This window comes from Oryctolagus cuniculus, chromosome 17, assembly GCF_051225735.1.
Source record: "Oryctolagus cuniculus isolate XC-2025 breed Fujian yellow rabbit chromosome 17, ASM5122573v1, whole genome shotgun sequence".
Classification (NCBI taxonomy): domain Eukaryota; kingdom Metazoa; phylum Chordata; class Mammalia; order Lagomorpha; family Leporidae; genus Oryctolagus; species Oryctolagus cuniculus.
In genome coordinates this window covers 11,417,758-11,559,958 of record NC_142883.1, presented here as the reverse complement: position 1 = coordinate 11,559,958, position 142,201 = coordinate 11,417,758, and the positions used below count along the sequence as shown (strand labels likewise).

The 142,201-nt window shown below is 51.8% G+C and overlaps 1 protein-coding gene and 1 long non-coding RNA gene across 9 annotated transcripts; both read right to left on the bottom strand.

The window, feature by feature from the left end:
- Nucleotides 1-47,396: 47,396 nt before the first annotated feature.
- Nucleotides 47,397-109,934, bottom strand: RGS9 (regulator of G protein signaling 9). 3 transcript variants are annotated; one of them, XM_008271735.5, is made up of 19 exons: nucleotides 109,669-109,934; nucleotides 98,363-98,459; nucleotides 94,414-94,464; nucleotides 92,897-93,003; nucleotides 92,642-92,693; nucleotides 92,321-92,379; nucleotides 91,050-91,126; nucleotides 85,142-85,223; nucleotides 79,617-79,679; nucleotides 70,934-70,963; nucleotides 70,055-70,116; nucleotides 68,047-68,160; nucleotides 66,712-66,827; nucleotides 63,212-63,299; nucleotides 61,844-61,982; nucleotides 60,798-60,883; nucleotides 58,373-58,490; nucleotides 49,190-49,683; nucleotides 47,397-47,807 (listed from the first exon to the last, which is right to left on the bottom strand). In XM_008271735.5, exons 1-19 carry the CDS (start codon nucleotides 109,723-109,725, stop codon nucleotides 47,657-47,659), a joined length of 2,043 nt encoding a protein of 680 aa, XP_008269957.4. In that variant the 5' UTR covers nucleotides 109,726-109,934; the 3' UTR covers nucleotides 47,397-47,656. The 3 variants fall into 3 exon arrangements, with proteins under 3 accessions (XP_008269957.4, XP_089174352.1, XP_089174353.1); XM_089318226.1 differs by lacking the exons at nucleotides 98,363-98,459; nucleotides 109,669-109,934 and adding an exon at nucleotides 97,710-97,853; XM_089318227.1 differs by lacking the exons at nucleotides 92,321-92,379; nucleotides 92,642-92,693; nucleotides 92,897-93,003; ... (1 more) ...; nucleotides 98,363-98,459; nucleotides 109,669-109,934 and adding an exon at nucleotides 85,404-85,462 and having other exon boundaries at nucleotides 91,050-91,108.
- A 13,138-nt stretch (nucleotides 109,935-123,072) lies between these two features.
- Nucleotides 123,073-136,845, bottom strand: LOC138846033 (uncharacterized). Of its 6 annotated transcripts, XR_016224235.1 has the most exons (6): nucleotides 136,563-136,845; nucleotides 136,305-136,398; nucleotides 134,740-134,994; nucleotides 133,511-133,645; nucleotides 132,426-132,595; nucleotides 123,073-125,401 (listed from the first exon to the last, which is right to left on the bottom strand). It is a non-coding gene; the product is annotated as an uncharacterized LOC138846033 (long non-coding RNA). The 6 variants fall into 6 exon arrangements; XR_016224236.1 differs by lacking the exon at nucleotides 134,740-134,994 and having other exon boundaries at nucleotides 136,305-136,432; XR_016224232.1 differs by lacking the exon at nucleotides 134,740-134,994.
- Between the last annotated feature and the right edge of the window lie 5,356 nt (nucleotides 136,846-142,201).

Here is a 142,201-nt window from a genome sequence, read left to right as displayed (position 1 = left end):
TGGGAGACCCAGAAAAAGCTCCTGGCTCCTAGCTACGGTCTGGCCCAGCCCCAGCCAATGCAGCCATTTGGGGACTGAACCAGTGGATGGAAGATTCTCTCTCTCTGTAATTCTGCTTTTCAAATAAATAAATACAACTTTTAAAAAAAAAGTCAGAGTTGATGGTCTAGGACTCAGCCCAGAATCTCCTGGCTCTAAATTCTCTTTCCATTTTGTGTCGCCTTTCCCACCCATAGTGCCTCCAACTGTCCTTGGTTATCCAAACAAGAAGGCTGTGTGAAGACGTCCCGAGGCTCTTAATGATGCATCCACGAGCCAACAAGCCCCAGGAGCTGGGAGAGAAGCGTGGGACGGACTCTCCCTCAGCACCTCCAGGAAGACCCCCCCCCCCCCCGCCAACACCTTGACTTTGGACTTCTGGCCCCCAGAAGAGTGAGGGAATGAATCCCTGCTGTTTTAAGCCACTACCTTTGCGGTAATTTGTTGCCCTAGGAAACGAATACAACTTTGTCTAGGGTGATGGAAGCAGCCCTGGATTTAGAATCAGACGGTCTAAAATCCAAAGCCCAGCTCTCCACCCTCCTAACCGTGTTCCCTTGCGCAACAACCTGGCCTTCAGCCAGGCCTCCGTATCTTCCTCTGCAGAGTGAGGGTATTAGCACGTGGCTCCCAGGGCTGTAGTGAGAATGAAATGATGGCTGAGACAATGGAGACAGAGCATCTGGTAAAGTCTGCAGACCTCCTCCTAAGCAGAGGGCTGGGTTAGGGGGAACAAGCTAACAAGCTGGAATTCTAGTGCCCAGGGCAGCGCTCAGGACAGAGGTTGGAAGCCGAAATTCCTGAGCGTGTGCTTCCAAAGGTTCCAATGCATTGGCAAAGCGGCTTCTCTTGACATCATCTCCTGAAGAGGGAGAGTCCGGCTCCTGGACCAGGCAGAAGTAACCGTTTGCAGAATGAGTCAAGGAGCCCTGGCACTTGGACATTGAGTCATTACTTCCTGCCAGGAGTCTGGGTGTGTGTGTGTGGGAGGGAGTCCTGTGCCAAGGGAGTCTTTGGGCTTCAAAGCCAAAGAAAAGGCAATTAAGTTTATGGTGGAATTAGTCAGGAAACTGTAAACCTAGGACATTGCCCCTGTACAGTAGATTCTTTTAGCACCATCCCAGAACACACTGAACAGTATGGGCCCTGGTTCCAAAATTGTCTCTTAAAAATATATTTACAGTCTAGACAAGGCCGTCGTGACCTCCCTGCTACCCCTGGGTCTTCAAATGTCGTCAGGTTGGGGCACGTGCTCAGAGAGGAATCAAGATATTTCAGATCGTGGACCCCTAACCCCAGTCCCACTCCACCACGAGTCTGGCTTCCATCAGACCCCTCCCAGGAGAGATCACAGGCTCAGCGATGGTGTGTTGCACAGACCTCAGAGTGGGCAGGCACGGATGAAAATGTGGTTTCCCACAATAGATTGGACTCCCCTGGCACCTGAAACTCTTAATTAGTGAAACTCACCTTAAGCAACTAGACTGCCGCCTGGTGGGCCATGACCAGGAATAAACATGCTCATTTTGTGATGATAAGGGAATCAACCCACCTAGAGGACCCAACCCTCAACATTTATGCTCCTAGTAACAGAGCTTAAAAAAAAAAAAAAAAAAAAAAAAAAAACCACAAAACCAGATCTGAGGAGAGTGCAAGGTGACATAGACAAATTATAATTATATTGAGATTTTATTACTCCCCTTTCCATAAATGCTAACCCATGTATCTAGAATACCAGCAAAGAGCAGACTTGAACAGCACCATCAATCAACCTGGCCTAATTAACTGTAAGTAACCAAATCTCCACCGAGAAGTGAATGAATAAGCAAATTGTGGGACATGCAAACAGTAGAACACTACTGGGCAATAAAAGGGATGAGTGGGGTGGGCGTCGTGGCACAGCAGGTTAAACTGACACTTGGGACACCCGTATCCCGTATCTGAATGCTTGCTTCAAGTCCCGGCTACCGTGTGTCTCCGATCTAGGTTCCTGCTGATGCACCTGCGAGGCAGCCTATGGTGCACAAGTACTTGGTTGCTGCCTGCTGTGAGGCACACTGGGATGGAATTCTTAGTCCTGGTGTCATCCTGGCCTGGTCCCAGCTGTTGTGGACATTTGAGGCGTGAACTAGTGGGTGGAAGGTATTTCTCTTTCTTTGCTTCTCTCTTACTGTCACTCTGCCTTTCAAATAAATCTTTAAAATGCAAACCAGTCTATGACAGAAAGCTGGTTACCTGGGGAGAAAGGCGTGGAGAGCAGCAGTGGGGAGGGATCATCGAGAGTGTGAGAGAACTTTAGGGAGAGAGGGATACGCTCACTATCTTGGTTGTGGCGATGGCGTCACAGGTAAATAATATGCCAAGTCTGTCAAATGGTACATTTTATGTGCAGCTTACTATGTGTCCATTTTAGCACATAAAACTGTTTTTTAAAAGTGATTTAAAGCTCTCCAGGAGATGGGGAAGGAAGCCCCCACTGGGAAACCCTGTTTGGAAGTTGTACAATTTCCCTGGTGCCCAAGTTCATGGACTGAGCCCCTGAGACTTGGGGGAAGGGCATCAGACACACAACTTAGCATCTTTGGTTTTGAATCAGCATCTCTGAGGGTTCAAGTGCCAAGTATCCCAGGTATATGGAAATAGATACTTTGCAAGCAACACCAAGGTGTTCTTGGGGCAGAATGAGATAGAGTTCTTATTGGGTCAGTAGGGAGCTTCGGGGTCTCTTAGCATCTGGGGTCAGAGCACTCAGTTCCCGACTGTCTGTATCTGCCAGGTCCACACAGGCACAGAGGTCTCACGGGGCATTAGCTTCTCCTACACAGTCATCATTCAGTCTCCCACAGGCATATCTGGCAAGGTCAGGATGGTGGTGGGAAGAACCGTGGGTCACCGAGAAAGGCTCATTCGAGCTGGGAGATGGAGGCTCCAGAGTCAGCCACGGGACCGGAGATGAAGGAGGAGGGTTCTTCTGGGCACAGGGTGCCAGTGCACAAGGGAACCCTGGGAAGACTACGTTTTTTGTGAGACTTGAAAAAAACCATCCCATGGAGATCAAAGGCTAAGGATCCACCAGATAGATCTCTTAGGACAGGGATCTGTAAACCAGTGACCCAAACCAAATCTGGCCCCACTGCCTGCTTTTGCAAATAAAGTTTTATTGGAATATAGCTCCACCCACTCATTTACATACAGTGGCTTAAGTGCTACAACAGCAGAGACACCTAGTTATAAGATTTTTAAGAGATTAATTGACCTGAAAAGCCTAGAATATTTGTTTTCTGGTCCTTTAAGAAAAGTTCCCTGGGGCCAGCATTGTGGCACAGTGAGTTAGGCTACTGCCCACAACAGCCTGTATGAACTGTGTAGGCACCAGTCCAAGTCCCAGCTGCTCCACTTCCATTCCAGCTCTCTACCAGTGTCCCCGGGGAAGCAGCAGAAGACGGCCCAAGTGCTCAGGCCCCTGCCACCCACATGGGAGACCAAGATGAAGCTCCTGGCTCCTGGCTTGGGCCTGGCCCAGCCCCAGCCATTGTGGCTATTTGGGGAGTGAAATAGAGGTTGCAAGATCTCTCTCTCTCTCTCTCTCTCTCTCTCTCTCTCTCTCTCTCTTTCACACAGACTCTCTCTGTGTGTCTCTGTTTCACCCTCTCTCTGTGTGTAACTCTGCCTTTCAAGTAAATTAATAAATCTTTAAAAAGAAAAAGTTAACTGACCCCCTAGTCCCACATATCAAGCCTTATTGGAGTATGAAAAAAATCCACTGAACTAGTAAAGAATCTAAGGATTTTATTTAAAAGAAAGATATGAAGATGAATGTCTGAACAAAATGTGGTGTATTCCACACACATACAAATATAAATAGTGCTAGACAGCACTCATACGCGATACTTAACTAGCCAAGTTCAGAGGCACAGAGTACAGGTTGAATATCCCCTTTTCAAAATGCTTTGGACCAGAAGTGTTTCGGATTTGGGACTATTTAGTTACACACGAGCTATCTGGGGGGGTGGGACCCAAGCCTAAACATAAAATTCATTTATCTTTCATACACCTTACATGTGTAGCCTGAAGGTAATTTTGTATGAAATTTTCCACAATTCTGTGCATGAAACAAAGGTTTGTGTTGAGGTGGCCTCCACTGGCAGCAAGATGCTTCAGACTTTGGAGCACTTTGAATTTTGCGTTTTCGGATCCAAGACAGATGCTCAACCTGCAGGGTAGCCTTGCCAGGGTCTGGGGAGGGGAAACAGGGAGTTACAGAATTCTTGCAAAACAAAAAGATGTGTGGATGGGCGGTGGTGATGTTACACAACAGTGTGCATACACTTAACCCCATTTAGAAATGGTTAAGGGGTGGGCATTTGATCCCGGGGTCAAAACGTCCTGTATCAGAGTGCACAGGTTCAAGTCCTGGCTCCAGCTCCTAGACTCCAGGAGGCTCCAGTGATGACTCAAGTAGTCACCAGCCACGTGGAAGAACTGGATTGATGTTTCAGCTCCCGGCTTCAGCCCTAGGCCATTGTGGGCATTTAGGGAGGGAATTAGTAGAGGAACACTCTCTGTCTCTCTCTCCCTATCTCTCCTACTCTCACAATTTTTAAATGGCTAAAATGATAAATTTTATAATATGCAGATTTTATTTCAACTTTCAAAAAAGAAAGAGATGTGTGAGGAGGTGGAATATCAATCTCCATGAATTTGTTTTCCCCATCAAGTACAACACTTGAAAGGATGCTCAGGCACCGCCCCTCCCTTCTCTGCGAGGACACACGGCTGGCGGCGGAGGCTGTGACAGCTCTGGGAGGCCCTGAAGGTGCTCTCAGCTAGTCAGTGCATCCGCTCCTGTTGGGTACCGGCGGGGAGTCGCACGGGTTCACAGAATAAGCCAAGACCTGGTGGTTCCCAGGGGTGGGGCGACAGCTTCCGGCACCCTGCCGGCTGCAGGCTGCCTGCCGTGGTTTGATGGGGGGAGACTCCAGCTGCAGCTCTGGCATCCCCCACCCCAACCACACCAGCAGGGGTCTCCTGTGGGAAGCAGACATGGGACAGGCTGCTAACAGTTTCTAACTCCTGCTGGGGCCTGTTCCCCAGACCTCAGGGGTCTGCATTCACAAGTGGGGCAGTGGTACCTGCAGGAGCCAGGGATCCCAAGGGTGTCTGATCATCAGGCTCTGAGTCTGCAGCTTGTTTGTTTTGTGACATTTGGCCAAGCACAATGCGGATCCCAGTCTGTGTCCCTGTGTGCAAACTGACCCTCCCAAGCCTCTCAGAGTGGCCTTGGCCATCAACCAGGGGCTCTGCAAGGCCCCCATCCTCACATCCCAGGGGAATCCCCTCCACCCACCCCCCCAAGACTGGCCTCTTCCTCTCTTCACCGGATGGGGGCTCTTACTCTGAGGGTGGTCCGGGGAGACCAGCACACACCTGCTCCGAGTGCCCATGAGGCCGGCATCTGTGTAAACCTGTCCCCAGCCAGTCAGTGCCTACTGCCTGCCGAGTGCTGAGTGAAGCAGGTGCGAGAAATCCCACCGATCAGCTTCTAAGGGAAACGGGGCTGGATGGCGCGGCCCGGGGCAGCGTTGGTTGTGACAAGCTGCCTCTGGGAGCTAACGCCATACATCTGTCAGGATGGAACCCTGTGGGTGCGGCGTGAGGAGCAGCAGCAGCAGCAGCAGAACCGCGGGGACCACGGCCGTCGGCAGCGCTTCGCTTCGGCAGCACGAGACACCCCTCTCCTGGCCTCTCCAGGGACTGCGGCCGTCAGGGCTCCCTGGAGCTGGGGGCTGTGGCTCCTGCCTGTGGCTCTTGGCTTAGGGGGCAGAAGCAGAGAGCTGGATTCTTGTAGGGCCAATGGGACGTGACCCTCGACGAAATCCAGACCTGGGGGAGGAGGAGAGGGGCTGTTGGCTGTGATTCCCTCTCTCTGGAAGCTGGGAGGAGGGCGTGCCAGGGATGTTGGATTGGATAGGAGAGGCCGGGGGCAGGGCGGGGGTGGGGGTGGGAAGGGTCCCGGTCAAGGGCTCTTGTCCTGGGAAGTGCAGGCTCCCGTTGTGCTTCTCAAGCCTGCTGGCGACCCTCTGAACCCAAACTGAAGCTAAAACCTAGACACAAAAGCAGTGTTTCTGGGGCATTCTAAAATCATTAAATAAAGGGTGAAAGCAACAGATAAGAAAGTAGGTGGCCCTGGGCTAAGCCTTCTCATCTGACTCTCAATGCGGTTGGCACGAATATGGGGCTGGGGGGAGATTCCCTTTTTTCCTCTTTCTGAATGCGGCTGAATTGTCAAATGACACTTTGTTGAAAATATTAAAACTAGGGGTCGTGCCAAACCTGGCTTGAAAGCAAGAAGAGGTTCTTTGGTCTCGGCGCAAGCGCGGATTCAGCATTGCATATGCAAATTCTCTGAAGCAGACGTGCCTTCCTGGCCAGCAAGTACAGACGGGACATAGGAAAGCAGGTCTCGCTGTAATTTTTTGACAAGTGTTAGGAAGAGATACTCTTTGCAGCTTGAGAGACACCGGGAATGAAAGCCAAACTTGCATGTCAGAGTGTGGAAGGAGAGCAGAGATGAGCCTGGCTTCAGACAGGAAGCCCATGCCTCAGGAGCCAGGAGTTTCTTCCAGGTCTCTCACACAGGTGCAGGGGCCCAAGGACTTGGGCCACCCTCTGCTGCTTTCCCAGGCCATAGCAGAGAGCTGGATCAGAAGTGGAGCAGCCGGGACTAGAACTGGCACCTGTATGGGATGCCAGCACTGCAGGCAGAAGCTTAACCTACTACGCTGCAGCGCTGGGGGGAAGGAGGGAGGGTTGGGGAAATCAGGTGACCCCTAGCAATGCTGTGGGTACCTTGGAGTCTGGAAGGCAATCTACATTTTTCTAGGAGAGGACAAGAAGGAACAGAAATGTGGATATCTGGAAACTCGGTATGGTTACCTGGCTCGGGAAACTCATGCAGCTGTGATGCTACGGTTCAGCTACATTCCTTGGGGCTCATGGGAAGTTACCTGAAGACAAAAAGCTGCACTTGCAGGATTAGGCTGTGATCCGTTTCCCTTGCTGGCACAGAGCCTGAGTGAGGAAGTGTCTTCCCCTCCTCTTGCTGGCGGGTGCATAAACACCAGCCCTTGCCACACTGGGAAGACGAGGAGAAGCAAAAAGCAAGGGGCTAGCCTTGACTGGGGAGGCTTCAAGTGCCTGCAGCTTGGCCTTGAGTCCTCCCACCAAACCCTGTTACAGAGGAGGAAGCTGATGTTCAGGTAGGCCAGTAAGTGCCCAGACTCCCCCGATGAGCAAGGAAAGAGCAGAACCAAAATGCAGCGACTGTCTGCCTCCGCAGCTCCTGATCTTTCTTTTGTACCTGTGTGTATGGATGGATACAGGGAGATGTCCACAGGCCAGATTAAAGCTACCCGGCAAGGAAAGGAATGGGACCAAAACACTGGCCTGAGCCAGTGACACTGGGACAGAGGGACTTTGCACATCCACTTATTTGATGATTGAGGATGATCCTAGAGTCACCAAGAGAAATGAGTCCCGATGGCTCCCAAACTCTCATGTGCCCCTGTTAACACCCTCGATCCATCCCCTAAATCTATCTCCGTGGTCTTTAAAGGTTGAGGTACACTTTACATATCACCAAATGCATCCATTAAAAGTGTACAGTGCGGTGCCGCGGCTCACTAGGCTAATCCTCCGCCTTGTGGCGCCGGCACACTGGGTTCTAGTCCCGGTCGGGGCACCGGATTCTGTCCCGGTTGCCCCTCTTCCAGGCCAGCCCTCTGCTGTGGCCCGGGAGTGCAGTGGAGGATGGCCCAAGTGCTTGGGCCCTGCACCCCATGGGAGACCAGGATAAGTACCTGGCTCCTGCCATCAGATCAGCGCGGTGCGCCAGCCACGGCGGCCATTGGAGGGCGAACCAACGGCAAAAGGAGGACCTTTTTCTCTGTCTCTCTCACTGTCCACTCTGCCTGTCAAAAAAATAAAAATAAAAATAAATTAAAATAAAAAAGTGTGCAGTGCAGGGGCCGGCGCCGTGGCTCACTAGGTTAATCCTCTGCCTGTGGCGCCGGCATCCCATATGGGTGCTGGGTTCTAGTCCCAGCTGCCCCTCTTCCAGTCCAGCTCTCTGCTGGGGCCTGGAAGGGCAGTGGAGGATGGCCCAAGTGCTTGGGCCCCTGCATCTACATGGGAGACCAGGAGAAGCACCTGGCTCCTGGCTTTGGATCGGTGCAGCCCGCCGGCTGTAGCGGCCATTTGGGGGGTGAAGCAACGGAAGGAAGACCTTTTTCTCTGCCTCTCTCACTGTCTGTATCTCTATCTGTCAAATAAATAAATAGAAAAAAAGGTGTGCAGTGCAGTGGTTCCTAATACATAGGCAAAGTTGCACACCACTATGTAATTCCACAATATTTTTTATTACCCCTAAAAGAAATGATATATGTGTTAGCAGTCACTCCCCACACCATCCCCAACCCCATCCCCTGAACACCACAAATTGACTTCTGTCTCCACAGATTTGCCTATGCTGGGTGTTTCCTATGAATGGAGTCACACCATGCGAGGCCTGTTGTGTCTGGCTTCTTTTGCTGAGCATGTTTTCTTTTTCTTTCTTTCTTTTTTTTTTTTTTTTTTTTTTTTTTTTTTTTTGACAGGCAGAGTGGACAGTGAGAGAGAGAGACAGAGAGAAAGGTCTTCCTTTGCTCTTGGTTCACCCTCCAATGGCCGCCGCGGCCGGTGCGCTGATCCGATGGCAGGAGCCAGGTACTTATCCTGGTCTCCCATGGGGTGCAGGGCCCAAGCACTTGGGCCATCCTCCACTGCACTCCCTGGCCACAGCAGAGAGCTGGCCTGGAAGAGGGGCAACTGGGACAGAATCCGGTGCCCCGACCGGGACTAGAACCTGGTGTGCCGGTGCCACAAGGCGGAGGATTAGCCTAGTGAGCCGCAGCGCCGGCCAAGCATGTTTTCAAGGTTTGTCCATGCAGTGGCATGTATCAGCCTTCATTCCTTTTGTATGCCTGAAACACATTCCACTGTGGGATATAGCACCTCTTGTCCATTCATCAGTTGATGGACATTTGGTTTGTTTCCACCTTGTGGCCATTATGAATAAAGCTTCTATGAACCTTTGTATACAAAGTTTTTTAAAATTTTCATTTTATTTTAAAGGAATAGAAAAAGAAAAAGAGATCACCCATCTGCTGATTCACTCTCCAAATGCCCACAACAGGGAAGACTAGAGCCAGGCAGGAGCCAGAAGCCTGGAATTCCATCTTGGTCTCCTGTGTAGGTGGCAGGGACACAAATGCTTGAGATATTACTGCTACCTCCCAGTGCACGTTGGCAGGAAACTGGATTGGAAGCAGAGCTGAGACGCCAACCCAGACACTCCAATATGGAATGCAGGATTCCAAACAGTGTCTTTCACTGCTGCACCAAACACCCACCTGTTGTGTACAGATTTTTATGTGGACATTTGTTTAACATTCTCTTGGGTATATACCTGAGAGTAGGATTGCTAGATTTTCTAATAACTCTGTGGCAGACTTTTTTGAGGAATTGACAACTGTTTTCCAAAGTAGATGTAGCATCTTACATACCCACCAGCGATAAAGGAGCGTTCTGATGTCTCGACACCTTCAGCAATGCTCTGTGTTGTCCAACTTCTCCATCATAGCCAACTTACTGACATGAGAGGTGTCCCATCATGGTTTCAATTTGCATTTCTTCACTGCCTAGCAATGTTGAGTTTTCTTCCATGTGCTTCTTGGCCACTTGAAGGTCTTCTTTGGGGAAATAGCTGTTCAAACTCTTAGCCCATTTTTTTAAACTACATTTTTGTCTTTTTATTTTTGAGTCGTGAGAGTTCTTAATACTAGACCCTTATGGGATATATTATTTGCTAGTATTTTCTCCCATCCTTGGAGTAGTCTTTTCACTTTTTTAATAGTTCCTCTTGAAAGGCTTAATTTTTATGAAGTACAGTTTATTTATATATAAATATTAAAACATTTATAAATATACATATTTTATAAAATATATATTTTTTAGTTATTGTACCTTTGGTGTTATATCTAAGAAACCAAGGTCATCTGTGTTTTCTTCTCAAAGATTTGGCTATTACATTTAGGTCTTTGATCATTTTGAGTTCATCTTTTGTGTGTTGTGAGTTAAGAGCCCAGCCTCATTCTTTTGCATGGGGATGTCCTGTTGACCAAACACAATTTATTCAAGACTGTTCTGTCCCCCATTGAATTGTCTTGGCAGCTTTGTATGAAATGAATTGGCCATGAGTGCATGGGCTTATTTCTGGATTCTTAATTCTATTCCATTACCCATAGGTCTCTCCTATGCCAGTACCAGAGAGTCCTGATTGCTATAGCTTTGTAGCACATTTTGAAAATGGCCAAGTGAGCCTTCCAACTTTTCTCTTTTGAAAAAGACTGTTTTGGTCATTCTGGGTCCTTTGCATTTCCATGTAAATCACAGGCTCAGCCTGTCAACAACCACAAAAGGGAAAGCGAGATTTTGGCCCCGTGGTCATCCATCTTTGAAAAGGGAAGAGAGGAAGCCAGTAGGTAAGGGAGCTTTCTTAGCACAGCGGCAGTGGGATCAACACAAGCACAACATTGCGCTCCGTGGAGATGATTCTCCAAGCCAATTATCTCACACAAGCTAGAGCTGAGGTGACTGTGGGTTATGATGACCCAGATTTCCCATCCGAGCCTAGGCAATATTTATGTTCATATTTACCTATTATTCCATGACAACATGCAAAGGAATGGGCTGATTTCCCTCAAATTTAATCCATGACTAAAAGCGTCAAGATGCACAGTACGTTTGATGTAGGGTTAGGCACATTATCTTGAAATTAAAGGGCATATCTTTTGTGACTTTGAAGCAAAGTCGCTAAAGAGCAACCCAGGGTATGGAAGGGTGATTGTACCCAATTAGATCACTCATTTGTGCCATAAGTAATTGTGTGAGAACGTCCATTGCCGCAGACCTCCGTTTGCCCCTCTGTAAGTGGAGGTGATACCTGGGTCTCTTTCAGTGCTGAAGCGACAGTGGGGAGGTGCTGCTTCCTGTCCTGGGTACTCGCCCAGTGCACAAGCCGTCACCTCCCTTGGAGCTCCTCATGGGAGGGAATGCTCAGAGCTGCACCAGGCAATCAGGAAAGGGGAGAGCTCCCCACTCACCATCAGCTGCCTTTTTCACATACCTTCAGGTCAGGATTTCAGTTCAGGGAGGTTCATGTGGTAGGATGACCAAAACTGAGCTTTCTCCGGCTTTCATAAACCCTACATTAGTCACCAGCTTTATTCAATGGACCCGTGTGACTTTCTCAAGAAGTCTCTCACTGTTGTGTGTAGACTCAGAACAATGCCAAGTGTCCTGGCCCATGCCTCCTGGGAACCTACAGTCTATCCCAGAGGAAGGAAATTAGCTTACGTCATGGGCCAACTCCCACAGGTTGGCAGTGGTCTCCTAGACTTCTGTGTTGAGAAGGATTCTGAGGCTGAGTTTCAGGCCCAGCAGAAAAACAAATGTGAAGCTGGGGTAGACAAAAAGATAAGGGCCTGAGGCACACACGGCACCTATTTGCTCTTCCTTCTCCATATCCAATAGCAAACCCCCATCTGTGAAGCCTGAAGGAACTCAATAGTAGCCATTTGTCTTTATCCCAAGAATTAGTCACAGGCTAAGTAAGTAATGTCTCGCATGCAATGATTTTTCAAATACAGTAGTTATAGCAATAAGATGCTAGCTTACTTCAAAGAATTGTTAAATTCGGAGTGGACTTTTTTCTGTGTGTATTTTCTCTGTCCGCAGAGAAGTCAAGTCCAGTGACCAACCCACTGGGCTCCACAGAACCTTTTGAAATGTAAAAAGGGTTCAAGAGTAGCTTGGAGGAGAGCTGAGGCGCCAGACACCTCTCTGCTGGGCGTCCTCAGGCTATGCCTTGGCAATGCATGGGATTCCCGGGGCTGGGGACCAACAGCATCCCAAGCCCCTGCCCCGTGGGTGCCTTTAGCATGTGGGGTAAGGAAACCTAGACCCACATCCACAGCCCCAACCCTCAACCCAAATCCCATCCAGCTGCCCCTACAAAGCCCAGGCAAGCCAACCAGGGAGCTAACACCACCCACGCATGATGCATGGACTCGCCACCAAGGACAGTAATTGGCAAAATCTTGAAGGCTGATCCAAACCCTTGCGGACTTTGAACGTGACTCTAGCTTAAAACATAAAAAAAGTAAAACACAGCTGCCAAAATGCAGGCATTTCATGCCTCATTTGACTCAGGTCTCTTTGGTGTAAAAACTGCCCAGAGAATCGCCTCCGCTCCCCCGGCTTCCTTTCTCTTCCCTCCTCTCTTCCCACCGCGCTGTTTTTCCCTGAGCCAGCGTTGAGTCAGCCCGGCCGCCCGGGGACCGCCCCTGTGGTCTGGGCCCCTCAGCAGCTCGCAGAGCAGCGGGGCTCCACTCCAGCCCATGCCACCCCCTGGGCAGCTCCTTGGCAGAGATTTGAAACGTTTCTATTTAAATGACATTTGAACAAACGCGGAGGGATTCAGCTGCACTTCAATCAAATTCCGTGGGATCCAGTCGGGAGCCGGGACCCTGTGGACAGTGAGCACGGAGTTCCCTCTGTTTTCTGATTTGAATGGCTTTGTTCTTGTTCCAGGAAGGGAGAGAGGAGGGGGCCGCGTTTGGCCTAAAATGAAACATTTCCCTTTTAAGTCAAAAACTTGAACAGGGCTGGGAGGACAGAGTTTAAGCTCCGTAATCCGCGCTCCCGAGCAAAGCATGACACGCCTGCAATTTTCTTTTAGGTAGAGCACATTCCGGGGAGCAGCTATTGGGCAGAGCCGCCTGGCGCTGTCCCTGAGCCCGTCGGGGCCCAACTTTCACATGCTCCTGGGGACACCGCTTAGAAATCTCGCCCTGCCGGACAGCTGGGGCCGCTTCCTGTCGAAGTCGGCGCTCCTATGTGCTGAGTTTCCATTGTTGGAGAAAGAAAAGGAAGAGAGAGAAAGAGGGAGGGAGAGGTGCCCCAGGGCAGCTTTTCTGGGCCACCTGCACCCCCGCTTCTTTTTCCACCTTCTGTGTCTGGGCGGAGACCACCACGGGCCCCGCCCACCGATCCAGGTCCTTAACTGCACCAGCTGCCCTCAGTCTCTCCTCCGCCCTCACCGCCGGCTCTCTCAGCATTGTCAAGGGACGGTGCCAAGTTTCGGAGTCCCCAGGGAGAGACGTGGACTTCAGATCTCTGTGCAAGTCCCTCACGCCCCCAGAATCTGGGTTTTCTCATCCAGGGCGTGAGAAAATGTGGCCAGATCACGCTCTGAGACGTCATCTGTTTTGAAAAATGTTTAAATTGTCAAGTCCAGCACTTGCAGAGACGGCAGAGTACTGACCTTAGATTTTTCTCACTTTTCAAATAATAAGGAGGACAGCAGCCTCCAACAGGGATGCGTCTTGATGGCTTTACTTTGAGTTACTGCTTCGTACCCTCTTCCTCAGAAGACTCTGTGTCTAACACTTATCTAAACTCAGCAGGTATTTGTTTAATCAATGGGCAAGTGTAGGGTTGGATGGATGATGGATGATGGATGATGGATCGGTGGATGGAAACTATCAGACTAACAGATTTTTCTGCCTTTCCCAGAGTTCTGTGTTACTCTGATTTCAATGTCTCTGCCTTCCAAAATTTACGTGTTGAAACCTAATCACTCCTGAGTAGGCTTTTGGGAGGCGATCAGATCATGGGAGAAGAGCCCTTATGAATGGAATGAGTAAAAAGAGCTCCCAAGGAACTGCCTTTCTCCTTTTTCCTTTTTTTTTTTTTAAATTTCTTTATTCATTTGAAAGTCGGAGGTACAGAGAAAGAGAGAGAGAGAGAGAGAGAGAGAGAGAGAGAGATCTTCCACTCACCAGTTTACTCCCCAAATATCTCCAACAGCTGGGATTGAGCCAGGCCGAAGCCAGGAGCCTGGAACTCAATCCAGGTCTCCCATGCAGATGGCAGGGACCCAAGCACTTGCCCATCTTCTGCTGCTTCCTCAGGCATTAGCAGGGAGCCATGTTGGAAGTGGAGCTCCCTTTCTACCATCTGAGGACACAGCTGGAGGGTCCCATCCAGGAACCAGAAAGCAGGCACTGAGCAGACACTGGCTCTACTGGCATCTTGACTTTGGCCTTCCCAGCTTCCAGGACAGTGAGAAATGGACTCTGCTGTTTACAGGCTGCTTGGTTTATGGTATTTTGTGGCTGCATCTTGAGCAGGCGAAGACACTGTCGTAATTAAAATGACCAGAAGCAGATGTCAGAAACCCAGCGGTAAAACCCGATGTGCCCATCTCTCCTTAAACACACAAGTCTCACTTTGCCATGGATTCATTTCTTTCAGGCCCAGTCTTGCTTCTAATTTGTCCATTCTGGAGGAGGAAGAGATATCTTACATGATGATTTCCTGTCTAAGGAGAACATTGCAAACTGCCGATTGAATGTCTCCACGTGAATGTTTATGTAGGAAGCTCACTGTGCTAATCAGAATACTTTGGACTGTAAGTGCAAGAAGCTAACTTAACCTGGCTTGGGCTCCATCAGGATTTTCTTAATGTAAATGTGAACCTAAAAATTCAAAGATAGATTTGCCTCTTTGAAATTTTATTCATTCTAGTTTTGTTTGAAAGACAGAGATATAGAGAGACAGAGACAGATAGATGACATCTTCCATCTAATGGTTTATTCCCCAAATGCCCACAACAACCAGGGCTGGGCCAGGCAGAATTCAGGAGCCCACAACTCAGGCTGCTTCTCTCACATGGGTGACAGGGACCCAAGTACTTGAGCCATCATCTACTGTCTCCCAAGTGCACATTAACAGGAAAATAGGTCCAAAGCAGAGTACCTAGGACTCACAACAGGCATTCTGGTATGGCTATGGGTGTCCCAAGTGACAACGTGACCATGCTATGTACAGCTGGAATCAGGCCCACAAATAATCTGGTCAGAAATATTTCTCTTGAGCTAGCATTGTGGTGTAGTGGGCTATGACTCTGCTTATAATGCTGGCATCCCATATAGGCAGCTGTTCAAGTCTCAGCTGTTCCACTTCTGATTCAGCTCCCTGGTAATGCCTTGGACAGGAGTAGAAAATTGCCCAAATATTTGGACCCCTGCACCCACATGGGAGACCCAGATGGAGTTCCAGATTCCTGGCTTCTGCCTGGCCCAGCCCTAGGTGTTGTGGTCATTTGGGGAGTGAACCAGGAAATGGAAGACTTCTCTCTCTCTTTCTCTGTCTTTTCCCTCTCTGTAACTCCACCTTTCACATAAATAAATAACTCTTTAAAAAAGAAAGATTCCTCTTTATCTCTACACTTAACTTTCCTGAGTTTTGGCTTCACTCTCAGGCAGGTTCTTACCCATGGAGCTGTAAAAACATGCCGCACACCAGGAGCTCCACACTTGCTTGGTCCTTATAGACAATGATCATTACAGGTAGGGAAGGAATCTTTTCCAGTAGTTCTGGCCAAAGTCCCATAACTGATTCTTATAGGTCTGCCTGGGGTCAGGTGCCTGTTCCTGAACCAATCACTGTGACCAGCTAATTAGAATAAACATCGTGATTGGTCAGACCGGGTCAGCGTGGTAGCTGATTGCAAATGAGCAAGGCGTGGTTCCATAGAGCAAAGGGAGTGATCTGTGTCCAGAAGGAAAGATACAGACAGCGTAAGAATGTTGCCGGTCCCTCCGTGGCTTACCTGTTCTGCTGCAGCCCACAGCGATGTTTTCTCCACTTCTCCCTAGCACACTCTTACCTTCAAAAAGCTGTAAATTCTTAGAAATAAATTATTTTTTTTAGAAATAAATTTAACCAAGGGGATGACAGATCTGTATACTGAAAACTATAAAACACTGATGAAAAAAATTAAAGAAGACACAAATAGACAGGAAAATATTCCAGGTTGGTAGACTAGAAGAGTTAATATTTCTAACATGTCCATGCTGCCCAAAGTGATCTACAGATGCAATGCAACCCCTATCAGAATTCCAACGATGAAATAGAAAAAAGAACTGAAATTCATACAGAACCACAAAAACCCTGAATAGCTAAAGCGATTTTGAGCAAAAAGAATAAAAAACTGGAGGCATCACACTATCTGACTTTAAAATCTACTACAAAGATAGGGTAATCAAAACAGCGTGATACCAGCTTAAAAACAAAAGTCGACTCAAAGTGGATTAAAGACTTAAGCAAAAGCCTGAAACTATCAAACCACTCGAGGAAAACAAGGGGAAAATCTCCATGACATTGGTTGGGCCAATGATATTTTTAATATGAACTCAAAAGCAATATAAGCAAACATAGACAAATAAGAGTGTATCAAACTACAAAACTTTTGCACAGAAAAGGAAACAATCAACAGAGTGAAGAAATACCCCACGGAATGGGAGAAAAAATTTGCACAGCATTTATCTGACAGGCAATTAATATCCAAAATATATAAGGAGTCAACAACCCAAGAGCAAGAAAGCAAGTATAAAACGGACAGAGTGGGGACAATGTTGTGGTGTAGTGGGTTAAGCCACCGCGTGCAATACTGGCACCTCACATGCATGGCTGTTTGAGTCCCAGCTGCTCCACTTCCAATTCAGCTCCCTGCTAATGCACCTGGGAAAGCTGCAGAAGATGGCCCAAGTAATTGGGCCCATGCACCCACATGAGAGACCCTGAAGAAGCTCCTGGCTTCAGCCTGCTCTAGCCCTAGCTGTTGTGGCCATTTGGGGAGTGAACAGGGGATGGAAGATCGTGCTTTGTCTTTCTCCCTCTCTCTGTAACTTTTCCTTTCAAATAAAATTTAAAAATCCTTTCTTAAAAATGGACAGATGGCCGGCGCCACGGCTCACTAGGCTAATCCTCCGCCTAGCGGCGCCGGCACACCAGGTTCTAGTCCCGGTTGGGGCGCCGGATTCTGTCCCGGTTGCCCCTCTTCCAGGCCAGCTCTCTGCTGTGGCCAGGGAGTGCAGTGGAGGATGGCCCAGGTGCTTGGGCCCTGCACCCCATGGGAGACCAGGAAAAGCACCTGGCTCCTGGCTCCTGCCATCGGATCAGTGCGGTGCGCCGGCCGCAACGCGTCGACCACGGCAGCCATTGGAGGGTGAACCAATGGCAAAGGAAGACCTTTCTCTTTCTCTCTGTCTCTCTCTCACACTGTCCACTCTGCCTGTCAAAAAAAAAAAAAAATGGACAGAGGGCCTGAACAGACATTTCTCAAATGAACAATTACAGGGGCTGGTGTGATAGTACAGCAGATTAAGCGTCTGTCTGCAGTGCCAGCATTCCACAAGGAAGCCGGTTCATGAGTCCCAACTGCTCTGCTTCTGATCCAGCTCCCTGTTGGTGCGCCTGGGAAAGCAGCAGAGGATGGCCCAAATCTTGGGCCCCTGCACTCAGGTGGGAGACCTGGAGGAAGCTCCTGGCTGCTGACTTCAGTCTGGTCCAGCCCCAGCCTTTGTGGCCATTTGGCCATTTGGGGAGTAAACCAGCAGATGGAAGGTCTCTCTCTCTCTCTCTCTCTCTCTCTTCTGACTCTGTAACTCTGACTTTCAAATAAATAAATCTTAATTTAAAAAAAAAAGACATACAAATGGCCAATATGTGTACAAAAAAGTCTCAACTAATTATCAGGGAAATGCAAATCAAAACCACAATGAGATATCTCACATCTGTTAAAATGGCAATGATTGAAAGATAACAAGTGTTGGTGAGAATGAGGAGAAAAGGAACCAATGTATATTAGTGCAGTCATTATGGAAATCAGTATGGAAGTTCTTCCAAAAAGTAAAAACTGGGGACTGGTACTGTGGCATAGCGATAAGCTGACACCACCACTGATGCTGGCCAGTTTGAGTCTGACTGTTCCATGGAAGATCTCTCTCTCTCATTCTCCCTTTCAAATAAATAAACCTTCCAAAAATAAACTAAAAATTGAACTAGCATACAACCCAGCAATGCTGCTACTAAGCATATATGCCAAGGAACTGAAATCAAAGTGTTGGGGAGATATCTGCATGGCTATTGTGTCCTTACTCAAAATACCCAAGACATGAAATCAATCTCAACTTTCCAGCTCTCATTTGGGAAATGAACCAGTGACTGAGAGTCTCTCTCTCTCTCCCCCCCCACCCCCCTCTCCCTTTCAAATAAATATTTTTAAACTATGTATTAAAAAAAGACACGTACCACTATGTACTCACCAACATAAAAATTACCAAGTCTTGACAACTGGAGATTTAGACTTCCTAGTGGAGTTTACTTAGTGCAGCCACTTTGGAACACATTTGGATGGGATCTACCAAAATGGAACATAAGCATACCATGTGACACAGCAATTCCACTCCCAACTTATGCCCCCAAGATGCGTAGGTATGTATGTTCACCAAACAACACGCCAAAGAGAGAGAGAGAGAGAGAGAGAGAGAGATTCAAATGCCCATCTGCAGATGGGTCAACTCTACTCGATGGAACGGCGTGTCAAGGATCATGAACGAACTTTATGTAAATGTGATGAATAAGTCTCATTAGCATATTGCATGAACCTCTCTTTTTTTTTTTTTTTTTTTGACAGGCAGAGTGGACAGTGAGAGAGAGAGACAGAGAGAAAGGCCTTCCTTTGCCGTTGGTTCACCCTCCAATGGCCGCCACGGCCGGCGCGCTGCGGCCGGCGCACCACGCTGATCTGATGGCAGGAGCCAGGAGCCAGGTGCTTCTCCTGGTCTCCCATGGGGTGCAGGGCCCAAGTACCTGGGCCATCCTCCACTGCACTCCCTGGCCACAGCAGAGAGCTGGCCTGGAAGAGGGGCAACCGGGACAGAATCTGGCGCCCCAACCGGGACTAGAACCCCGTGTGCCGGCGCCGCTAGGCGGAGGACTAGCCTAGTGAGCTGCGGCGCCGGCCATGAACCTCTTACATAATGTTCAAAATGTTCCATTGACATAAAGTTCACAAATAGGCAAAAGTAATCTCAGGAGTCAGAAGTCAGAGTCGCTGATACTGCTGATGAGGGAAAGGTAACTGGTGAGGGCAGGAGGCGGCTTGGAGTCTTGGAATGCCTGCTTCTCGTTCCCAGTTCTGCACCCAACTCCAGCTTCCTGCTAATACACATCTGGGGTCAGCACATGATGACCCAGGTCCCTGTCACCCACATGGGAGACCCAGATGGAGTTCCTGGCTCCTTGCCTCTGGCCTGGCCCAACTCTGGCTGTCTGTTGAGTGCATTCTGGGGAGGGGATCAGCAGATGGGAGATCTTTGTCCATTTTTCTCTCCCTCTGCCTTTCAAATAAATAAATAAAAATTTAAAAAGTCATATTATGGAAACAAAGACAAAAAAGAAATACAAATAATCTTAACAACAACATAAGGAAAGCACCGAGCAATGAGACTGAGGCAGAGTTGACTGTGGGGTCCTTCTACTCCTGTGCCCAGGTGCTGGGCACAAGCCCCAGGCCACACTCTGAGGTCTTGATTTCCTCTAGCTTGACTTTTGTTGGGAGCACACGTTTCACTGCAGGCAGGAAATCATTCTGTCCAGCTCAGTTCCCCTTCTTGGAAGCGCAGAGGAGGAGCTGGGAGCAATGGGAGCTGGACAGATCCCTGCACAAGGCCCCCTCTCCTCTCCCCCTCTCTTCCCCAGCGACTTCCCCAGTCTGCTGCTTTCTAGTTCACTTCCCGTCCCTGAAGCAAAAAGCAGCAAAGAGCTTTAGCACAGAGGATAGGAAGCAGGGAGGGAGTTCAGCAATGGGTGAAGGGGAGGCAGAGACAAAACACCCATTAACGGTTGGAAGAATACTGTACCCACACACACACACACACACACACATACACACACAAACGCGCACTCCAGTACAATGCAGCTTTGTGGCCTATCTTTCCACTTAGCAAAGTGTTACAGACCCATCCCTGGGTCATTATAGATTTTCATTGCACATCATGCCATTCGTGGAATTAGAGTGATTTTTCTTACCGCACCCGATGTTGGAGAGGTAGATAATTTCCAAATCTTTTTTGGTTTTTTTGTGTGTTTATTTGTTTTTTTAAATATTTATGTATTTATTTGAAAGGCAGTTTCAGAGAGAGAGAGAGGGTGAGATAGAGAGAGAGAGAGAAATCTTCCAACTGTTGGTTCATTCCCCAAATGGTTGCATTGGCCAGGGCTTGGCCAGACCAAAGCCAGGAGCTTCTTCCAGGTCTTCCACATGGGTGTAGGGGCCCAGGGACTTGGGCTGTCTTCTGCTGCTTTCCCAGGTGCATTAGCGGGGAGCTGGATTGGAAGTAGAGTAGCCGGGACTCGAACCAGTGCCGATATGGGATGCTGGAGCTGCAGGTGGTGCCTTAGCCCGCTGCACCACAGCACCGGCCCAATTTTCAACGATCGATAACGTTGCAATGAGCAGCCTCTCCCATGGTGTGGGTTCTGAGGCAGGGAAAGAACTGCCCTGAAGCTCCCTTCCCAGGCTCACAAAACGAACGCGACACCTCGTGGAACTGTTGAAAGGATGCAATGAGGTGACCTTCGTTCGTCGAGTGCTCAAGGGACAGCACGTTCAAGCACAAGACAATGGAGATGATTGTGATGACAGTGAGAGCGGAACTTCCTACAAACCCACGATATGGCCCCAGGATAAAAACAAAACCGCCAGGTTAAATGATAGGCACATTTTCTGAAGTCTCCTGGTCAACGAGGCAATATACCGTGTGTGATGCCCTGCCCAGGTGCTGCGAGTGGTGATTACACAAGGCTCAGAGCCCCAGGGGCACCTGGAGAGCTGCCCCGACCTGTAGGAGCTACCCGGCTGGGATGGTTCTAGAATGCCAGCCCACCCCCAGAGGCAGCTGCAGCCTAATGGCTGGCAGACACAGGGCACGAAGGCCAGTTCCCTGCCTCAGTAGAGAGACTTCCCCATGGTGCCATCACACTCCGTAGATCCCCACAGGGTCTGGCTAAGACCAGACTTTGGCTGATCCGTCCACATGTGTTTCGACTTCTTCGTGTTGTTTGTCCTGCTCCCTGTACTTGCTTACAAGTTTCTCTCCTGAGAGCTTCCTTCAGTAACTTACTTGCATGAGAATCTCTGCTCCCAACGAATCCATCCTAAACACCCTTCCAATGTCAGGGTTGAGGGTGGCTGGGGGCAGGGCGGGGTGGGGAACTGTCAGACAGCACAGCCTTCAGGATGGAGTGTGTGCTGGCAGGGTGGGGTTCTCAATCCCAGAACATCCCTGCCAGAAGCCGTCCCATCTCCCCAAGTTCACGTGCAGACGGCGCCCTCACTCAGCAAACCAGTGGAGACTTGGGGGCATAATGGGGGCAGACAAGCCATACAACACTGGCACACACATGAACCCACAGCCCTCCTGGAAGAGAGGCCATGGAAACCATGAAAACAGAACCCAGGGATGGCAGGAGGAGTAGGCGGGCTGAAAGCAAGCACCGATTTGGTGTAGACAGAATTCAGTATGGGGTCAAGGTCAAAGGAAAACAATCCAAGCACATGCATCCATTTAGCAAGGACCCTCATTGATAAGGAGCCACCTGATGCTCTCATAGTACAAACAATAATAAAACACCTGGTACTGCCTTGGGTTGCTAAGCCAGCATCTTTAACACCTCTCTCTCTCTCTCTCTCTCTCTCTCTCTCCCCCCGCCTCTCCTTGATGACTGAAGCACCCACTCTGTGCGGCCTTCTGCTCAATCCACACTGGTAATAGTGACAAGACTTTGATGTCCCCCTCATTCAACAGAATGTTGTTTAGTTCAAAGGGAAGAACAGAGGCAATTCTTTGCTTTTAAATTATTAGCTCCCTAAGTCTTCTGTAATGATATAGTTTGACTGAAGTGTGCAGTTTATTAACTACATAAAGACGACATTATCAGAGCGGAGAACGGCCGCTGCGAATTTTGCCTTTCAGCCTAGCAGCAGGAGTTCCTGATACTTTGATCTCAATCAATGCTAAATGTCTTTGTGAGATAGAGCGCGAGCTGAAATGATCTTTGGCGTGGCGGCAGCATCAATTATGCAAGCCCCTTTCCTTATGAATTAAAGTGTTCTTCAACGTCTACCCCACTTGTGAGTTTGGGGTTTTTATTTTCCTTTATTGTTGTTTTTCCAGCGAGGAAACCACTTGGGATAAATCTCTAAGCCCTCACTGATCAAACTCCGACTGACCTTTGATAATCCACATCCACTCCTCCTCCTCCTTCCTAATTGCTCCCTCCACCCTCAGTCCCCAGCCCCAGTCTTCTCCGAGGTGACCCGAAGGACCGCTCAGAGAAAAGGGGGCATTGTGTCCATTGGGCTTCCTGCCAAAGTGGCCAGCGGAGACCCATGAAGCAGCCCCTTGACAAGAGTGTCAGTTCGTGATTCCATGAACTGGAGGCAGCCACAACCGCCCGACGCCCTCCCAGCTGACCCCAGCTGCTCACTGGGCTCCCCAAGGAGCAACCCGACTATCAGATTGCTCATATGATCAAGACCCACTCATCCTTAATACGCCCACCCCCTGGGATGGTGATTCCAAACCACAGCTGAGCCCCGCGAGTGGGGCATCCAATCAGCTTGGTGGGGAGGAGAGGGGAGAGGAGGGGCGGGGAAGGGAGACATCAGTGCACTCAACGTTTTATGGTAAGCATCCTTTCTCGACATTTCTGTTCAGATCTGCATGCACTGACTCACCATATATTATCACTGACCCGTAACACCAAAGAAACCCTGAGACAAGGATTTGCGAGCAAGTCATTTTATTGATGGGAGGGGAGAATTCCAAAGAGTACTATAGGGTGTGGGGAGCAACCCGGACTAGACTGAGTTACTGGAATTAGGACTTATTCTATGCATCTGCTCTCCCACAATATGGCGCTGGGAGAGGAGAAAACAGCTTCTACCCAGCTGCCTCTCACCAACTTGACAAACTGTAGGACCTGCTCCTGATTGGAGGAGAGCAGCGTACTCGGCGTGTGGGCAGCCGAGTTGGGATTGGTGGAAGAGGACTATAAAGGAGGAGAGAGACGGCATGCACCAGGAACATCTAAGGGGAACATCTAAAGGGAACACCTGTGCAGCCCCCGAGAGAGCCGGCCGGCGGTGTGCCGCTCCCCCGCGGAAGTGGGGTATGTGGCAGGGGGAACCGCCCTTCCACGGAGGTGGAAGGGTCAGTAGCCAACCCGGGAAGAACCAGCAGCAAACCCGGGGAGGGCCGAGCAGACGAAAGAACAGCGCAGGGTCCTGTGTCGTTCCTCCACGAAGAGGGGGAGCGACATAATGGTGCCGTGACTCGGATATGAAGCCTAGGCAGGGTTTAGTGTCGTTCCCCCATGAAGAGGGGGAGCGACAATGGGGGAGTAAAGGAAATGAGCCCAGAAGGGAGAGAAGCCAGTGAAGTGTGTGTTGATGATGGGGCTGCCACTATGGGCCCCCGGAACTCGGTCCCCCTGAGGACCCTCAGGGAGATGTTGTAGAACCTGCCTCATAGCTGAGAGAACTGGAGCATTTGTCCACAAACGGCCATCGTCTGTTGGTGATGATCTTCCTGGGCGTTAGCTCCGTGGACGCTCCTCACACAGACCAAGTGCACTCATGGCCAGAGAATGTCCTCAGAGGAGTGCAGAGGAACTGTCTGCGGTGACCTCAGGGTAGACAAAGGGGACATGAATGGAGCAACTCGTGTTACGTATGGCTTGCCACAGATGACACTCGGAAGAGCTGGAATGCCCCTACCCTAGCAGAGAAAAGTAAGCAAGGCACCACCTACACAACTAAAATTTCTTTGAGTCTTCTAGACTTTTCTTTAACCACCACATGTACAAACTTATTACATTAACCTCACAAGTTAGTAACATTAAGATCTTGTAGGCCAACGAATCCAGCACAGCTTGGACCTAGAATAACTAACTCAACTACATGAGAGTAGAATCTGAAATCATGCTGTCTACACCACAATGGACGACTGAGCCCCTGGTGAGTACTTGGCGTAGTGCTTGGTGCTGTGGGAAATCAAGGCCTTGGGGTATTGATGATCTGAGATCATGACAAAGCCAAGCAAAACACGCCAGCGAGAAAGCCAGCACGTACCACATAGTCACCAAGTCAGACAGTGCGACTTGTCCCATGGCCTTCCTTCCATTCAGGCCTACCCCCTCAGCTTGTTCACCAGGCTTTGGTTTCATCTCCGTACTATGTCCAGAATCAATGCCCTCCTTCCCAGATCCCCAGATCAGTGCAGTAGGCACGTAACCAGACATCTGTCTTCCTCCTAACTACTGCTTTTTTTTTTTTTTTTTTGACAGGCAGAGTGGACAGTGAGAGAGAGAGAGACAGAGAGAAAGGTCTTCCTTTGCCATTGGTTCACCCTCCAATGGCCGCCGCGGCTGGCGCAATGCAGCCAGTGCACCGCCCTGATCCGAAGGCGGGAGCCAGGTGCTTATCCTGGTCTCCCATGGGGTGCAGGGCCCAAGTGCTTGGGCCATTCTCCACTGCACTCCCTGGCCATAGCAGAGAGCTGGCCTGGAAGAGGGGCAACCGGGACAGAATCCGGCGCCCCGACCGGGACTAGAACCTGGTGTGCCGGCGCGGCAGGCGGAGGATTAGCCTAGTGAGCTGCGGCGCCGGCCCTTACTACTGCTTTAGGGATGTGCTAAGGCACATTTTAAACTGTTGGTCAACTGGAGAAGAGTTGACTATGACTAAGTTGACCTCAAAAGCTGGACACAAAAGGGAAAGCAGGTGGCCCAAGCGGAGACAGGGAAAGGGTGGAGGAGGGGTACTAGCAAGTCTTCCTAGGGTTTTGAAACAACGGATGAGTGCTTGCCAGGCAGGCAGGATGGAGCAGAGCATGGGAATAGTTCTGGAAGAAGGGAGTGGCGTGGTGGGTTTGGGGGACACAGCAGTTGTGTGTTCTCTAACAGAGGGGCCTGTAAGCGCGATGCAGGAAAACCGGAGCCTGCAGTGATGAGCAGGAGCCAGCTCCAGGGCCGCCTGGGTGGGCTTTCCAAGGAGTCTGGGCTCCATCCTGCAGCCAGGGTGAATTCACAGAAGCTATAAGCATAGTGTGAGCAGCTATGTGTGTGTTTTTAGAAATTCACACCGCAGGCGTTGTGGAGAATGGACTGGGACGGCGGAAGAGACGTCTCTGCAGAGATGACCGCGATTTCGACAAAGATCGCAGTGCTGGGGTTAGGAGGATGCACTTTTTAACCACAACGCCCAGGTTAGCTGGGACAGGACTTCCACCTGCTGCTGGCAGCATTCTCCTGGAAGGCAAATGACCAGAGCGTCCAGAGCCTTAAACCTTTCTTCCTCTTTGACCTTGCAATTGTAACTCTAGGAATCTTTTCTAAGAAACACGTATACAAGTGAAACATTACATGTATCCCAAATATAAAAAAAGGGATCAGCTAAATACATTATACTCTACTGCTGCAACTGAATAAATCCTGTTATTAAAAAATAATATTTAAAGGAAAAGTTCCTGACTCAGAAAAGTGTTCATCAACCAGCTAAGTGAGAGAAGTGGATGTTAAATTGGGTGAGGAGTGTGTGGGAACTCTGTACCATCATTGTAACTCTTCTGTAAATCCAAAACTAGCTTCAAATTTAAAAGCTTAAATCTTTCTAACAGTAGGCGTTTACAATCCTAACTCGCTTTGATCTTACACACACATCTAGAAGAGCATGAAGGTGAGCACAGTGGTTAACTGTGGAAAGTGGAATTTGAGGATTTTTGTTTTTAACTTTCCCACTATCTGTATTTTCCACCTTTTTTACAGTGAGTATCTATTGCTTTTGTAGTAAGAAAAGATAAATACAATTTATCTTAAATGTTCTTTTAAAGAAAGCTTAACAAATAGTGAAAGAAGAAAGAGTTGTGGCTAAAAGAAGAGACAGGGTCAAGAGATGATTTAGCATTTTATTTTAGTCTCTTTTCTGGTTATAAAATCATACACTTCAGTTGTGTCAAAATCTCAACATTATAAGAACAGTATAATAACCACACAGAATAACTCACTCTCTGCTTCTCAGAAACAACCGAGAGTGGGCATTAAGCCTGCCAGTTAAGACGCCTGAGTTCTCCACTGGAGAACCTGGGTTTGATTCCCACCTCCACTCTTGATTCCAGCTTCCTGCTAATGGTGCATGCTGGGAGGCAGCAGTGATGCCTCAATTGACTGGGCTCCTGCCACTCACAAAGGAGACCTGAACCGAGTTCTTGGCTCCCAACTGCAGATACCTTGACTTGACTGTTGCAGGTATTTGGGGAATGACCCAAAAGACGGGAGCTCTCTCTGTCTGTCTGGGTGTCTTTCTCTGTCTTGCTGCCTCTCAAATAAATAAATAAAATGTTAAAATAAATAAACAATCACCATGTAACAGATACAGTGGTGCTCTACTCCAATCCCCTGGTTTCTGATTCCTTTTCCAGACGTCCTGTACTGGCTTCTGACCACCAGCACCTGGGACTCTCCATGAGGGATCGCCCTCAAGTTACCGCAGCTGCTTTGCCCAAATGTGCAGAGAAATGAAAATGACTGGGTAGATTATTCTCATAGGAGTACAAAACCCTGGGAGGAATGACTTATACTCCAGGGTTATCCTGTGAGAGGGACTGAAGCTACTCTCCAAGGTGCGGAGACTCCCACCCGCGCTTGTCCTCTCCATCCCCATCCTGCATCCCTGACTCCCAGACTGGTTTCTCCTAGAAGGACTTTCATAAATCACTTGGACGCAAACCCTCATCTCAGGGTCTACTTTTAGGAAATCCACCTATGACATTGCTACTGCTACATCTCCTCCTATTCCTTTCTCTACACACACAACACATGTCTGTACAGCTCCAACAACTACTGGGAAGGTTTGGTTCTGATCTTCCCATTCAGCCCGTGGTGCTAAGAGAGAGTCATGATTAACCACATGATTCACGATGTCACCATAGTATTAAAAAAAAATCATGCCTGGGGCCAGAGGCAGAGGTATTTTGGCTCATCAGATAATAGGAAAAAATTCCCTGAGGACAACAGAGAATCACATCTTCAATGACTTCTTATAATAACCATAGTAACAAAATCTATAAGATGATGCAAAGAGCCAGAACAGTGGGATTGAGGAAGAGCTCTCGATGCTCTGATATAATCCCAGAATCAGAACCAGCGTTTAATCAGGGTTTGCACAAGCAAATGCCTGCAGGCGCAAGATAGAAACTGTAAATGAGGTGCCATGTAAGAAGATAATTACAGGGCCTGTTATCTGTCCAAGGGAGACACTGCTCAGCTTCGGTGGAGAGCTGCCTTGTAGGAATGGTGTCGCCAGACCTTCCCATGTTCAGGAAGACCTGGGAATCACGATTATATGAAAATTATCTCAATTCAGAAAGATTTGAAATGAACTCCTTAGTATGTTTAAAATATCGGGTCAAACAGGAATATGAGCTAACTTCAACCCGTGACTGACGATTTGCATCCCTGTTCCACAGGGGAAGATAATGGACAGTCTTTCAGATAAGCCCCCAAAAGGACCCTCCCTAGCAATTCAGCTTCTACGTGCATTTTTTCATCACCAAAAGGATGGTGTAGCTAGGTTTACATTCTGCTTTTTCCATTTACCATGTCATAAGCATTTTCTTACCTTGTTAAATGCTATTCACTGGGGCCGGCTCTGCGGCTTAGCGGGTAGAGCCACCTCCTACAGTACCAGCATCCCATATGAGCGCCGGTCCATCTTGGCTGCTCTACTTCCTATCCAGCTTCCTGCTAACGGCCTAGGAAGTGTGGCAGGAGATGGCCCAAGTACTTGGCTCCCTGACACCCACATGGGAGACATAGATGGAGCTCCTGGCTTCCACCTGGCCTGGCACTGGCCATCTGGGGAGTGAACCAGAAGATGGACAATCTCTGTCCCCCCCCCCCCTCACTCTCTCTCTCCCCTGCTCTCTGTAATTCTGCCTTTCAGATAAATAAATAAATCTCTTAAACAATTTTCTGGTTTTTGCCTTCTTCACTGGAACTTCAGCCAATCCGTTCTCTACACTGCTCCCAGAGAGAGTGTTCAATCACAGAAATCTTACCACGTCCTTCCTGGTTGAACATCTTTCCAGACTTTCCATTGTTCTCATGGAGAAATGTCATATTTAGCATCATGTTAATAACCCAGCACATCTCTCTAGCTTTATCCCTGTCCTTCCAGCCTTCATTCCCATGTCTGGCCAAATGAATGACTCACAGTATCCTAAAGACATCAGGACCGGAAGAGTTGATGGGAGCTATGAGTAAATTAAGTGAATGAAATGGGAAAATGCAAATGCGTCAATGCTAAATAAATGCTGTTCTGTAATTTCTTTGGAACCTGATGTATGCGAGTGGAGTAGGATCACAAGAAGATGTGTAGCAATGCAGAGTTTAGGAGTCACTGGGATACAGATGGACCGTAAGTAACCGAGATTATGCGAGAAGGAAGGAAAACTATTGTTACTTTGGTGACCTTCATTGCACATGGTAGGTCGAGGAAGTAGGGAGAACTGTGGAAGAAAATGTTGTTTAAGTGTTTAAGTTTCTTTCTACTCACTACGGAAGGGTGGTGTTGGAAAGGAATTCCAACTATGCCTTGAGAAAAGGAGAGGAAATTGAAAGTGACCAAAAGGTTAAATCCTTAAGAGTCAGCCTCCATGGAGAAAGGACCAAGGGACTTGTATTTGGACACATAAGTCAGCAGCGTAGCTTCCCTTATTCTCGACTTCATTTTCCATTATTTCATTAGTTGCAGTCCGTTGTAGTCCTAAAATATCAAATGGACAATTCCAAAAGTGAAGAAGTCATCAGTGGTTTGAAACTGGGCGCCATTCTGAGCATCACGGTGAAATCTCTCGCTGTCCCCTTCCATCCCACCCTGGAGGTGCATCGCCCCTCTGCGCAGCGTGTCCACACTGTAAACACTGCCTACCCTCCCGTCGCTTTGTGGCTGTCCTGCTCATCAGAGCAACGGTCACGGTACTGTGGTGCTCGCGTCCGAGTAACCCCTATTTTGCTCAACAATGGTCCAGAAACTCGAGAGTAGTGGTGCTGGCTATTTGGATGTGTCAGAGAGATGCTGTGAGGTGCTTTCTGTGAGTGAAAAGGTGAGGCTGGATCGTAGGTGTGGACGCATGGCAAAAAGCACAGCATGGCGACCACAGGGTTTGGTAGTATCCATGGTTTCAGGCACCCACCGGGGATCTCAGCACCTGCCCTCTGTGGACAGGAAGGATCGCTCCAGAGGAGCTGAGCCATTGGCATACAGAGCAGGTGTAGAACTCAGAGGGCACACTCATGCTCTCCAAGGACCAGTAGGTCCTGAAAGCCCTCCCAACTCTGCTGCCTGGTCTCACATGATAGTCCCTGCACAACCAGGCTCTCCTCCCCCAGGTCCCCTCTTAGAGAAAATGGAAGCCACCAGCAAAGAGCGGCCTCTTGCTCGCACAGCCACATCCGCCCATCTCCCTACCCTGTGCCTGCCAACCACTGGCTGCTCTCCCAGCAGAAGCTCTCCCCACCCCCGCACATGCGTGCAGCCCCTCTCACCCACGCAGAAACGCCACTCTAGAACCTCTCCCTCTCACTCCAGTGTCCCCAGCCTCCCTTCGCTACTGGGTCTCTCCTATCAGTTTGTAAGCATGCTCTCACACCTCCCGTCCTAAGATAAAATCTCTCCTGGCCTCACTCCCCCTGTAAGCCACTTGTCCTACTTTCTCCACCTTTGGCAAGAAAACTTGTTGAAAGAAGGCTTTCTTGCTGCACTGTCTCCTATTTCTCTCTTGAACCAAAAGACCATTGGTCCCTTGCCTGTTCCTCACACCACTGGCACAGGCTTTGTCTCCTACAACCCTCCAACTTTGGGTGTTCACAGTATTTGCAGTTTTATGCATCCCTGTAGACAAACTGTGTTGCTGTGGATTCGTTCTGAGAGAAGGATCACTGTGCGGGGAGGAGGCACAGAGTCACAACACAGACACCAGGAGTCGGGTGAAAGCAGGCCAGAGGCTAGCAGCCCGTAGACTCATTTATTTCAGTTGGTACAGCAGCTTATATAGCCAAGGCAGCCAATCCAGTCAAGGGGTTGTTTATGCCAGAACCAATCACAGCCTGTTGCCAGGCAGGCTCTGTTGCCATGTGGTTTCCAAAGCCATTCCTGAGTAACTGACGCTCGCTTGCCAGCGCCATCTTGGCATGGTCTTCTCATTCCACCACAAAAGTGTACACTTTTCCCTTCAAGATCCAGACTGCAAGCATAACATTGAGGACAGAATAGGTGTTTTGTTCTGTTTCATAAAACTTCAGGTTTTATGTGTTCTAATGAGCTGCTGCCGGGTGCCAAGACTCCTAGGGGTTGCGTAGGTGATGTCACCACACTTTCCTTGTCACCTGAGCCCATGCTCATCCTTGCGGTGTCTCGTGTGAACTAGAGAAAAGGGGCTCCCCCTAGATGATCCCAGCCCTTCAGGCAGGGGCCTTGACAAGCAAACTACTCCTGTGTGCAAATTCCAAAGGGGCCCTTTTGTCTGCAACCCAGCTGGGGAGTAGAGAAGCTGGATTTAGGTGGCATCAAGTGCTAAGTCCCACAGCGAAGGCAGCCAGGGAGACAGAGAAGTGGGCGTGCAATTTGAGTCAGGTGGGGTGGCCAGGGACGGCGTCTCAATGGCTTTGCCTGATTTGGACATTGCAAATCCATGGACTCCTCCAGTATGTGGTTTTTCATGCCAGGATTTCTTGTCTTGGCATAATGTTTTCCAAGAGTCATCTGTTTTCTAGCATGTATCAGGACTCCATTCCTTTTTCCCGCCTAGTAATATTTCCTTGCACGATGTGCCACATTGTGTTTATCCATTCACACGTTGATAGACATTCGAACTGTCTCCTGGCTTTGGCTCTTATGAATAATGTTGCTACAAAGATGTTCCTGTAAGCATTTTGTAGCCATGTATTTCTAATTCTTGTGGGAATATATGTAAGAGTGGAATGTCTAGGTCATATAATGACTCTAGATGGCCTTCCAACTCTAAAAAATAATCCTGTAGAGAATAACACCACACACTCACACTCAGACACACTCACACTCATGTACACTCACACACACACACACACAACCTCCCATTGGCCCTGCGGTCATCTCACTGGCGTTACCACTCACACTCCTTGCTGCCAAATTTCTCCCCCTATCCCATTCATTCCTTAACTCTTGAAATTGGTTTCCAGGAAGCAAAGGGTTATTTCTCAGCCTTCAGTCCCCTTAAATTCTTCCCTGGAAATGAGCGCTTATGCAGAGATAGAGTTCAGCACATGCCAGACACCTCTGCACCCCTTCTCCACTGACTTCTACCATAAGAGTTCCATCATCTCCTGCCTCCCTCACCATGCTCCTCCTCACCAGCCCCTCTCCTGGAGGCCAGCTTTGCTCCACTTCTCTTCTTGACCTCTCTGTGCCCTCCTCCATCCCTGGACTTCAGTATTCCCTGGATTCTAGGAGGATGTCCCCCAAATTTAGGTCTCCAGCCCTGTCTTCTTTCCTGGACACCCTCAGCATCTTCAGACTCAACTCCCTTCCTCCTTCTGATTCCTTGGTCCCATGGAAGGACTGTCCTATTCCTGAGTGCACTGGGGTTGACAGTCTCAGCCATCATGGGCCTCACTCTCTCCTCTCCCCAAGGGTGGCACTCTGGGTTCATCCTGGTGCTGTGTTGCTGCCCTGGCACACTCCCCTTATAGCTTTGGTCCTCCAGGGGGTCCACATGCCCAACTCCCGGATTCAAGTTCAGAGGTCAGCTGCGGTCAGCCACTGTTGGCCTCAAGTGTCCCCATTTGCCCCCCATCGCCCATCAAACTCCGTCTGACCTCTTCTGCTCAGCTCTGGGGCCAATCTGACTTCACAGCATCATCATAGCATTAGCAGATCGACTCCTGCCGGCGTTGAACACCTCCCCTTTACCCTCTTGCCATGCTGTTGTCCTTGCTTTGCCCTCAAGTAGAAGGCTTCCCTGTCTTCCCCCTGTCAATCAAGATTCAACCCCAATCCACCCGAGAATACTCTGACTGCACCTGTGGGGTGGCGGCCCCCTCTAAAACGCCGCATTCTCTAAGCAACCCATCACGTTCCGCTTTGCACGATTCTGATGCATGCTTTATTGCCTTGACAGCTCCAGAACTCCTCAGGGCTGAAGCCATGTAGGCCCTGTGCACGCATCCGCACCAACCACATAGCAAGTCCTCAAAAAGCAGAGAGTGAACGGATGCATGATATTAGCAGTGCTGAGGCAGCTGAGCTGGCCCATCCCTATTTATAAAGCTGCCTCTTCCTGAGCTCTGCTATACACGCACACACACACACACACACACTGTCTCTTCTGTACTTCTCTCTCAAGTCAAGCAGCGCGTGCACCTGCCCTCATTACAGTTCCAGCTTGACTGTTCTCTCTTGCCAAAGGAGATCTCTTGCCCTTAGGGTTTCCAGCCAACTCCCTGAGACTGAAGTCGCAGTCTCAGACTTCTGAGAACCTCCTGCTCTGTCTTCCTGTCCCCCAGCTTTCTGCTTCTGGGACAATCCTCGGGCCCAGAAGTAAAGGCAAAGCTGGGTCCCAAGGCAGTGTCCCCTTAGAACCAGTTAAAGAGCAAGCGAATCCCTGCCTTCCCCGAGATCAAAGCTCTGTGCTGCAGGATCACCCATGGCCTAATGCCACGCTGCTATGGCAACATGAATTTTAAGCAGTCATCGGCAAAACCTGCCTCCTCTATTTCAACAACCCCGGAGCCAACCTCTCCAGGGTGGGACTGCCCACCATGAGGAACCGGGGTGTGCCTCAGGCACCTGAGTCATTTTCTGGGGTCAGGACAGCCTGAGATCTGTTTTAGTTGGGGTGGGGAAGGTGGGGGGCATCACATTTGTGTTTCCAGAGACGGAAGGCATTGTTGGGGAGACACCAGCAGCCTCCAGGACAGAACCCCAGCAAGGAGGGGGGGACAGTCCCTGCGTCCCTCTCCTCCAGGACAGGGCTTTTGTGCAAAACGGGTGCCAAGGGGACTGCATGGTCCCCAGTTCCAATGACTCCACAATCTTTCTGGGACACAAACACTAAAGTGACAAGGGGCCACTTGTCACCGATGTCATAATAAAATTCTCCGACTTCCTGTTAATCCTTCCACTGTGACATCTGATGATGGTGGCACCACACAAAAGCCCAAAGCCCCACCCAGTTTGAGTCACATTTGCAGGATGGGACGCCCCAGAGGACAAGAGGGAGGCACATGCCTGGTGGTCTCTGTGGTCGTCCCTACTGTCCCTGTCTCCTAGGGGTTAAGAGTTGGCAGGGGGACCAGCACCCCAGCATTGTAGGCTTCTAGAAAAGTGTGGACAAGTCCGGGTCTTCCACTTCTTTACAATGGAAATTGACAGGCCTTCGTTGCTCATCTCTAGGAGAAAAATGGAGCCGTGGCACACACATACTGTACTAGCTGGAGCTTCTGTAAGGAGTGCCACACACGGTGTGGCTTAAAACAGCCAGGGGGCCAGCGCTGTGCCACAGCGATGCCACAGTGCCACCTGTGATGGTGGCACCCCATATGGGAACACCAGCTTGAGTCCTGGGTGTTCCACTTCTGATCCAGCTCCTGGGAAATGCACCTGGGAAAGCAGCAGGAGGTGGCCCAAGTGTTTGGGCCCCTGCCATCCACGTGGGAGACCAGAGTGGAGAGTTTCAGGCTCCTGGCTTCAGCCTGGCCCTGCCTTGGCTGTTGGGTAAACCAGTGTATGGAAATTTCTCTCTCTCTCCTCTCTCTCTCTCTCTCTCTCTCTCTCTCTCTTTCTCTCTCCTACCACACACTCCCCATTGCTCTGCCTTTCAAATAAATAAATAAGCAAAATATTATTTAAAAACATAACAGTTATTTTTCAAAGGTTCAGTAGAACAAAAGCCAGGAATCAGGTGTGGGCGGAGCCAGCTCCCTCTGAAGACTGGGTTGGGGGTGGCGGACCCTGCATCACCTCTCTCAGCTCCTGGTGCCTCCCATGTTCCTTGGTTGGGGCTGTGTCACTCCCATACTTCTTCTCTCTATGTCTGTGTGTCCTCTCCTGTTAGGGAGACGCCAGTCCCCGCGCTTATGGCCCACTGTGATCCAGTGAAATCACCCAAGAGCAACAAAAGAAGACAGAAACTCAGACCAATGACTATTGTGACGTCTTTGACTTTTCATCATTTCAACAAGAAACTAGAGATCAACAGGAGACATGAAAGTGGACTGACAATAGGGTTCCTCATTCACAATATCAGCCTCCATTTATAAAGTGATACCTCTGGGTTTGCACCACTTAATCTGGGTATTTTTATCCTCATAACAGGAGATCCAACAACTCCAAACCTCAGATCGCAAACCGAGTGTGCCGCTGCCTTGGCCTCTGCACAAAGATGAAGCTGTAGCCCTGACTCCTGCTGTATCCAGTTCCCATTGCTGAAATAGATTGAGACAAGAATAATGAGCCATACAAACAAATTCAATAACAACGACACAGTGACAGAGGCCTGCCCGGGGGCTTGGCTGAAAATCCGAAAGCATTGAAGCCAAAGAACAAGGAGAGAACATGGAGATTTGGCTCAAGACCAGGGCAGGGGGCTCTGCAAGGAAAGCAGGAGGCTCGAAAATCAAATTAATAACAGACACAGTAGAAGCCGGGGACCTGGGTCAGGGCCTGGCCCTCGTGCGTCCAAAGCCTCTGTGCTCCCGAGTAGCAGTCATAGTTCCTGCTGGCTGCAAGGTGTCCTGCTCTTCCCTTGTTCCCTGGATCCATGTCCTGGACGTCCAGGAACTGGATCCCCAGGAGGTACTTCACGTCAGCCCCTCACAGAGGTGGCTGTGCGCCTCCCTTCATGCCTTTTCAATTCATATGACTAATAGCTCACCACGTTACTTTGCATTTTATTGCAGGCAGCGTTGTGAGATGATTTTGTTATGTTTCTGGCCTTCTCTCCCACACGTTCTTCAAAGGAGCTAAAACATCCCACACACACGCACCCCCAACACACACACACACACACACACACACACATTCTGGGGCCAACAAGCCTCTCTCAAGTTTCTTCCTTGTTTTAATGCCACTGGGTTCATAAAAATGGCCAATCTGTTGGGCCGGCGCCGCGGCTCACTAGGCTAATCCTCCGCCTAGCGGCGCCGGCACACCGGGTTCTAGTCCCGGTCGGGGCACCGGATTCTGTCCCGGTTGCCCCTCTTCCAGGCCAGTTCTCTGCTGTGGCCAGGGAGTGCAGTGGAGGATGGCCCAGGTGCTTGGGCTCTGCACCCCATGGGAGACCAGGAAAAGCACCTGGCTCCTGGCTCCTGCCATCGGATCAGCGCGGTGCGCCGGCTGCAGCGCGCCGGCCGCGGCGGCCATTGGAGGGTGAACCAACGGCAAAGGAAGACCTTTCTCTCTGTCTCTCTCTCTCACTGTCCACTCTGCCTGTCAAAAAAAAAAAAAAAATGGCCAATCTGCATCAAGCGTCCACCAGGTCACAGGCATTCTGAGCCTCTACATAAGTAAATGCGCAGTCTTCACCCCACCTCCCACCCCAGAGGCAGCGTTACCCTGACCCCACGTGTATGGATTGGAGGACTAAAGTTTGGAGAGCTTTGTAAGGTGCTCAAGGTCACTCAGCTAGGAAAGGGTGGAACCCAACTCTGACCTGCAGCCAGGGGACGTCCTAGTGTGTGCACCTGGCTGCCACACTCTGCTCCTCCTCCTAACAGAGTGTGCTCCAATTCTTAGCTTTAAAGTATGCTCTCCACCTACACCATGAACTTTATTCATGTCAGCATAGCAAATACCTGGCAGGTCTTCCATGAAACGGGTGAATTATGAATAAGTGGATGGATAGATGGGTGGATTGGTGGGAGATGGATGAGTGGTTTGATGGATGGATGGATAGAGGGATGGATGGATGAATGGAAAGAGGGATGGATGGATAGAGGGATGGATGGATGGATAGATGCATGATGGGTGGATGGATGGTTGAATGGATGGGTAGATGGGTGGGTGGGTAGATGGATGGATGGGTATATTGGGAAGATTAAAAAAAAAAAAAACTCCTCTACCAGGTTTGATTAAACACTTGGGAGCCTGAGAACTGACTGACCAAAAAAAAAATCAGATTAACAGAACAGACAAAGTTTATTCATGTACATGGGAGTGTACAAAGAACTGGCTCTCCAAATAGCTAGAGTTCAGTGTTTATACATTATCTTAATGAGGAGGGAACTTGGACTTCAAGGGAAGTAGGAAACTAATAAGAAACAAGTGGAAGATGCAGAGAGCTTTGGTAAGGTTTCGTTTATGTAATGTCTCATCTCTTTCTGGCTGTAAATACCCTGGAGAGGAGATTTATGGTGGCTGCGTTTTTAGGAGGATTTGCTTAAGTTAGCGAAAAAAAAAAAAAAGTTTAGGTGGCTTTTTTTTTCAATGACTGCATTTGTTTGGATGTCTTCAGCCTAAAATAATTTTACATAATGTCGGCAGGTCCACATGGATCCTAACGGCTGCATAGGTGAATGAATGGATGGACAGGTGAACAAATGGGCTCGTGTGTGGGTGGATGGAGGGGTGGTTGGACAGTGGCATGGATTCATGAGCGGAAGGCGTGATGAGAGTGCATGATTTGGATGTATTCTGTGTTCAGGATTGAGAGGAAGTAGAATTTTCATGGCAAGGCCAGGGCCAATCCTGTAAGGCATCCACCATGGAGTGTAGAGACCCCTTGTGCCCAAGTCAGAGCCAAAGCTTTTTGTGCTACCTACAATCCTAGGTTTGGAGATGTCTTCCTTGAGCTGTTAAACCAGAATTACAACAAAGAAGACAATGCTGAAATCTGACAGTCTAGAGCAGCATATATATGAAATACACGTATAGATTTATGTGAATTATATATGAAGGGTCTTCAAAAAGTTCATGGAAATGCACATTATGAAAATCTGCGTGGATTTTACATTTTTTGAATCAAAATGGACTTATCTTTTAATTCCATTTTCCACACACTTTTGAAGTACCTTCCTAAGTATAAATATATATATGAAACATTTATGTGTACAACAACATAAAACGTATATGCAGGCAGCTGCGTTGTGCTAGAGAAGACTTGGTCAGACTTCCAGCTTCAACAAGACAATTGAGCCAAAGCACACTCCCCCTGTTAGGAAGCATGGCAATACTACTTAACAAGGACAAATGGGACAGAAGAAAAACAAGAGATAGCCTAGGGCCCAAGGCATGGAGGACGTGGCCTTGGACTCCTCCATCAGACTGGGACATCTGAGGGTTTTTCAAGAAAAGAGGACTCAGAAGAAAGGAGACATTTCTCTCTAAGGTATAACAAACATGTCCTAGCAGCTGCCAGAAGTGAGGAAAGAGAGGAAAGAGGAAGCATTATCCAGAGACAGAAGATGAGAATTTTGAGAAAAGAAACGAGACACCAGCCCCCAGGTAGAAGAAGCAGCATCCCAAGAGAGATAAACATGCACACACCCACATCTGCATACGCCATGAGGAAATAAGTACCCAAGACAAGGCCAGGTGGGGAAGCAACTTAGAGAAAATCTACAAAAGCCACACAACCGGATTTTTCAGTAGCCACAAGATAGGGCAGAGGATGAGGTAATGATCATATCTGAAGTGCTGAGGGAAAGTTACTCTCATTCTTGATCATTCCTGATTCAGATAAACAATCGTCAAATAGTAATGGGGTGTGGGGCCGGTGTTGTGGCATAGAAGATTAAGCCACTGTCTGCGATGCTGGCATCCATATGGGTGCTGATTCATGTCCCAGAAGCTCCACTTATGATCCAGGTCTCTGCTCATGTGCCCAAGAAAGCAGCAGAAGATGGTCCAAATGCTTGGGTCCTGTCATCCACATAGGAGACCCAGAAGAAGCTCCTGGCCCAGCCCTGGCTGTTGTGGACATTTGGGAAGTGAACCAGTGAATGGAAGATCTCTCTCTCTCCTTCAAATAAATAAATAAATAAATAAATAAATAAATAAATAAATCTTTAAGAAAAATAAATAAAATAGTAATAATAATAGGGGGAAATGAAGAGATTTTCAGACCAAAAACTGAGCTTGCTTCTCAAGGCCATCATGGAGAGAATCACTAAAGGATGCACTTCAGTACAGAGAAAACTGAACTAGAAGAAGGAAGTGGAATCCAAGGAGCAATGGTGAGAATTAGGTAAATTTGGAGCTGAAGCTAAATAAGCATTGATAATACACACGAATGAAACACATAATGATTAATTATGTTTAAAAATATCAAGGGGCTGGCGCTATGGCACAGAGGATTAAAGCCCTGGCCTGCAGTGCCACCATCTCATATGTGTGCTGGTTCGAGTCCCAGTTGCTGCACTTCCAATCCAGTTCCCTGCTAATGCACCTGGGAAAGCAGCAGAAGATGATGCAAGTGCTTGGGCCCCTGCACCTGTGTGGGAGACCCAGAGGAAGCTCCTGGCTCCTGGCTTCAGCCTAGCCCAGCCCTGGTAGTTGTGGCCATTTGGGGAGTGAACCAGCAGATAGAAGACCTCTCTACCTCTTTGTGTAACTCTGCTTTTCAAATAAAATAAAATAAATTTTTAAAAAAAAATCCATGTGATTGTATTTTTAAAAAGTTATAAAAATATAATTAAACTAACAGTAACATGGAAGAAAGTTCAGCAAAGTTTGAACCTTGAAATAAATGCTGTCTACAGCCTGTTTTTGTTTCCATGGGCGTGGTTTAACATTTTTTATTGTGATACATAACACAAAATTTATCACTTTAACCATTTAAAGTACAATTCAGTGGAAATTAAGTACATTCACATTGTTATACAACCATCACTACTATCTAGTACTTGGAACTTTTCATCTTTCCCAACTAAAATTTTCTACGCATTAAACACTAACTACCCATTCCCAACTCCACCCAGCCCCTGCAGCTCCATCCTACTTGCTGTTTCTATTTGACTATTCTAGGTACCTCAAATAAATGGAACCACGCAGTATCTGGCTTACTCCACTTGTCATGATGTCTTTGTATTTCCTCCGTTTTACTGCTGAATAATATCCTGTGGTACATATTTACCACATTGTGTTTACCTGTTCCTCCATCAGTGGCTCCTGGGAGTGCTGATGCTATGAACACAGATATATGAACCGTTGTTCAAGTCCCTCCTTCCAGTTCCTTGGGTGTCCGCCCAGAAACAGAACTGCTATGACATATGGCAATACTGTCTCCATGGTGACACCATTTCACGTTCCCCCCAGCTTTCCGGTTTCTGCACACGCTTTCCAGTACTGTTACTTCTGCTTTGCTTCACTTTGTTTTGTTTTGTTTGTATCATATCCAGTGGAATCTGTGAAGTGGTGTCTCCTGGTGGTTGTCATTTGCAGTTCCCTGATGGTGAGTGACGCTGGCTTTTGTATTTGCTGCTGGCTTTTGTCTCTCTGCTTTGGAGAAATGCCCATTCAAATCCTCTGCCCATTTTTAATAAGTTTGTTGTTTAATTGGATTAATTCTATAGTCTGGATATTAACCCCTTATAAGACATATGGTATCTTTTACAGTTTTTAATGGCCCTTAGAGGAGAAAGAGGAGACACAGAGACTAAATGTGCCTGAAGGGCCCAAAATATTTGCCAACTGATCTTTTATTGAGTTTGTTGACACAGGAGATGGAAGAGAAGGTGGATGGAGAGACAAGAATAGACATATGTTGGGCCTGGTGCTGTAGCATAGCGGGTAAAGATGCCACTTGTAATGCCAGAATCCCACACGGGTGCCAGTTCAAGTCCCAGCTGCTCCACTTCCAATCCAGCTCCCTGCTAATGACCTGGGAAAAGCAGCAGAAGACGGCCAATGTGTTTGGGTCTCTGCTACCCATGTGGGAGACCCAGACGAAGCTCCTGGCTTGGCCTGGCCCAGCACTGGTCAATGCAGCCTTCTGGGGAATGAACCAGTAGATGAAAGAAAGACCTCTCTCTCTCTCTCTCCCCCTCTGTCTCTGTCTCTGTCTGTCTCTGTCTCTCCCGCCCTCTTTCTCTGTAATAATAAATAATTATTAAATAATAATATTTAAATAATAAATAATTATTAATAATAAATATTCAAATAAATAAATAATTCTTAATAAAAGAGGTCTATTGGCCGGCGCCGTGGCTCACTAGGCTAATCCTCCGCCTTGTGGCGCCAGCACACCGGGTTCTAGTCCCGGTCGGGGCACCGGATTCTGTCCTGGTTGCCCCTCTTCCAGGCCAGCTCTCTGCTGTGGCCCGGGAGTGCAGTGGAGGATGGCCCAAGTCCTTGGGCCCTGCACCCCATGGGAGACCAGGAGAAGTACCTGGCTCCTGCCATCAGATCAGCACGATGCGCCGGCCGCAGTGGCCATTGGAGGGTGAACCAACGGCAAAGGAAGACCTTTCTCTCTGTCTCTCTCTCACTGTCCACTCTGCCTGTCAAAAAATAAATAAATAAATAAAATATAAGAGGTCTATTAAAAAAAAGAATAGAAATGTGGTTTTACCTTTTTTCCTTTAAGTATTAGAAATAATTAAGGCAAAATGTTAATTAACATTAGCTAATTCCAAATGATGTGTATATGGATGTAGGTTATATTATTCATGATTTTTCAATTATGAGAAGTGAATATATACAGAGAGAGAGAAAGAGGGGGAGAAAAATGTGCCTTAGACTTATTCTATCACTCATCAGTGGGAACAGCACATTTGCAAAAAGAGGACAGTGATGCCGTCCCCCACGATGTGGCGAGGAGTAACAGGATCAGGAGCTCACGTGGGGCTCGCTACACGTGGGGCTGTGGACTGCGGTTGTCTGAACCCGGAGGCCCCCAGGAGCGGGACCTTCAGGTCGACAGCTCAATGGCCACCCATGGCCTGGGGAGCACAGAGGAGAAGATGGGCTGTGAAAAGGTTGCTGTTCTACTGGCCGTGTGCAGAGGCTGCTGGCATGGGCTGAGGGCCAGCCCAGAGCACCACGTGCGTCTTGTCAAGTGGACCCCACCGCGCCCAGCTGCCCCGCCTGACCCACCGTGCTCTCCGCTCCCTGGACACGGGGCCCAGGCGAGAGAGGCGTTCTGCATCATCATCGGGCTTCTGGGCCACCGCCTGCTGCTGCTTTCCCTACCACCGCAGTCCCCACCCTTGCGACTGAGCTCCTGTGGCACCGCGGTCTGCTTGTGTGCTCACCAGACCCCCATCCCCACACACTCTCTGGGCACAGACGAAGGTGTCCCCACGTGGCCCTGGGCACTTGCACCCCATGCACGTGTGGGCGCACCTCTGTGCACACGGGCAGGCTCCCTCCCCTCCTTGGACAAGGTTGAGGCTACTGCAACCAGCACCTGTACCCCTGTCCCTCATATCCCACCTACCCACCAGTGCCTCTGAGCATTCTCCTCCCCCGAAGGAAAGGAGCCCGCTCCCCTGTCCTCTAGCCAGACACAGGCCCCTCCCACCAGCCGAGAAGTCAGAGAGGCCCATTTTCTGATCCCATTGATTCCCCTACAGTCGTCCCACGCTGGTCCCATTGGATGCCCCAGCCTGCAGCACCCTCTCCTTGTCAGACCAGGACGATGAGGCATCACAGGCCTCCAGTACTGAGAGTCAGAGCTCGGCATAGAGACCACCCCCAGGGTGGGAGCCTGTGGACCACAGTGCTCAGGAGAGTGGGGGTCTCCTTTCTGCAGAGGCTCCACCCTCACCCCAGACCACCAGGGATGCACCATCGCTGCACAGTGCGTGGAAGACCCCAGCCAGGCCCTGCAGCCACTAGGGGCTACACAGGCAGCACTGGGGCCCAGTGAGAAGCTTCTCTCTCATTGGACCCCACCTTGGCCAGCTCCAGGGACAGAAGGGCAAAGTGTCCCTGTCCCTGCCCCCCCTGCACCCCAACCTGTCTCCCGCCGAGTCCTCTTCCTTCCCCTCCAGTACAGCTCTCCAAGTTCTTTTTTTTAAGTCAGAAATTTTATTTCCATTCTGACGTTAATATTTGAGTTCTATCAAATTTGTTTTTAATTGACACATAGGAAGCGTAGCCATCTGTGGGATCCAGTGTGGCTGTCCGGTGCATGGAGGCACTATGTAGTGATCCAAGCCTCTGGGTCCTTAAGGGAAAAAATCTCAGGCACCCCTCTTTGGGGATCCATGAGCCTGGGACTCCCTCTTCTGGTGAAGGGAGAGGAGGAGACAGCAGCCGGTGCAGAGGGCTGGCCTCTGAGATGGGTGAGCGCCCCCATTCCCCTCAGGGTCCCCAGCCCATCTTCCGGGCGCACAGGGATGTAGGAGGCCAGTCCAGATCCCTTAGGCATGCCTGTCTCTCCTTCCCTAGTCAGTAAGCAGAGAGCAGTGTTGCCTCCTCTCTGGCTCAGTGAAGTCATAGCCTGATGTGGGCCACCACGGGGGTCTCGTCCCAGAGCACAGAGGGCGACCCTGAAAGTCCATCTCGCAACCCCGTCCCCTGGAAGAGGGCGCTCTGCCCTCTCTGGAGCTTGGAGAGGGGCTCCCTGGGGCCACGCAGAGGGCAGGGAGCACACGGAGGGTGGGGGGAGGGCAGCCGAGGCCACACTGCAGAGGGCACAGGAGGAGGAGCGGGCTTGCCTGGCAGGGCAAGGCTGCCCTGAGGGGAGCCAGCCTGCATCTGTGGGCTGGGCCCCTGTCCTGGGGCTCTTGGCCTAGTGGTTGAGCAGTCGCAAGGGAAGCCCAGTATTTGAGTGTCCGTGTTCAAGTCCTGGCTCTGCACTGAGCCCAGTTTCCTGAGAGTGCATAGCAGGAAGTGGTGGTAGCCCGAGGGACTGGATTCCTGCCCCCGGCGTGGGAACCCCACATTGAGTTCAGGCCTCCTGGCTTCAGCCTGGCCCTGCTGTAGCTCTTGCAGGCCTTTGGGGAACGAGGCACCGGATGGAAGATTGATCTCTTGCTCTCTTTCTCTCCTTCTCAAATAAAATAAATTTTTTTAAAAAGAAAAATCTTGGCCACGCTTGTGGCATAGCCAGTAAAGCTACCGTCTGCGATGCCAGCATCACATATGGGCGCTGGTTCGTGTTCCGGCTGCACTCCTGACCCAGCTCCCTGCCAATGGCCTGGGAAACACAGCACAACCCCGCCACCCGTGTGGGAGACCTGGACGAAGCTCTTGGCTCCTGGCTCCAGCCCAACCCAGCCCCGGCTATTGCAGCCATCTGGGAAGTGAACCAGCAGATGGAAGATCTCTCTCTTTTTCTCTCTGTGGGCTGCAGGCTGCTCAGGGGCTGAGAGATCTCCTCCTGCAGCCGTGGAGGAGCCCCAGTCCCCTCTGGCCAAGGAAGCTGAGGACAGGGGCGCCAAGAATCTGAAAAGATTTCTATCTACATCAGCACCCTGTGTGTGTGTGGGGTGGGGGGAGCGGGGGTCCCAGGAGCCCTGTGATGGACAGCTTCTGCGTCGGTCACCTAAGGACTTCCTGGTTCCCCTTGGTCCCGGAGCTGAGCCCCCAGTCACAGCCCCCCCCCACACACAGGCAGCCTGGAACAGAGCAAGGTGGAGGGGGGAAAGGGCCTTCCTCTGGGTGAAGTCCCGAGCTGTGTTCAGAGCTCGGCTGTAGCTGCTCTCGTCGCTGGTGGTGCCTGGAGGGTTTTTCTACCTGAAAGTGCCCAGCAAAGCTCTGGGCTCCCCAGAGCCTTCACCCGGGGTCAGCAAAGAAGCCACTCACAGCAAAGGTTTAAAGGAGAAATCGTGGGGGAAAAAATAAAGCTGTTTCTTCTCGCTCCGCGGGCAGTTCTAAGCAGCTAACAGTGACACATGTGTCATTCATATGCTTCCCCACAACCCCGCGGAGACGGCCAAAGGAGCTGGAGACCCCAGCTTGCTCCAGAGCAAGGAGAGCGGCTCCCTGAGAGTCAGCTTCCCTCCCAGAACCTCGCGTGACACCTCCCTCCCGCTACCTCGTTAGACCCCCGCGGGTATTCCTTCTGCGGGAAAGGCCACAGAACACAGCATAGCTGCATTTTACAGGCATTTGCCAACTATTTGGCCAAACACAACGTCATCAGCCCCTCCTGTCTCCTTTTGCCCCCATCTCCATCATGTTTTCCATCCTCGCCTGTGTTCTAGCATGGGAGCAGCCAAGCATCCACCAGCATCCATTCTGCCCATCTTCCTTCCCGGTATTCCAGCCTCCGGGAGCTTGGCTATTCACAAATTGGCCTAACCATGGGCTACATTTCCCAGCATCCTCTGCAGCTGGTTGTGACTCTGTGACCAAATGCAGATCCATGGGATGTGAGCAAAAATCACACAGGCTGCTTCCGAGCTGGGCACTTGAGCTGCCTCCCCAGGTCTCCCTCCTGGGCGTGAGTGTGGGGGTGGTGAACCAGAGCAGTGGTTCTCGGCCTCACCTGTCCATCACCTGGGAAAGGCTCTTCCAAAGACCTGGTGCCAGGAATCTACCCGGAGACCTTGACCCTGACTCTGACAGACATGGCCTGGACTTCCGATCATTCAGGTTTTCCTCAGTAGATTCTAATGTGCAGACAGGATGGAGATTCACCATCCCTGGGACCAAGAAAATCCAGATATGACCAGGAAGTCCCTGGGCTGCTCTCCCACCTCTGGATGCCCATGTGACAGAGATAGAAACACCACGTTTGAACCACGACTTTCCACCTTGTGCCTATCTATGACCGAACTTTAGCCCAGACTTCACCTAGTCCAACCAGTGGCTCCCTGAGCCTGGGTCGCTGATCCCAAGTCTGGGTGGTCTAGCTTCTCTTTAGGACCCTGAGAGCTTAGGCATGCAACTCCAACCCCCAGTGTCTAAACCCAGGGCTAGGAGTCCCTTTTCTTCTTGATCCACTGGCTGGGAGTACGCTACGGTTATGGGTTGCTTTACCTTGGATCTCATTTTAGATCAACGTTGCAAATAAAGGTAGCGAACGAGTTACTCACTTCCAACAAACACCCAGACCATTTCTCTTGCTTCCTGGTAGCAAAGCCTCAGAGCCCCTGCTGACGGCTTTGTGAGCCCAAAGGAGTCGATTTGGTGGAATCTAAGGTGAGCGGCTCCCTCTACCTGTTGCTGTGGCTGTGGCTTTCCTGCAGGGCTCAGCGAGCCCAGGTTTCAGCCATGCTCCTGCTCAGCATTCGTTCTTAGAAGTGTGCAGGGGGCTGACTCAGCAGCCCCGGTGTCTATGGACCACACAGGGTAGGTTGTCAGAGGGTGAAAGCAAGTCGATGGATCAAACTCTGGTGAAGTTGAAGGGGAAAGGGAAGCAGCATGATGAGCGGTTGGCAAACCACCCAGATGCTTTTCTCCATGCATCTCCCAGGAGTGGTTCTATTCACAGTGTAGCCCTGAACCTCGACCCACTGTCAAACCTATTGTGATCCCAGCAGGAACCGTTGGGGAATACACTGGGGCTTGGAAAGAAACAAAAGACAAAGGCGTCCCCTTTTACCTCTAGTCCAGGCTTTCTCAACAGTGGCACCGTGGGTATTTCAGGCCAATGCTCTGCTGTTGCGAGGGGCAGGGAGTTCTCCGCATTATAGGAGGTTTAGCGACGTCCCTGGCCTTTACCTACTAGATGCTGGTAGCCACTCTTGCCCCCGAGTCGCGCCAGTGCAAGTCCTGACTGCTCCATTTCTGATCCAGCTCTCTGCTATGGCCTGGGAAAGCAGTAGAAGATGGCCCAAGTCTTTGCGCCTCTGTACCCATGTGGGAGTCCTGGAAGAAGCTCCTGGCTCCTGGCTTCAGATTGGCACAGCTCCAGCCATTGCGGCCATCTGGGGAGTGAATTAGCGGATAAAAGACCTCTCTCTCTGCCTCTGCCTCTGCCTCTGCATCTCCCTCTCTGTAACTCTGCCTTTCAAATAAATAAATAAATCTTTGGAAAGAAAGAAAGAAAGAAAGAAAGAAAGAAAGAAAGAAAGAAAGAAAGAAAGAAAGAAAGAGGGAGAGGGAGGGAGGGAGGGAGGGAGGGAGGAAGGAAGGAAGGAAGGAAGGAAGGAAGGAAGGAAGGAAGGAAGGAAGAAAGAAAGAAAGAAAGAAAGAAAGAAAGAAAGAAAGAAAGAAAGAAAACCAATGATGTCGCCAGGCACCTCCCAGTGCACCCTGGGAGGCAAAATGGACCCAGAGGAGAACCACTGCTCTAGGTGAGTTGGATTCTGTGGGTCCCATCACCACAACATCCCCGGGCCTAGTGCAGTGCCTGGCTCAGTAAACAACCACTGTTGAATGAGTGACTGGGAGAAGGGTGGGAGTGGCAAACCAAGGGCCCACTGGCTGGTGCGAGAAGATGAGCATTCCAGGCTCCTGCATGGGGTAGAGGGACCGAAGGCCAGGTGTATGCTGGGGCCAGGCTTCAGGGGGCAGCGCCAAGCCCAGGATCCTGCATAGAGTGATGATGACGGCAAGACCCCTCCCAGACGCAGGGCTCCTCCACAACGACTCTGGCTCCTCGCTGTCCGAGCAGCGCCACCACAAATTCCTCAGAACTGGACTGCCATCAAGACTCTCCCTGCCAGTGCCACGGCTCACTAGGCTAATCCTCCACCTTGTGGCGCCGGCACACCGGGTTCTAGTCCCGGTCAGGGCGCCGGATTCTGTCCCAGTTGCCCCTCTTCCAGGCCAGCTCTCTGCTGTGGCCAGGGAGTGCAGTGGAGGATGGCCCAAGTGCTTGGGCCCTGCACCCCATGGGAGACCAGAAGAAGCACCTGGCTCCTGCCTTCGGATCAGCGCGGTGCGCCGGCCGCAGCGCACCGGCCACAGTGGCCATTGGAGGGTGAACCAAAGGCAAAGGAAGACCTTTCTCTCTGTCTCTCTCTCTCACTGTCCACTCTGCCTGTCAAAAAAAAAAAAAAAAAAAAAAAAAAAAAAAAAAAAAAAAAAAGACTCTCCCTGCGCCCTCTTCCTTCCCCGGACATCAGAGCCACATCACGATCCGCAGGGCCCGAGCCCCGCCTCCACCTCCCACCCTCTGCTCCACAGGTGCTCCCTCCAAAAGGCCCGCCTTGGCGTTGGCTTCTTGGAGAATCTGAACCCACCCACTGGGGATTCCCTAGCCTGTGGGATGCCACACCCTGGGACGCCACCCTTTCCTGTCGCTCCTGGAGTTCAGCTGAGAGTGCCAGGGCCAACCAACTGAGACTGGGAGGGAGCTCTTGGAAGCAAAGTCCATGTGCCTTTGCCCAGAAGACCAAAGACGACAAGAGTTCAACTCGTCAGTAATAGCTAATAAGCAACCAGTAAGACCAGAGACACACTAACATCCCGAGCCAAGAGACGGCCACAAGTGATTCTTTTATTGGTGTTAAGGCAGCAAGGAAAATTGTCTGATCCGTGTGCCTTTTAGCCCAAGAGAGGGAGAGTCGGGACAAAAGGAAGGGGCCAGCCATTGGGGCCAGGGTGCTCTTCCCACAATCCACCGCTTCGGGTCTCACCAACGTTCCACTGCCATCGTAATGCACTGTGGTGGGAGATCCGTGTGCCCCATGGCCCCGCCTGCTGTGAGATCTTGCTGATGATGGGCCTGGCTTAGCCTGCTCGCCCCTCGGCCTGGCTCTCCCAAGGGCAGATGACCTCCTTTTCCGTGGCCTGGTCACTGGCTTCTCCCGTCCCCGTGTCATCTGAGTCCATCAGGCAGGTCCCACTGTCCGTGGGCACGTCCATCTTGATCTGGAAAAAGCTTCAGGAGCAAGAAGAAAGCACAGAATGCAGGGGCTGGAGGGATAACAGACCCCCCCACACACAGTGACACTGACTGCCCCCCACCCCGGAGGAAGTGAGCACAGAGGGGCAGCTCCCTGAGGCTGGGCGTGCAGCCACTGCCTCGGGGGCCCCTGTCACAAGAGACTCGTATTCTCCGGCTGAACCGAAGACAATCCTACGCACTGATTTTCATTTTCCAGGCACTTGCATTTGTAGGGTACCGAGGAGTTCCAGATACCCCTGTAGGGGCTCCCAGAACATAACCCTCAACCTCTCCAAACTGCCTACTGAGGCCACGCGGCCCCAGAGAAGGCAGCATTGAAAAAAAAAAAAAAAAGACCCAGACCGGGGTATGACAACGCATGACGGTGGCCAGTGACTGCCAGTGCCCCACATCTGATGGTCACCCCCGCCCCCCAAGCTAGACCATTTTCCCTGGGCAGAGCCCCTTGGGAAAACTCAGCAGGCTCGCTCACACTAGAACCTGACCTTCCTAGGGCAGCTGGAGCCACCCTCCCCCCACCCCCGCTGCCCGAGCACCCTCCCTGCCCCCAGGGTCCCCTGCACACTGCACAACAGAGGCCACATTGCACCAGCAGCCACAGCAACTCCTGGAAGCCCAGGTGAGGCCCCAACAGGGGTGTGTGGATTGCCGCACGCGTGCCCATGACCGTCTCCCCAAAAGCCCAGTAAGGGTGGAGCTGTTTCTGCAGCCTTCCTTCTACCTGTGTACCCCGCACTTCACGGGCTCTGCGGGGCCTCAGTGCTGCACCCAGAGGGCGCTTCAGGGTTCACAGGGGCCAGCCCTGCAGGGCCAGCACAGGCAGACCGTGCATGGTCATGGCTCGGACAGAGGCTGGGCTAGGGCTCGGACAGACCCTGCTGCTGGGCTGGGGTTCGGACAGACCCTCTGAGACACTGTGTGGGGTAGGAAGGGAAGCAAGGGAACCCGAATCAGGGCAGGGGGTGTGACAGGAGCATCTGGAAGCAGCCTGGGGTCTGTGGTTCCCACGGCAGCCTCTCAGCTTCCTGCCCTTTACAATTGCCACTGTAGCTTGAGAACCGGGCAGGACGACGAGGAGCACAGAAGGAAAAAAAAAAAAAAAAAAAAAAAGCAGGAAATAAAATAACCTGTTTCCCCCTCCATCTCTGGAAGAGAAGGGAGAACAAACGAAGTTTCTGGAGATCTTCCAGTGGCCACGGGGGCTGAGTGGCTGCTGGTGGCATCTGCCCTCCAAGGTCCTCCTCACTGCCCCCACCCACGCCCTGGTCTCCAGATCACACACACCACGGAGCTGCGGTCCACACCCGCAGCCACACGTCCCACCCGTGCACAGCACGAGCCCCTCTGCTCCTTACTTTGCCACTCTCTTGGGTTTCAGCCGAGGCAGCTGCTGGCCCACGTCCCCCAGGGGCTGCACTTTGCCATGAGGCACAGGCGGGCACTTGGGTGAGAGCCTGGCGAAGACCGGCGACGCCAAGCAGCCCCGTCTCAGGAACCTGCCGAAAGACAGCGCGGCGCGGGCCTTGGGAGCAGTCCCGGGCCGGCCGCGGGGCGCAGCGCCGCCGTCCGGGGTGGCCTCGCTGCGCTCAGGGGCCGAGGGCCCGCAGCGGGCGCTGGATCCGCGGGCCTCCGCCTTCGGCTCCAAGCCTGCGGAGCCCTCAGAGGCTGCTCGGATGGGCGAGGGGCAGATGGCGCTGCTGGGCCGCCGGATGAAGCGGCTGGGAGAGGCGAAGGGCCTCCTGGGGGACCGGCAGGAGGAGGAGGAGGAGAAGGGGCTGGACGGAGAGGGGGGCACGCAGGTCCCTGTGTACACGGCCAGGTGGGGGCTGGGAGCCAGGTGCTGGCCCGGCTGCAGGGAAGGAAAGGAGAGAGTTCAGCAGTGAGCCATGGGGGCCCCAGGCTGCCCTCTGCTAACGGGGCCCCTAGTGATGGCAGAGTGCAGGCCTGGCGTGTCACTCTGGGGGTGCGGGGTGACAGGGCTCCGAAAACCACCTATGACAGAGGCATGGACTCACGGGGGCCTCCTACCCAGGGCCTACCTGTCCCCCGGCCCTGGCCATTGTCCCCAGAGTGAGGCCATCATATGCCAGGGCACAAACCGAGCTTCCTGCAGGCCTGGGATGCTGGTGCGTGGCCAGGCTGGATTCAGATCACTCCCCAGCTCCAGCCTCCCAATCAGCAACGCCTCGACCCCACCATGCCCAAGCTCCTCATGTCCGTCCTTGGTCCCCGGCCTGAGGTCTAGAGACAGCTAACACTTAACAGAGCAGCGGAGTTGGCCCGAGCGTGAGCTCACGCCTGGCTGCTTCCTCCAGGCCCGAGGACCCCACCTGGGGGGCCCCTGACAGCACCTTGGGGAGAGCTGGCCCTGGCACCTTCCCAGGCCAGGCTCTCCCACCGGCTCCCTGGAGGCTCAGCCAAGTCCCTGCTCAGAAACAGCAGCTCCGAGTGCTGCTTGCCTGCCCAGACTCCCAGGGGCCTCAAACCAGAGGTCAGGTGCAGGCCCGGGCCCCAGGGTGAAGACGCTGTGTGACTACTCAGTGACAGCTTAGCAGATCCCAGCTCTGCAGCGAGCACTCTTCCCCCACAATGGTGGGCTACTGCCTTCCCACCACAGAGCTCTCGTTGTTGACATCCCATTCTACAGCAGGCACAAGCCAGCCCACTCCCCCAAGGAAGTGAGGGAAGTGAGGGGCAGGCCTTACAGCCAGCCTGGCCAACTCCAGTGTGTGCATACACCTGCACTCCCGCCACGAGCTGGCTGTCCCCAGATCCGATCCGTCATATCAGCATCACCCAGGGGCTTGTTGTGAACACAGACTACGGCCCTACCCCCGACCCATGGACAAAGACCCTCCGGGCCAGTGGTTCCAGGAAGGAGCATCTAAGTGGCAGGGAGGGTGTTCTGTGCACTAAGCTTGCAGGATGTAGTCTGCAATGAACAGTAGCGACGGTAGGGGCGGGCATTTGACACAGTGGATAAGAGACCCGCTGGGAATGACCCGTTCCATGTGGGAGTGTCTGCTTTCAAGTTCTGGCTGCACTCCGGATTCTAGCTTCCGGTTAATGCACACGCTGGGAGGCAGTGGTTATCGTTCAAGTAATTGGATCCCTGACACCCACCTGGGAGACCCAGATTGAGCTCCTGCCTCCCAGTTTGGGTCTGGCCCCATCCTGGACATCCGGACATTGAGGCATTTGGGGAGTGAACCAGCAAATGGAAAATTCTTTCTTCTCTCTCTCTCTCTCTCTCTCTCTCTCTCTCTCTGTTTCCTCCCCATCTCTGTCTCTCAACTAAATTAAATAAAGTAAATTTTTAAAAACAACAGGTGAAATGCTTGACCCTGATTAAGGGCTTGGGGGCCACTGTTAGGTGAGAGTATGGGCCTTAAATCTACAAGTGTCTACCACGTGTCAGATGGTCTATAGCTATCCATTTCAGAGGATGGAAAACTGATGCCCAGAGGGACATGCTACAGCCTCCAGGCTCTCGCAACCTGAGCGGCTGTAGCATGTAGAACTCTAACATGGCCCCCCTAGATCCGTGCCCCTGGCTTGAGTGCAGATGTGACTGTGTGGGCTACTCCATCTCGCCCAAGGTCAGGCCCTGTGAAAGGCGTAGTTGGATTCAGAAAAGGGAGAGGATCTGCTGCAGCTGACCTCACTCCCCGTGAACCCTTTAGGTCTGCGTCTGCCGGAAGCACCAACAAGGATTCCAACAGGCGTGAGAGGGAGAAAGTCTCCACCACTAGCTTTGGAGATGCAGGGGACCTAGGGCCAGGAGCACAGGCAGCTTCCGGGAGCTGAGAGCAGCCCCAGCTGACGGCCAGCAAGGACGGGGCACCCGCCGTCCCACAACACGGAACTGACTCCTGCCAAGGACCACCCAAACAGTAGATTCTTCCCGAGAGCCTCCCGATGGAGCCCACACCTTCAGCAGAACACCAGGCTGCTGGGTGCGGTCAGAAACTTGCGTCCCTCTGCAGTGTGTCTGTTGGCGTCCTCGTCCCCCACCCGAAGCTATTTGGGAGTGGACTTGGGTAGACCACCAAGATTAGTTGGAGTGGCCATTTGGCAACATGGTTAAGACGCCACTTGGGGCTTCTGCATCCCATACCAGAGCCTCTGGGTTCAAGGCCTGGCTCCACTTCCCATCCAGCTACCCGCTGATGTGCACCCTGGGAGGCAGGAGGTGATGGGTCAAGTACTTAGGTCTCTGTCACCCACATGGGAGACCCAGACTGAATTCTGGGATTCTGGATTTGGCCTGGCCTATCCCTGGCTATTGCAGGCATTTGGGGAGTAAATCAGAGTATGAAAGATGTGTGTGTGTGTGTGTGTGTGTTGAAAATTTTTCAGAGAATGGGATTAGTCCTTTATAAAGGAGACCACAGAGACCCAGTTCATCTATTGCACCATTTGAGGACACAGCAAAGACACCATCTGTGAACCAGAAAGTGGGCCCTCATCAGAGATCGAATCTGCCGGGACCTTGACCGTGAACATCCCAGCCTTCAGCACTGTGAGAAACCCCTGTGGTTTATAAGCTGCCCAGCACTTATATGTTGTCATGGCAGCCTCAACAGACTAAGACACGAGCCGTGTCCCACCTGGACCTCTGTGCCTGAGGTCTTTGTTACTCAGCAATAGACAAGGTGGTGACTAAAGGAGGATCTGGACCCAGGTCTGCTGTTTGGACTCATATGGTCGTCCTACCATTGGTGGGGTTCAGATCGGAACTGGGGCCCCACAGAGAATGCACCAAAAACACCAAAACTAGGGAAGATGCCACAGCTGCTGACTGGACGGGCCTCTCCATGAGCCTCCCCAGTTCTAGGCCTGTCTTAAACCCTCCTGCCTTTCTTTGTCTTCCTCTCACCATCCCCACCCCAGCTCTTCTGTCTCCCAGTTGGGATGACAGATGACAAGGCAGGTGAGGGAGGCAAAAGCCACCAACCTGCTTCGCTTACCTAGCCTGAGAGGGTCCTTTCTCCTGGCAGATGCCCATTAGCCCAATTGGTCATGGACACTCTAAGCAGGATGCCTTTCCCACCCCCTCCCACCAGGGGACCATGAATCCCACCGTGGCCTCTCCCACACAGCCGTGGCCTTGAACTCGGAGACCAATGCCCCCAGCCCGTGCCCCACCTACCTCTGGTATGAAGCAGCAAAGCAGTGACATGCAAGACACGTGGCAAAGAAACGTATCACAACAGACACAACAACGGAGAGCCTGATTTTGTACCATGCAGCATTTTTATTGTGCAAGGGAACGAGGGCAGAAAGAAGGGAGCATGAAATGGAGCAAGTACATTCACATGAGGACACAGTCCTGGGCTTCTTCATGGAGGCAAAGCAGATGGTGCAATGAGAGGCAATTCACTTTCTGTCCTCAATAACTGGGAACTTGAGAGAGACCTTGGGGCCCTGAACTCCCACTTCCTGGGCACAGGAGGTGAGCAGAGGGCCAATTTCAGGTTCAGCCTGAAGGGTTCATGATCCCACTTTTCAGATCTTTCCCACTCTCCCCTTCCACACAGCAAACCAAGTCAGCCCCTTGGGGAAAGGTCCACATAGGTGAACATTTCTCCCATCAGGCGTCCTATTTGACACAGTCCCACACAAGGCCCTCCCAGGGAGAACTGACCCTTACTTCAGCCATGAAACTGGAGCCCCATGACTGGCCAGTCACTGCACTATTGCTGCTCAGGCCTCTCCTAGCAACTGCAGACAGAAGTTGTGACATTGACGCCACACCCTCCTCCATTCAAATATATCCTATAGTTCCCTAAAGGGCTGGGAGGACCACACTGCAAGATTCTGAGAGAGCAGAGAAGTTAAGTGGGTGAGGACAACAATTTCCACTGAGAAAACTTCTTAAACAATAAGAAATAATGACCCACTGTATTGGACAACACTGACAGATGACAGAAACATGAGCTTACTCTAAGACCATGAAGCTATTAGGGAAGGGAGTGGTGATGATGCTGATGCTAAGGATGGTGACGATGATGGTAATGGTGATGGCAATGGTGAGGATGGTGATGGTGTTGATGGTGTTGATGATGGTGATGATGGTGATGCTGATGGTAATGGTGAGCACGGTGATGGTGTTGATGATGGTGAGGATGATGATAGTGATGGTGATGGTTTTGATGGTGATGGTGAGAAGGATGGCAATGGTAATGGTGTTGATGGTGGTAGTGATGGTGGTGAGGATGATGATGGTAGTAACAGTTGTGATGATGGTGGTGGTGGTGGTAGTTGTGATGGTAATGGTGTTTCTGGTGAGAACAAAGGCAATGGCCTTGATGGTGGTTTGATGGTAATGATGACAATAGCATTAGCATTTATTGAGGACTTTCAATATGCCAGGTATGGTCCTAAGTACTTTACTTTTACCTTATTGTCCCTGCCCATAGTATTTTTTCTTAGTACTGACAATGAACACAGTCTTTCCTCTAAAAGTGAAGCTAGAAATGAAACTCAACAAAGGAAATCTTAGCACCTTACAGGATAACTTATATTCTGGAAAAAAAAAATACATCTAGCAGAAAGGCTTGCTGTATTATCTAAAATACAGCACTAAGTAACTAAGATGGTATCTAAGTATATGGCATAATAGACTATCGTGATGATTTAAATATTTTTATAATATTGTCCAAATAAGTTCTATTCTTGATACTGAGATTCCAGTGGGCTCTGTGGGGCTGCTGTTAGGTTTGAGCCATAGTAGCAATGACAGCAGGAGCACCTGCTACCTGCTGGAGCTGTCACAGCAGCCACAGATGCTCTTGCAAGACTCAGAACCGGGGAGGGGCTGTGCCCCCTCTGCTGTGAAACATGAAAATCTCCTGGGGGGTCCCAAGGTTGGAAAGCAGAACCTGGGCCAGTATTCAACCTGCAAGGAGGCAGAAGTAAGAGTGGGAAAGAGCTGATGCCTGGTGTTGAGATAATAGAGAAGCCACACAAATATGGAAAGTCTGAACCTGTAGGAATTATACAAAGCTTCCCAGGCTAAGTGGTCCAGGGTGGTCATTGGTCAGGGCCACAGACACCAACTACTCCAGGGTCCCTCTGACCTCCCCAAGTCACCATTCCACCCCCCAGTTAGGACTCCCCGCCATGCCCTCCCAAAGCATCAGGTGGCTTCCCTGCGATACAGCAGGTCACACTCTTGTTTAATCATCTTTCCTGTAGAACTGTAAGTACCTAGGAGTGTCTCTGTCACCCAGTGGTGGTTCCTAGGGGCTGAACATCTTTGTTAAATGTCAAGTAGTTGTGGCAGAGAGCGGAAAACTGGTGCTGGCACCTGACCCCTCTATTCACAGAAGCCAGAATTCTGGATCCCAGTGTTGGGAGATTATGAGAGAGAGAGAATCTGAGCATCCAGCTTGAGCCAAACAGGACACTCTATTCTCAGTAACAAAGAGAAATTACAACCTCAGAGAAGTTGAAGATCAATGTCACACAGCTAGCAAACGTCAAAGCCAGGTTTACCTGACTCGAAAGTCCACACTCCTTCTCCTACCATTCAAAGCCTGTCTCTAGGAAGTGGGATTTAGCCTAGCCACTAAGACATCTGTGTCCCACATCACAGTGCCTGGATTTAGGTTGGGGGAATCTCATTTGTATGACATTGAGTCATTTCCATCAACACGTGCCTGACATGACATATATAGTAATAGTATGAGAGACACACGAAGCACAAACCTGCAGGGCATGGTACGGTGGACAACTGGACCAAAGATGAACAAGACGTAATCAGTGCCCTCAAGAATTCATGATGCAGTCAACACCCCCTCACCACCAGCACCAGGCTTGCTACCTCTTTGCCAGGTGCGTGAGCTCAGCTCCTGAGGAGTGACTGGAGAGGAAAGCAAATATTGTCTGGTTTCCTGCTTCTCACACTTCCCCACTAAAGCAGGCCAAACAGCAGGAAAGCTGGGTAAACATGCTACCCTGGGAGTCCCAGGGCAAAGCCTGAATCTGCCACAGCCAGGCATGACAGATCTTTGATGCCCCAAATTTTATCTTTAAAAATTCATGTACACTTTGCATCCTATTTCATAAGATATTCATGATTATTTTCATGTGAATTTTTAAAAATTACCTTACTTTCCTCCAAATCCTCAAGCAAAATGGAAGCCCCAGTCTGGGTAGCTCCTTGGAATTCACAGAGTCTGCTCTGGGAAGAAAGATATGGTCCCAACCCCTCATTTCACAAATGAGGAGGCAAAGAGGTCCAATGACAATGCAGACAACCAAGCTCAGGGCGCAGAGGCTTTCTCCAAATCCAGGTCTCGTTCCATTCATTCATTCATTCATTCACACACACACCCACACACACACACCCAGTCATGGGACACACAGTCTGAGGCGTGAAACTTTAAGAGGTGAGTGACTTAAGTAGGATCTCTCCGCTCATGTCATTGAGTTCACAATTGTTCACTGCCTGAGTGTTCTGTTGGGTAATTCGTAGAGAACTGGGGGGCTTCAGCATTCTTCGAGAGAGACGAACAAAGCACAACTCTTGGTGCTCTTGCAGAATGCAAGCTGGTTGGTGACTAGTGGAACGTGAAGGGTTAGCTCCCCTCTTTTGAGCTGGAAGAATTTGGCTAATATAAAACCAATGACCACAAGCTGCTGACAGCAGCCTAGAAAGTCTTCAATGACCTGGACCCTGACCACTTCCCTCACCTCTTCTTGGGCCATTTGCTCCTCATCCATCTGCCCTTCCAGTTTACCCTGAGCCACTTCCCACCTCCAGGCTTTTACTCACATGGGCCCTCTCCCTGCCCGGCAGGTCTCTCTCCCTGCCTGGCTCACATTCCTTGTATGATCGGCTCTTTCTTATCCTTGAAGAAGCATAGTCTGCACACCCCCCAACTTCCCTATCATAGCACCACACCCATTTCCTTTACAATACATATCATGGGTCTTATATTTGCTTGCATTTTTGGATGCCGTGATGGTCCCAATTCTTTATCCTTCCTTGTATCCATCTCTCTTCCCAGGACACTTGAAATGTCTCTTACTGAAGAGATTGAGTCTACTTCCCCATCCTATGAATTTAGGCTGGCTTTGCAACTTGCTTTGACCAATAAGATGAAGTACAAGAGACCACATGAAGGCTTAGGTGTTTGCACTCAATCTTTGCGATTCTGCCATCACCAGGGATCATGCTAGGCCAGGCTATTGGAAGATGAAGCTGTCAGAAGAATGAGATGTGGGAAGCAAAGATTCATTCCACTCCTCCCAGCTCAGACCACTGTAGACCAACCCCTACATATGTGAGCGAGCCCAGTCAAGATCAACACAGCCATGAAAATGATTCTATGTCGTGAATAATAAATGCTCGCTGCATGCCTGTCTAGTTTTATGGGTGTTCATTATACAGCAACAGCTACCTGATCACCTTCTTAATCACACTTTTCCAGTCCAAGACTACAAGCTCCATGAGAAATGGCCCATGGTTGTTTCATTCACCCATTCCTTGCTTGCACGTACAAGTGAGTTAAACGTGTTGAACAAGTGAGCATTCCTGCTCCGCAAGCCTGGTCTCTTGCTCACTTCCTTGTTCTATCTCTTTTGCATTCTTACACGAGTGTGTGAGGTAAGCTTAGTGTCAAGAGTGATCTAGATCTCACAAGGTCAGGGTTTGAACTGCCCTCTTCCTCCACCCCTGGCCGCAAGGCTGGCTAATTGATAGCCACAGAAGAAGGATGCATCACTTCAAAAATCCCCTGGGAGGTGTTATCTCTGATCCTGACCCACCTTGAAAACATCCCAGATATCCAGCATCTCTCTGCCCCTGAATGAAGACAACAGTGCCTTTCTCTTGTCTGAGTCCCTCATTCCTACAGCAACAGTGACCCCAGCATGAACAAAGGGATGGCGAGATGAGAAGACAGTCCACCAACCCTCCAGAAACTGTGCCGAAGAACAAGCACACAGGAGCATGGCCCTGGCAGGGCCTCTGCACGCAGGCATTACAGAGGAGTCCAGGGGAAGCATCTCTAAGGGGCACCTTGCTACCAGCCCTTTGGCAGGGTCTCAGGCTGTCTCAGGAGCACAGTATACGCTGGAAAGATGGGATGAGTTCATAAAACTATTTTAAATCAATGCCCTTAAAAGATCTATGCCTTGGGGTATGAAGAGACCTCTAATTTCCTAAAGCTAATTAGTGGAATACAAAGCAACTTGTTTTCCTTATGGTACTCACTGCAAGAACTCACTATGGTAAGACAGGTGGACACACTATCACTGATTCAGGTAACGCTCCCCCCCACTATTGTCAACCCTGTCCCTTGGTTGGAGTGGTATCAGGAAGTCCACCATGAAGGAAGTTAGAGGAACATGGGATGAACCTGTTGACCCTACTGGCCCACTAATAGGGAACAGAACCTTCTAGGCTCTGAGCCTACCTTCCTTTGCTTGTCACTCCTAAGTGCATCCCCCCACCCCCAGAAATCACAGCTCTATTTAGGAGGCGGCTCCCTTCTGAGTTGACTCCTACGGTCCAGCCGGCTCATGACCTGGGTGATGTCCACTGTGTTGGCAGCTTCACGGGCCTTGGCTTCCTCTTCCAGCTGCCTCAGGATGACGGGGCTTGGGCTGGAACGCAGGTGACGCCTCATAAACGGGAGGGTTGAGCTGGAAAGAAGCAGAGACCAGCAGTTGGTAGAAAACCACACTGACCACCCCACAATGGCACTGGTGGGAATTGGGGCTGGAGGGCAGGGTCTGGATTTATTCCCTCATTTTCCCAGGGTACCTTGGGTAGGGCCTTCACAGCCATGTCCAACATTAACTATTCCTCCTCCCGCCACCCCACCATTGGAGGACAAAACCAGAATGGGTGTCAACTCCACCAGATTTTAGGTTAGGGACAGGGAAGAATGTGTGAAGAACACAGATGGTGAAGAGCACAGGTGCACTGTCCACAGTGCTTAGAACTCAATTTGTTATCTCAACTTCCTGTAAAGTCTTTCTGAAAAGGGGGGCCAGGGAGGGCTTAGGCATTGAAAGCCCAAGGCCTCCAACTTCAAGGGGGAGTGGGGGAGTTTGTCCTCTGAAGCTGAAGTTCTAGGAAGGAAGCAAAGAGCTGGACCACCCAGGAGGGCTGGGCCCCAAGAGGCAGAGAAAGATGGAAAGGCCTTAGGAGGGCTGGGGAGAGAGGGCTATAGGAAGTGCCCTGCGCATGCGCATGATCTTGGGACGTGGCAGAATCTGCTTCAAAGCCAAACACTGATCCTGGGACCAAACTCTCTCCACCGCAACCTCAGGAGCCAAGACAAAGCTCTAGGTGTCAAAGCAATGCAGGGGATGATGGGCAGCTGGGCCTCCCATCTCAGAGAGCTCACCCGGGCTTGGAAAGCCAGCATTTCAGCAGCAATAATAAACCCAAGACACAGGACTGCCCCAAGATTTCTGCCCCATAGAAGTCCCTAGAACTCTTTATCTATCTTAGGGAGGAGGTGGATTCCCCTACCAGGAAGGGATGCCTGGATACTGGGTCTCTCACCAGCTGTGCCAAGGGGAAGTTGGAGCTAGGCTTAATTTGTCTTGGGGAAAATAAGTTTAGCACACTGCCTTATACCTACGAGCCACAGAACAGAAACACAGCCCTGCAACCCCTGCCTGGACGCAGGGGCAACTTCACGCTGGACAAAGCAGTCACACGCAATTCTTATGCGCAGTGGCAATGCCAACACTGCCAGACTGCAATGCCCCACTCCGAAGCCAACACTGGTCTGTGCCTCCCCGGGGACTCACAGCCCCAGCTGTGCCCTAGGAAAAAACCCAACTGAGTTCTCATGTGTGACTCAGCTTATAAAATATCTGGAGGGAAGAAATGCAAGCCACCCTCTCACACCCCCCCCCCCACTGCTTTTGGCAGAACTTCTAGAGCTTCTACCACCCTTTCTTGTGGCTTTACGAAGAAGCTTTCAAGTCCCCAGGGACCCTGAACTCCCTTCCTTACTGGGTAAAACTAGGAGAATCACCCCACAAGCCCTCCCTTCTCTCCTTTTTATAACAGGGCCATTATCCTCAAGAATGAAACCAAGTTGGTTTTCTTTTTCTTTCTTTCCCTTTTTTTTTTTTTTTTTTTTTTTTTGTGAAGTTCCTTTGATAAAGGCTCTGGTCCAGCCACCCCTGTTTGGAATCGGCTGAAAATGCTGGAAGGAAGCCCAGCATGGGCTGAACAGTCCAACAGGGGGACATTCACTGGCCGCAGGGGGCCAGGATGCACTGCTGGCGCTGGGGGAGTCCCTGCCAGAGTCCCGGGGCTTTGTGCAAGCTGTCATTTGGTCATTCTTTTCCATCTTCAATCCCTGTATCTCCACCTCCCCCTCCCCAAGAGAGGTCAACCTGCTCCAAGAAACGTTACTTCATCCATGGTCCCAGTGGCCTCACAACAGGACTGGATCCCACATTTCCAAAAAGAAAGTGAGACTGAACATGTTAGGGGGTTTCTAAGAGAGAAGCCCCGAAAGCTGCAAGAATACTTGGGATGCTACTGTTCATCCCCTCTAACCATCCAGCACTTTCCCTTGGGGTGCAATGTGCTGGTCTCTCCAAGGTCCTGGAGCAAGAGTTACAAGGCTATGGCTTAATTTATTCCCATGGATCAATTTGGAGGTGGAGACGTTTAACAGCTGAAAACCCAATAAAACACTTCCATTTGTGATAGGGCAATTATTGGTCTGATCATCAAAAGTCTTCTCGAACCAGCGTTTGGGAAATAAAACTTCCTGGCGGTAATTACAAGGAAAGCTTGCTAGAGTGACTGCAGGCATTAGGACGCAAATGAGGCGCTCATGCTTCGAGCCATACTTCCCATCCCTCAATATTTTCATCAAACGAATATCTCAATAATAGCCATTTGGCTGAGAGAGACCCTCCCATCTCTGGACAAGAAACAGCAGGCGGCCGGCAATTAAAGACAACTCCTCTTGCCTCCTCTTGGTGGTTTCCTGAGGTTCAATAGCCTTGGCCAGCATTTCCTTATAGATTGGAGATTTTAAATAGCGAGCGTAAGAATCCTGGTGGGAACAAGAGAAAAACAGTCATCACGAACGGGAATGGGAATGCGTCGAATCCAACATGCGCACTGGCTGCACTCAAGCCAGGAATGCGCATGTGCTGCCTCCTACCCCACCCCCGTCAGTCCTTCCCACACACTCAGCTGTCCCATCCCCAGAGTTTAGAAATAGGAGACCACGCTGTAACCCAACACGGTAGAATCCACCCTGGAGGAGTTCAGAAAACCAGCACAAGACGAGAGGACATCATCTTCTCCCATGCAAAGCCTTCTGCCCCGGAAAATGAGCAGCTCTGAGCCAGGGGCCTACCTCTAAGCCCCCTGCCGCCCCAGGCTGCCCTGCCTTCCAGACGTAAAGTCAAGAACATAATGAGAATAACAACCTGTGAAAGCCCAAGGCTTAGATCCTCTTGTGGGGATGTTTCTGAACTCTGGGCAGGAGCCACTGAGCCCTCGGACCGGGCGCTGGCCCCAGCGATGCCCTACAACAGAGCCTGGCAGCCCAGCCCTTGCACTCGGGCAGAGATGAAGTTGGAACCCCAGCTCCTTCTCTGCTGAGGCCCTGGGCAAGTGCCTGCACCCCGGCGAAGCAATGCCCGCCTCGTGAGTTGTGTCTGAGAACTCGCTTTGCCCGGCCACTGCATGCTGCAAGCCCGCAACACGTGGTGGCCAATGCAACACCACCGTGGTTACTGATGCCGTTATCACAACCTGTACGGCCACTCCAGAGGAAAGACCCCATCACAAACAGGCAGCTTCCCCAGGTGTCCCCCCAGCCAGTGGGAATGGGCCCCGGGGAAGGTGCAGCCCAGTGGACAGGCGGGAGAGACGGCATGCTGGCCTCCGTGTGTCACCTCCCTTTCCCCCACACCCAAAGGACTACTCTGCAGGTGGCTGAAGGGGAGCCGGCTCCCTGGGCCCCACCCGCCGTCCCTGTAGGCCCAGCACGGACCCCGCCTACCTTCTTCATGAGCATGTAGATGTGTGTTTGTGCAGCATCCAGCACGTAGCGGTGGGGGTGCCTCAGCCCCTTCACTGTGATGTCCATGGTTTTGCCGTCTATGTTTATCCACCGTCTGGCTCCTGGGGCCAGGAATAGCCTGGGGGAGGGAGGAAAATGTTAGCAAAGGCAGCTAACCCAAGTCCGCCTGCGAGGGAGGGCTGGATGTGACTCAGGTGCCCCACGGTGAGTTGGGGGAGGGGGCCCTTTTCCTAGTAGACATTAAAGAGTGTGCGAAACACTGTCAGCAACCTTCCCTCGCAGCAAGGGCACGGCTGTGCCAGGACTGGGAGCTTGACTATTTCCCTCCGACGACGGCAGTCTCCAGGAGAGAGGACCCGAAGAGGGCGGGGGCAACCCCAGGCTGGGGTAGGCCCTGGCCATGGGAGGGAAGATGCCAGCCTCCCACCTGCTGCCCTCTGCCAGGATTTCAGGACCAGGCACAACACAGAACCAGGCAAAGACACCTCCAAACAGGTGCGGTGGGAGCTGTGCTCCCCGTCGGCGGGTCTCGGTGAGTCAGACAGTGAGCCCCCAGCGCTGAGTGGGGAGGTGGCCCCTGGTCCCCAGCAGCCCGAGGTTCGGCCGTCTGGGCATCCAGTTAGACCAAGTTCAACCACGCTGCTGAGTCCTGCAGCTCCCCCTGCGCCTTGGGACACACACAACTCTCCCACCTCTTCCCGTCCCGGGATCGGAAGCGTCCGCAGGGGTATGTCCCCACCCTCCTCAGCTGCACATTCCAGTTTTGGAACTCGGACTAAGATTTGCATCACTGGGGACCCGGAGGAGGAAGGAGGCTGATGCCACGAGGCAAGCAGCGGTCATTCTGCAGCTGTTCTGGAATCGAGCGTTGTGGCGAGGCAGATACCCACTGCCACACCGAAGGAGCAGAGGCTGGGCCCGTGACGTGACCTACGAGGGATGTGCCCACCTGTGCACCCCAGCAGGGCTCCCTGTCCCAGACGCCCTGGGGAACCTTCCTTCCCCTCATAGTCCTCATGCCACGAAACAAGCTTTGCCCGCCATCTCTCTCTCTCTCCCTCCCACCCTCTCTCTCTCTCTCTCAAAGACCTCGCACTGTAATCCAGGCAGCTGCTTTCCTAACCCCTGGGAGCAGCAGGTCCCAGCGTCCCTCTCGCCAGCCTTTCTCCAGAGAAACCCCAGACCTTCAAAGCAGCAGGGAGGGATTTAACGCCTGGCAGGTGCAGGGACTGCTGCTTAGCAAGAGCCCAGCTGCCCAGCAGGGTGCAGCATGTCCGTCTACCTCCAACCTCACACACACAGAAGCCGTCAGCAGGAGCCTGTCCCGTCCAGCTGGCTAATCCTCACTTGTAAATCTCCTCCGCTTTCTCCTTGACCTTGGACTGATCTCCGTACTTCAGATCTTCACAGGCTTCCCAGAATCCCAGATTCTCCCCTGCGTTTGCAGAAGCGGGGTCCACGCCGACAAAAGCCAGTCCGGGAACAGGTTGGGGAAAAGAGGAAATAAAAAAATCAGGTCAGGCGGGATGGAGTCCATTCTCCAGCTTGGAGGGACATCTTCCTTCTGCAAGACATGTCATTTCACCTTGTGATGTCCGACAAAATAGTCCCGGAGGTGGGAGCCACATCTTACTGCCAGGGTCTGGGGCCCAGGAATCGCTCCATGTGTGTTCCTTGAAATACAGGATTGGCACCCACCACGCTCGCAGCTACACTGTCACAGAGCAGGTGCCGCTCTGGCCCCCAACAAAACACAGGTGAGGGCTCACGACAACCCTCCAGAGCCTGGCGCACCCTTCTTGTCCTGGAATTTGGCTATAGGAAGTGCTGCCTGAACAGGTTCAGGTATGATTAGGCTCGTAAACACCACGCCATTGCTGTGCCACAGGAGTGCTGCATCAGGACCCCCCACCCCACCCCCTACCCCCCCACATCCCCCACCCCCGTGAACTTGGCTCACATTGCTGACTGCACTAGAGTTCTGTGCCTTTGTGTAGCACAGGGCGTGGTCCAGCCTGAAGCTCCTTATTCAGGCTGTGCACACAGTGATGCTGATTGGTTAGGTCCTCTGAGTCCCTGGGGTGGAGGGGGAGGGGGAGGGGAGCCAGCCTCCTCCAACTGCAGGCTCACTAACCAGGTCTCCACAGCACCCAGAAGCACTGTGGATGCCCCAGCACAGGTGGCGAGTTATACAAAATACAGATGATCCCTGCCAGTGGCAGGGCAGGGCAGGGTGGGGGGGTGGGGAAGAGCCTGCACGTGCATGAGCCTGTGAACACCACAGCGGGGAAATGGGAAAGAGAATCCTTCCTCTCCTTTCCCGGTGTCGTTCTGAAAGCTCCCGAGCTGAGCTTAGACAAGGCTTCACAGTTGTAAACGAGTTGACAGTCCTCAGCATACACTGTGACTGAAGTCACAGGCCAGCTTAACCCACAGCTAATTGATTTGGTGTCAAGTGCAGTGCAGAGGTCTTGCTCCTAGCAAAGGACAGTTAAGTGCTTAGTGTTAAAATTACATGAGTGATTATGGCCCAGGCGTTTTAACCAGATCCCCAGCTCTGGCTCCTGGTGGCAGCTTCCTGCTAATGTAGACCCCGGAAGGCAGCTGGGTCTGCCTTACGCAATCGGTTCCTGCCACCCAGATGGAAGCCCTGGATTGCCTTCCTGGGTCCCAGGGCCACTGTGGACATTTGAGGAGTGAACCAGCAGACGGCGGTGCCTGTACTCTCCCTCGCCCCCTCCCTCTCAAATAAGTAAGTGTTTAAATTAAATGAGCAATTATTCACAGTAGCTAAAAGGTGGAAACGACCCAAATGTCCATCCGTGGAGCACCGGCTATGTAAGATGTGGTCTATACACTCAGGGGCGTGCCCTTCAGCATGAAGAGGAAGGAGATTCTGACACGCACTGCAGTGTGTGGATGACCCTGGAGAACATGGAGCTGAGTGCAATACGCCAGGCATGGGTGGACAAATGCTGTGTGATTCCACTGACAGGAGGTACCCAGCACAGCCAAATTCATAGAAACACAAAGCAGAACCCTGGCTGTCGGGGTTGGGGTCGGGGGCAGAGGCAATGGGGAGTTGGTGTCTGATAGGCAGAGAGAGTCCGTCTTGGAGGAAGGAAAAGTTCCGGAGATGAACGGTGCTTACGGCTGCACAAGTGGCCACACTTGCTGCTATGCTACTGAGCACTGGCTAAAATGGTAGATTTTATTATATATATACAGCCACCGAAAAAATTAAAGGAGTACCTAAAAATGTGTCTGTAACTAGTCACCACAGCAACATTCATAAAGCTCAAAGACCGTGCTACGTCCCCACAACGAAACACTACTGCAGGCATTGAGAGGCACGGAGCACTTTTACAGCTACGTGCGTGAGGCCCAAAAGCATTCTGCTGGGTGAAAGCAGACGAGAGGTCGTGTAGTAAGATCCCGTTTATGTGAAGTGTCTAGAAGGCAACTCTGTAGACAGAAAGTAGATTCGTGGTTGCCTGGGTCGGAGGTGGGATGCGGGAGAGAGAGGACTTGGGAATGGGTGCTCATGGGTAGGGAGTTTGCTTTTGGGGTAATTAAGATGCTTTGGAATTAGGTAGAGGTGATGGCTGTACAACTTACTGAATATGCTAAAAACCACTCAATTGTACACTTGGACTTTCAGTGTATGTGAGTTATAACCCAAAGTATTTTTTTAAAAATTAAATGAGAAAAATGATTCCCTTTCCCCGTACATCCCTGAAACCTCATTCATCTCATGAGAAAATTGTCAAAAAACACACTTTAATAATGCAGCAAATCTTTTTGCTGGATCTCCACTGTTACTAAGGAATGCATGGGTGGGATAGCTCAGAATGTAGTTTGATACTTGGCCACTAGATGGCACTATATCCACTGATTTGTCGGACTCCTGAGAACCCTCCTTTTCCTGGTTTTATTAAATCAAGGCAATTGGGAGCAGGATTTTCCATGATCCATATTCTGATGTAATGATGTGCATCAGGCAGTCAGCTGGGCTAATGGCTTGTCCAGTGGGATTCATTTCAGGAGCAAGCCCACAGATAAGTGGGCCTTGGGTAATACAAGCAAGCAAAATCTCCAATGTGATGTTCCCCATGGCTGCGGCCTGAGCAAGGAGGAAAGGAACCCCATTAAAGCAAATGTCTCCATGAAGATGACACAGCCAATTGATTGTGCTAGAGAAATGGGCTCCAATCTGGCCTGTGGTGTTCCCAGATGTTTCTCAGTGCAGTGTAGCTAAGAAGTCGCAAGTGCACACCAGGAGGAGACACCCATTCCACGGAAATCCACACACTCCTGATGCCCTGAAGAAAGCAGGCCGGGAGCTGGTGCACTGGTTCTCCATCATGGCTACGCCCAGGAATCATCTGGGGTTTTGCAAAACTTCAGAGAGTTCAACCCAAAACAATGAAAGAGGAACCTTTGGAATGGAATCCAGGCAAAGCGTTGTCTTGAGACACCCCCAGAACACTGAGCAAAGGGAAGAGGGAAAGGCTTGGCTGTCCTCCCCCCAGGACAGGGGTTGGGACCCCCAGAGCTGGAGATCTTTGGGTGATGAAGGAAGGGGAGCCCTCCCCAGGGCGGGGGATGGTGTGAATGATGCGGATGTGGATTTTGTGAGCAGGTGCAATTCCCCCCCCCCAGGATGCTGGGGTGTCTTTGAGGTATGGAAACAAGTCCTGACTCAGGTGCAGCCACAGAAGAAATCACCTGTTTGAGAGCATCAGCAAATCCATGGGAGCCCCTGCTGAGGAGCTCCTGAAACCCCAGACTGCACACTGAAGGCGTCTCTAAAAGGAAGGAGGGGGGAGAGGGTGAGAGAGACCCACCGCTGAATTCTTTCTTGAGAAAATACTGGAAGCTCTGCCGCCCCTTGGGGTCTCGGATCAGCTCGCTGAAGTTGAAGGCCCACCGCTCCACCCGCATCTTGGTGGGGATTTCTACCCTGCAATGACAATGACTTGTAAATGCAGACGCTCCATACAAGGCAGGCATCCGCCATGAGTCCCACAGCCCAGGGCTTGACCCTGTCCTCCTCCCGCCACCACCCCCGTGTAAACGCACAATCCACCTCGCTAGGCAGGTGCAGCCTCAGACAAGTCCCCTGGGCTCATATCCAGGAGGTGCCAGCCCAGAGCCGAGGGGGTACCCTCCAAGGGGAGCCCCACTCTCAGCCCCTGCCATGGCCCTCAGGGTGAAAGAACTTGGAAGGCCTTCCACGAGGCCTGGTGGCAGCCTGCAGACAGGCTCAAGGACCAACAGAGAGTTCTACAGCAACATGGCCATGGTCAAGGCCACCTGCCGCGTCCTGTCACCGGCTGCAGCTGCCTCTTCACCACACACACACATGAATGTTAGCAGCAGCAGCATCTGCAGTAGCTGAAAGCATCCATCAACAAATGTCCATCAACGGATGAATGGATAAGCGAAATGTGCTCCATCCTTACGGTGACTATTACTCAGCCACAGATAGAAACGAGGCGCTGTTAGGTGCCACAGTGCAGATAAACCTTGAAATCATTACGTGGGGGCCAGCGCCTTGGTGTGGCTAGGTTAAGCCTGTGCTGGCACCCCATATGGGTGCCAGTTCAAGTCCCGGTTTCTCTACTTCCAATACAGCTCCCTGGGAGAGCAGCAGAAGATGGCCAGAGTGCCTGGACCCCTGCACCTGCATGGGAGACACAGAAGAGGCTCCTGGCTCTTGGCTTCAGATGGGCCCAGCCCTGGCCATTGCTGCCATTTGGGTAGTAAACCAGCATATGGAAGATCTCTCTCTCTTTCTCTCTGTCTCTCTCTGTCTCTCCCTTTCTCTATAACTCTGCTCTCAAATAAATCTTCTTTAAAAATTAAGTGAAAAAAGCTAGTCACGAAAGATGACATATTGTATGGTCCCACTGATATGAAATGTCCAGAGACAGGAGATCAGTGGTTGCCAAGGGATGGAGAGGTACAAGGGGTGGAGAGTAGTGCATCACAGCTAAGAGGTGCAAGGTTTCTTCCTTGGGTGATGAAAATGTTTTCAAATTTATTGTGATGATGACTATAGTACTCTGAAGATGATTTTTAAAAATCCATTCAATTATACTCTTTAAATAGATAAATGTATGGCATGTGAATCATAACTCAAAAAGCTATTTACAAAACACAATGTATTGAATACATACAACTTGGCATTTAAGTCCCAGAACTGGGTGTCATCTGTGATCCAAGGATTGCTAGGGGCGCAGCCTGACATGATGGCATCGTTGGACAAGAACTGCTCGCTGTACTTGACAATCCTGAAAAGCAAACAGAGAATGACTCCCTAGAATTCTGCTCAACACCCAAAAGCGTAAATCAGTGCTTGCCGTATCGACCGAGTTCCATAGGTACTACTATCTTCTTAGAAAAGGCTCCAGGAGTCCCTGGGATTGGCAGGTTATTTGGCAAGACCTGGCCCTATTTGGCCTGGGAAACCAAGTGTTGGCTCCCAGTCCAATCCCTTTGTCACCTCTGAACCTGCATGGTCTCTGCATCTTATCAGGAGTCTGTAAAATCCAAAGTGGACTCGGTTTGCAGGTATTCAAACAGGTGTCTTTGTACTCATCTTGGAAACACGAGGTTGCCATAGATGTGCTGAGATTCTATGGCCACAATTGACATGAGCATAATACCTAGATTGGAAAACTGAGATCCACTATTCAAATCCTGGGTTCTAATTGAAGTGTGAACCCCGAGACCATGATTTGGGGCAAGAGAAAAACTCCTTCGAGTTGAGTCAGACTTTCCGAGTCAACACCTTTGCTGATGTCTCTGTCTCCACCCATGGGTAGGGAATGATGTCCACAATGTTTATGAATGGCACTTGCCATGAAGCCTGCTCACGGCCATGGAGCGGTTGTGGTTGAACAACCACATGCCCTTGGCATGGATTTGCACAACGCAAGACCCTGGCTTCCTTCTCTCAAGCCTCTCATGCTTCAATCAGAGCTGTAGCAGCAGTGCTGCTGCAGGAGGAGAAAAAATACAACTGGGCCTCAGGTACGAACACAAACAAGGTCAAAACTATGGTGCCAAGGCCCCAGGACCATCGGAAACTGGAAAGTGGGTCTAAGAAGCATACGACAGACTTCAGATGTCCTGAAAAAAAGTGTCCTTCTTTTTTTTTTCTTTCTGTTTGGTTTCATGCAATCAGGTTTCTGGAACATGACAGTAAATGGTGTCATTGGCTTTATTATAGAGCAATGACGCTCACTACAACCAAAAGCGGATGCCTGTTGAGGACGCAGGTACACTCCTCCCCTGGGACCAGGGCTGATTGAAAAATGTGGGTTGGACAAGGAGATATTTTCCTGGGCAGGTGACATTTCATCCAACTAGAGATTTGGGAAGATATAAAAGATTGTTGAAGATTTTTATAAGATCCCAACCCATAACCACAGGGGACAGAGGCACTGAACAAACAGCATCTCCAGTCTCAACCTGTGCCATCGCTCGAGTCCTCCCCATCGGAGTGAATGGGGAGTTACTTGTGCCTGCCTGGGAGAAAAGCAAGTTTACTTCTGTGTGTGCAGGAAAATCTCAACTCTGGCAAGCTGAGCCTAAGATAAATTCTGCATTTCAGGGGGAGAACATTCGGGAAGCACTTCAACACTTTTATGTCTCCCAGAAAGGGTCCTACAGGGGCAGGATCAAGATAGACCGTAAGTTCAGTAAATCAAACGTAAGTTTCCCATTTACCATAATTGGATTTTAAATCAAAGGTTAACAGTGGACATTTCACGGCCCATTAAACCAATAAACCCAGAAATCTCCAGGAAATTTGAGCGTTAATCTAGGAACACAAGCTATCTTGGGTCCTTACAAGGTCCAGTCCACAGGTTCTCAGCACTTCCTACCCTCCCCACCACCGACACGCACATCAGTGGGTTCCAAGAAACAGACTTGGAATAGACAGACTTGGATAGAGCCTCGCCAACCCTTGTTTTTAGCCAGCCCACTGTGGGAGCTGGAGAATTACTCTGCGTGAAGAACAGGGAACTACGCCCCCAAGAGACCGGATCTGTCCCTCACACCTCTTTAGGGTGCTTCCTCGGGCAGTCCACGGCTTGCCAAGTGTGCCTTAAAGAGCAGGCTCTCCTCTTGCCTAAGCAGTACTCAGACATTAGCAAGACCAAGAAATCAGGGACATACCCTCCAAGGGACACCGAAGACTTCACTGTGGACCTCATTAAGGCCTGCTGGTAATACATGATCTGGAAGAGACACCATTGTTAGAACACGGCCAACGGCCCCACCCAGAGTCCCACTTCCATGTGGCCTCCAAAGCCAGAAGCCGTAACTACACCCCACTCCCTTCCCTCCCTCAAGCCAGCCACCTCGGCACCAACAGAACCCATGCCCACATAGACAGGGGACCCCAAACTCCAACTGAGTATCCTTAACCCATCATCACGTGTCGGTCTGAGGAAAGGTACCAGCTTTCAAAGCATGTATTCTAAGGAAACCGAGGACAAGGGCAGCCATTGGCTTTTCCCCATGGCGCCTCTGGTTGTGCAAGCAGGGAGTGGGCCCCATCACAGGGGACATCCTCCATCTTTTGAGCCCAGGGGCCTCCGCGGAAGCAAGTCTATTGTTCCCCCACCTTCTTCCCTTTCCGCACACCCATCCACCCATTCCACTCCAACAGCCAATGCTTCCCAGGGTGTCTTGGACCCTGGATTTAAGCTTTGCCAAAATAGGTGCTTGGCTACCCTGGGTAGCTTCTGAATAGCCATGGCATGGCAGAGCAAGGGCCAGGTTGGGGACGCAGCCACTCTGCAGACTTCACGCCCATGGTCATCCCTGGCCATCCCTCCGCCATTTGTCTTTGAGGGGCGTTGCACATCCTGCCTCTCAACAGCAGCTTACAAAAGAGCCTTTGTCCTGTGCTGCCCATGAACTTGGAAACAATTGTCTGAACATGACACATGGTTTTCATTTCATGACTGACTCAGAACACAAAGCCAAAGGGCACATAATTTATTAGAGGACTTCAAAATCAAACTGCACTGGAACAGGAAGACATATTACCTCTTTTCTGACAGCAGTTACTGTTTGTTTCTGTAAAACAAAGAAGCAAACCCATTAAAGGGATATTAAGTCACTGCAGTTCAAACACCCACTTGAAAAACAAAAGTGCTTCTCCCATGAGTACACGGTCCATCTTCTCTTTCTTGAAAGTTCTACACTTCTCTGCCACCATCACCTCCGTGTTATTCTACGCAATCACTGGAGAATAATATCAACTCAGAGATTTGGTGAGGGAAAGAGAATAATTGGCCATGATAGCCTGACGCTGCTCTCCTGAAAGTCAAGATGAACTAAAATCTAAGCCTCAGGTCCTTCCCAAGCCATCGGTGCCCTCAGAGCCATCTATACAATGAGAGATTTAAGCAGTGGGAAAGGGAGGTCTCTAAGTCTCCCTGGGGTCTAGAATGAGAGATGAAGATGTGGAAATGGGGAGAGTTCTGGCTGCCTGGTGAGGTTCATTCCCCGGGTCTTTACCCAGCAACACACACGGAAAATGAAAGCCACATCGCCGAGAATAAAGCAGGCGGCTAAAGGAGCGGAGGCCAGCGTCCACCGCAAACCACCTCCCAGAGTTGAGCTGCAATGGGGAAGTCACATCAGACCCAGCCCCTCGCAGAAGGCGATGCAGCAAGTTCCCACCAGGGGGAGCCACAACGGTGGCCTTTCCCCGGGCTGTTTTGAGTCTTGGACAAAGAGGGATGACTTCAAGCTGGGGGGCAGGAGGGGCGGTATCCACATTTAGACCCTTAGAAACCTCTGGAAACCATTCAGATCTCTGTAACCAAAATGCACAGATCTCCTACAAGCTGAAAGGAACACACTTTGTTGCGCCACTTTTCTGTTCCACGCCACTCTTCCAAGTTGGGTACGCTGGTAATTCCAGTCTTGGTTGTACCCAAGGCTTGGTACTGACGTCTACACTTCAAACTGAGCCTCTGCATTGCTGCTTCATCCAACCCAGCCCTCGCCTGAGATACTCGGAAGTCCAAGGAGCACACTCCTTCCCCTTAGCCAGTTAACAAAGTAAGCCTGGCCCAAGATAAGGGACTGGAGTGTCGTGTATTCACCTGTCCTAACCCAGGCTCAGTTTCCTTTTGCTTCATTGGATTGCTTTTCACACGACACCTTTTTTCCTGGGTGGGGGAGTAGGGAGGGTTCTCTCAGAAAGGTAAAGCCTAGGGGATCTCTATGGTTCAGACTCAGGTATCCTGACTTTCTATTGCATAGCATGCATCACAGTTTTAATGATATATTTGTGTGACTTTTTGTTTGATAAAAGTATCACCATTAACACACAATTAAGGGCCAGCACTGCGGCTCACTAGGCTAATCCTCCACCTAGCGGCGCCGGCACACCGGGTTCTAGTCCCAGTCAGGGCGCCGGATTCTGTCCCGGTTGCCCCTCTTCCAGTCCAGCTCTCTGCTGTGGCCCGGGAAGGCAGTGGAGGATGGCCCAAGTGCTTGGGCCCTGCACCCCATGGGAGCCCAGGAGAAGCACCTGGCTCCTGCCTTTGAATCAGCGCTGTGTGCCGGCCGCGGTGGCCATTGGAGGGTGAACCAATGGCAAAAGGAAGACCTTTCTCTCTCTCTCTCTCACTATCCACTCTGCCTGTCCAAAAAAAAAAAAAAAGACACAATTAAGGGATAGACGTTCAGCACAGCCATAAGACACTGCCTGGGATGCCCACATCCCATATCGGAGGGCCTGGTTCAAGTCCTGGCTCCCCTACTTCTAATCCAGCACACTTCAGGAGGCATCAAGTGATGGCTCAAATACTTGGGTCCCCGCCCCCCACGTGGGAGACCTTGATTGAGTTCCAGTCTCCTGGCTTCAGCCTGGCCCAGCTCTGGCTGTTGCAGGCACTTGGGGAGTGAATCAGTGGGTGGAAGCACTCTAACCACCTTTCTGCTTTTCAGATAAAATGAACATAAATAAATGCATGTATGTTTTGGAACAAGACACCATTAAGGCAAGGAGGGCCCTGTCTATCTTGCCTAGCATAACATCTGATGCGGAGTGCTCAATAAACATCGAATAAATGATAACTTCAGCATGCTTGGAGATCTAAAAAAAATGGGCATTTTTTTCCTAGGCTTAATGAATTTCTCTACTTGAAAACACTCCCCAGATGATCCAAATATTTTGGCAACCACACTTCCTATTTGCTCCCATTCTCTCTCAACATAAGGCATTGTTTTAGAAGACATGCATCTAGGTAGCAAAGGTCCCTGGGGACTTGCATTCAGATCAGATATAATCAAATCCTGTTGTGCAAGTCTTGCTGGAGTGGACAGAGTATTCAGAAAGCAGGTTGATCAGGTTGGATCCAAAATGTGTGGGATCAGACTTGTTTCAGACTTTGAATCGCTTTCAGATGTGGGTAGATCTGCATCGACTTTGCCAGTTGAGCACCCCTATTCAAAAAACGCCAAGTTTGCATTCTCTTCAGCATTTTCAGATGAGGGCTGTGCAGCCTGTAGTAGCCACTGGCCTGAGCCCTTCTCCAACAGAAGGCGTGGACTCGTCCAGCCTCACCTGCCTCTTCACCGGTTCCTTTCTTGCCTACAGCTGAGAACGCTACAGGCGGGAATGGCTCCTTCACGCCATTTCATGGAAAATGAGAGAGGAGGAAGCCCAGTCACAAGATGCACACAAACACAAATGAACACCAATGACGGCAAAACTGCAACTCATGCTGGGCTCCCCAGCAGCACCCAAGGCATCAGCACTCTGCTTCCTGTCTGCCGGCCACGGTTGTGTGCCAGCATCCGGGGCACAGGGCTCCAGAGTGGGCAAACACTTACGAAGGGGGGAGGGGCGCGACTTCTGTCTGTCCTGTTCTCCGGCTGCACAGGAAACTGTACGTGCACACAGCCACACGCACACAGTCGCTGTTCTACCTCTTGTGGTTTTCTCCTTTGGCCTAAGGGACCATTATCTCAGCCTTCCGGGCTTTCAGCTTTCTACATTTTTATTCTCTTCATTGGATTTTATTACCATGGTAGGGCTCTGCCTCTGTGGCGTGGTTTGCTGTTCGCTTTCTGGTTCCCAGAATTACCAATGACCTTCTGGGACTCCCACGGGCAGCAGCAAGCTCGGGAAAGTGCGTATCTGAAATGCTTGGGGCCAGAAGCGTTTCCGACTCCAGCTTTTCTGATTTTGGAACATTCGTTTGTAGGTAATGAGCTACCTGGGAGACCGGAGTCTGAATTGGAAACCCGTCTTCTGTTTGGTGTACACCTTCTGCACATAGGTTGACAGTGACTTGATACATCATGTTGAAGAACTCTGTACACAAAACAGTTTCACGGTGTGGACTTTCCCTGTTGGGGCACCTCACGGGTACTCAGAAAGTTTGAGGTGGAACATTTCAAATTTGGGATTTTCGGATGAGGGTCACCCAATCTGCAATGGGATTCGATTGAGTCTGAGGCTCCCCAATGCTACCTTGAGTTGTCTGCATGATTTCAGTTTGGACTTCTAACTCTAGAAACAACTGTCCATGGAATGCCCAGCTTCCTCCACAGGGATGTGTGGTGCCCACCCACCCCCCCGCCAGGGGCTGAGGGTGTTTTGGGGGTGCTGAGCTTTTTTTTTTTTTTTTTTTTTGGACTGGCAGAGTTAGATAGAGAGACAGAGAGAAAGGTCTTCCTTCTGTTGGTTCACCCCCCAAATGGCCGCTATGGCTGGCACGCTGCGCCGATCCGAAGCCAGGAGCCAGGTGCTTCCTCCTGGTCTCCATGCGGGTGCAGGGCCCAAGCACTTGGGCCATCATCCACTGCACTCCTGGGCCACAGCAGAGAGCTGGACTGGAAGAGGAGCAACCAGGACAGAATCCAGCGCCCCAACCGGGACTAGAACCCGGGGTGCCGGTGCTGCAGGCAGAGGATTAGCCTAGTGAGCCACGGCGCTGGCCGGTGCTGAGCTTTTCTAAAAGGAAGAGAGATGATTTGACCTAAGGGAGAAATGGTTCAGGTGAAAACATGGGCTCCAGGGATCAGACAATGGCTAAAATCCTGGTTCTACCACCTATTGGCTATATGACCTTGAACGAGTTATTTAGCATCTCAGAGCCTCTGATTTCTCATATGTAAAAGGAAGATAGGAAAAAGAGGATGACAGCTCCCTGCCAGCGTGTCCGGAAGGCAGCAGAAGATGGCCCAAGTGCCTGGGCCCCTGCCACCCCCACGGCGGACCCTGATGGAGTTCCAGGCTCCAGGCTTTGGCCTGACACAGCCCTAGCCATTACAGTCATCTGGAGAGTGATCCAGCAGGTGGAAGATCTTTCTCTGTCTCTGTCTGTCCCTCTCTCTGTAACTCTGCCTTTCAAATAAATAAATCTTTTTCCTAAAAAATAGGCTTAAATGAGATAACACACATAGGTGACTGGCACACAGCAGAAACTCCATCTACAGCAGCTAAAATCAGGTTTATGGCCCTGCTGCCAACATAGGGCGTATGTGCATGGCATGATTTTAGCCCTTATTACAAGATAAAATACAGGATGCCTGGACTATTATGTCACACATACGAAAAAAAAAGGTATTCATTATTGATCTGAAATTCAAATCTAAGTGAGACTCCTGTATTCTTATTTGCTACATCTTACAAACATACTATCAGTATTATTGTTACTTAGCTAAATGCCATAAGAAGCATTATTTTAAAGGAAAGTGAAGCCATTAAAAAAATATATACACCTAAGCAACTCAAAGAAAACCACTCCATGATGAAATCAGAGGAAATAAACACTTTGTTTTCCACCCTGGAATTCGCACACAAATCCCAGCCCTTCCCAGGTGAAGTCACTCTGCGTCCTGCATCCCAGGGGCAGTGCACTCTGCCCAGCAGGAATATTCTGCTGGGGTCGGCGTGGGAGGCTCTGCGTTCTTGGACTTCTAACAACTGAGTATTTTTCGCTGGCACGGTTGCCCAAGTAGAGACACATCTAGACTTGTTTACGTAGCTCGGTGGCCAGCCTGTTGCCTGGAAACCCAGTTGCAGGCTGGGGACAATTGTCAGGAGGGTCAGGAGGGGCCAGGGCCATGCCTGTGAGGCCCCGGGGCCGCTGTCACACAGGAGCAGGGTCGGGGTAAGAAGGCACTTTGGTGTGACGAATCTGGGACGAGACAGGGGTGCGGAGTGGGGCAAAGCCACAGAGCCCAAGGCAAGAGGCAGGGGAACCTGCTGAGGACTCCGGCCACACCAGCACAGCGGGCATGGAGAGGCCCAAAGGTCAGAGGCTGGGACATCCAGAGACTGGAGAAGGCGAAGCGAAGCAGACGAGGAGAGAGACAGGAGGCAGCTGTGCAGGGAGGGGAGGAGTTGCGGTCTCCATCTCCTGCAGGGAACACCGTCCTGCCGGTGCTCCCTGGCCACACAGAGGACAGACTGCTCACAGCCGGCAGGGCTACTGCAAAATGAAAACGCAGGGCTCCCTTTCCAGAAAAAAAAAAAAAAAAAGTATAAAGAGTTTTAAAACTACAGCAGAACGTTAAATCAAGCAAGGTCCTTCTGCATGTGGGGCTTGGGTGACAGCTCAAGTCACCTGCCCATATAGCAGGCCCTGGTGCAGGAGCTGGGGTTGGGAGCCGGCGAGGGTTAACGGTGATAGCAAGGCAAAGCTGGGGCTGTCGACCCGGATGGGCTGAGTCTCTGAGCTGGCTCTCAGTGGAGTCATCAAAACCCAGCAAGGCTTCTACAGCCCACACCAGGGCACTAAGAAACACCAGGCAGGACACAGAGTGGACCCGGGTGGGCGTCAGCGGGAGTCCTGATCCTGGCTTGGCCTCTCCCGAGCTGAGAGTCCTTGGCTCAGTTCCTGCACCCCCTTGGCCTGCTGCCTCCAGCGTGACATGGGGCTGCGCACACCACCGCGGGCCTGATGAGGCTGCTGTGAGTTGTCACTGAGCTGCTCCCGGTGGGAGGCACTTAGCTCCACGCCTAGCACAGCCCTGGGTCCTCAGACACCAGCTGTGAGCGTCACCCCTTCCCCAGCCAGCCGCTGTCACCCGGGGGCCACAAGAAGAAAGCAGTTTGTCCCCTCCAGGTGGGGCTTTGGTTTGCTGAGGGCTCCGGGCTGGGTGCCCCCGCAGAGCAGACCTTGACCTTGGCTTTTTAGCCTAGAGGCCAGCGTGCACACCAGCGTTTATGCTGGGCTGGGCCAGCAGCCGTGCTGTGGACTAGGCAGAGAGGCTAGATTGGCGAGTATCATCCTCCCTATGCCTACAACCAGGCTGAATGGATAACTGATTCAATGCAGCCCAGTACAGTCTCTTCAGCCTCCAGGGCCCTGTAACCGACCTCTCACAACACGTCCATGGTTGCAATAGTCACAGCTACTGTGAACCCGTGGCCTCTACCATGTATGGGATACTGTTCTAGGGCCACATGAATGATCTGGTTGAACCCTCTGAGGAAGGAGCTGTTGTTGTGCCCATTTTATGGATGAAGAAAGTGAGGCTGGGAATGCCCAAGATCACACAGCCAGGAAGCGGAGCGCTGGGGTTCACTGGGCTGTCACAGCTCTCTGTAGCACACCCTGCCCCTCATCACTGGGGACAGAGGTGACCCCTTCTGCACAGGGCTCACCCCATCACTTTCCGGGATGGAGGGGCCCAGGGAAGGCCAGCTGTGCCGCACAGCCCACAGCCAGCACCCCCTTCCTGTTTCCTCCCTGCCCAGCAATTCGTGCCTGAGAAAGGGAAGTGGGGGTACAGTCAGAACTTGGGGTGGGGGGATGCACTTCCTGGATGTGGCGGGTCCCAGCCTGAGGGGGTGGGCTACCCACGTCCCTAGACCCCTGCCACCCCAACTCATCCTCAGAAACAACCTCTCTCTCTGCAAACCAGCTCAGGCACCCAAGTGCTCTGAACTGAGACAGAAACACAAGCCCTCTGCACTCCAAGGCCTCCCAGAGCCACTGCGTGTTCCTGGCAACCCTCTCCTGCCGGCGCAGGTGCACAGGGCAAAGTGGGGGACACTGAGTCACGGGGGAGGGGTGGGGACCTGCAGACAGAACACAGCGCCAGCCTGCAGTGCCTGCCCATGCCCAGCCAGACGGGGGCACGCCTTCCTCTTCTTCCCTCTGGGCAGCAGCCAGGGCAGGACGGAAGAAAGAGAGCTGCGGGGAGAGAGAGAGGAGGTGCCGATCAGAGGGGCTTCAGGGAAGGCACAGGGCTCCGAGTGTGGGCCCAGGGAATGGGGTTTGAAACCCAGAAGGGGGGCTTCCTCCATGCTCAGGGAGGTGGCCCGGCCATGCCCCCTGGAAGCCCCCCAGGAAGCACCCAGGGTGGAACCACCCTCCCAAGTTACCGAAGACACCCCTCCCCCCAGCCCCTGGTCCCTACACCCCACCCAGGCAAATTAGGAGGCGATGCCTCCCCTCCCCCTCCCCTGGAAAGAGCTTTCCAGAGCTGCCACTTAACCATTAAAAAAAAAAAAAAAAAAGCTCCTCTTCCCGGGTGCTGTATTTTACTTGATGGTTCTGTTTCCATGGCAACCGGGCGCCAGCGGCGCTGATCTGTTATCTGACAAGGGGGACATAGAAAAGGCTGCCATAGAACAGACCGACCACAGGCAGGGGCCCCTCGGCCTGTGGACAAGGGACCTCCCACTGCCCCTGCGTCGCGCCCGGTAGACTGGACACCTCCCCCCACACCCCAGAGCCGCCTCGCCACCTTCTGCCTGCTCCTGCCTCTCCTTCCATTCCTGGCTTCCCCAGCACCTCCCGCCGGTCCCTACCCAGGCACCGCCTGGTTTCACGGGTGCCACACGAGGGTAAGGAGTGGCTGAGCCCTTGCTGCCCAAAGACACCACTGGACAGGAGGCAGGGCACCAGCACCCAGGAAGAGCGTAGACAGGGTTAGGCTGGCTCCTGGCACCCTGGTTCTCAGCCAGGACAAGCTTGACTCCCGCCCCAGGAACATGGAGACCCTGTGGTCGATCAGGGCAGGGAGAGGCAGGGGGGTGCTGGCACCTGCTGGCTAGGGGCCACGGACGCACTACCACCCTACAGGCCACGGGACAAGCTCCTCTCTTGGCTGGAAGATTCCATGAAGCCACAGTCTCAACAGTTTATGAACAGTCCTCCTTCACATCAAACATTTAAATCATAGGAAATTAATGGTCCATCGTGAAAGATGGCCTATGTGGGCAAAGGGTCAGTTTAAAATGAGAAGCAGCAGAGGATCTTTGCAAAGACCCCAGCCCACTGGAATGCACAAGTGAGGCGTTCCAGTCCCCGTGGTGTGCATTAGGGTTTAAACCCAAACTTGATCCCAGCACTTTGAGCCTGGGGCCTATCATCCTCTCTGGGGGAAGGAACTGGCTAAAATTATGCACAATATGTCTGCTTGGGCATCTTTGGGCAGAACAGGCTCATAACGCTCATCAGATTTTCTAGGGGGGAAATGACCCAGGACAGTCTGAAAGGCAGCGACCCGATGTCATGTGCACCGACTGCACTCAGCCTTCTCTTGCCCCCTTGCCAGCTGTAATCTCTCCAGCTGGGACCACTGCCCCGCCTCCCCTCTCCCCCCGCCCTAACACCGTGAGGACCACAGTCTCATCTTTGGCAGTGTCACTGCCCCGACAGGCGTGGGAGACACATGGACACCTCCCCAGCCTTGGAACCCAGCCTGAGCCCTCCCCGAGTGGGCAGCAGACACCTACCTAGTTTACCTTAACTTCATTTGGATTGGTCACTCGGTCCAGGCCGTAGTCCAGCACATTGTTCACTCCTGGCTGAAGGAAGAAAAACAACATAAGGGTCACTACGGGGAGTCTCCGGTTTCTGGTTAACTTTAGGTCGCGGGGAACCTGCTGATGGTGAGACTGAGCTGAGAAGGGCTTGTGGCCTCACCTACAGGCAGCTACGAAGCATGTAAACCCTGCAGGTGAGCTCATGAAGGCCACTGTGCTACAGTAGCATCCCCAGCGCCTAATACAGTGAGGTGGATGGATGGATGGATGGTCGGTCTCCAAATTCAGCAAGAGTTCTCAGGATTAATGCGTGGAACTCCTGACCCCTCCCACGGTGCTCCTTCCCCACACTTTGCAGTTTCCCTCTTGGCTCATACAGAGAAGGCACAGGGCTCTGCTTCGACTTCACATGGGCGCTCTGAGCTCCAATCCAGGTTCTGCTGCTCCCTAGCTGGACTGATGACCCTGGACATCACGTCTCCTCTCTGTACTCGCTAGCCCATGTGAGAAACAGAGGTGCCTCTGACAGAGCAGGTCCTGCTGAGGATTTAACAAAACAGGATGCGGTGGCCATCGCTGAATAAGGGGGTGTGTTCACTTCAAGGTCGTGTGTGTTAAGGGGTGGCCCAAAGCTGGGTCACCGATCTTGGCCAGTTCCCTCCTCTATTGGGCGATCCAGTTCTCTAACCAGTCTTACTTGGTCTCCCTCAACTCTTTGAGGCCATAAATGTGGGTCTTCCACTTCCTTTAATGATGTCTGGGGCCGGCAACCACTGAGGCATGGCACATGTTACTAACCAGCCCGACTGCACGGAAGCAGAGAGTTGGGGAGCGACAGGACTGGGCTTTCTCTCCACCCAAGTCAGCCTCATCCTCTGTGTCAGCCACATCTTTTAGCTCAGATGTGAGATTGCCAGATACCATATAGGACATCCAGTTATTTCATAAAATCAGCAAATGTCTTATGTCTCAATACTCCTATGTGTTTACGCTAAAATATAAAACATGTTTTAATTTTAAAAACTTATCTTGATATAAAATAGATTTCCTATAAAAATTATTTGGTGTTCATCTGAAATTGAAATTGATCTGCACATTCTCTGTTTTATTTGCTACATCCAGCAACTTAGCTCCACACCATGGAGGCAAAGATTGGGCCTAGGCAAGGAAGAGATAAAACAAGGAACCAGAAAATGGATAAGGAAGAGGACAGGGAGTTGTTACGAGAAGGCTCAATCACCAAACACTTGCACAGCACTCGCTGTGTTCTGGGTGCTGTGTTCAGTACTGGGGAGCCCATGGGTGTGGCATGAGACCCCAGCTCTCAGGGCAGCCATGCAGACAAGTGGAGGCACCTGCTCCAGTCCTGGAGGCCAGCAGGGGAGGCAGCCATCAGCTATGTGTCATACGGATGGTGGGTCACGTTTGTGACCCACGTCATGAGAGGCCTACACAGGGGCGTGACCTGGGAGCTGGGGTGGAGGAGAAGGGTGGGTATAGGAATCAGTGCCCGGGAGTTGCCCACTATGTAACTAAAGACAGCTTTCACACGCTTCCACATGACCTCTAACACACCTACACACAATCTCACACACACACTCACAGGCGCGCACACCCTGACATTCCCACTCCTACACAGCCCACACGCACGCTACCCTGACAGCCGCTGTCCGGCCACCCTTCCCTAGGCACTGGCTGCCTCAGCAGCTTCAGGGTCCAGAGTCCATCCCCAGCACTTTCCTTTGAACTTGCTCTATGCCCTGATAGAAATTCTGCCACCCCCGTGCTCAACAGTGCACGCACAGAAGTGAAATCGGCACAGGGGCACCCCTGCTGCCTGGACCTTGGACTCACCCCTGTAGCTGCCCACCAGGCTCCATCATTCTGCCGTCCTGTCCGGCTGAGCCTCATCACACCCCTCTTTCCCACCTCCCTCCGGCTGCTCTGCCGCCCAGTCTCCTGGCCCCTCTGTGGGCACCAGCTCTGTCTCAGTCACGCCTGGTGGAGCTGTCATCCCCTCCCAGCGCCCCGCCTTTGAAACTTGCTCTACACTGGGTTGGGAGACTGCCAGCCTTCTCATTCATTCATTCATTCATTCAACAGTCCAGTGCACTAGTCACCAACACTGCTGCCATTGTGGCTTCTGGCGTACAAGGCGGTACTTGAAGGAAGCTAACCCAGAGCTGTGAGTGCACAGGAAAGAAGGGCGAGCGAGCAGCCCGCACTGTGTGCAGAGGCTCCTGCCCAGGTGTCGCCCACAGGAAGGCCCCCAGAGCTGAGCGAGCTTCCCCCGTCCACCAGAGGAACCGTGAACTCCAGGGTCTGATGCCCCAACAACACACCCTGGGCATAAGCCGGGGAGGCACTTTGCTAACCACTTCATAATCCAGGTTAGGAAAGACCCTCTGTGCTTGGCGCACCTGTGCCGGGAGGAGGCCGGCATTCCAGAGCAGGCTGGCTCGGCGTGCACACCTCTGTGACACGGCGCCAGTCGCTCCTGCTCCTTTTCTAGCTCTCACCTCCCCCCTACCTCCTAAATGTCACACCTGTCTGATGCTTGAGACGGAAACCGAGCGAAACACTCAGTAGTTTTGTTATAAACAAAATAAAACAGGGACTAAATGGAAGGAGACAGGGCTGGGAAGGGAGATGGTTTGGGGCTGACAGGTTAGAGGAGTCTCTCCCGCAGGTCTTGTCTTCCAAGGGAAGACTGGTCCCCGATCTGACGCAGGGCCCCTGCCTCCTCCAGGCTGCCTGCCAGCCTATCTGTGCACTATCAACCGTTTGTGTAAGCACTTTAGTCTCTGCATCCCCACCCAACTGTAATGAGCTCCTTGGAGTCCCAGGCCACATCGGTCTTGGCTCATAAGCCTAATAGCACCATTGCCTAGGAAGGTCTTGGTGCATGGTAGACATTCACAAATAGATGTGGAATCTGTTTTGTAGATTCAGACAAGAGTATCGCAGTGTTCCACCCTGTTTCTGTGATGTAATATGATATGTGAGACCATTTTTCCAGGTCAAGGGATGCCTTTGAAAATATCCCACTAACAGCCCCACGGTGCTCCACGTCGCACACACCCCCATTGATTTTGCCAGTCTTCGCACTGGACACACAGCCCCACCTTGACGGGAAACAGAGGGCAGCCGGCTCCTTCTCTGGCGGGCGTCTGCACATTGATGAAACAAGGGCCCTTTAACTGGACACTCAGACACGTGAGCACTTGGTTGAGAGCACATGCCGGGGGAGAGCAGCCTCTGTCTGCGGACCAGGGCACAGCAGAGATGTTCTCATCAAAGACACAGGGAGGCCCCGGATGACCCGCTCGAGGGGCTACCCCCCTTCCGTCCGTTTCGAGAACTCACTGTCGTCTGCATCGCGCCCGGAGCTCTGCTGGGCTCCATCTCACTCTCCTTCACTGCTGGGCACTGAGCCGTGGGGTCACGCCCCTCGACCACTACCACCACGTCTAAACGGGGCCTCTGCCGGTGATGCTACTCCTGGGGCAGCATCGGGCAGACCTTCCTCCCCTCCCTTGATCACCTCTCACTCTTGGCTCCTGGCACTGGGAGAGCACTGCTCGCCTGTGTTAGGGCAGTGTGGATTTTGAGCTCCTCGAGCTAAGAGAGGAGGGGGCTGGGCAGGGGTGCTGCTTGAACGGGAGCAGAAGGTGGGCGTTGCCATCAGATAGATACGGACCCACATCCCAGCACTGCAGGCTCCTGACTCACCCCGGGCCTGGGCCTTGACTTCGCCATCTGAGTAATGGGGATGACGACACTCCCCACTTCAAAGCCTCGTGGTCAGGTGTGAGTGAGGTAACCAGTGCCAAGAGCTTCCTGCCGGCACATGACAGGTGCTCAGTGGTGTTTAGCTGGCACAGAGAGAGAGCTGAGTGAAGGTTTCCTAGGTTGACAAACAGACCAATGAACAGGTGAACAAATGGGCTCAGTCACTGCAGACCACAGCACGCTACAGCAGGTGGCCACAGCCCGCACAGTGCCTGATCAATACATCACAGAGCCAGAGGCCATGTGGCTTTGCCTGGCTTTTTCCCCACTGAACTGGAGGCTCTTGCATGGGGGTCTCCTGCAGGTGGTCTGCTGGTTGATAAGCTCTGGGGCCTCCTGACCTTGGCATGTCTGCTTTTGACTCAAGGGCACGGCAGGGAGAGACACGACATGCAAAGATCAGCTCTGTGTCCCAGGACTTGTGGGACGGCTCCAAGCACGTCAAAGCCCCACCCTGAACTTGGATCCTTGGCCAATCAAAGACGGACCAAGCACCCTGGAACCCAGGCACCATGTTTGTTGGAGCAGCGATGACTTGGGTGGTGTGTCAATGACCAAGTAGGTTACAAAGCACTGAAACACACTAAGACAACCTGTGACATTGGCACGAGACGCAAAGGAGCACCAGGGCTCTGAGGGAGTGCTCTGTAGGCAGCTGTATTTGGGTCTGACAGTCTGGCACTTACAAGCTGGGTGACTGGGCAAATCAGCAACAACTCTGACCCTTAGCTGGCTTATCAGTAAAATGGGAACAATAGCACTGCCTTCCAGGCAGGGCTGCACACATGAACAAGAGAGTGAAGGCAGAGCGCTAGGCAGTGTCCGGCACACAGTGAGTTCACGTCTCCTGTGATGATGGTGGCGGTGGCAGAGGGGGCCAGAGTAGGGGACGTCAGGGAGGGGTAGAGATGGAGGCGTGGAGGAGGGAAGGGGGGAGGGGCTGAGACGCGGTCACGCTGGTGAGGACAGAGGAAGGGGCAGGGGTAGATAGGGTGGCGGAGGAGGCAGTCACAGCCACGCGCCGTTGGATTTGTGTGCTTCTGTGTCAGGCTGTAAAGAACCACTTAGCCATCGCCTGGTGGGGACTGCGAGCATGCCCAGGACCACTGGGGAGAACCCGAGTGATCTATTTTTCCCTTTCTGCCCTGTAGGCCTCCTGAATGCAGGGGTGGAGGGGAGGAGAGGGGCCCTGGGGTGATCGAGCGCGCAGCCAGTCTGCCACTTGCGAGCACTGCAGTCCCACGGGCATCCCCCACGGCAGGGGAAGCACGCCGAAGCCAGAGATGCAATGCGCTGCATGGCACGCAGTTGCTCCTCTCTCTCCCTCCCCTCTCAGCCGCTGGGGCTTGGATCTGGCAGAGGAACAGGAGGGGGAGCAGGAGACACGCAGGACAACTTCCGGCTACGTTAACTGCCAGCCTGGGCGTTTGATTTTTCTGCTTTGGAGACGTGGGTGTTCTGGTTTTCCTTCTTAGATTCCTTTCCCACGGTTTTGTATCCCAGACCAAAACTCAGTCCCAGCCCTCATAAAAGACGCACCCATTCAGCTTCCTACCTAACACCAACAGATGGACCAAGGGCAGACACATGCCAGCCAGTATATTTCGTCTTCCAGACAAGAGGACAGCACCGGACAGCTCCTCCTACCGACCCAACTCTGAGTCCACAGAAGGGCTGGCAACAGGGATGATGAGAAAGATGGAGATACTCACCGGGCACCGGTGCACCAGCCAGTACGCCTTCTCCTGGCAATCCAGCGCGTACCTGTCTGCTTTGGTCCTCTCCTTGCCAGTCCTGGAAAGCCAAAAGCCACATTCAAGGCCATTAGCACCTTGCACCTGCCAGAGATGGTGCTCACTTCTTACACCCTGGACCACTCTCCCAAGGTGCCTAGAGGATGCACGTGCCCCACGGTAGTGATTAACACCGCAAACGCTGCCTTCACCCTTATGGGCTATGTGTCCCTTTGCCTACTTTGACATCCACGCTGTTCAGGCTTCCCAATGGCCTTCCTCACTTCACGGTTCAGGGACCTAAGAAAAGAGGAGCTGAAGGCACTGCCAGGATCACAGAGTCAGCGCGTGGCAGAGCAGGACTGGCGCCGGGAGTGTCCCCGGCACTACCCTTGCTGGGATGAGATGGGGCACCGTAATGGCCCTAGCACCAAACCAACTCCAGCAGCTTTACCTCTGGGGCTGCACATGCAGATGACCTCCCGGGCCAGCACTGGATGGCCTGGGGCTTCTTAATTTTCCCCTGCCTCAGTCAACAACACGGTCAGTGTCAATGTCAGCAAGCAGGCAGCAGTCAATGCCAGAGCTTATGCTGGGGGAAACGCTGCCTCGGGCATCCTCTTCCTCCCTACTCACTCCAAAGAGCTTGGGGCCAAGGCAGCGCTGTTTCTGAACCCAAACGCTTACTGGAAGAGGCTGTTTATCTCTCTTGCAGCCCAGCCTCCCCCTCTGCACGGCGGGTGGGAGAGGATGCTGGAATCTCCTCCTCCAGGAGCAAGGTAACACTGATTCCAGGCCGCGGGCCCATTCAGTGCCATTTCCATGGCGATTTTCACTCATATTTGGTAGTGTTTGCTTCCCCAAGCAGCACGGCTGATGCACGCACCTTCTACCCGATGGCGTCGGCGGATGGCTTTCCCTAACACTGTGCTGTGGATGACGTGATAACACCCAGAGAGCCACATGGGTGCACAGCACCCTTCAGTGGGTGTTTTGCCAACTTCCTCTGGGAATTAAATAAAAACACTGCTGCTCCCACTTCCCTACGCCAATCTAACCGGGCGTTCTGCCAGATTAGCTGGCCCGGGTCCTCTGGAGGAGGCACTGCAGAGAACCCTGTGAGTGGTCCATCTGCAGTGGAGCACAGGGGTCCTTTTGGCCCACACCCTCCTGCTTTTCTATGCAAGAGGAGAGGGAAGTCACCTTACATGTCGCTTGAGAGAGCCTGCAAACTGGAACTATTCCAGTCTGTCTTACAATGTTTTTCTCAGCAGCAGCAGGCACATGCAATTATTCACCTTCTACTATGTTCCAGACTCTGGGAGTAGTACACGGGTGACCCAAACGGACACGATCCATGCCTTTTGGTCTATACGTTACACAAACAGCCAAGAAATACAGGACCGAGCCAGGCATTTGGCACAGTGGTTAAATGCCACTTGCAGTGCTGGTGCTGTGGTGTAGCGGGTAAAGCCACTGCCCGCAGTGTCGGCATTGCGTACAGGCACCAGTTCGAGTCCCGGCTGCTCCACTTCCCATCCAGCTCTCTGCTACGGCCTGGGACAGCAATAGAAGACAGCCCAAGTCCTTAGACCCCTGTACCCACGTGGAAGGCCAGGAAGAAGCACCTGGCTCCTGGCTTCGGATCAGCGCAGCTCTGGCCATTGCAACCAACTGGGGAGTGAACCAGCGGATGGAAGATCCCCCCTCCCCCCTCTCTCTCTGTAACTCTAATTTTCAAAGTAAATAAACCTTTAAAAAACTAAGATGCTACTTGAGAAGCCCACTTCCCACGTCAGGGTTCCTGGGTTCAAGTTCCAGCTCTCTCCCAGATTCCAGCTTCCTGTAAACGCAAGCCCTGGGAGGCAGCAGATTATGGCCAAAGTAGCTGGGCTGCTGCAACACACATGGGAGACCCAAACTGAATTTCCAGCTTCTGGTTTTGGCCTGGCCCAATCCTGGCTATTGCAGGCATTTGGGGAATGAACCAGCAGAGAGAAGCACTGTGTGTGTGTGTGTGTGTGTGTGTGTGTGTGTGTCTCCCTCTCTTTCCACCTCCCTCCCTCCCTTTCAAATTAAATAAATGTTTAAAAAAGAAACATAGAATTGCAAATTGCATTATGTGGTATAAGAAAACATTGAGGTACGATAATATAGACCCCTGGTGGCCCTGGGGTGAATTTTAGTACTGTCTGTGATTGTCTGATGCTCCCCGCATTGACGGATATGCCCATATCCAATCCCTTTGAAGCCAGGTGCGTTTTTGTGATGGTTTTGACCAACTATAGTCTGAGGGCTCTTCCAAAAGTTCATAGAAAGGTGGAATTAAAACATGAGTTTGGGGCCGGCGCCGCAGCTCACTAGGCTAATCCTCCACCTGTGGCGCCGGTACCCCGGGTTCTAGTCCCGGTCGGGGTACTGGATTCTGTCCCGGTTGCCCCTCTTCCAGGCCAGCTCTCTGCTGTGGCCAGGGAGTGCAGTGGAGGATGGCCCAAGTGCTTGGGCCCTGCACCCCATGGGAGACCAGGAGAAGCACCTGGCTCCTGCCTTCGGATCGGTGCAGCGTGCCAGCTGTGGCGGCAATTTGGGGAGTGAACCAACGGAAGGAAGTCCTTTCTCTCTCTCTCTCTCTCTCTGTCTAACTCTGCCTATCAAAAACAAATGAGTTTGGTGCAAAACAAATGAAATCCATGCATACGAGGAGGACTTCAAAAAGTTCACAGAGATGCATGTTGTGAAAAAACTATGGGCAGATTTCAAAAATTTTGCACCAAAATAAACTTATCTTTTGTTAAGATTTATTTTGTTTGAAAGACAAAGTGATAGAGAGTGACAGAGAGAGAGAGAGAGAGAATATCTTCCATACTCTGGCTCACTCCCCAAATGGCCACAACAACCGGAGCTGGGCCAGGGTAAAGCCAGGAGCCAGGAATTCCACCCAGGCCTCCTGCATCAGTGGCAAGAACCCAGGGACTTCAGGCATCATCTGCTGCTTAGCAGGGAGTTGGATCAGAAATGGATCCCCAGGACTCAGAACCAGCACTCTGACATGGGATGCAGGCACCCCAAGTGGTGGAAGTGGTGGCATAACCCACAGCATCATGGCACCTACCTGCAAATAAACCCACCTTTCAACTCCATTCAAACCACCTTTCTGAAGTACCTTCCCATGTCAGGCAGGGCCCTGTGTGTTTCTGAGCCTGCCACCCTTCTTCCTGGAGGCAGACTGGAGACACGAGTTCGTGAAGTCTCCAATCCCTGTAAGCAATCTGACTGCCCTGATGGCGTCCTGTTGTGGGGAAGCTGTAGCCTGACCCCATGAAGGGATCCAGAGGCTACAAGAGGAGAGCAAGGACACAACAGCTCCATCCCCAGGGGCTCCAGGCCGCCGGCTCCAGGCACCTGACTGCACTCACTGAGAGGCTCTCAATCAGAGCTGCCCAGCCACGTCCCTGCTGAATTCCTGACCTACGGAAATCACAGCAGATAATAAATAATTGGTGCTGTCTTGAGCCACTAAGTTTAGATCTGAGTACAGTAATAGCTCATCAGAAAAGCCTCTTTGAGGAATTGACATTGAAGTGTGCATTCTGACAGCTTAGACAAGGTCAAGTGGCAAGACCCTGTTTCAAAAGTAGAGGCAGGGACCTGCTGTGGTGCAGCAGGTTAAGCCAAAATCAGATGGCTAGTTCACGTCCCGGCTGTTCCAGGTCCTATCCAGCTTCCTGTTAATGCACCTTGGAAGGCAGTGCTTGGGCCACTTCCTCCCATATAGGAGACCCGGACAGAGTTCCCGGCTCTTGGCTTCAGCCAGACCCTGCATATGGGCAATGAATCAGCAACTGGAAGATATGTCTGTGTGTGTGTGTGTGTGTGTGTCCCTCCCCATAACTTTGACTTTCAAATAAATAAATCTTAAAAAAAAAAAAAAAAAAAAAAAAAGACGGCAGTCTGGGAGCACAGAGGCCATTATTGCCATGGTCCAACGTAGGAACAGCAGAGGGGGACAGCAGTCACGTGGAGTGGAAAGGACTCTGCCAGAGGTGACAACAGGACACGGATGACTACACAACACCGGGGAGGGGAGTATGGACAGCAGCCCCTTGTACCAATACAGGTAAACTACAGGAAGAGCTTTGGAGAGTGAGGGCAAGACACGGCCAAACAAGGACAAGCTGGGTGTGAGTGGGACGTCAATGTAAGATGTGGAGTAGGTAGCTGGATGCTCAGCCTGGAACTAAGACGACAGGGCCCAGCACAAGTAAACAACTGCCCACAGGCCAACCCCCATGGCCACGGCCTTCTTAAGGGTTTGCCAAATTGGTTTCATTCTGCTTTTTTTTTTATTCGACAGGTAGATTGATTGACTGATTTTGACAGGCAGAGTGGACAGTGAGAGAGAGAGACAGAGAGAAAGGTCTTCCTTTTGCCGTTGGTTCACCCTCCAATGGCCGCTGCAGCCGGTGCGCTGCGGCCGGCGCACCACGCTGATCTGAAGCCAGGAGCCAGGTGCTTCTCCTGGTCTCCCATGGGGTGCAGGGCCCAAGCACTTGGGCCATCCTCCACTGCACTCCCTGGCCACAGCAGAGAGCTGGCCTGGAAGAGGGGCAACCAGGACAGAATCCGGCGCCCCGACCGGGACTAGAACCCGGTGTGCCAGCACTGCAAGGCGGAGGATTAGCCTAGTGAGCCGCGGCGCCGGCCACATCACACATTTCAAAAACTTTTGCCCCCAAACAAATTTATCATTCAATTCCTGGTTCCACGGATTTTTTGAAGTACCCTTGTACAACAATGGTCCCATGAGGTTATGCCACCTAGTGGTACCGTAGCCGTCATTGTTTGTGCAAGTGCACTCTATGATGTTTGCACAATGACAAGACTGTGAGAAGGAAAGACATCTGGCTCATTTTCAAAGTAAGGTGTTCAGTTGAAATTTACTAACAACTAGCTGGCATAAAAGCTTGCAGATGTGTGGAAAGTTACAAGTAGGTAACTGGTTTAACAGCTAGGTTACAAACCACAAACTACATGTACCTGGAAAGTCTGAAAAAAACAGGGTGTTGAGCAAATAGAAAGTTAGGGGTGGTTAACTTAGTAACTAAAATGGATGGAGATAACAAGCAATGTCTGGGAAGATTGTAACCCCAAAGTACTCAGCCAATGAGGAACCAGGAGAGGGACCTGCCTGCTAGGGAATAAATACTTGATGCAAACCACCCCGAGCGTGCCTGCCTCCCAGATACCCAATCTTTCAAGATGGTAATGGAGTCTTGCTTTAATTACACTTCCCAAGTCCAAGTCCATCCTTTGGATGGGCAGGTGATGACATTTTTCACATAAACTTGATTAACAACAAATTAGTCAGAAGGTATCAATATTGTTAATCAACACACGGCTATGTATCCCTCCCTTACTTTAAAAAAAAAACCTTTGTAGCACCCATAGCCCTCAGCAGATCTGCTGTTGCTGACATGTCCAGTGAACATTCGCTGGCTTCCTCCCAACCCATGCTTTGCACCTCTGTTTCCACCAGAAGAAAGGGTGTGCAGCGGGCGCTCTCTTGCCCCCACACTCTGCTCCTGTTTGCTCAGAACCCCACTCTTCCTCCCCATCCACCATCACCATCCTTCATCGGGGTGGTTCCCCCGCAGCTCCAGATCCAATGTCCCTCTTCAGTTCCTTCTACAAACACCTGACAGGTAGCCCTCACCTCCCAGCCGCATCCTGGTCTACTCACTCACCTCCCTGGCCTATGTGACTGTGTCTTTTCATTCCCTATGTCTAGCCCAGTGCTGGGGACACAAATTCCCCATAAGTGTTTATTTGAATGAAAGGAAACGATGGAGGAGGGAGGGAGAGAGGACAAGCATGATCTTTTGCTCACCTGTACTGCTCTTTGGCCTGCATAATGACGAAGTCCCACTTGTAGTTAATTTTTTTGTTCAAGAAATTATAGTTTTCCTGGAGAAGTAAAACAAAAATAATAACAGCGAGCCTCATGACCTGTGCAGCAAAGCAAAAAGTCCTAGGTGGACAAGGACACACCCAGCGGTTCCCACCCTCGCTTAACAACGGTTTTCATCCAGCAGTAGCACAGAATTCTCAAAGGGCCTTCAAAACAAGCCTTAGTTTTCTTAGATTTTTTTTAATAATTATATCCCAAATCTCAGTAGGAAAAGGATACAAAAACTCAATATTTAACAACACAATCCACAAAGATGATCCCAATCATGGATACAATGCTGGACCCTTTAAAAACATGTTTGTTAAATATACACTTGGGTGGGAGGTAGGGTAGAGGGGAGTATCACTACATTCTTAAATTTGTATGTATGAAATACATGAAACTTGTATAACAAATAAAATTTTTAAAAATTTAAAAAAGAATAAAAATGCAGTGAAAGGGTTGCCTTCTGCCCAGAAACACTAGTCTTCTGAGTTCTGGTATATTCCTTAGAAAATCTGATTCACCCAGACTAAACAAATGTCTGCACTATTGTTTTCCCATCACAACCCAAACTCAAAACTGTTAGTCCAGGATTGTCCATTGTTATGCATTTTAATTAAGTGATAAGGTTTGGGGACTGCAAGCTTGGGGTGGGGGGCAGCATTGTGTGTGCAATGCCACTGAGCAAGGGCTTAAATTACAGCAGGAGAAATTGAAGCCAGGCATGAGGAAGAGTTTACCTCAGTGAGCTGCTTCTAATAAATGGATAGGTGGATGGATGCATGCAATGAAGGATGGATGGATGGTGGATGGATGGATGGATGGATGGATGAAAAGATGAAGAGATGGAGAGACGGATGAGTAGGTGGATTAATGGGTGGATGTTTGGATAGATGAATAGAGGGAGAGATGGTTGGGTAGGCAGATAGATGGATGATGGATAGACAGATGGGTAGATGGACACATGTGTGGGTAGGTAGATGGACAGATGGATGGATGGATGGATGGATGGATAGGTGATGGGAAGATGAATAGATACGTGGGTAGGTGGGTGAGTGGGTAGATGATGGATGGATGAGTAAGTGGGTGGGTAATTGGATGCATGCATGTATGACATAAATGCTCAGCTGTGTGAGGAGGGGGGGGGTAACAGCTCAAGGCTCTATTCCACTCAATTATAATAAACTCTACTTGAAAAATCTCTGTACCTTTTCATATTCCTCTAAAATCCCTTTCTTCTTAATATTTCGCTTGGCTAGATAAATGGCTGGAAAAGAAAGCAATGACATTTTCCATCATCATCATATTTCAAAACCCCATCTGCAGCCTCTCTGTGCACAAAGTCACTGTGGTGGAGCAAACACTCAGCAGAGCTGGTCCCCTGCCCCCAGGGAACGGAACACTCCCAGTGCACATGTGAGCTGACATAAAGGTTGCAAAGACAAGAAGACAAATGTCACCAAAATTCAGCAAGTAAATAAGCAGCCTGTTAAGCACTACCAAAGGCATAGGTGGGCTGGAGTATTTACCGTAATCTGTATCTTCCGCTGGCCACTGCTGGGTAGGCCAGAAATACGGTGTCTGTAAGAGAAACCAGGGAAACCAAGCTGAAATGCTGGGCTGTGACTCTAGGGACCCCAAACCCTATAACTGGAGACATAAAACCACCTTTGCTTCTTCCACCATTTCTAAAGCCCTGATCTGTGAGGATATGAAACCACTCAGCTATCTGCTCAAGTAGAGTGAATCCCACATTAACGTCCAAGGTCAAAGCCAAGTCTTACCTGAAATCGGTAGAGGCTGCCATCAGGCTTGAGTATAAGATTCTTGGGGTCTTGCAGGGGGTAAATGTAGCCATACTTGACAATGAAGTTGCCCAAGTTCTGTGCCTCTGGAGAGGAGCAGTTCAGACATGAATGCTAAGAGCAGAGGTTGGAGGCAGAAGCTCACTGCCTGCCCCCACACTGCACCCCAAACTCCGGGAGAGGTGCCCCATCTTTACATGGGTGTCTTAGGAGTGAGAACAGTGGTTTCTGAGCTGGACCGTAGACATGTGTCAGCTGGGAAGCATGCTCAAAGAAGTCCCAGGTCCAACCCTGGGGATAGAACAACTCAATAAATCGGGAAAGGAAGCAGCAAACCTGAACATGAACCATGGTCAAAGGTGGTCTGTGGCAGATAATATGGGTTTGATGGTTGGAGAAGCTTCTATGGGCCCTTTTGGGTCTGGAAAAGGTCCCAAGAATGGAAAGAAAAAATGTCTCTATTTGACCAACACTTTCTCATTCAAAGAGAAAAGAGGCAGGCAGCCAAGAGTCCTGTCAACTTCTGCCCCAAGCACAACTCCGCCTTCATCCCAGCTCCGGTCCTTCCACCCTACGCCCCTCCCTTAAAGTCTCACCCCCGCCCCCAGCTTGTGTGGAAGCTCAGCCTTTTTCTGGATTGGATTTCTATTAGATCTTTCTAGATCTAGACTCAATTAAAGGAAAACCTTCCTGGCTCTTCCCCAGAGCACCAACGAGAACAGGGTCTCTCCATGCTCTCGAGGGGATCACGTTCCTCCAGTCCTCCACCCACCCTGCCCATCCCACATGACATCTCTTAGCTCAGCCTCCAAGGATTAAGAAGACCTCTCTCCCTCCCTCTTCAGGCCCTACTCCCTCCACCGTAGACCAGGTTTTTATGCCTCGTTATACCTCCAGTCTTTTTTCTACTGTGAAGTCCGGTCCCAAGATTCTTTCTGCTCTAAGCCACCCTTCAAACTACTGCCTGACATCCCAGCCTAGCATGGGGATAACACACACTGCTGTGTATGCAAGCTGGTATGGCACCACTTCACCCCTCACCCAGAAAAAACTTGGAGCCTGAAAATACACCAGTAGCACCCTCACCCATCCCACCCCCAAACCCAGCTGAAACCACTACCCTCAATCTTCCTGCCTAGCCCTCCCCCATTTCTGGTTCTTTCCATTTCCTCACCATTGCACCTGCTCCTGTCCCCTTCAGCAATTCCCTTTGCAAGACCAAGGATATGCAGTACCTCCTCCAAGAAGTCTCTCCTGACGGAGTCCCTCCAATTACCCCTGTGATGTACAAACTCTCAATAATTAAATGAAACAATTGCTTTGTTCCCAAACTACCAGGCCTCTGCTTTTGATTCTGGTTGTTTTACACATGAGGGCCATGTCTCTTCAATGAAAATGTACATTACTGAGAAACACAGGCCAAGTCTCTACGTGGCCCCTCCTGTGGGGTTGTGTACACACAGTGGTCCTCAAATCCCAGTGCCACATGGACTCACCCAGACTGGAGATCCAAAGCCGCTCGATGATCCATTGGAGAACGTCACTTCCTGCGAAACAGACGGATCTGGTCACTGTCATCACCTCCCAGCCCATCACCACATGGCCACACACCCCTGAACGCTGTTGCCGGACTGATCTTCTCTCTGCCCCAAAACCCCCAGGGCCCTGGGTATGTACCCATTATGTTCAATCCAAGCCCTGCAGCCTGCAATTCAGGGCCCTGCGTGACCTGAGTCCCAGATCTGCAGCCTCGCCTTCCCCCTACACACCCAATCTTTACCTCTCTTGGCACAGTTCTCTTCCTCCCTACAATACCCTGCCAAGACAATCAGTCATCAGTGAGACAGTAAACGAGCTAAATCTAAACACCGAAAAAACAAAAGGCAGTCCCCAGGAAAAAACTTCTGGTGGGCTCTGGAAGGCGCTTGGATGAGTGGGAGTCAAAGCAAGCCACGGAAGGGGAGGAAGCGGAGCCAAGGGCGGGGGTGGCTCTCCTGCACCCACAGTTCCCAGCAGACCTCGCAGGCTGCAGACAGCTCTGCCCGGGAACCTGGGCTTCCACGTGCTGGGCAAGGTGCTTTTCGTCAAGGTAGGAAGATGGGACCTATTTTAGTAACACTTTGCTGCTACCTACACTTTGTAGGCTGATTTGTAACTTCAGACAATGGTGCGTGGGCTTGGTTTGTACTCTTGCCCCAGCCCTGCAGATCCCAGGGGCTGGCTGGGAACCACGTAGGGTGAAGACTGGCATAGGAACAAAGCAGGAGAGGCAGACAGGGATGAGGCTGGGAGAATGAGTATCCTATCCTGATCCCCCGCCAAGGGTCCCATTTATCTAAGGGCCAAAGCAACCAACAAGGTCCGAGCTGCCGCAGGACCCAGGGACGCCATCTCAGCTGGGGCCCCGGCCTCGTACAAAGAAGCGGTTCCTGGTAGGGGAAAGATGCCTGCGCCTCAGAAGTAAGAGCAGGTGCCCTGGATCCAGAGGCCACACTGCCCAGTAACGGCAAGTGACTTTCCAAAGCTCCAGCTGGGGCCCTGCCGGCAGGAGACTGGCTCACCAAACACGCCGAGGAAGAGGGTCGGGGCGTGAGACCCCACTGCCTGCATCCTGATGGCTGGGCGGTTGCAAATGACACCTGCCCCTAGGAGGTGTCTCTTCTGACACCATCCAGGCTTAATCAGGTGGGCACAGCAATGGCCGGGCGTGCTCAACCTGCCACACAGCCCTTCTTGTCTACTTGGGTGCTGAGACACCCCCACCCCCAGCTTCTGAATGCTTCCCAGCGGCACACAGGCCAGGAGACAGACCCGGGCAGACGGTGGACTGATTAGCCTTCTCCACTGAGGCGCCGAGGGTTTTCTCATCCACTTGACTGCTTCCCGAAATAGAGCAAATGAGATTACAGTGCCAGGAGCATCTGTGCCTCATGGTCTGTGCTGACAGCATGGCTGGATGCTCACCTGTGTCCCCGAGAAGCCCTGGGTCACCGGCCATCCCAGAAGCTGGACGCCCATTGGCTTTCATGGGTGCTGATGTCACCAGACCAGGGTGTCTCCCTGCGTCCCGGCTCTGCAGCACCGGGATTCACCCACGCGGGACGAATAAAAAGCAAACACGGCTCACTGTAATCCAGGAACCAGGTGTGTCCAGGTGCAGAGAGGGCAAGCAGCTCACACACGCTGTGGACGAGGGCACGGCGGACCCTGGGGTCACAGAGCTAGGCTCAAATCCAAGCTCCCCCATGAATGAGCTTGGAGATGTGAGGACAAAGTGCTGAACCTCTCTGTGTCTCTATGGCCCCATTGGCAAAACGAGGGTGGGCAGACCTGCACTGAATTTCATCGCGGGTGTTCACAGGCACAGCGTGAGAAGAGTGAGCCGCTAGGACCCATCCATCACCAGCCCATGCCGAGTGCCGGCACAGCCCTGGTTCATTTAGCGTCTGCCATCAGTCTTTTCGACAAGAACTGCTATTCCTGCTCTTAAAAAATAAGAAAACCAAGACGAGGGATACACAGCCAGAAAAGGCACCTAAAGGATTCCGTTTCAGGGTGCCTGACTCCATGTCCAGGGCTCTTTGCACAACCCTAGAGTAGGACTGTTACACGCATTCAATCAACTTCTGTTAACGCCCCTTAGGGATGGAGCTGTCCTATGCGTTGGGGTTATCTCAATGAACAAGACAAGAGGCCAGCCTGCGGTCCAGGGCAGCATCCGGGACAGAATTAATGACAGTAGGGAGAGGGACAGGTGGCAGGGATGCCTCAGGAAGAACCGCCACAGCTGTATCTTAAACCACGGGGCAGAGCTGGGCGCCGCCGGAAAGTCTGCCGCTGGCTCCCTGCTCGCTCCCTGCTCACTGGGTGCCTGGAGCTACTCCACTGTCTGCCCGTCCCCAGGTGTTGCCTTTTCTTCCTTGAACTGCCTGCAGCGTTCCAATCAACTTCCCTTCCTCACTAACAAGCAGGAGGCAGCCGGCTCTTGCTTGCACTTAAGGAAACCTGAGTGACATTGCTGGTGGGGACAACCCCTCTGGGAGCTGGGGGTAGAGTCAGGAGTGGGAGCCTGACAGCAGCTGCTTCTGCAAAGACGAAGACACCTGAGTGGAAACTAAGTAGCTGGGTGGTGAGCGAGATAGAGGGGGAGCGCTCCCAAGGAGCCCGCAGGTGGGGGAGCGGGGGGGACTCCGCAGGGCCCCAAGCCTTGGTAGGAAAAGCACTCTTAACTGCAGATCCAAGCTCACAAAACACAGGCAACACAGGAACCAAAATGCACTCTGAGTTTGGAAGCCAGGCCCTCCTGCCACTGTCCTCAGAAGATGCCCTGCAGGCTCTGAACGCACACATGGAGGGCAGATGGTGGCTCCATCCTCGTGCAGAGGTTAAGAAAGCTTGTGAGGGAAGAGGGCAGTGCTGTCACCCAGCAGGTTAAGCCGCCCGCCTGCCCCAACAGCCTCCTAGGTCAGAGCCCCAGTTCTTGTCTCGGCTGCATTGCTTCTGATCCAGCTCCCTGCTAATGCGCCTGGGAAAGCAGTGGAAGATGGCCCAAGTCCTTGGGAGACCCGGATGGAGTTCCAGGTTCCTGGCTTTGGCCAGGGCTGGGCAGCCCTGGACAGCCCTGGACATTATGCCTATTTGGGGAATGAACCAGTGGATGGAAAATTTTTCTCTCTTTCTGTCTCTGTCACTCTGCATTTAATCTAAATAAAAAGAAACATTAAGAAAAAAAAAAAGAAAAGCTCCAAGGTGCAGGGATTTGGCCCCGTAACTGGGACACCGCCTTCCTTACCCAGGTGCCTGGGCTGCAGTCCTGGTTTCATTTCTGATTCCAGCCTCCTTGAACGCACACCAGCACAGGCAGATGGGGATGCCTCAAATACTTCCGGTCCCTGCCCCCACATGAGAAAGGGCTCCTGGCTTGGGCCTGGCCCTGTCCTGGCTGTTATCGGCATTTGGGGAGTGAATCAATGGGTGGGAGATTTCTCTGTCTCTTTCTGCCTTTCAAATATAAGCAAACATTTTTTTAAAGGCCCTGAATATACATTAGGAAGTAGGGAAGGTGGAGTGAGAGAGAGGCTGATTTTTTTTCTGCCGAATAAGTTTTTTTTTTCCTCTGCTACCTGACTTTATTAAAACAAAACAAGCAAATAAAAAATTGACAATAGAGTGTTCTAAAATGACCTCCTGGGAAGAATGCAAGAAGTGACCTGAGGAGTCTTTTTCCCTTCCTTTCTAATCCCTTCCTTTAAAAAAAAATAAACAAAAACACTGTAGTCAAAGCAGCCCTAGGCAATGCTTAAGGAGTATCTTTGGATGTGTTCCGATAAAACTTTATTTACAAATAAACACTAGCTGAGGACCAAATTTGGCCTTTGTGTTGTAGTTTGCCACCCGCCTTGTGGGGCCTGCTCCAGGCCAAGCCTAAGCCACATGCGACGTCACCTGTCATGGCGTGAGGGACGCTGGTGACCAAGACTCTCTGGTTCTGCATCCTGACCCCTGTCTCCGGGTTCTGCATGTCTTTCACCAGCGCTTCGATCTGCAAGACAGACAGGAAAAGGCTGCTGGACGGAATCTGCTGGTGCAGCGAGGAACGAATACAAGGAGGCCTTATCTGGGGTGACGGGAGGGAGCCCTGGTGCAGCAAAGTTAACAGTGCGACTGGGTAGTGCAGTGAGGGTGCCAGGGCAGAACACCAGGTTTACTACTTATATGACCAGAGTTGCCAGCCCTCAGAACAGAAAATGCAAAAAAAAAAAAAAAAAAAAAAAAAAAAGAGAGAGAGGGGGGGGGGGGAGAGGAAGCGGGAGGGGCAGGGCAGGGCGAAGGGAATACGGAGGGGAAAGGGAGGGGAAAGGGGGGGAGAGGGAAAGGGAGGGGAGAGGCAGGGGGAGGGGGGAGAGAGAGAGGCAGGGGGAGGGGGAGAGGGAGGGAGAGAGGGAGGGGGAGAGGGCGGGGGAAGGGAGGAGCACCTTCCTGAAGCACACCTTCTTTGGAACGCTGGTCACCAAGGGATGCCACAGTGTCTGGCAGGTGACTGGAAATGACTCCCCCAAGTTCAAAAGTCAAAGATATGATTGGCAGAGTTGTGAATGTCAAAGACAGGTGGAAGCCAGAGGAAACACACAGGTGGTCCAAGGAAGACGGAACTGCAAGGGCCCAGCCCCAAGGACAGCCCTGCTCATCTTTAGAGCGGCCTCTAATTGTTTTATTATTGAAAAGAAGCATTTCCCACTTGGAATAAAAATGGAATGGAATGGAAATAATATCAACTGCAGGATATCTGACTGGACATCTGACACCGTTCAACAAAGAGAACCCAGGTATTCTGCTCATCATTCGGCGTCTGTGATTGGTGGTGACAAAGCCTCCCGGGGAAAAGTCTTCAAACCCCACACTCCCCCAGGACAGCCCCCACTAGTGTCCACTCCCTGGCCCAGATGTGCTTGCCAATGATCAATCAGTCATTCAACAACCAAGCACAGTCATGGTCAATTCTGGGCAACCAGAGAGAAGCAGCTGTGGTCCCTGGGCCCAAGGAACTTGCCCTCCAGTAAGCACAGCCCCCTGTCCGTGGGGGGTGCATCTCAAGACCCCCAGTGAATGCCTGGAACCGTGGAGAGCACCAGACCCTGCAGGTACTGTTTTCTCCAACACATCCATCCCTTTGGTGAAATTTAATTCATTAGTTAGGCACACTGAAAGATTAGCAGCAAGAACTAACCATAGAGGCTGGCGCTGTGGTATGGAAGGCTAAGCCTCCACTTGCAGTGTTGGCGTCCCATATGGGCACCAGTTCAAGTCCTAGCTGCTCCACTTCCACTCGAGATCTTGGCTTATGGCCTGGTAAAGCAGTGCTTGGGCCCCCGCACCTGCGTGAGAGACCTGGAAGAAGCTCTTGGCTCCTGGCCTCAGATAGGCCTAGCTCCAGCTGTTGCAGCCATTTGGGGAGTGAACCAGCAGATGGAAGATCTCTCTCTGTCTCTCCCTCCATGTAACTCTCTCTCTCTCAAATAAATAAATCTTGTTTTTTTTTTTTTTAAAGGAACTAAGATTAAATAGAATGATTATGATAATATACTGTAATAAAAGTTAGGTGAATGTGGTCTCTCACTCTCAAACTATGGAATTTTCCATTTCATATCTCTGGGCTACAGTTGACTGCAGATAACTGAACCTTTGGGAAAGAGAATTGTGGATAGAGAGTGGCTGCTGATAGGACAATACCCAGAGTGGCATGATGAAGGTGACCCCAGTGTTGGGGGGCACCTCAGAGCCCACCGGGCAGGACTCCAGAAGTGGACCCTACAAACATGGCAGGAAACTGGGCAGCAGAGTGGGGCCCAGAGGGTGAGTCTGGGCCTTCCAGGCAGAGGGGCAGTGGGAGCGGGAGCCAGTGAGTGGGAGAAACACCTCTCCTGCCTTCACCTGGCGCACAGCTCTCTCCTGCGGTCCAGGCCGCTGTGCCCAGCTGGACACGGTCTCACGGGGGCTGCATCCACACCCAGCCTGTCCAACAGGATAGGACTCAGAGCAGAACAGCTCCCTGACTTAGCTGCTCCACCTCAATTTACCTGACTTGGGCAAATGATTTCTTTCCCACCATTTAATAAAATGATACCCACTAAAGCCACATGGCACGTTACAATTGACAAAGTCCCTGCATCCCTAAGGAAAAGAACCTGGGGTAGGCATTTGTCTACCATAGTCAGGGGCTGATGGCAGGGGCCCTGCCGATGGACACGGCTTCAAAACCTCCGAGAACCCGGTTACGGACTGTGCAACTGCTGTCTAAGGAGACAGACACCGTGAATACGCGTAAACACACCAGGCTGAGCACGCCTTATCCGAAGTGCTTGGGACCAAAAGTGTTTTGGATCTGGGATTTTTCTGGATTTCGAAATGTTTGTACACACATAATGAGGCATCTTGAAGACAGCATCCAAGTCTAAAACCCAAATTCATTTGTCTCCTCTATGCCTTAGGCACACAGCCTGTTGGGTAATTTTATACAATATTTTTAATCATTTTGTTCATGAAATAAAGTCTCGTTTGAATGTTCCCCCCACAAAGCAGTGCTATGCATCTGAAGTCATGGGTATGCCCATTATTCTAACCTGATGATTACAGCCCATATGCAGGTAAGGAAATGCCACTCTGTATCCTTAAAAGGGCACAATTCTTATGTGTTGATTACAAAAAGAAATAATAAATAAAGTTTAAAAAAATAACAAAACTGGAAATAAAGTCTCCTGGTGGGAACTTTGAGCACTGCCCCGACTCCATGAATACCAGAGAGTTCTGCATTCGGGAGTATATTGATTTTCAAATTTTCACAAAAAGGAAGCTTGCCCTGTACACGCTTCCTAACAGGAGGTTAGAATCAATAAGTCATTGGTGATTCCCTCTGCTTAGAGTAATTAACGTTATAGCATTTGTACAATGAATACATTTTTGAAATTCTGCGCACAGGGGATGCTCACGTGCCCAGGAATAAAACCCAGCTGTGCCACCCAAACACACGTGAAGTATCTGTTCAGCGAGTATTTAGTGCCCAGGATGGAGGGGAATATCACAAGGCCCAGAACCACACTCCCAGTCCTTGGAGAGAGGGAGCTAATTACGTGAACATCAAGGCGAGGGGTCTGGGTGAGGAGGACGCTCAGGACACATCTGTATCCCAGTTTAGAAGCCGGAGGCCCTAGGAAAATGGTTAAATCTCACTAAGGCTCATTTCTCTAGGAAAAAAAAAAAAAAAAAAACCTGGAGATTCATCACTACCTACATCACCCCAGGGAGGCTTGGAAATTAAATGAGATGAAGTGTTAGGATGTGCTAGGCACAAAGTAGCTGTTTATGAGACAGCCATTCCGGCCTGAATTACAGACCAAGAAATCAGGAGGTACTGAGTGGAGGAAAATCCAGAAGAGGAGGACTGGTTGAGAAGATCCTAAAGAAGAACGTGGAGGGCGAGCAGGACTCCAAGGCAGGGGTGATGTGAGGAGGCTCCAGGCTCCCCCAGGCTGGAGAGTAAAAACGTTGACACAAGAGTCCTTGTGCATTGTTGGTGGGAAGGCAAAATGGCTCCACTGCTGTGAAAAACAGTATAGGGGCTGGCGCTGTGGCGTAGCAGGTAAAGCCGCTGCCTGCAGTGCTGGCATCCCATATGGGCGCCGGTTCGAGTCCTGGCTGCTCCTCTTCCAATCCAGCTCTCTGCTGTGGCCTGGGAAAGCAGAAGATGGCCCAAGTCCTTGGGTCCCTGCACCCACGTGGGAGACCCAAAAGAAGCTCCTGGCTCCTGGCTTTGGATCAGTGCATCTCTGGCTGTTGCAGCCAATTGGGAAGTGAACCAGAGGATGGAAGACCTCTCTCTCTGTCTCTACCTCTTTCTGTAACTCTGTTTTTCAAATAAATAAAATAAAAAAAATAAAAATAAAAATAAAAAAGGAGATCTTGCTCCATGCAGTGTCATGCTGAGTGAAATAAGCCAGACACAGAAGGACAAACACTTAGAGCAAGAATCACAAATAGGCAGATGCATAGAATCGGAGATTAGAATGCTGATAATGGACACAGGCTTTCAGTTAAGTTCCAGAGACGTGCAACACACTATTGTAGCTGGAGTTCACAATCTCTTCATAAAACCAAGAAGGAGACACAGATCCAGCCATGCTCAGAGGGGAGCAGGGTCATTCGGGGGACTCTGAACTGGAACAATCCCACCTGTCACCACCCACCAGCCTGCTCTTGAAGCTGGAAGGCTCCCACGTCCCAGGGAGTATGGAGCCATGTCCTAATTCAGCACTGAGAAGGGAGGGTTTCCTATTCCAATCTTGGTTGCAAAACCAGTATTTGCAGGTGAACCACAAGCTCAAGCAACAGCCTGAGATCCGGTGCACGGCCAAAGCCACCAGGGCACAGGGCCAGCCGCTCAGTTGGCCTGGGAGACTCAAGCTGTGCCAGGACTCCACGTGCAAGACGGAAGCAGCAGGCTGCAGCTGCAGGGACACTCTCTTGGCTCAAGAATGGTTTGGAGCAGAAATGACTCACGACAGCCGCATTCAGAGCCACAGTCCTCGGCCTTCCGCCATGCTGGGGCTGCAGGGGGGTCAGCAGCAGGAAGGGGAGCAAAGAGACAACCCAGGACGGTGCTGGACAGGGGGCTGGGAGGTGGCCCCTGCTGGGAGTAGCCAGGGGACTGAAGACTGACCTTTTCCGCAGTTCTTACCTAACACTAAGCCTGTAGATGGTTCTGCAAGAAGTGACCGATTTTCTAACGTGAGGGCTTAAGACTCCCCCTTTCCCATTTTAGCAACCAGACAAAAGGCCAGCCACGTCCATGCAAACATTTTTATAAGAAACAACAGTATTTAAGGTTCATCTCTAAGTCCTGGAGGAGAAATACACATTCACTTTGCAGATTAGACACCTGATAGAAAATCAGCAGATATTGGCCGGCGTAGCGGCTCAATAGGCTAATCCTCCGCCTGCGGCACCAGCACACCGGGTTCTAGTCCCGGTTGCTCCTCTTCCAGTCCAGCTCTCTGCTGTGGCCTGGGAAGGCAGTGGAGGATGGCCCAGGTGCTTGGGCCCCTGCACCCGCATGGGAGACCAGGGGAAGCACCTGGCTCCTGGCTTCGGATCAGCGCAGTGCACCGGCCACAGCCCACCGGCCACAGCAGCCATTGGAGGGTGAACCAACGGCAAAGGAAGACCTTTCTCTCTGTCTCTCTCTCACTGTCCACTCTGCCTGTCAAAAAAAAAAAAAAAAAAAAAAAAAAAAAAAAAAACTTGTCCTCACTTTAAAAAAAAATCTAGTTATGAAGAGTTTGAAAATAATCTCCAGAGGAGGAATAATGAGAGTTATTTAAATGCACAATGAGAGGAGTCAGATTTCTGTCTAGCAGGTGTGTGTCACCCTTGGCAGAAAGGAGGGGGCGGGGAATGTCACATGGACCAGGGAACATTTCGGGGGAGTCCAGGCCACTTGGAGTCAGGCAGTTTTCCTCGAAACTTTCTTGATGGAAATCCGCCAGGCGCCTCCGCACTCGCTCTGCTAGGAAAGCTCAGGGTTCAAGCTCAGGATGCTGTCGCTGAAGGGCTCAACCAGGTCTCCCCAGCGTCCCAAGACCTCACAATGTGACCGGTTGTGGACACAGGGACTTCTAAGAGGTAAGTGAGGTAAAGTGAGGAGGAGAAATAGACCCTAATCCGGTATGAATGGGGTCTTCTCACAGGAGATGAAGGACGGGTGGGCCCAGAGCAAGCATGAATGCAAGGCGAGAGAGGAAGCGGCACCCACAACCTGAGCAGAGAGACCTCCCTGCCCTGATGGGTCTTGGGCTTCCAGAGCCCAGTGCAGTGGGAAATCTGAGTTCTGTGGGTGCAGCCCCCAGCCCCAGCTAAGCACCTTTGACACACAGGCTCACACAGGCTCTGTGTTCTGTCCTCGGTTAGGAATCTCCATTCCCCATCACAGAGGGGAGAGAATCAGAATTCGTCCCCAAGTTCTCCCTGGAGCTCACACCCCTGGCCCCTCTCACACCCTCCTCCTGGGGATGAGAGGGAGCCGCAGCTGGCCCCACCCTCAGGCGCCAGGGCTCCAGCTCCTCCCAAGGCGAAGATCAACTCATTCCGTTCCCAGGCAACACACAAGTGCCACATCACGGGGCCACGCCGGGCCCTGTCTGGCCTGGGCAGGGGGGGAGCAGGAGGGGTGGCAGCCCTACCTTCCCCCTCTCTCATGCACCCACGTGCAGAGGCGTGACTTCAGGCATGCCGGGAAGCCCAACACCACGGAGGGATCAAAGGCGAAGGCTTTGATAGCTTTGACATTCCCCCCCTCACCACGCCCACGCTGCTGCGCGCATTAAGGAGCTGTCACTCATGCACCAGCTCTCCAGGGCTGGGATTTTCCTTTAAGCAGGAGAAGCCTCCCCTGGGGCGGGGGGAGGGGGCAATAATAATCAGGAATTTTCCCTACAAAGATGGGAAAGGTGGCCCAAGAACCACAGAGCTGGTTTTCTAACAGGAGGCTGCGTTCTTGCCAATGAAGCCGGACCACACAGAGTCCAGCCAAGCCCTGGCCAGCTCCCCCCGCATCTCAAAAGCCCCGCATCGTGCTCAGCATCTTTCCCCAAAATCTGTTCTTTCCCTGGTCGGGGCCCAGGAAGCTTCCAGACAACCCCAGCCAAGTGGGAGCCAACTTTGCTAGTACTGCGGTTTGCCTTGCGCGGACATTTTGGGCGGGGTCACTGGAGGGAGGCTGTCCTGTGCACAGTAGGATGTTCAGCAGCATCCCCCCCCCCCGCCCCCGCCTCTGCCTACTGGGCACCAGCAGCCTCCCTGGTTGTGAAGATCCAGAACGCATCCAAATGTGGCCAAATGTCCCCAGGGCCTTTTATCCTGGCTACGCATTCAAACCACCTGGGGAGCGTGGGCCCCACCCCAGGCCAAGTCGATCAGAAACCGCAAACATGGTGAGTGGTTGTCAGTATTTTTAGCAGCGCAGCTGGGGTTGAGAGGCACTCGCATCCTCTCATGGGAATCATCTTTCTAGCACATCAACCGTCTCATCTTATTCACCCCCGATTTGAAAACATCCAGCGGTTTCTCTTTAAGCACCAACAGCACCCAACTCCTCGGCATGACGCAGGAAGCCCTCCCCGGGCCCTTCTCACTGCCAGCCTCCCTCCCCGTCCAGCAGCTCCACGCCCACCTCCCGCCCTCAGCAGGCCAGCGAGCCCAACCCCTGGGGAGTGTCCCAAACCACCAAGCTGTGTCCCCACCTGTGTTCTGGATGTGCCTAAAATGCCACTCACGTTCCCTCATCCCACAATTGCTGATCTTTCAGCCCTCGACTCAGAGACAAGCCCCTGGGTGGCACCTGTCTCAATTCCGCCACCCCGGACAGAACTGCCCACTCCCTGTTTGGAGTTCACTATGTCTGCCACGGGCTTCGTGACCATTTGCTCCCATTACTTTCACGTCACTCACTCTCTGCCTGACCCTGAGCCCCTTGGTGTCTCCAAGTACCTGGCCCAGTACCTGTCATCCAAGAGCTCAACCATGGGTATTGAGTGAAAGAATGATACAGCCAAGAACACCACCCTCTGCCCAAGTCCCTTCAAAAATCCCTGCTTTGGGGGCCAGCATCGTGGCGTAGGAGGTTAAGCTGCCTCTTGTGACACCAGCATCCCACAAGGGCATCGGTTCAAGACCCAGCTGCTCCACCTCCAATCCGGCTCCCAGCGAATGTGCCTGGGAAAGCAGTGCAAGATGGCCCAAGTGCTTGGGCCCCTGCCACCTTTATGGGGGACCCAGAAAAAGCTCCTGGCTTTGGCCTGGCCATTGTGGCCATTTAGGGAGTTAACCATCAGATGGAAGATATCTCTCTCTCTAACTCTGCCTTTCAAATAAATAAAAAGTAAATCTGCTTTTTCACCCCATTCCCAAGTAAAAGATATGCGAGAGCACCCAGGAAAGCCAGGCCATCTAACAGAAGGCTTTTCCACGGACACCAAGGTCACTCTCACGGTGAATCCCAATGACAACAGTAACAGGTACTGGACTGGTCATCTGGGAATCACAGAAAAGGATGGGCCAGTGCCAGGACACGAGCCCATGAGTGCCAGAGCCATGGGCTACCCACAGCCATAGGCCATCTTGCTCCACTGGGTGCCATCAGTTCATCCCCCAGCAAAGCCCCAGACAGGTAGGCCATCCACTCCCACCCACAACCCCTTCAGCCAGCCCAGGCAGCACGGGCAGGCGGCAGCCCAGCTCTGGGGCCGTCTACCCAGGGCTTGTGCAGAACCTCCAGGAACGGCAGCAGAAGGGAGGGCTCCTCTGGCCGGCGTCGCTTGCCCTGGCTCCGTGAGAAGCCGCTGTTGCCTGCGTGGTTGGAGCTGTGGGGCGCTCAGGGGAACCCTGAGTGAAGCCTCTTAGCTCAGGGAGAAGACCCCGCTCCACTCCTCCCACTCACACCAGTGGTCCTCCTAACTTGCCAATCTCCCACATGGCTTGCTCACTCCGAACACCACTGTGGCTCCTACCAGGTGAACTGAAACGCCTTCAAAGGCCCCATGGCCTGTTACGACCCCTCCGATCTCTGCCTGCCTCTCCTGCCTCCCGTTCCCCCGGACTTCAAACTCCTGCCATTGCAGAACAGGTCCTCACAGAGTGCCCAGGCTCCCCACCGCTCCACACCCCGGCATGGGCCACATCTGCCTCCCGCAGCATCCTCCCCTCTGCCTGGACGCCCCCTCTTTGCTTTCAGTCCTTAGCTCTCTGTCCCCACGCATGTCCAGTCGAGCCTCCCCACAGCCTCCACCCTCTGGCCTCCGTCACAGGCTAGTGCGCAGTGTCCTGTCACATTTGGGGACATCTGGTCCTTAGTGACCCTGCTCCTGGCAAGTCACCCAACCTCTGGGAGTCTCAGCTTCGCTCCCTGTGAGATGTGATCCGAGCCACCGTCTGGTGGACCAGATGAGACCCTGCATGCCGGCCCTGGCCGGGGACACACGCACTGCACAATGTGCTTTCAGCAAGCAGGTGCACATGCCGTTCACCGGGCCCTGGAACGACTGGGACATCACGGATCCGCAAAGATCTTTATCTCCTGCCCTCAGGAGCTCCACGACACCACCGAGGACCCCAGAAGACAAAGCCAGGACCCTTTGCCGGCACAAGGCAGAGGGCCAGAGCAATCCTGGAGGTGGAGGCAAGGCCTGCGGGCACAGAGACAGTGGGGAGACCCGGGGCAAGAGCCCCTGGGTGCCTGTGGCTACACACATTATGTTCCTGCATGCGGGGCCGGAGGGCAGGCTTAGTAGGGAAATAAAGCCACAAAGTGGGTAGGAGCTGGGAGCCGAGTGGCCAGGCTGAGAAGGCTGCACTTCATCCTGCAGCGAGAGATGCCAACGAGGGGATCAGGACCCAGTATGGGTGTGGAAAGAAAATGTGAGAGTGTGTGTACGAGTGTGTGCACAAGTGTGTGTGTGTGCACAAGCTTGTGTGTGCTGTGTGAGTGTGCGAATGCCAGTGTGAGTGTGCATGTGCTGTGTGTGTGCACAAGTGTGTTGTGCATAAGTGTGTGTGCTATGTGTGTGAATGCAAGTGTGAGTGTGCATATGCTGTGTGTATGAGTGTGTGCACAAGTGTCAGTGTGTGTGTGCACAAGCATGTGTGTGCTGTGTGAATGTGTGCGAATGCAAGTGTGAGTGTGCATGTGTTGTGTGTGTGCATGTTTGTGTGTGTGCATGAACAGTGTGTGTTGTATGAGTGTGAATGTGTGCATGCAAGTGTGTGTACAAATGTGAGTGTGCTGTGTGTGCACACATGAGTGTGTTGTGTGAATGTGTGTTGAGTGTGTGCAAGTGTGCGAGTATCAGGGAGGAGGGAAGGCTGGGAGAAGAGGAGGGTTCTAGGGTGGAGGGGGGAAGGCTGGAGACCAAGACACCCATCAGAACCCAAGGTGAAGAAGGGAAAATCTACCAGGCGACAGTGGCACCGAGTACACCGCCTGTGACCCATAAACAACCTCAGTCTCTCCAGGCAGCTCCTCTCTGAGCCGCGCAGCCACCGCTGCCCGGCCTGGGGGAAGCCAGCAGCCCCCCGTGACACACGCGCGCGCACACGCACACACAAGCCCTGGGAGGTGATTTATGGCTTCCCGACGCCACACTGGGGAGGGTCCCTGTGCTTTCAGGAAGTATTGTCTCCAAGACAGGCAGGGACCGCTGCTCTCCGGCTGCGACACCCGCGCGCCTGGGTCTCACCCGCGCCCCTCCCACCTGCCCCGCCTGGGTCAGGGCACCACTCTTGCAGTGGGTGGACCGGGTGTGACCCTCTGCCTGGTGTGTCCCGGCCCGTCCAGGTGTTAGCGTAGAAAGTGCTGGGAGAATAAGACACACGGCTTTGCTGAGCCCCGGAGGCTCAGGGCAGGGCCCCGCCTGTCACAAAGCATTCGGCTAATTCCACTCACCGGGCTAAGCCCGCACAAGCGACAAGTGCCCAGGACGGGAGGAAGGAAGGGCAGACAAGTGACCCCAGACTTCATCTTCAACCCCCCTCTACAGCTGTCATCCCACACCCAAGATCTCAAAGACCCCAGGACACACGAGCCACTCCACCCCCAAACACCTCACCCACAGGTGCATTTCGCCCGCCACATGCCCGTTCAGGGTGGACACCCTGTGCCCGGCCCCTGAGTCCGGGAAAACCCGAGGCGGGTCCAGCTGCCGCCGGCGCTGGCAGAGCCCAGCCTCAGACGGACTGGAAGCAGGGAGCCGCCCTTTATCCCACACACGGCAGCATTTCCAGGGTCTGCGTGGCCGCACACGCACACACACGCTTACTTTCCTACCCTGCAGTTTGGGATCCGAAGGAAAAAAATTGACCACAAAGCTAGGTGCACACCGGCGTGTCTGAGCCGCAGGCTCGGAGCCGACAGCGCCCGGGCTGCGCCGCCTCCCGCACCCTGCCCTCGCGAGTAACAGGTGGGCTTCACCTCCCGCACACCAGCGCCGCCGGCTTCGGGCTCCGCGTCCCCCACAGGTTACGCGAACGCCTAATGACCACCGGTCCTTAAAAGCGACACACAAACAGAAGCAGCAAATCAATTAACAAAACCGGGCAGCGGACGGGTCAGAGGGCCGCGCGCGCCGCCGGCCCGGCCCCTCCGCGGACGCCTCCCGCAGCTGCTCCCCGCACACCTCCCGCGCACCCAGGTGAGCGCCCACGGTTACCTTGGGCAGGAATGCCATCCTCGGCCTGTACTGCTGGCCCTGGTGTCGGATCGTCATCCTGGACCCGGGAAGAACTCACAGCCCGAGCACGGATCGGGGACAAGAGGGAGAAGCCGCCCAGCGCGGCCCGGGGTCACCAGCCAGCCCGGCCCGCGCGAGCCCGGGGCGGCGGTGGCGGCGGCGGCGGCGGCGGCGGGGAGGCGCGGGGCGCGCGGGGCGCAGGGCCCGGGCTGCAGCCGGCGGCCCGGCGACGCTCCCTCGGCACCCGCCGGCTCGGAGCGCAGCTGGAATCCGCGCCGGCCAATCAGCGAGGCGCGCCGCGGGCTCGTTAGCATGCGCTGCGCTGCGCCCAGCTGCCACCAGGGGGCGGCGTCCGGCCCCACCTGGACCCCGCGGAGCCGCAGGTGGAGCCGCGCGCTGGCCGGGGCAGGCGGAGCTGGGGCAGGCGGAGCTGGACACAGAAGCGAGACACTGCCGTGGGAAACGCGAGCTTTCCGTGCCCAGCCCTGCCGCTGGCCAGCTTTGCGTCAGTTGCTTGAAATCTCTTAGCAAACATCTTTTTAAAAAATGTTTTTTAAAAAGATCATGATATCCAGCGAACAGAGAGATTGCTTTATCATTTAGTAGGGAAATGGATAACACGGCGCTTGGCCCAAATGTTTAGAAAAAAATCAGAGGTGTTGATTTTCGACCAAAGAGCAGAGGGGGAAAATGAAGAAGGAAGAAATGAAGGTAGCAGTGCCATGAGCCAGCTGTCTCGGGTTCTTAGAGATGAGTTGGTTGGTCTTTAATGCTGTTTAGAGGAGTTTTAGGTTCACAGCAGAATTCAATGAAAGGTATAAAGACTTGCTGGCCATCTCCGCTCCCCACACACTCAGAGCCTCCATTTGTTAACCTCCCCACCACCTCTTACAACTGAGGACGCCACATGGACAGTGTGTTATCCGAGTGCTTTTGTCTCTGGAGCATGAAAAGGTGGAACCCTGCGTAAGCATCAGGACCCTTTCCGATCTATCACAGAAAGTACCTCCTCTGGTTTCTTTTTTTTTTTTTTATTTACTTATTTGACAGGTAGAGTTATAGACATGAGAGAGAGAGAGAGAGAGAGAGAGAGAGAGAAAGGTCTTCCTTCCGTTGGTTCACCCCCCAAATGGCTGCTATGGCTGGCACTGCTCCGATCTGAAGCCAGAAGCCAGGTGCTTCTCCTGGTCTCCCACGCGGGTGCAGGGCCCAAGCACTTGGGCCATCCTCCACTGCCTTCCCCGGGGCCACAGCTGAGAGCTGGACTGGAAGAGGAGCAACCGGGACTAGAACCCGGCACCCACATGGGATGCCGGTGCCATAGGTGGAGGATTAACCAAGTGAGCCACGGGACCAGCCCCACATCCTCTAATGTCTACAACCCAGATGGCCATCAAGGGCAACAGTGGATGCTCAAATTGGAAGAGAACAAAAAGAGGTTTACCATAGGAAGGCAAGGTCAACCAATGTACCTTACTTTTTTTAAGATTTATTATTTATTTGAAAGGCAGAAAAAAGAGTCTCACACACAGAGAGAAAAAGAGAGAGATCTACCACCTGCTGATTCACTCCCCAAATAGCTGCAACAGCCAGGGTTGGGCCAGGCCAAAGCCAGGAGTCTGGAACTCCATGCAGGTTTCCCACATGAGTGACAGAGGTCCAAGCACTAGGGCCATCTTCTGGTGCCTCCCAGGTGCATTAGCAGGGAGCTGGATCAGAAGCAGAGCAGCCGGGACTCAAACCAGCCCTCCGGTGTGAGACGTCAGCTGCTGCACCACAACACTGACCCCAACCAACGCCCCTTTAGAGCAGTGGTGCTTGTTCTGATGGGGCCAGCGCTCGAATCCCATATGGGCGGTGCTTTGAGTGCCGGCTGCTCCACTTCTGATCCAGCTCCCTGCTAACACTCCTGGGAAAGCAGCAGAGGACGGCCAAGTCCTTGGACCCCTGCACCCTTGTGGGAGACCCGGAAGAAGCTCCTGGCTCCTGGCTTCGGATCAGCGCAGCTCCAGCCATTGCGGCCATCTGGGGAGTGAACCAGCAGATGGAAGACCTCCCTCTCTCTGTCTCTACCTCTCTTTGTAACTCTTTCAAATAAATAAAATAAATAATAAAAAAAAATCTGATGAAAGCTAGGGATGCTAACAAAGCATGCTCACGTATGTGAACACACATGCACACACACACACAACAATAACCTGAGTTTGCAAACAGCACTCAGGGATCTTCTGTGCTTGGGCCCCCTGGAGCCTTCGCAGAACCCCCTGAATTGGAGCCTCCAGTTTAGAGGACCCTTGAGCCCTATCCAGCTCCACCTGTGTGGAAGATGAGAGACGAGACCCAGCCAAGCAATGCAGACCAGTGGGGCGTGTGTTCCTGTGGGCGATGAGATCCAAAAAAAGGGTTGGAAAATCTTGACTTCTTTTCATATGCACAAGGGGATGACGGCTGAGGCTCTGTCCAGCATCAAAATTCCTTAATCCTAGAAACCCTAATCAGAAGATAAGGGCCTTTCCAGAGGGGAGGGAGGCTCAGAAGTACAAGGACAAGAGAGGCCTCGGGGGGGGGGGGCGTCCTGTGCCCCCCTTACCTAGCAGGTCCTGCCCCGTAGTTGTCCACATTTGCTGCGACTCACCCTTCACTCCTTGGACCAGGGATGCTGGGTGTGGGCCCCAGAGCTCAGGCCTTGGCCGGTGAGGTGCCCGTGATGTGGATCTGAAAAGTGTAGCCAAGCTTGCTGCGTTATCACCTCTGCAGGTGTCAACTGGAACCACACGGAGGTGAAGTTGGGGCCAGAGCAAGCTAAGACGTAAGGAGTCAGAAAGGGAAGCAAACAAACTAAACACTAAACGAGCAGAGAGCAGCAGAGGGGCCACAGCCCAACCGAGAGGCCCCTGGCCTAAGCCAGGAACCTGGAACTCCATCCAGGTCTTCCTGTGGGTGGCAGGGACCCAACCACTTGAACATCACCTGCTGCCTCCCAGGGTGCACATTAGCAGGAAACCGGATCTGGAGCGGAGGAGCCGGAACTCCCATCAGGCTCTCCAGTGGTGACGTAACTGCTGTACCAAATGTGTCTTTGTTTCTTACAACCAACATTTACTGACAGTTACCTGGAAGAAAACACTGATTTCATTCCCTTGTGCATTCAAACAGCAAACACTGTGTGCTGGCTGGAGTCTGGAATTCGAAGTGGGAGTTCCCTGACATAAGGAGCTCACAGTTGGGGCGGGTGTTGGGGCACAGTGGGTAAAGCCGCCACCTGCAGCACTGGCATCCCACGTGCCTGCCAGTTCAAATCCTGGCCGCTCCACTTCCAATCCAGCTCCCTGCTGATGCACCTGGGAAAGCAATGGAGGATGGCCCAAGTGTTGAGTCCCTGCCACCCACATATAGGAGACCCAGATGGAGTTCTGAGCTCCTGGCTTCAGTTTGGCCTAGCCCTGGCTCTTGTAGCCATTTGGTGAGTGAACCAGAGGATAGCAGATCTCTCTCTCTCTCTCTCTCTCTCTCTCTTTCTCTTGCGTTTTCTCACTCTCTCTCTCCCCCCCTCCGTGTGTGTGTGTATAACTCTGCTTTTCAGATAAATAAGTAAATCTTCTTTAAAAAGAAGTTCACAGTTTAATGGTGGGGGGGGGTTGGTATTGGAACCAAAATCTCGTCAAACCAAATATACGACAGAGATGTAGTCAACACAATATGGGACTTTGGACCAGGGCGTCTTTTCTAGTCTGAGTGGAAGGAACATTGAGGAGGCTTCCCGGAACAGTCTTTTTGTTGTTATCATTGTTTAAAGATTTATTTTATTTATGTGAAAGGCAGAGTTACAGAGAGAAAGAGAGAGGGAGAGAGACAGAGACAGAGATCTTCCATCTGCTGGTTCACTTCCCAGATGACGGCAACCCATCCTCTGCTGCTTTCCCAGGTGCGTTAACAGGAAGCTGGATCGGAAGTGGAGCAGCCAGGACTTGAACTGGTGCCCGTATGGGATGCCAGCATTGCAAGTGATGGCTTAACCCACTGCCCCACAGCACCAGCCCCACTGGAGGTGTCTTAAAAAAGACGGAAGTGGACCAGGTGAATAGGGGCAAACGAGCAGCACAGGAAAAGGCACAGAGGCAGAACCCCGCAGGATGGAAGGGTGGTGGCGAGGACTTTGTTGGCACAGACCAAGGTGGTGGTGGGGTTTGCAAAGTCTGGGTCAGAGACTGGATGGAAAGGGGCATAAGGGAATTTGCTGGGGTGACAGACGTGTTCCCCGTCTGGATGACAGCAGTGGGGACACAGGCAAATGAGTTTGTGGAAACTCACCCAGCCATACGCTTACAACAGGAGCCTATAAACCACAGAGCCGGGAAAAGCAAGCATTGTTTATAGTGGCAACGTCCTGTGACTCAGGACATCGCATGCTCACTGCCGTCTTCCCTGGGCTCAGCAGCACCCAGCTGCTACATCACAGTCACGCTGCCCCTGACGCCGTGCCCTGTGAGCCATGCAAGTAGCCTCATGGCCCCTGCAGGGTGAAAACCTCATCCAAGTGCAGTGACGTGGCCACACACGCACTAGCAGCAATGCTCTTTGAAACCCAGGTTGAAGGTCATTTCAATAAAATGTCCAGCAGCCCGCGTCGACTCAACAACTCGGCTCAGTCCACTGTGCCATACGCTGAGGCCATAAAGCTTCCCAAGACTCCCTCCCTGGCCGGTGCCCCTCTTGCCATCCAGGAGGGGACACAGGGTCTGCAAAGCCTCCTTAATGCATGATGAGTGCCATCAGGCAACTCTGTGGCAGAAACTCCCATGAATGGGCTTCTTAGAGGTCAGGCAGGGTTAAAAGGAGCCACTCACAGATGTAGCAGAGCCAACAAACAGCAGCTGTTAGGAAACCATTACCATCTCTGGGCCCAAGGAGGTGGGAAGCCGGAGCCCCAGTGGAGGACATCGCCTTGCAAGGACCCAGACACTGCCAGGGAGGAAGCCAGGGCATAAATACCCCGGCCCTCTCTCCCGGGCCCTTGTCTGTCAGTGCTTCCACTGTTTACCCCTGACCCAGACCCAGAGGGCAGTGGGGCCCCAGTGGTGCAGGCTGTCTGGGCCAAGACTCCCAGAATAAAGCGGCCAAGCGCAGAGACTATGGAGGATGGGAGGGACACGAGAGAGGCCAGCTGGGAAATGGCAGACGATGGGTTAAATGTGTGTAGCAGTGTGGATGCCCAGAGGAGCCTCAGAGCTCATCCTGTGTCCCCAAGCATTTTGGACAGCTCTGTGACAGCACCTCCTGCACCTGCACAAGGGACATGACCCTGGCTTGGATACCAGTGTGTCCCATTCGCCTGACTCCCTGGGTCACCGCCCCCACAGGTGCCTGCTGGGCTCCATTTGCATTTCATGTAATCCTGTCTTGTCTGAATTTGTCACATTTGTAATTCTTAAAAGACTGTGTATTAAAAAAAAAAAAAAAAACACTTAGAAGGCCAGCGCCGCAGCTCACTAGGCTAATCCTCTGCCTGCAGCGCCGGTACCCCGGGTTCTAGTCCCGGTCGGGGCGCCGGATTCTGTCCCGGTTGCTCCTCTTCCTGTCCAGCTTTCTGCTGTGGCCCAGGAGTGCAGTGGAGGATGGCCCAAGTGCTTGGGCCCTGCACCCCATGGGAGACCAGGAGAAGCACCTGGCTCCTGGCTTCAGATCAGCGCAGCGCCGGCCATAGCGGCCATTTGGGGAGTGAACCAATGGAAGGAAGTCCTTTCTCTCTCTCTCTCTCTCACTGTCTAACTCTGCTTGTCAAAACAAAACAAAAAACTTAGATACATGAATGTTTCTTCCTAGCTCCTGTTAGAGAGGCAATTGCTCTTGAAAAAACGTAGTCATGGGGCCGGCGCTGTGGCATAGCAGGTAAAGCCGCCGCCTGCAGTGCTGGCATCCCATATGGGAGCCACTTCAAGACCCAGCTGCTTCACTTTCGATCCAGCTCTCTGCTATGGCCTGGGAAAGCAGTAGAAGATGGCCCAGGTCCTTGGGCCCCTGCACCCACATGGGAGACCTGGAGGAAGCTCCTGGCTCCTGACTTCATATTGGCACAGCTCTGGCCGTTGCGGCCAATTGGGGAGTGAACCAGTATATGGAAAACTCTCTCTCTCTCTCTCTTTCTCTTTCTCTCTGTCTGTCTCTCCTTTTCTCTCTATGTAACTCTGACTTTCAGATAAATAAATAAATCTTAAAAAAAAAATACTCATGCCTGATAAGGAAACCAGTGGGCCTAAATTCTCGTGCAGTGAGCACACGAGGCCGGCTGGCAGCTCCCAGTGCCTCACCAGCCGGCTCCAGTCCCACAACAAAGGGAAGCCAGGACCGACACACCAGCCCCCTCGGCGCTTCCCCCACTCCACAAAGAAGCTACTTTCGACCTCAGGGAGTCAGCCACACCTGATGAACCTGAGTCTTAGATTTGGAGGGGGAGGGATAATTGGAACCTTCTGGAAGGCTTCCTGCCTCTTCCTCATCCCCAGGCTATTCAGAAACTATTTTTGCCCAGTGGCAACCACCGACTACTACCACAAAGCCCAGCCCTGTAATAAAAGCCCTGCCCTCTTATCTTTTTTTTTTTTTCTTTATCCTGAGTTCAATTCATTGGATGTATCCAGAGCAGATATCTCTGGACGTGAACTTAGGAAAAAATCTCGCACAGTGGCACCTGGCGCTGTCCCCACCCATGCTCTGCACAGTTCTCTACCCGTCGGGCTGGGTTGGAACGTCAATGGCATTGCTACTGTTTTTTCTAAAGAGCATTACTACACTGTGCCTCATTGCAAAACACTTGGGACTGTACATTTAGAAAAAGGTGACAGTGTGGGAAAAGGCATTTCTAGGACCTGAATTAGGCCTTGAGTCCGACAGGGCTGGGGTGAAGGGGACATGTGGGGCCGTAGCATGAGATATGTGTCCTGGTCCCTGGGTTGCCTCTGCTTAGATGAGTGACTTTATAACAGCTTTATCGTGGTGTAATTGGCAAATGAAAAACTACACACAATTCAAGTGTACAACTTGATAAGCTTCGATATGTGCGTCCACCCATGGAACCACACAGTCAAGACAGGAATGTGTCAGTCACCTCCCAGTGTTTCCTTGTGCTCCTTGGCAAGCCCTCACCATTGCCTGCTCTCTATCCCTATGGATTGGTTGAATCAGTGACCTTGAGCAAATGACCAAACCTCTCTGATTCTCTAGTTTCTCACTAGTAATATAAAAAAAAATTTTTTTTTTTGAAAGGCAGTGTTACAGACAGGGAGAGACACAGAGAACGAGATCTTCCATCACTAGTTCACTCCCCAAATGGCCGGAATGGCTGGCGCTGTGCTGATTCAAAGCCAGTAGCCAAGAGCTTCTTCTGGGTCTCCCACATGGGTGCAGGGGCCCAAGCACTCAGGCCATCTGCTGCTTTCCCAGGCCACAGCAGAGAGCTGGATCGGAAGAGGAGCAGCTGGGACTAGAACCGGCGCCCATGTGGGATGCTGGTGCTGCAAGTGGAGGCTTAGCCTATCGGGTTAGTGCCAGCCCCAAAACAATCAGTCCTGAGGAATTCAGAAATCCCTTCCAATCTGAAAATCCTGTGACTTCGGTATTCTAAGTAAAATAAAAGGCTCCGTCTGCCCCAAGGGGTGGCCAAGTTGGATGTAGTGGTCCCCACAAAGTGAAGTCCCTCCGGACTCAGCCCAGCCACCCCGAGATGGGCTGCCTTGTGGCAGACAGTGGAAAGAGCCGAGTGCACGGGGCACATCCCCTTACCTTCCTGCCATAGGCGACCAGAGAGGTATAGGATGGAGGACTGGGGCAAGAGGGACCCACGTTAGGAAAAGAGATCCCAGGAAAAGGCACTATTCCGTGCACCCTTTTGTATTATTCTACTGAAATCTCTTTCATCACACACACCACCCGTTCAGCAAAGGATGCCTAAATGGGGTGTGGCAGTCACCTACACTGATCCCCAAGAGTTCCCCGGGGGGCTGTGGCTGTCTTGGTGTCTCCGTGAATCGTAGACACTGCCTGCGCTCCGGCCGTGATGGGGTGGCTCAGATGCCGTGGCCCACAGCCCCCAGCCCCTCCTCAGGCTTCCGACGCCACTGCACCCTCTGTAGGGACCCGTGACAGCAACAAGGGTCTTTTCTATAGCTTTCCGAAACAAGGGAGTTCCCTAAGCTCCTGCCCCTTCCGGTTTCTGCCCCTGGTTATCCCAGGAACGGAACTGTCTGGAAGGGGACAGGAAGGGGACAGATGCAGGAAATGCAAGGAAAATTGAAACAGTAACCCTTGCCATCCATTACTCCCCATTTATTCGGATACTGCATTTGAATTTCTGCTTTGCCCGTGTTCACTTCTCTTTGCTTTCGTGCGGGTCCAATATGGCTTTATCTGTCTGTTGGCTGCCTCCCGTGGCATCAGCTGCACCTTGGAAAAGCTAATTCTGCTCCTTTCTCTTTGCTCTTTATCTCTGGTCGACAGCCTCTCTGGGTTCAAAACACAAGCCACCCTTCAGGCGCCAAGTCGGGTGTTTCATGAAAAGTGCAAACCCTTCGAGGAAGGGGGAGTGGCTGCTGGGAGCCTGAGGTTCCATCTTGAAAATGTTCTAGAGGCCGGCGCCGCGGCTCACTAGGCTAATCCTCCGCCTTGCGGCGCCGGCACACCGGGTTCTAGTCCCGGTCGGGGCGCCGGATTCTGTCCCGGTTGCCCTCTTCCAGGCCAGCTCTCTGCTGTGGCCCAGGAGTGCAGTGGAGGATGGCCCAAGTGCTTGGGCCCTGCACCCCATGGGAGACCAGGATAAGTACCTGGCTCCTGCCTTCGGATCAGCTCCGTGTGCCGGCCGGCCACAGCGCGCCAGCCGTGGCGGCCATTGGAGGGTGAACCAACGGCAAAGGAAGACCTTTCTCTCTGTCTCTCTCTCTCACTGTCCACTCTGCCTGTCAAAAAAAATAAATGTTCTAGAGAGGGCGTGGTGATGCGCCATGGCCTGCTGAGTACACCGGGAACTGCTGCCCTGTGCACTCTGAAGGGTGAAGCTTATCTCTGTTTTTTAAGGTGCAAAGAATAATTTTTCCTGAGGTATTGCAATTGCTATTCCTCTTCCTAGGTCAAAAAATTCTTGCGTGGCTCCCAGGTGCCTCGCTAAGAAAATTCATTCTTTCATAGTCTGATTTCCTAGCCATAATTTCCCTGATGGTCAGCACAAATTCTCTTCTAGCAAGGAAGGCCTGAGGTTTGCTTTTTCCCTATCACGTGATTGGTTTGCCCACCTCTGGGTCTTTCCGCTTACCAATATACTGCTAAAGAAAAAAAAAAAATTCCTCCCTGCTGTGGATAAGTTCCTGCCTCCACCACCCCTGCTTCAAAATCCAGAGCAGCTGGCACCACCTGAGGGCAGTGCCCTCCCCACTCCTTTGACCTTGAACTTGTGCCAGCCACGTGGCATTTTCCACTCACAACTCTGATTTTTTATAAGATGTATTTATTTATTTGAAAGAGTTACAGAGAGACAGGGAAAGGCAGGGAGAGAGATCTTCCAGCTGCTCATGTACTCCCCAGGTGGCCCCAACAGCCAGAGCTGGGCCAGGCTGAAGCCAGGGACGGAGAGCTTCGTCTGAGTTTCCCACGTGGGTGCAGGGGCCCAAGCACTTGGACCGTCTTCCACTGCCTTTCCAAGCCATTAGCAGGGAGCTGGATCAGAAGTGGAGCAGCTGGGACTCGAACTGGCACCCAAATGAGACGCCAGCAGTGCGGGCGGTGGCTTTACCCACTGCACCACAGTGCTGGCCCCTCCACTCACAACTTTGAGATGTAGGTAATTCGTACTTATCTTACACCCCCTCTCCCAGAGAAAGGGCAGTCGGTGGCTTGTCAACAGTTGTTTCTGGATTTTATTTTTCATTTTGTGTTTGGCAAGAAGCAGATGTGACTTGTGGCACTGCCAATGTCAGTGGTGTAAATACTCCTCCCAAAGTGACATCGCCAACCACAACGTTGCTGGACTGGCATCAGAAGGACATGCACACAGTCACTGCTCAGGGATGAGCTGGCCCCAGGACACTTGCTTGCGTGACAGCCTCACAGCCTCCATCCCAGCCCTTCCGGACCCACCTCCCCACCTCCCCATCCTCCCTCTGCTGTCCTTGTCCCTTCTGCTGTCTCCTCACAAGAGTTCTTCATGAACGTGGCCTCTTTGTCCTTTGAGAACATTCTCCCAGATCATCATCCTATGGGCAACTGGGCTTGTCCCTCTGGGGGCCATGCACAGTTCAGGGGCAGTGGCTTTGCTCCTCTGCTGTCACCCCTGTTTCCAGACTGGTGTCAGGAACTCTCGGGGCTTTTCACGGCCACATCTAAGCCACGCCTCTTCTACGTTTGTGCTGAGCCACTCCGCTCTTGAGGGCACCCCCGTCTTTGCCCCCCTCCACTCACCTTTCATTCTTATTTGTCTTTCTCCTGATGTCCCCCCAAGAACTGCAGCAGCTTACCCAAGTCCCCCTTGGGTCCTCATCCTGGATGATTTCAGGGTCCAGTAGATGACGCACCAAACTGGAATCTCACTGACTTGATGTACTTACTTCTGGTGGTCTTTGCTTCTGCTCCTCTTCAGCCATCCATGGCCAAATCCTGGTCCTAGCCCCAAATGGGGCCGCCTCCGAGAGCCTGGACTCCTATATCTTGCCCTCTGCATCCAGGCCTGTTCAGAGTCCACTCACCTGTTCTCCATCATCTTGGGGGACTCCAAGAGCCCCAGAACCCATTTGCTGCAAGGTCTCCTTCCTTCATGGCCTCACCTCCTTCCTCTCTTGGCTGAGCCTTCCACGTGCACTAACTTCTAAAAGCCCCCCAATTCCCTCACTCCCTCACTCCCTGGCAGATTTGTCCTAACTTTGCCAGTCATGATCAATCCTATACCCAGGTAGACACAGCCAGAACTGAACGTAGGTCATGGCCATCTACCAGCTCAGGCAGGCAAATCACCACGGTCATGGGAGGAATACAGGACCTAAAACTCAAGGACCCACGGCTGAGCCTGGTATCCCTGGCAAAATCTCAACTCCCAGATAACACATTTGGTTTCTGAGAGGAATCAAAAGGTAATATCCTAGGTGAAAATGTCTGATAAGTTGTAGAATCCAGTGGTGGAAGATGGTATTTATGAAGGTTGTTTTTTATCTGTTGAGTTCAGGATGCAGTGGCTTATCAATTCCTGCTGTAGGACCAATGAGACCAATGAGGACTCAGGGAGAAACCTTCTAGCAACTGGTATTGTCACACAGACTAAACAGAGTATCTCAAGAACCAAGACGCTGCGTGCCTTTGGGGTGTTCAAAGCTTTGATGGCCACAGTCCCAAGTTGTAGGTGAAATCTACACTGAACTTGGAGGTGACCAATGCTCCTGTCTCTCTCCTCCAGGTTGGAAGTATTTTTGAGTCTTAGATATGTGTGACTCCAGGGCAGTCTTGTGTGGCACAAGAAGCTAAGCAACACCCATGGGGCAGGGTTTCTGGGTTGGCCTGACCCAGCTCCTGCACCCATCTAACACAGTGTCCTGCTGTATCCTCTCCACATTGCATTGAATACATCAGCCCCCTCTCCATGTTGCATTGAATACGACAGCTTTTGCATGTGGATATTAGGCTTCCCTGTGATTACTTGATATCCTGAGTGTAGATTTGATCTGTCTAGAGGGAATGTCATTTGTCCTGCCAGTCCCCAAGGGAAGAGGTGGGTTCTAAGCAGAAGAAGGAAGCAGCCATTCAGAAAGTAGGCTTTCGGTATCAGTCTGTCCCTGCAACTCACCTGCCCACCATAGAGGAGCAAGTCCACGGCTAGGGAGGAATGCCCTCCGTAATCCCCAGGGAGAAAGCCAACTTCTTGGTAGAACGTTGTTCTGGCTTCCTGTGTCTCTCCCAATTCTCCTTTTGCTTATCATCAGGATTTATTGTATTTTCATTCATTTTTCCAAATTTCAACAAATCTTTATTGAGCACCGTGTCTGAGACAGGAACTTTGTTAAGCACCCAAGGTACAAAGGTGACTAAGACACAGTTCTGTTTCCAGGATATTTCCAATAGGAAAGAAAGGTAGAAAAGAAAACTTCTCAAACAATGCAGTTGATGATACTGGAGTAGGGAGAAGGCAAGAAGAAAAGAAAGTCAAGGTGCTACAAGCCTGCTGCCCCTGGGAAACATTGATTAGAAGCGTGGAGGCAGGAAATGCTAATGTGCATAACAAATACACCTGCTTCATTCAGTCAGTCCTCACCACAACCCTCGGACGTATTAATGTTCCCATTCAACAGCTGAGCAAACTGAGGTCCAGGCAGGCTAAATAACAAGCTGAAGTTCATGCACCTGTTAAGCATCAGACGCAGCCTGGCTCCGGACTTCATGCCTCGCGGCTTTGTTATGAGGGGAAATTCTGATTGGCCAGGCCGGGGTCATGTAGCCACTCCGGAAGTGCGTTGAGAGTTAGTGCATTCCCCCCAGAAAAGTTCAAGTATTAAAATCAAAAAAAATAAATAAATAAAAATGGGAATCGGAGGAAGAAAATCAACAGGTATGCACTGTACAGTCACTCCAGAAATGCAGCTTTTCCTTACTCGTGAATTATTTGCTTGGGATACCTTTTCCACAGATGGACTCTCATGGGGTAGAATGCAAACCCATCAGGTGTTTCTTTCAAGATTTATTTTTATTTATTTTTAAAGCAGAATAAGAGAGCAAAAGGGAGAGATAGAGAAAGATATTCCACCTGCTGGTTCACTCCCCAAATGGGTGCAATGGCCCAGCGTGGGCCAGGCTAAAGCCAGGAGCCTGGAACTCCATCCAGGTCTCCTACATGGGTGGCAGGAGCCCAGACATGTGGGCCATCATCCACTGCTTTCCCAGGCACATTAGCAGAAACAGAAGCAGAGCAGGGGCCAGGAATGAACCAGCTAATAGTAGATCTATCTCTCCCTTTCTCTGTTGCTCTTTCAAATAAATAAAAATAAATAACTGTTTAAAGTTGGGTAACTTTTTTTAAGATTTTTTTTTTTTTTTTGACAGGCAGAGTGGACAGTGAGAGAGAGAGACAGAGAGAAAGGTCTTCCTTTGCCGTTGGTTCACCCTCCAATGGCCGCCGCTGCAGCCGGTGCACCGCGCTGATCCGATGGCAGGAGCCAGGATCCAGGTGCTTTTCCTGGTCTCCCATGGGGTGCAGGGCCCAAGTACCTGGGCCATCCTCCACTGCACTCCCTGGCCATAGCAGAGAGCTGGCCTGGAAGAGGGGCAACCGGGACAGAATCCGGCGCCCCGACCGGGACTAGAACCCGGTGTGCCAGCACCGCAAGGTGGAGGATTAGCCTATTGAGCCACGGCGCCGGCTAAGATTTATTTATTTATTTGAAAGGGTTACAGAGAGGGAGAGACAGAGATGTTCCATCCACTGGTTCACTCCCAAAATGGCTGCAAAGCCAGGAGTCAGGATTCTTCTGGGTCTCCCATGTGGGTACAGGGGCCCAAGCACTTGGGCCATCTTTCACTGCTTTCCCAGGCACATTACTAGGGAACTGGACTGGAAGTGGAGCAGCCGGGTCTCAAACCGGCGCCCATGTGGGATGCGGGCATTGCAGATAGAGGCTTTCCCCACTATGCCACAATACCGGCTCCATAAATTCAGGTAATTTTTAAAAACTGAGCTTCAGTATTAAATTAAGACCAGATACAGGAGTGAGACCGAGGTCAGATGATGAGGAACCGTGAGCCTGGAAGAAGAATGGGGATGGAAAGAACTACGCCAACAGAGCAGTGTGGAAGGAGACAAGGGGAAGGGGTTACAACGTCCTCTTCAGAGAGAAGACAGAAGGTCTCTCCCCAAGGAGAAATGAGGCTCTTGATGTGCTAGATTCCTCTCCAAAATATAGGCCTGCGTTCTTTCCCTGCCAGGGCCAGCACTCACCCAGGTGCCAGCTCCTGAACTGTTTGAATCCAAGTGTTCTCAGTTTTAAAATAAGGGTAACATCTGCCATCCAAACCCACTGGATCTCGCTGTCCAGTGGTCTGTGTTTATTTGTGAAACTGATATACTCAGCAGAGGAGCAAGGTTTATCTCATGCAATATGAAAATACACATGAAGGAGTGCAGGCGTGCTCGCGAGAGGCCCAGGTTCCTCCCTTTCTAAGCTGGAGGCACTGAAGGGTGGAGTTTAATGGGATATTCAGAAGGGGTGGGATTTGGGACAGGGACTGAGTACCAGCCATTTCCTTGCCCATTTTGGCAAACCTGGCATCAGGAGTATGATTTCCTTCACATATAGAAGGAAATTTTATGTGGGGACCATGTAAATTTAAGGGATAGGATTTCGGCACAACGGTTAGGACGCTGTCTGGGATGCCCACATCCACATTGAGAGTGCCTGGGTTCAAGTCCTGGCACCACTTTCAATCTGACCTCCTGTCGATGCACACCCAGGAGCCAGTGGTGGTGGCTCAAGCACTTGGGTCCCTGTCACCTATGTGGGAGACCCAGGCTGAGTTTCAGGCTCCTGGCTTCAGCCTGGCCGAGCCTTAGCTATTGCAGACATTTGGAAAGTGAACTAGCAAATGGAAACTCTCTCTCTCCCTCCCCCCACCCCAACTGCATGTATGTATGTATGTATGTGTGCACATCTGCCTTTCAAATAAATGAAAATAAATAAATGAAAATTTTAAGAAATAAATATATCTATGAGTCCCATATAAACCATCCAAGAACCAGGGCCTGTGTCAGTCAGTTTAATAATCTCCTTTCCTCTGTGACCTTGTACTTGATGTTAAGATTAACTGTGCATAATTTTTTTTTTTTGACAGGCAGAGTGGATAGTGAGAGAGAGAGACAGAGAGAAAGGTCTTCCTTTGCCGTTGGTTCACCCTCCAATGGCTGCCACAGCCAGCGCGCTGCGGCCGGCACACCGCGCTGATCCGAAGGCAGGAGCCAGGAGCCAGGTGCTTCTCCTGGTCTCCCATGGAGTGCAGGGCCCAAGCACTTGGGCCATCCTCCACTGCCTTCCCTGGCCACAGCAGAGAGCTGGCCTGGAAGAGGGGCAACCGGGACAGAATCTGGTGCCCGACCAGGACTAGAACCCGGTGTGCCGGCGCCGCAAGGCGGAGGATTAGCCTAGTGAGCCGTGGCGCCGGCCTAACTGTGCATAATTTTTAAATCAAATATCCTTCAATTCCACAGGACAGTCAAAATCACTTTTGACCATTATTGGGATGCTACAGCACTCATTATTTTAATGGCTCTTGGCTATTTTCTCCCTTTCAAATGTTAAATTCCAGTGGGGACTGACTTTGCACTTTATGGGATGTCAACAGCACTTGTCATGTACTTACACAACTCTTCTAGAAGCTTCTTTACCCCTGGACATGGAAGAAGACCTGTAAGTGGGTAGGCGATGTTGGGTTTGTGGATGACTCAGTATAGAACTGTAGGGAAAATCCTAGAAGAAAACACAACTCCCCAAGGACACAAGGAAAAAGGAAATGAAGCCCAAGTTTTCATGAATGTCCAGAGCAGGTACAGGGGTCAGAGACACCCAGCCTTCAGCCCAGCCTGGGCAAGACAGCGGTCCTAAGAAGGCTTGCATGGGAACAGAAGATCCACTTCCAAGGTGGCACACTCACACAGCTGTTGGCAGGAGGCCTCAGCTCCTCACCACGTAGGCCTCTTCACCTGGAACAAGAGACACAAGAGACCAAGGCAAACGTCACACACCATTGTTCCCCAGTGGCCTAGGAGTACACACGTTGGCCCCATTCAGTGTGAGACAGCACAGACACAGGTGCAAGGATCCTTGGGGTCTTGGGAGGCGGGGACCATAACTCTTTCTTTGTTCCCTTGTGACCTATTAAAGTAGTATGTTGGCCGGCGCCGTGGCTCAATAGGCTAATCCTCCACCTAGCGGCACCGGCACACCGGTTCTAGTACCGGTCGGGGCAACGGATTCTGTCCCGGTTGCCCCTCTTCCAGGCCAGCTCTCTGCTGTGGCCAGGGAGTGCAGTGCAGGATGGCCCAAGTCCTTGGGCCCTGCACCCCATGGAAGACCAGGAGAAGCACCTGGCTCCTGCCTTCGGATCAGCGCAATGCGCCAGCCATGGCGGCCATTGGAGGGTGAACCAACGGCAAAAGGAAGACCTTTGTCTCTGTCTCTCTCTCTCACTATACACTCTGTCTGTTAAAAAAAAAAAAATAGTATGTTAAATTTTGTTGCCAGGCATATTTACTATACAAGTAAAAATGACCCTGACTGATCAACTGTCTCTGATCCCTACTAGGAAGTCATAGCTTTGGGCTTTCTTGAGAGTGTGACTCTTACAGCTGCAGAGCCCTGGAAGCTATGCCATGGAGCTGTTGTAAGAAATGTTGGCTCCTGGGGGCCGGCGCTGTGGCAGAGTGGTTAAAGCCAAACCATGCAGGGCTGGCATCCCATATGGGCTCCAGTTCAAGATCTGGCTGCTCCACTTCCAATCCAGCTCTCGTGGCCTGGAAATGCAGTGAAGACGGCCCAAGTCCTTGTGCCCCTGCACATGTGTGAGAGACCTGGAAGAAGCTCCTGGCTTCTGGCTTCAGATAGGCCCAGCACCAACCATGTGGACATTTGGGGAGTGAACCAGCAGATAGAAGACCTCTCTCTCCTGCCATGCTGGGCATGTTTCCTGTTCTGTCTTGTGAACCTACATGTTTAGATGAGCCGCCTGAGAAAACAGGATAGAACTGAATGTCATGCCAGCCCAGGAATAAGATACAGACCCTCCTGTTGGATACACAAGCCAGAGCACTGATGTGCTAAAGGTGTTGGTACAAGACGTCTGCCACAGGCACGTGCCAGGACATCCTGTGCTCAGTGTCAGTGCCCGGGCAGGTGCAGTCCCTCACTCCACTCCCAACCGGGCACGATCCAGAGGCCAGAGCTCTTAGGCAGGCAGGGAAAGTTACGCTGGGAGCCAAAGCTGTTCGCCTTCATTCCCTGTGTTGGCGAGCGGGGGCAGGTGGCTAAAGCCACAGGCAGGGTGAAAGACGGCGATTGTCAGGGCTGAGTGCTCCAGCCTCAAAGCCAGAACAGCAGCCATCACGCCGACAGTCCAAGGCGAAACCTTAGCAACACCTTACAGGTAAGAAAGAAGGGGGCAAAGGGGAGACGGGCCGGCCGCCAGTGCCCTAGGACTATCGATCAGGTTCGCAGAATGGCCCGAGCCCCCCACTGTGGGACTAGTGTTCTCACAACCATCAGAAGCAGAAACACAGGGACCAGCGCTGTGGCATAGTGAGTTAAGCCACCACCTACAATGCTGCCAGCATCGCACATGGGCACTGGTTCGAGTCCCAGCTGTTCCACTTCTGATTTAGCTCTCTGCTAACGTGCCTGGGAAAGCAGCAGAAGATGGCTCAAGTGTTTGGGCCCCTATACCCATGTGGAGACCAGGAAGAAACTCCTGGCTCCTGGCTTTGGCCTGGTCCAGCCTTGGCTGTTGTGGCCATTTGAAGAGTGAACCAGGGGCCAGTGCTGTGGTGTAGCCAGTAAAGCCACTGCCTGCAGTGCCAGCATCCCATATGGGCACCGGTTCGAATCCCAGCTGCTCCACTTCTGATCCGGCTCTCTGTTGTGGCCTGGAAAAGCAGTAGAATTTGGCTCAAGTCCTTGAGCCCCTGCATCCATGTGGGAAGACCTGGAGGAAGCTCCCTGGCTCCTGGCTTCAGATTGGCACAGCTCTGGCTGTTGCAGTCAATTGGGGAGTGAACCAGCAAATGGAAGACATCTCTCTCTCTCTCTCTCTCTCTCTCTCTCTCTATCTCTCTCTCTCTATCCCTGCCTCTCCTTCTCTCTCTCTCTGTAACTCTGACTTTCAAATAAATAAATAAATCTTTTGAAAAGAAAAAAGAGTGAATCAGAGGATGGAAAATCTTCTCTCTCTGTCTCAACCTCTCTCTCTGTAACTCTGCCTTTCAAATAAATAAATCTTTTAAAAAAGAGGAGAAACATAACTAATGAGCAGATAGGAAGGGAATCCAGGGGCAGGGGGCTGGGGACAGACAGTGCCAGTCCTCACCAGGTGACCCTGGTCAAGCTGCTGGCCTTGCTCTGGGTCTCAGCCTCCAGGTCAGGGAGACAAAAGGCCTGGCCGCTGGCCTCTGCGGTCCACTCCAGCTCCTGCACGGGCAGGGACAATGGAAACAGTGGGGTCACAGAGCGGCAGCAGCTGAGACAATGAGGTTGGACCTGGAGCTCACAGCCAGGGTCTGCCCTGATGCCAACCCTGCGTCCTTCCTGGCTGGGTGGCCAGGGCAGGTCGCTCCTCTGCACCCCTGCTTCCTTGTGTTACGCTGGATAGCAATGGTATGCTTTGCACAGAATGGCTGTGTGGATTAACAAGATGAATGGTGACCGCCAGAGTAACGATATGCAGTCCCCTCGCCCAGAAAGCGCCAGCCCTTATTGCCAGGTCAGTCACCTGTCCGATGCCATCCCGAGCCTGTCCAGGCCTGGCCTCTGCAGGAGGTCCAAGCACAGCTGACAAATGGTGCATCCAAGGCGTGCCCTGCTGCCCCGGCCAGGCCGCTTCTCAGACCTGCACCGGGAAGCAGCACGCAGAAAAGGCTTGGCTCCCCCAGGGCAAAGGAGGCCAGCAGCTCACTGGGAGACCACGGCCTGCTCTGCCTGAAGAGGAGTGAACTGAACTGAAGAAGAAGGAGATGGGTTCACTGAAGAGGCCGGCGGGGAGGTGGGGAGGTGGCCTGCAGAAGGCCACGCAGGGCAGTTGGCATAGTTCTTCTTTTTTTTTTTTTTCTTTTTTTTTTTTTTTTTGACAGGGAGAGTGGACAGAGAGAGAGAGAGAGATCTTCCTTTTTGCCATTGGTTCACCCTCCAATGGCCGCCGCAGCCAGTGCGCTGCAGCCGGTGCACCGCGCTGATCCGAAGGCCGGAGCCAGGTACTTATCCTGGTCTCCCATGGGGTGCAGGGCCCAAGCACTTGGGCCATCCTCCACTGCACTCCCTGGCCACAGCAGAGAGCTGGCCTGGAAGAGGGGCAACCGGGACAGAATCTGGCGCCCCGACAGGGACTAGAACCCGGTGTGCTGGCGCCGCAAGGCGGAGGATTAGCCTAGTGAGCCACGGCACCGGCCAGCACAGTTCTTGAGGAGCCAGCTGCTTGGACAGCCAGAAACATGCTCCTGTGCTGCTGAATTCCGCGTCTTTAAACACGGTCAATGTCGGGGCCGGCGTTGTGGCATAGCAGGTTAAACCGCCATCTGAGACCAGCATCCTGTATGAGAGCTGGTTCAAGTCCCAGCTGCTCCACTTCTCATCCAGCTCTCTGTTATGGCCTGGGAAAGCAGTAAAAGATGGCCCAAGTGCTTGAGACCCTGCACCCACGTGGGAGACCTGGAAGAAACTCCTGGCTCCTGGCTTCAGCCTGGCACAGTCCTGGCCACTATAGGGGGCCTTATGGGGAATGAACCAGCAGATGGAAGGTGTCTCTTTCTCTCTCTCTCTCTCTAACTCTGCCTTTCGAGTAAATAAATTGAATCTTTAAAATAAATCTTAAAAAAACAATAAACGCAGTTAATGTTTTAAAATGTAGGCTCCATTCTACTTAGGAGAATATATTGAACTGGACATGCGTTTTTCTCCAAGTGAATAAACACACCAGTTCAACTAGGATTATCTCCACACACTTAAAGCCCACTGGCCACAGAGCATTGTGGGTCCCCTCCCTCCTTATTCAGGAGTCACATGTCACAGACCCTGTGGCCTCTCTCATGAGACACAGTGCTCTCCACTGCTATGAGTGCAATGGTTTGACTAGGAAAGGGGGATCAGAGAAAGACCTCGTATTTTGGGCAAATAGAATTTCCCTGCTAACTAATTTGACAAAACAACAGAGACTGTTCAAAGTATTTTCCAGCAGGCTGGAAGGCATTTCACCATCACCAGGTCTACCGAATGAAAACGATGGCCATGGGGAACGCTGACACGCCAGGAAGGAGTGCAGAGGACCAGAAAGGACAAATATCTGGGTAATTATTAATGGGCACTGAATGTCAGCCCAGCAATTATGATGTCATGTGGAGCTTAAATATGCCTGTAGAAGCAGAAGTGAGGAAGAGAGGAAGGGGGTGAATGAAGCTCAGCTTTGTAGGATTTTGGCAAGGCTGGCAGACTGGGAAAGTAATCATTTGCATGAGACGTAAGTAAACAAATATTGCTTGCTACTGTGGGTCCAGCCATCTCTTCTGTGTCTCCATCACCTATGCATGCTCCCTCCCCACCCTGGTCTGTGCTGGGGCAGCCCTCCTGAGCTGCTGGCACTCACACAGCCCTGCAGTGCTGGGCCAAGTGCCCCTGAGTGGCCAGGACCACCAGGCCGCACTCCATAGACACCTGGGGCTGCCAGGCAGGCCCGGCTTACAGGGGCCCACTGTAGGATGAGCCTCACGCTGAAAACATGTGCTCACATGCTCACTGAGAGAGAGGTCTTCCACCCACTGGTTCACTCCCCAAATGGCTGCAGTGGCTGAAGCTGTGCCAATCCGAAGCCAGGAGCTTCTTCTGGGTCTCCCACGTGGATTCGGGGGCCCAAGCACTTGGGCCATCTTCCACTGCTTTCCCAGGTACACCAGCAAGGAGCTGGATTGGAAGTGGAACAGCCGGGACTCGAACCAACACTCATGTGGAATGCCAGCACTGCGGGGGGAGGGGGCTTAGCCTGCACCTCCACAGCTGGCTCTGCAGTAGGTTCCTGAAGTGGGGAGTGTGAGAAGGGGCCCTGCCTTGTGGCTTTCACCAAGGAACCTCCTCCTATTGTCCCTCCAGGATTGGGCAAGCTCCCTCCCTGGGGTTTAGCCATCCCAGCATTCTTCCTGGCCTTGCCTTCCATGGCCACGCCCACCCCGAGTGCCCAGAACCTGTGCTCAGGGTATTGGCTGCCAGCTCTTGGACCCCTGCCTGCGTGGGCCAGCGGGTAGGTGCAGGCTGTTGGAGGAACAGCCCCGGTGGCTTCCTCCCATTTGCTCTCATGAGTCTTATGTCCCTACTTGTTTTCCTGTCTTTCCAGGCCAAAGTGGGCTGCTGATTCCTGGCCCCTGGTCTTTGCCCACCCTGGCATATGCTGTTAGGGGCATGGGGACACAGGGACGAGAACTGCCCCATCTCCTCCTTCCCAGGATGCAACACCTTGTCTTTTGTTGTTTTAATTTTTTTCCAGGTAAAGTAGCTCTTTATACATAAAAGTACTTGAAAAATGAATTGCATGATGTATGAAAAGACCGAGCCCTTAGTTTCTTTTTTTTTTTTTTTAAAGAATTATTTTATTTATTTGAAAGACAGAGTTACAGAGAGAAGTAAAGCCAGAGAGAGTGGTCTTCCATTCTGCTAGTTCACTCCCCAAATGACCGCAATGGCCAGAGCTGAACTGATCTGAAGCCAGGAACCAGGAGCTTCTTCCAGGTCCCCCGCGCCAGTACCGGGACCCAAGCACTTGGGCCATCTTCTACTGCTTTCCCAGGCCACAGCAGAGAGCGGGATCAGAAGAGGAGCAGCCGGGACTCGAACCAGCGCCCATATGGGATGCCGGCACTGCAGGCTGGGGCTTTAACCCGTTGCACCACAGAGCCAGCCCCGAGCCCTTCATTTTGTATCTTGTTGTACAGCTGACCTGGGTTCCACCAGAAAGCCGCTCTGTTTTGGTCTCTGAGATTTTAAATGCATGACCGATGTGAGCAAATAAAATGAGGAAGAAATATATATTATATATATGATAACAGATTGTATGAAATCTCAAATAATATATTGCATGTTTTGTCTTTAATAGCTAAAAGAATGTATAACAAAAGAATGTATAAATAAAAAGTTTGAAGTAGAGAATAGAATAATAGAAAAATGTCTCATTATGTCTTATTAATTTAAAAAAAAGAGGCGAGAAATAAGAAAAAACAGAACATGAAACAGATGGGCCAAGTAGAAAACAAATAGTAAGGAAAAACCCAACTGTATTATTTTACGCTTAAATGAACTAAATAATATGAGGGTGATTGAGAAAAGCTCATGGGAAATGGAATTAAAAGCTAAGCTTATTTTGGTGGGAAAAAATTAGAAACCACGCACAGATTTTTCATAAGATGTCTTTTCCATGAACTTTTGGAAGATTCCTCCTACAAGTAACGGACTGAGGTTACCCTTTATTTGGGTACAGAAACAAAGTCCAATTCCATTCCATTTCTAAGAGAGATACTCCAAATACACGGTTCTTGGCTCCCAGCTCCTAAGCTCTTGGCTTCCCAACAGTGAGTGGTGGCTGGAGGTCCCCGGGGAGCTTCTGGGTGTGGGGGTCAGCAGAGACTTAGTCCCACCCACAGGGCAGGAAGAGAGGGCGAAGGCCTGGCAGATCCATCGAGCTTATTATAGCTGGTGAGATTGAGTTTCCAGGTTAGAGAACATAGGAGGGGACCGGGAAGGGTGGGGAGAAGGCGCCCAGGCTCCCACACCCTGCCCACTCCTGGCCCCCACATCTCTTCCATTTGGCTTCTTACTGACCTTGTGTCCCTGTGTAAGCTGATAAAATAAATACAGTACTTCCCTGAGTTCTGTGGGTTGTTCTAGCAAATTATTGAGACTGTGGGATGGGGAGTGGAGGTGTTCATGGGAACCCCTGATTTTATAGTCAGGTGGACAGAAGTATGGATGGCCCAGGACTCGTACCTGTTGTCTGAAATGGGGACATCCTGGGAGACTAAGCCCTTAAACCCGACAGTCTGCTGCTAACTCTGGGTAGCTGGTAGCAGAAGTCATCCAAAATTCAGGACGCCCAGTTGGTGTAAGAGAATCAGAAAGCTGGTTGGTGTCAGGAGGGGAATAAAAAGAAATCCTCACTGAAGAATATAGATGAAAAACAAAATATTAGCAAACCAAATCAAGCATCCATCCATGGCTAGAGTTTATTCCAGAAAAACTCATGTATGGGTGATTTAATATTCTAAAATCAACCAAGGTCATTCATTACATTGCTTTAAAAAAATCATCTTGTTAGATACATCATAATATGACCTCAGGAAAGTGGTTTCAAGAAGTACCATCAGAGCTGGCATTGTGGCTCATCCAATTAAGCCACCACCTGCAATGTTGGATCCCATATCAGAGTGCTAGTTCAAGCCCCAGCTGCTCAGCTTCAAATCTAGCTCCCTGCTAATGTACTTGGGAAAGCAGCAGATGACGGCTCAAGTACTTGGGTTCCTACCACCCATGTGGGAGACCCAGATGGAGTTCCTGACTCCTGGCTTCCGCCTGTCCCATTCCTGGTTGTTGCAGCCATTTGGGAAGTGAACCTGTAGATGGAAGATGTGTGTGTGCACGTGTGTGTGTGTGTGCGTCCGTCTGTCATTCTGCCTTTCAAATAAATAAATAAATCTATTTTTTTAAAGATTTTTAAAATTTATTTGACAGGTAGAGTTACAGATAGTGAAAGAGAGGGAGAAAGGTCTTCCTTCTGTTGGGTCACCCCCCAAATGGCCGCTATAGCCGGCGCTGCACTGATCCGAAGCCAGGAGCCAGGTGCTCCCTCCTGGTCTCCCATGTGGGTGCAGGGCCCAAGCACTTGGGCCATCTTCCATTGCCCTCCCGGGCCACAGCAGAGAGCTGGACTGGAAGAGGGGCAACCAGGACTAGAACCCAGTGCCCATATTGGGATGCCAGCGCTGCAGGCAGAGGATTAGCCAAGTGAGCCACGGCGCTGGATCCAATAAATCTATCTTAACAACAAGAAAACCTAACATCTGATTCTTTCCTACCTCTGTGTCCTGTCCTCCAGTTACAGTTGTAGGGGGGACGACGTTGTGGTGTCCATCAGCAGTTGTACCTTTGATGAGTTCTTTAATCTTCCAGGACTTTGGTTCATATTGGCCCCCTAGTACCTACCAGAGCCCCTGGAGAAATAATTAATTAATTAATTTGAAGAAAAATAACATTAAAACTGAGACTTAAAAGATGAAGATTCTTGGGGGTTGGCGCTGTCGTACAGTGGGTTAAAGCCCCAGCCTGCAGTGCCGGCATCCCATATGGGCGCCAGTTCAAGTCCTGGCTGTTCCGCTTCCAATCCGGCTCCCTGCTAAACGGCCTGGGAAAGCATTGGAGGATGGCTCAAGTGCTTGGGCCCCTGCACCCACGTGGAAGACCTGGAGGAGCTCCTGGCTGCTGACTCCTGGCTTCAGATAGGTCCAGCTCAGGCCATTGCAGCCATGTGGGGAGTGAACCAGCAGATAGAAGACCACCCCCATGTGTCTCTCTGTTTCTCTCTCTCTCTGTAATTCTGTCTTTCAAATAAATAAAATAAATCTTTTTTTTAAAAAAAGATGAAGATTCTAACTGGCAGAAAATGAAAGTGTGATAGGATGGATTAGGTTGTGCTGTGATAACAAATGCTTAACATGATAAAGTTCATTTCTCTTAGGCCAGCAATAACTCACGTTGAGCAATGCCCAGCGTGCTCTGTGGATGTGATGACCCAGCAAGCCAGGCTGCCCCGTGTGTGGCTCCCCATTCCATCACACGTGCTCACGGTCACTCCGCAGGGGACGAGAGAAAACCATGGAGAATTTGCACCTGTCCTTCAAGGCTTCAGCCCGGAAGCCACACACACACACACACACACACACACACACACACGTCACTTCTGCTCATGGTCCTTTGAGGTGCTTGAGAGCAGGTGGAATGTTTGGTGAGTGTGTGTGGCCTCTGCCACACAGAAAAGGAACGTTCCGTGCTGGGGAACAGACACGCACAAAGGTAAGAGGGGTCCAAAATGCACGGGGAGAGCAAACTGATCTAGCACACAGTAGGCCTGCACGCTCATTCTCTAGGCAGCTGGTAGGGGGAGGAGCATCACAGCTTGCCTTGTTTTGCAAGATTAAAGAAGGCAGCAAAAAAGGAAGGCATGTAGCAACGAGAGAGATGAAGACTGGGGAGCTGGTTATGCAACAGTCCAGGCGGAGGCGGTGAGGACGGGGACTGAGACACTCACTGCGTGAACAGGTGAGAGAGAGGCTCACTCCCAGGACAGAGGGGAGAGACGCTTCCTACACCCATGGGTAGGACAGGACTGTCGCTAGAATCACTGGAAAAGTGGACTCTCTTGACTTGAAGACTGGACGTGCTTCGGTGAGGGCAGAGGTGTTTCCAAAGTTTTCTGCCTCCTTGCCATGATGCTCTGACCTCCAGAACTGGAAACACCCAGGGAGAGAGGCCTGCCTGGAGGAGAACTTCCATTCGTGCCGTGCTGCGGGAACACAGACACAGAACACAGTTCAAGAACTGGTGAGGGAAGAAGGCTGTCCCAGGACGAGGGTACAGGGAAAGCAAAGGTGGGCAGCTTAGAACTGGCAGGGGACACACAGAGCCCCACAGTAAGAACACAGGAACGTGGGCCGGCGCTCCTCGGCGCCACTGCCTGTCACCTGTCTACACCCGGGGCCCCTGCGTGGAGCCAGTGCTCCGGCTTCTATCAACCAAATACAGAGCCAGCTGAACGGGTTGCCCCATCTTAAGTGCTTCAGCCTCGCAAAGCTGTTTTCCTGCAATTTGTCATCATTGTGGGTCACATTGCGCGAGCTCTTGGTTCACAAAGCCCTTCCAATAGGTGTGCGTGCACCTGTGGTGTGAACGGGAACACTGGTTTTCCTGCCTTGGTGACACTGAGAAATAGAAAATATCAGCTGTGCCACCTTGCACCAGACATTCCACCTCTCTGAAACCTGGTATTTTCACCCACAGGAGGAAAAGACCTAATACCAGCCCCATCCATTTAAAAGGATGACTATGTGGCTAGCTCTGTGGCATAGTGGGCTAAGCCTCCACCTGCAGTGCTGGCATCCCATATGGGTACCAATTCAAGTCCCGGCTGCTCCACTTTTTTTTTTTTTTTTTTTTGACAGAGTGGACAGTGAGAGAGAGAGAGAGACAGAGAGAAAGGTCTTCCTTTGCCGTTGGTTCACCCTCTAATGGCCGCCGCGGCCGGCACGCTGCAGCCAGCCCATCACGGATCCGAAGGCAGGAGCCAGGTGCTTCTCCTGGTCTCCCATGGGGTGCAGGGCCCAAGCACTTGGGCCATCCTCCACTGCACTCCCGGGCCATAGCAGAGAGCTGGTCTGGAAGAAGGACAACCGGGACAGAATCCGGCGCCCCGACCGGGACTAGAACCCCGTGTGCCGGCACCGCAGATGGAGGATTAGCCTACTGAGCCGCGGCGCCGGCCACTGCACCACTTCTGATTCAGCTCCCTGCTAGCGGACTGGGAGGGCAGCTGAAGATGGCCCAGGTGTTTGGGCCCCTGCACTCATGTGGGAGGCCAGGAGGAAGCTCCTGGCTCCTGGCTTCAGATCTGCCCAGCTCCGACCACTGGGGCCATTTGAGGAGTGAACCAGCGGAAGGAAGATTCTGTCTTTCTGTCTCTCCCTCTCTTTAACTCTGCCTTTCAAATAAATAAAAGGAAAAAAAAAAAAAAAAAGACTCATAGTAAGTTCCAAGCATCCCAGATCCAGAAATAGCAGCGCATAGGAGCATTACCTTAGTAGGTGGGTGCCTCCTTACCTTACGAGATTCAGACCCGGGGCAGGTGAACAGGTGAACCGCGCCTCTGCCCCAGACTTCAAACTCCGCATCTGCCCAGGGATCCAGGGGCAGCCTGGAAACAGATACGGTCTGTGTCCCAGCACACACTGTTCAATAAAACCGGGCAGCGGACGGGTCAGAGGGCCGCGCGCGCCGCCGGCCCGGCACCTCCGCGGACGCCTCCCGCAGCTGCTCCCCGCACACCTCCCGCGCACCCAGGTGAGCGCCCACGGTTACCTTGGGCAGGAATGCCATCCTCGGCCTGTACTGCTGGCCCTGGTGTCGGATCGTCATCCTGGACCCGGGAAGAACTCACAGCCCGAGCACGGATCGGGGACAAGAGGGAGAAGCCGCCCAGCGCGGCCCGGGGTCACCAGCCAGCCCGGCCCGCGCGAGCCCGGGGCGGCGGCGGCGGCGGGGAGGCGGGGAGGCGCGGGGCGCGCGGGGCGCAGGGCCCGGGCTGCAGCCGGCGGCCCGGCGACGCTCCCTCGGCACCCGCCGGCTCGGAGCGCAGCTGGAATCCGCGCCGGCCAATCAGCGAGGCGCGCCGCGGGCTCGTTAGCATGCGCTGCGCTGCGCCCAGCTGCCACCAGGGGGCGGCGTCCGGCCCCACCTGGACCCCGCAGAGCCGCAGGTGGAGCCGCGCGCTGGCCCGGGGACGCGCGAGCAGGAGCGGCTGGCGCCGACCGCAAGCCTCGGAGCGCATCACTGGAGCTAGCCAAGTGGAAATGACAGGCGACGGACTTCGGCCCCGTGGCTAGGATGCCACTAAATCCCTGACTGGCCGTTGGCAAATTGCTTAGCCTTTCTAGAGGTCGGTTTCATCTGACCCAAGAGAAGAGGTGGGAAATGACTTGTGTCAGTCGGTGCTGTGAGGACTGAACAAATAACCTTGTTGACAAATGGCAGAGGGAAAGGCTGCCCACCTGCAGGGTGGGCGGCGGCTGCGTCTTGGATTTGCCTTGAGCATATGCAGCCAGCAAGCCCTTCTCCTCCCTCTCTTGAGACCGGTCCATGCTTAGCTGTTCCAGTTGGGTGAGAACCGTTGGAGTAGGACACAGGAGTAAGCGTAGGGTCTGGTGCCAGATGACCTGGGGTCAGATTTCAACTCTGCTACTTACTACCTGTAAGACTTGGGACAAGTTACTCAGTCACTCTCTGCTACAATGACAGGTGCCTATCTTATAGGATGGTTAAGCAGAGATGAAGGAGATGGGGATTCAATAAAGCTTCGGGTTTTTTTTTTTTTTTTTAAGAACATTTATTTATTTGAAAGGCAGAGTTATAGAGAAGCGGGGGGGGGGGGGGTGGAGTGGTCTTCCACCCGGTGGTTCATTCTCCAAATGGCCACAACAGCTGGAGCTGCACCGATCCAAAGCCAGGAACCAGGAGCTTCTTCTGGGTCTCCCACGTGAGTGCAGGGGCCCAAACACTTGGGCCATCTTCCACTGCTTTCCCAGGCCATTAGCATAGAGCCGGGTTGTGCCCATATGGGATGCTGGCACTGCAGGCGGCCCCCAAGGTTGGTTGTTTTGACTGTGATTAATATTACGGTCATCACAGGCAGTGTGATAGAACACAAGGCTTGTGAAGCTATCCTGATCTGACAAGCTCTTCTAGGAGGGACACAGGAGCCTCCGGCTCAGGAAATGCCTGCTCTTGACCTCTGGAGCGGAGAGGCAGGTAAAGCTGATGTCAGAAGAGGGTGGCTGGGCAGCTGTTGCCGTGAGGAGTGGCCCTGGTGGATGCGTCTTCGGATTCCCCCGGCTGCAGCTCTGCTCAAAACACCCAGTCCCCGCCAGGCCGCCCAGGCCGCTGAGCTGGGAGCTGAAGAGCTGCCTCCGCACAACGACTCTGAGGTCTGGCTGACTCACAGGGAAGTGACTTGGCAGGAAGCCACGAGATGTTGCCTCCAGGCCCCACTGGGCCACTGCCACCATGTCTCATCTCGTTCAGGCCTTCACGTTTATTTGAAATCAATTTTCCGATCTATTGAATAGGTTAAGCAAAGTAATTTCAAAATCATCTTAATATCTGTGATCGCAAGTGCCGTTCTCTTATTTTGCTGATGTAGGCTTTGTCTTCCCAACTCCCCAGATGGGTCAGATAACAATGTATCTATTATAATGAGGTATTCTGTGGTTTGCTTTTTTTTTTTAATTGAGAAATGAGTGACACCGCAGGTTAAGCCATCACCACAATGCCAGCACCATATGTGAACACCGTTTTGGGTCGCAGCTGCTCCACTTCTGATCCAGTTCCATGCCTAATGCACCAGGGAAAATAGCAGAAGATGGCCCAAGTGCTTGGGTCCCTGCCACCCACGCGGGGAACCTGAATGGAGTTCCAGGCTCCTGGCCTTAGCCTGGCCCAGCCTCAGCCTTTGCAGCCATGTGGGAGGTGAACCAGCAGATGAAGATCGATCTCTCTCTTTCTCTCTCTCTCTCTCTTCTCTCTCTAACTCTCCCTTTCAAATCAATAAACAAATATTTATAAATAAATAGAGAAATGTGTTCATTTGAAAGCTATAACTATAAAATCGCCCAGTCATTGGGTATGTATGCTCTTTAAACTAGTTAACGAAATGCAAGCGGCTCTGTAAAGAGGGGAACTTTCAGTATGCGGAGTGACCACCTGTGTCAGGTCACCCCATTGTCCTGCAGCACCCAATGGTGCCCTCTTGCTCCTTGGAAACGACTCTACCTGGCTCACCAACCATAGAATCACTCTACTTGCACATCCTAACAGTGATCTAATCAAGCCGCTGGTTTCTTAGATGAAAGAACAGCTGGGGGTCATGCAAAGCAACCTTGACTGGGAGTCCGGACATCTGGATTCTGATCCCAAAACTCCTACTGACCAGCCAGGGGACTCCAGGGTGTCCCCTCCCCTCTCCGTGTCTCATTCACTGGTCAGAGTTGCTCAGGGTTCCCTGGGTTGGCTCAGTGCTACTCAACGCTTGATGTGCTGTGCACATTAGTCTTCTGGGGATGCTGGAACGCAGATTCTGATGCCGTGCGGAGTGAGGCTGAGGTCCTGCATTTGCAGAGGGCTGTCAGGTGGCACCACGGTGACCTCACTCCCAGTAGCAAGGTCTGAGAACAACAGGGTGGAGTGCTGCAGTCAGATACCCTCAGAAGTCCATGTGTATCCTACATTTTTAAAAATATTTATTTTATTTATTTATTTGAAAGGCAGAGTGAGAGAGAGAGAGAGAAAGAGAGTTCTTCCATCTGTTGGTTCACTCCCCAAATGTCTGCAACAGCTGGCGGCTGGGTCAGGCTGAAGTCAGGAGCCAGGAGCTTCTTCTGAGTCTCCCACGAGGGTGGCAGGAGCCCAAGGACTTGAGCCATCTTCTGCTGCTTTCCCAGGCCATTAGCAGGACTCGAACCAGGGCCCATATGGAATGTTGGCTGCACTGCACCACAGTGTGAGCCCCGTGTTCCATACATATAAAGGGCTGTGTTTACTGCGGCAGCCCACAGGCCTTTAACATGCTTCCCAAGAGGATGCCATGAGCAGCTCAGACAAAACATTCTCAGAAAGACAAAGACCTTTATTTTACAAAACAGTGTAGCAGAGGCAAGAGGACAGCTGGGTTACTTCATGCCGCTTCCATATTTTGCCATACTGAATCCTCATTGCAAGGAAAACCATTTCACCCACGGCTCCGTCCATATTCCACCCTACATCTTGGCTTATAAATTTGGACCCTGTGACCTGTCCCATAAAATGGCCACCCACCCAAAATATGGCCAAGTGTCAAAGGATGAACTGGACCAACCAGAAATAACCACTTAGTGGAGGTGACCACATCTGAAAAGGCCCCAGCGTGGAATCAGGTCCCTGAGAAGCCAAAGCCCTGTGCAAGTTGAAGGTATGAAGGAGATAGGTCCTGAGCATGCAGAAGCCTGGGGTAGAAACAAGAACCAGACAGAAGCCAGGGACAGTGCAGGGACCTGGGAGGAAGCTCTTAGAGATGGACGTGAAGATCCCTGGGAGCCATTATCGGTCACAAAGAGTAAATTACGTCATCCTTAGCTTTTCATGATGCTAATGGACTGCAGACCAGGGGGACGCAAGAGGGTAGTATGTTTCAGCAAGACATTTGTGGACCAGAAGCAAAGAAATGAACTTAGCTCCCTCCCCTCGAAGAAACCCCAAGCCAACGTGCAGACCCTGCGTAGCACTGGTGGGACTTCCTGGCCATCGTATCTTCATTCTGTCCAGCCTCACCCTATACCCACCCTGGTCTCGATTGCATATTCAGTTTGTTTTCCTTGCCCTAATTTTTAGTTTGTACTTTACCATTTTATTTCATGCATCTCCTATATGCCTCATGTACTCAATAATGAAAAAAAAAAAGACACAGTACAGATAAATTGAGAGATCAGATGAAAACTCAGTGGGTTTATGTCTGAATCTTCACTGCCCCAGTTCCTTCTATTAATCATCATCGCAGACACAGAGATAAGTCTCTAGTCGCGTGGTACAAGATTTACCCTAAACTGCATCCTGTTCAAAACCATAATGGGGGCGGGCGTTCGATGCAGCAGTTAAGAGGTGGCTTGGTACACTGGCATCCCATATCAGAGGGCCCAAGTTCAACCCCTAGCTCTGCTTCTGATGTCCGTTTCCTGCTAATGCCCACCCTAGAAGGCAGCAGATGATAGTGCAAGTACTTGGTCCCTGCCACCCATATGGGAGTCCCACATTGAGTTCCTGGCTCCCGGCCCAGCCCCAGCTGTTGCAGGCTGTGAACCAGTAGATGGACAATCTCTCTGTGTCTCTCTTTCTGCCTTTCAAATAAATAAAAACAAGTAAGTTTTTTTAAAAAAAATATTTTTAAGCATAATGAGGAGCAGCCATTTGGTTCCAGTAGTTGAGGTTCTGGTTAAGACACTTGTATCTTATATGCAGTGCCTGGGTTTGCTACTTGCCTCCAGCTCCTGACTTCAGCTTTCTGCTAACATAGAACGTGGAAGACAGCAGGTGATGGCTCCTACCTCCCACAAGGGAGATCTGCATTGCAATCCTGGCTCCTGGCTCCTGGCTCCTGGCTCCTGGCTCCAGCCCCAGCCCAGCACTGGCCATGAATGGCATTTGGGGAGTGAGCCAGCTGACGGGAGTGCACTTTCCCACTCTCAAATAAAAATTAATAAAAAAAAATTTTTAAGCATGATGATTTAGAGGACAAAAGATCCACAGATCTTTTTCAAAGATGCAAAAGAAAAGAGTGACTAATACATTAGAAAATAGCATTTGCTTCCAAAAGTTCTTGCCAATCTTATCTTAATCCAACATGCTTTCAAGAACTGAGTAAACGCCCACACTGAACCAGCATCCCATGGCTCACTTGCACTGTTATGGCAGCCAACTATTATCAAAAGTCATTATAAGAGCTGGTGCCACAGCATAGCGGGTAAAGCTGCCACCTGTGGCTCCGGCATCCTGTGTGTGCACCGGTTCAAGTTCCAGCTGCTCAACCTGCAATCCAACTCCCTGCTAATGGCCTGGGGAGGTACAGAAGGTGATCCAAGTGTTTGGACCCCTGCCCCCACATGGGAGACCCAGAAGAAGCTCCTGGCTTCAGCCTGGCCCAGCCCTAGAGAGTGAACCATGGATGGAAGATCTCTCTCTCTTCTCTCTCACTCTTTCTCCCTCTCTCTACCTCTCTCCCTTTCTCCCTCTCTCCCTCTCTCTGTAACTCTGACTTCCAAGTAAATAAGTAGATCTCAAAAAGAAAAGAAGAGAAAAATTAGTCATGGGAATCTCTCTTTGCAAGAAATCTGATTTGATCCCAAACTGTTGTCAAAGTTGTGGAAAATACCATGCATGGATTTCCAATCCCTGCACCAAAAATAAATCTGGTCCCA

Bases quoted from the DNA above. Each gene is read 5' to 3' on its own strand.
- RGS9 (XM_008271735.5), bottom strand. From the start codon at position 109,725: ATGACGATCCGACACCAGGGCCAGCAGTACAGGCCGAGGATGGCATTC. The intron at 93,004-94,413 runs GTGAGTCCATGT...GCTCCTCTCCAG, and splicing joins GCTTTGGATCTCCAGTCTGG to AGGCACAGAACTTGGGCAAC. The intron at 63,300-66,711 runs GTGGGTCTCTCT...CTGCAAACGCAG, and splicing joins TCTCAAGAAAGAATTCAGCG to GGGAGAATCTGGGATTCTGG.